The 144179-nt window shown below is 46.2% G+C and overlaps 2 protein-coding genes across 2 annotated transcripts; one reads left to right on the top strand and one right to left on the bottom strand.

Annotated features, from left to right (window-relative positions):
• Positions 1-34793: 34793 nt before the first annotated feature.
• RFFL (ring finger and FYVE like domain containing E3 ubiquitin protein ligase) lies at positions 34794-86966 on the bottom strand. Its single transcript, XM_075589902.1, has 7 exons — positions 86813-86966; positions 48801-48976; positions 45222-45572; positions 42510-42587; positions 39932-40142; positions 38977-39000; positions 34794-37270 (listed from the first exon to the last, which is right to left on the bottom strand). Exons 2-7 carry the CDS (start codon positions 48966-48968, stop codon positions 37101-37103), a joined length of 1002 nt encoding a protein of 333 aa, XP_075446017.1. The 5' UTR covers positions 48969-48976; positions 86813-86966; the 3' UTR covers positions 34794-37100.
• A 116-nt stretch (positions 86967-87082) lies between these two features.
• Positions 87083-106671, top strand: LOC142489337 (peptidyl-prolyl cis-trans isomerase NIMA-interacting 4). Its single transcript, XM_075589903.1, has 4 exons — positions 87083-87349; positions 103009-103082; positions 104806-104925; positions 106370-106671. Exons 1-4 carry the CDS (start codon positions 87310-87312, stop codon positions 106526-106528), a joined length of 393 nt encoding a protein of 130 aa, XP_075446018.1. The 5' UTR covers positions 87083-87309; the 3' UTR covers positions 106529-106671.
• Positions 106672-144179: the final 37508 nt, after the last annotated feature.

Raw genomic sequence — 144179 nt, 5'->3', positions numbered from 1 at the left:
CACACCGCACCCAAAGTCAGCCGCCGCAGATACCCGCATGGTGCCGCCGCACCCTGCCACTAACCCACCTGCAGTGAGCCGCACAACCCTCCCGTCTGCCCCCCCCCCAGTTGGGGGGGGGAATCACAACAGTGACCCGCTGCTGCCGAGCTCTGAAAGGGGGGGGGGGTAGAAAATCACTAACAAAAGGTGAGCCACCGCCGCTAACCTCTGAAGGGGGGGATTCCAACCCGCCCACCCAGGGAGACACCACCTAGCTTTGAAGGGGGGGGGAAATCACGGCCACCCCCCCCCCCGTCAGTGACCCGCCGCCGCCGAGCTATGAAGGGGGAGGAAGAATTGGAGATGTGAAGGGGGGGAAATCGGAGCTGTGAAGGGGGGGGGGGGAAATGGAGATGTGAAGGGGGGGAGGGAGCGGGAAAATTTTACCCCGGGCAATGCCAGGTATATCAGCTAGTATATATATATATATTTTTTTTTTTGCTATCACTACATAACTTGTGTTGATTGCCATGGACCTGAATATGTGTTGACGCATGTTTGCGGTGTGTTAACCCATAACGGACCTTAATGAATAACCCTCTAAGAGGTTTCCTCTGGACTACCTCCTATTGGTACTTGAGAAAGACTGTTTTTTGACCAGTCATTCAGGTTTTGTAGGTCGTGTGGCTGGGCCTTAAATGTTCTTACTGAATGCCTTGTACCTAGGTTATATGCACATTTCATAGTATAATTACTTCTAGTATAATTCTAATTTCTTAAAAGCTTTTTGCATTATCACCTTTATGTAGGCAAGTTCTGTACGAATACATTTTCATTTGATGGTTCAGGATTATACCGTATTTCCTCGATTCTAAGACGCACTTTTTTTCCCTTTTTCACGTGTCTGAAATAGGGACTGCGTCCTAGAATCGATGTACTCAAAAAAACACACACAAAAAAACAGCCAGGGGGCGCTGCAGAAGCCACAGCAGCTTTCAGCATTTGCCCTGCGTTTCTGCCCCCATCCGCCCCCCCACACAGAGGAGCAGTGTTTCCCGCTGCATGCCCCGCGACTCTGCCCACCAACCCCCCCCCCCCCCCCCCCTCCCTCCAAGTGCCGGTCCCCAAAGGAGCAGTGTATGATCGGCTGCATGTCCAGCGCTCCCCCCTAGCTTGCTCCAAGTGCCGGTCCCCAAAGGAGCAGTGTATGTTCGGCTGCATGTCCAGCGCTCCCCCCCTTGCTGGAATTGCCGCCCCCACACAGGATAGATTGATTCAGCAGTGTGTGGCTGCATGCCCAAAAGCCCTCTGTCTGCCTCTGCTACTCACAAGCCCACCCCCCCCTGCTCAAGTGCTGGTCCCCATAGGAGCAGTGTATGTTCGGCTGCATGCACCACAAGCCCCCCTCCTCCCCCGCTCTGCTTGTTGGAAGTGCCGCCCCCACACAGGAGTGTGCCCCCCCCCTCTCTCTTCACCCCCCTCTCTCTCGCTTCCCCCCCTCTCTCTCTTCCCCGTCCTCTCTCTCTTCCCCCCTCTCTCTCTCTTCCCACTCTCTCTCTCTTCCCCCCAACTCTCCCTCCCACGCCCCCTCTCTCTCTCTTCCCCCAACTCTCCCTCCCACCCCCCTCTCTCTCTCTTCCCCCCAACTCTCCCTCCCACCACCCCTCTCTCTCTCTTCCCCCTCGCTCGCTCTCTTCCCCCCTCTGTCTCTCTTTCTCTCTTCCCCCTCTGTCCCTCTCTCTCTCCCCCTCTCTCTCTTCACCCCCCCTCTCTCTCTTCACCCCCCCTCTCTCTCTTCCCCCCTCTCTCTCTTCCCCTCTCTCTCTCTCTCTCTCTCTCTCTCTCTCTCTCTCTTCCCCCCTCTCTCTCTCTTCCCCCTCTCTCTCTCTTCCCACTCTCTCTCTCTTCCCCCAATTCTCCCTCCCACCCCCTTCTCTCTCTCCCTCTCTCTTCCCCCCTCTCTCTTTCCTCTCTCTTCCCTCCAACTCTCCCTCTCTCTCTCTTCCCGCTCTCTCTCTTCCCCCTCTCTCTCTCCCCCCTCCCCTCTCTCTTCCCCCTCTCTCTCTCCCCCCTCCCCTCTCTCTTCCTCCCCTCTCTCTCTTCCCCCCCTCTCTCTCTTCCTCTCTCTCTTCCCACCCCCCTCTCCCTCTCTTCTCTCTCTTCCTCTCTCTTCCCCCCAATACTCCCTCTGTCTCTCTTCCCCCCTATCTCTCTCTTCCCCCCACTCTCTCTTTCTTCCCTCTCTCTTCCCTCTCTCTCCCCCCCTCTTTCTCTCTCTTCCCCCTCTTTTTCTCTCTTCCCTCTCTGTTCCCTCTCTCTCTCTTCCCCCAACTCTCCCTCTCTCTCTCTTCCCCTCACTCTCTCTCCCGCCTCCCCTCTCTCTATTCCCCCCCTCTCTCTCTTCCCTCTCTCTCTTCCCCCTCTCTCTTCTCTCTTCCCTCTCTCTTCCCCCAATTCTCCCCTTCTCTCTCTTCACCCCCTATCTCTCTCTTCCCCCCCACTCTCTCTCTCTTCCCTCTCTCTTCCCTCTCTCTTCCCTGTCTCTTCCCTCTCTCTTCCCTCTCTCTCCCCCCCTCTCTCTATCTCTTCTCCCCCCCCCTCTCTCTCTCCTCCCCCCTCTCTCTCTCCTCCCCCTTCTCTCTCTCTTCCCCCCTCTCTCTCTCTTCCCCCCCTCATTCTCTCTCTTCCCCCTCTCTTTCTCTTCTTCCCTCTCTGTTCCCTCTCTCTCTCTTCCCCCAACTCTCCCTCTCTCTCTCTCTTCCCCCCCCCCTCTCTCCCTGTCTCTCTCTCTCTCTCCCGAAAAAAAATTCTGCACATTTAATATAGTGGGGGTTTTTTCCTCAATTTTTTTTTATTAAATCAAGGGTGCGTCTTAGAATCGATGGCGTCTTAGAATCGAGGAAATAGGGTAGTTCTTTTTTATCCGAGTTACGGGTAAATGCTCCAGCAAGTATCTAGAAATGTAACTGTCATAATCATAAAATAAATATTTTTATTGTATTCATGAATTGCTGGTTTTTCCTTCAACATTCATTATATCGTTATTCTGTAACGGTTTTAGTGGCTAAAGTACAATTTAGTGCAATTACAGGGCTCATATAATTAGACACATCACATATATACCATTTATAATCTTTCTTGAAACATTTATGAATTTATAATGCTTACTTGTCTTTAATTTCTTACCAGTATATGCAACAGTATATCTACTAAAAATCAGATGACAGGGAACCCGCAGTATATCTGTAAACTGAAGTTTTTATTACAAACATCTATATATATATTTCTCAAACCGTTGTATGCGTGTCTGTTTGTCCTGTGTCTCCCTGTGTCTAGGGGCAATCACATTGGACCTTTGGACCGTCACTCAGCCTCAGGCCAATGAGATGGCTCCCTTGGCCCACCCGCCCCCGCACACCTCTCATTGGCCGGTGTGGTCTAACAGTATATACACACACATATGTCTCACCCCTCCGGATTGCTCGCCACCCCACGGCTCTAATTGGCCGGTGAGCTCTAACCCCTGACCACACTGATGTTGCCTGAGGTGAGGAATTGCTACTGCTGGAGGGGGGGGGCTGCGTTTTTTGACCCCCCACCCCAGCTCCGTTTTTGACCGCCTCCAGCTCCGTTTTTGACCCCTCCCCAGCTCCGTTTTTGACCCCTCCCCAGCTCCGTTTTTGACCACTCCCCCAGCTCTGTTTTTGACCCCTCCCCCAGCTCCGTTTTTGATCACCCCCCTCCCACCCCCCGACATACACAGTGACAGACACACTGACACACACAGGGACAGACACACTGACACACACAGGGACAGACACACTGACACACACAGGGACAGACACACTGACACACACAGGGACAGACACAGGGACAGACACACTGACACACACAGGGACAGACACACTGACACACAGGGACAGACACACTGACACACACAGGGGACAGACACACCGACACACACAGGAACAGACACATTGACACACACAGGGGCAGACACACTGACACACACAGGGACAGACACACTGACACACACAGGGACAGACACACTGACACACACAGGGACAGACACACACAGGGACAGAAACACTGACACACACAGGGACAGACACACTGACACACACAGGGACAGACACACTGGACACATCACAGGGACAGACACACTGACACACACAGGGACAGACACACTGACACACACAGGGACAGACACACTGACACACACAGGGACAGACACAGGGACAGACACACTGACACACACAGGGACAGACACACTGACACACAGGGACAGACACACTGACACACACAGGGACAGACATACCGACACACACAGGAACAGACACATTGACACACACAGGGGCAGACACACTGACACACACAGGGACAGACACACTGACACACACAGGGACAGACACACTGACACACACAGGGACAGACACACACAGGGACAGAAACACTGACACACACAGGGACAGACACACTGACACACACAGGGACAGACACACTGACACACACAGGGGACAGAAACACTGACACACACAGGGACAGACACACTGACACACACAGGGACAGACACACTGACACACACAGGGACAGACACACTGACACACACAGGGACAGACACACTGACACACACAGGGACAGACACACTGACACACACAGGGACAGACACACTGACACACACAGGGACAGAAACAATGACACACACAGGGACAGGCACACAGTGACACCCCCCCTTGCCTCCTGCCTCCCCCCACTGCCTTATCCCCTGCCTCCCTACCTGCCCCTGCCTTCCCCCCACTCTCCTGCCACCCCCCCCTCTCATGTCATCCCTCCCCTCTCCCCTGCCTTCCCCCCCACCCCCCTCCCCTGCCTTCCCCTCCCTCCCCTGCCTTCCCCCCTCCTCTCCTCCACTGCACCCCCTCCCCCCCCTCCCCTGCCTTCCCCCCCCTCCCCTGCCTTACCCCCCTCCCCTGCCTTACCCCCATCCCCTGCCTTTCCTCCCCTCCCGTGCCTCCCTGCCTTCCCCCCCTCCCCTGCCTTCCCCCCCTCCTCCCCTCCCCCTCCCCTGCCTTCCCCCCACTCTCCTGCCACCCCCCCCTCTCATGTCATCCCTCCCCCCTCCCCTGCCTTCCCCCCCTCCCCCCCTCCCCTGCCTTCCCCTGCCTTCCCCCCTCCCCTCTCCCCCCTCCCCTGCCTTCCCCCACTCCCCTGCCTTCCCCCACCTCCCCCCTCCCCTGCCTTCCCCCCCCTGCCTTTCCCCCCGTCCCCTGCGTTCCCCCCCTTCCCCCCCTCCCCTGCCTTCCCCCCTCCCCCCTCCCCTGCCTTCCCCCCCCTCCCCCCTCCCCTGCCTTCCCCCCCTACCCCTCTCCCCCCTCCCCTGCCTTCCCCCCCCCTCCCCCCTCCCCTGCCTTCCCCCGCGTTCCCCTCCCTCCCCCCTCCCCTGCCTTCCCCCGCGTTCCCCTCCCTCCCCTGCCTTTCCCCCCTCCTCTCCTCCACTGCGCCCCCTCCCCCCCTCCCCTGCCTTCCCCTGCCTTCCCCTCCCTCCCCTGCCTTCCCCCCCTCCTCTCCTCCACTGCGCCCCCTCACCCCCTCCCCTGCCTTCCCCCCCTCCCCTCCTCCACTGCGCCCCCTCACCCCCTCCCCTGCCTTCCCCCCCTCCCCTGCCTTCCCCTCCCCCCTCCCCTGCCTTACCCCCCTCCCCTGCCTTACCCCCCTCCCCTGCCTTTCCCCCCCTCCCCTGCCTTTCCCCCCCTCCCCTGCCTTTCCCCCCCTCCCGTGCCTCCCTGCCTTCCCCCCCTCCCCTGCCTTCCCCCCCTCCCCCTCCCCTGCCTTCCCCAACTCCCCTGCCTTCCCCCCCTCCCCCTCCCCTGCCTTCCCCCCCTCCCCTGCCTTCCCCCCCTCCCCCTCCCCTGCCTTCCCCCCCTCCCCCTCCCCTGCCTTCCCCCCCTCCCCTGCCTTCCCCCCCTCCCCTGCCTTCCCCCCCTCCCCCTCCCCTGCCTTCCCCAACTCCCCTGCCTTCCCCCCCTCCCCCTCCCCTGCCTTCCCCCCCTCCCCTGCCTTCCCCCCCTCCCCTGCCTTCCCCCTTCCCCCCCTCCTCCCCTCCCCCTCCCCTTCCTTCCCCCCCTCCCCTGCCTTCCCCCCCCTCCCCTGCCTTCCCCTCTTCCCCCCTCCCCTGCCTTCCCCCCCTCCCCTGCGTTCCCCCCCTCCCCTGCCTCCCCCCCCTCCCCTGCCTTCCCCCCCCTTCCCCCCCCTCCCCTGCCTTCCCCTCCTCCCCCCTCCCCTGCCTTCCCCCCCTCCCCTGCGTTCCCCCCCTCCCCTGCCTCCCCCCCTCCCCCCCTCCCACCCCTCACCTGCCTTCCCCCTCCCCCCTCCCACCCCTCACCCCTCCCCTGCCTTCCCCCTCCCCCCCTCCCCGTTCCCTTCCTCCTCCCCCCCTCCCCGTTCCCTTCCTCCTCCCCCCCTCCCCGTTCCCTTCCTCCCCTGCCTTCCCCCCCCCCTCCCCTGCGTTCCCCCCCTTCCCCCCTCCCCCCTCCCACCCCCCCTGCCTTCCCCCCCTCCCCTGCCTTCCCCCCCTTCCCCCCTCCCCTGCCTTCCCCCCTCCCCTCGTCCCCCCCCTCACCCCTCCCCTGCCTTCCCCCCTCCCCTGCCTTCCCCCCCTCCCTGGCCTTCCCCCCCTCCCCTGCCTTTCCCCTCCTCCCCTGCCTTTCCCCTCCTCCCCTGCCTTTCCCCTCCTCCCCTGCCTTTCCCCTCCTCCCCTGCCTTTCCCCTCCTCCCCTGCCTTCCCCTCCTCCCCAGCCTTTCCCCCCTCCCCTGCCTTTCCCCCCTCCCCTGCCTTTCCCCCCTCCCCTGCCTTTCCACCCCTCCCCTGCCTTTCCCCCCCTCCCCTGCCTTTCCCCCCCTCCCCTGCCTTTCCCCCCCTCCCCTGCCTCCCCCCCCCGCCTCCCCACCCCGCCCCGCCCCTGACTTTCCTCCCCCCCGCCCCTGACTTCCCCCCCCCCGCCCCTGCCTTTCACCCCCCTCGCCCCTGACTTTCCCCCCCCCGCCCCTGCCTTTCACCCCCCCGCCCCTGCCTTTCACCCCCCTCCCCGCCCCTGCCTTTCACCCCCCTCCTCGCCCCTGCCTTTCACCCCCCTCCTCGCCCCTGCCTTTCACCCCCCTCCCCGCCCCTGCCTTTCACCCCCCTCCCCGCCCCTGCCTTTCACCCCCCTCCCCGCCCCTGCCTTTCACCCCCCCCTGCCCCTGCCTTTCACCCCCCTCCCCGCCCCTGCCTTTCACCCCCCCCCCGCCCCTGCCTTTCACCCCCCCCCCGCCCCTGCCTTTCACCCCCCCCCGCCCCTGCCTTTCACCCCCCCCTGCCCCTGCCTTTCACCCACCCGCCGCACTCCCGCCTCTGCCTTTCACCCACTTGTCGCCCACACGCCCGCTGCCCTCCCGCCTTTTACCCACTCGCACTACCGCCGCCTCCCGCCTCTGCCTTTCAGTCACACGCCGCCTCACACCCCTGCGCCCCACAGCCGCCGCCCTCACTCATCAGACACCTGCCGTCTCTCACCCACCTGCCACACTCGACACACACCGCCGCCTCCCGCCCCTACATCACTGACTAGCCGCCGCACCCACTCACCACCCACCCGGCGCCTCCCGCCTCACACCCACCCGTCACACTCACACCCCTACGCACCGACATCACTGACCAACCGCCGCACACACTCACCAGACACCCGGCCACTCACACCCGCTCACACCCTAGCGGGACTCCCACCCACAGCCAGCACTCCACTACCCACCCGCCACCCATACTGAACACCCACCCGATGCCTCACACCCACTCACACCCTAGCGGGACACATACCTCACATTTTTACATCACTTATGTCACCAAAATATACATTGTACTGTGGTGTGTTTACAATAAACCATTTTTAAACAACAATATCGTATTACATTTTCTTCCATGTTTCTTTTCAACTGTTTATAAATAATAATACCTATTACGGATTTACATCCCGGGCAACGCCGGGTATATCAGCTAGTAATATATACTGTAAGCATGGGAAATGTGTGCTGGGGTGGTAACACTGCCATACTTTAGAGCTGTAGTCGTCCCCAAAAGAGCTAAAAAGAAGAAGTTATAACATACTGTAATTTACTAGTTCAAAATGTACTGATATACATGAATTTTTTTAGCTGTTGATTTGTTTCCCTGGCATCAGCTGTTACCATGGCAAGCTCTTAATGAGTGTGAATGGCAGCAGCCATTTTAATTTCCCATGTGGTCAAATATACAGCAAGTGATCACACCAGAATGCAACTGCAGAATTTTAAAAGAGCGAGTCTGCTAAAACTGCCAGTTAAAAGAAAAGAAGCATTTAGTTTTTATGGCGAGTGGAATGGATTGGTGCTTTAATATACAACTCCCACACAGCCAGACAACTTGGTTCTGCTGCTGTTAAGATATCACATACCCAATATTAATTAGTGTACTCAAGGACATCCACCCGTATAGGCGTTACTTTTTCTCCCATCACAACTTTACAGTTCAGTGCGCGTCTTTCCCCGCCTGCGAAGAGCAGAGATGATAAAAGCCAAAGAATATATAGCGATCATGCGGGAGATACCATTCATCCCTCATTCTGACGCCACACTTTCATACAGGATTTCGGCGTCCACATTATAAAAACGTCAATCCGCTAACCCTGCACCTAATATAACAAAATACCATCAGAGAGCATAGTTTTCTTAACCTTTTAACTTCCGGAAACCTGGTGGCATGGGAGCACCACCGGATGTGCAGGCCTTGTGATCACTTTGGGGGAGATCACATGGCCGTGACCGGCACCTGACTGAATAACTGTAGTGGAAGGGTCTCCACTTCCGTTTCGATTTGGCCAACCGCTCCAATGGAGCAGTCACCCAGATAATCGTCTAGAAAACTAGCCTTTTCATAATGACGTACAGTACCTCCTACATTAATTGGCATCGAAAACGTTAAAGGGGAGGTCCTGTCTAGGACAAAAGTGAACTAAAGACAGTGTCATGTTTAATAGGTTAAATGTAACTTACCCCATTTAAAAAGAAAAAAGAAAAAAGAAAATCAAGACAAGTCGAAATGTTTTAGGATATTTTAACATATTTATGGTAAACAAATCCTTTGGTGAGTTTAGTACAATCTTTATACAATGCCTTTTGGTGAAAAGAATGGTTTGGCAGTCGTCAAAGCCACAGGTAAATTATTAGCATTGCTCTGTCTCTCAGTTACCAAAGTAATTCTGATGCTATCATCACTGTATTGGACTGTCCTTTCAAAGTGTTCAATATATAGTGGGAAATATGGGATTTGGTTAAATATGGTAATAATGAAAGCTACTGTGACTGTGCTATAGAGCATGACTAGGTCCTCTTTAAAAAAAGAAATATATATATATATGACCCTTAAGATGGACTATATTGTGCTGGTCCATTCTGACTTTACACATGCCTGGGCATAAGAGCACTGTTCTAGAAAACGAGCTACCAGATGAAGGACCCATAGAGATTCAAAAGCTTGTATTTTCTGTTCTGACGTATTTAGTCTAAGACATTTTAATTTACAGTAGTTATTTCCTAGCTACTAAATTAACTTATTCATGGACTATTAAGCAGTAATAAGATTAGAAAGCCAAAAGCTGTGTATAATAAAAACAAAAGTCTGGGCATGCAGCCCATATTCTTATTTAAACCTTGGATACATGAGATATTATGTACCAACTCATGTTCTGCTCTGTCTCAACCAATACAATGTTTACCCTAACTAAATGTGCTTCTTTTTCAGACTAACATTACAGAATAGAGTCTGGGGTAACAAAGTGGATTATAGCAGTCAGCACGGATTCCGAATCACTTGAATTCAATTTACAAAAAACTCCCTCCCCTAAAAAAAGCAGAAGATTTTTCTGGGAATTCGATGTGATTCGGCAAATATAATTTTGGAAATAAAAATATTAGTAATATAAATCTAAACATTCAGCGTCACTACAAATAGCAATTTAATAGAATATATAATAAAATGTAACTTGTCCCAACACCTTTCTGTATCGCCATATTCTTGTCTGATAGATTCTTTGGTGTTGGAATTAATTATTTGAGACACTAATTAGTTTCTTTCTACTTGTTTCGGCTGTCTCTGATGCAACCACAACATTCATATTGACCTTCTCCACTCTGCTAAAATCGCTGTCTCTTGTTTAACTTTCCACTCGTACATTTTGTAACAGTGGCCATGATAGAGTGTAAGCTCTTTTGCTATTTGGAGAAAGCAGTGGTGCGGTTATTGAGACAAAACATGTTTTCCTGTTAATCACTTTCTCAGGTAACAATGATGTTACCCTTAAAATGAGCCTGATGGCACTTTTTAGTGGAGTCTTAACAGAAGATTTTTCTGGGATACCATTGTGATAGCAGGTAAATCCTTCCTGATATTCACAGTAGCATATTATCTTTATGTTGTGATCTCTCGCTTTCCATACAACAGATAATGACGCATTGGGGAATTCACTTTCCCAAACTTCCCCTAGTACTTGAAGACTGAGAAACATTTCATTCGTTTTTCACATACACTTGTACTTGCAAACATGTCCCATCAACCCTAGTTCTTGCTATTGGGTGCCATGTGAATATGCACCAGTGAAAAACACGATACTGTACATAACACATCTGTTATTGTCATTAAAGAGGGGACATAGTCTGGTATTGGAAGGTCCGCTTCCCTTAACATCGGTTGGTGTCGTAGTGCAAACTTTCGTTTGGACCATGATGGTTTCTTTGTTAGGCTTCTGGTCTGGTCTTGCACCTTTGGTACCCGCTCACGGAGTGGTCCTTTCATTTGTAATTTTTTTTTGTAATTTTTTTTTATTGTCTATGAGCAAGATTTCAACATACAAAAGAGAATTAAAAAAAGAATATATATATATATATAGACTATATATATAGTCTATATATATACTAGACTAGACTATATATATAGTCTACATGTAATCTATAGGTTCACTGGACAGGATCAGTCTGGATTTAACCTGCAGTTTCCAATCAGTATTTTTTCGATGTATCCAGGCAGTCCGCCCAGCCACTTTCGAAAGGTTAAATGTGTCTCTTATTTCACAGTTTGTCAACTCATTAACTCACAGCTTATTCATTTTCTATTGTTAACTTCAGGAATTTATCAAAGAAACATCAAGACATTAGTTATTACAAATAACTGATAATTATAATCTAGGATGAGGGGAAGGTAAGAGAGAGGGGAGGAAGGAGGGAAGAAAGAGGGGGAGGGGGATACAGAGTGAGAGAGAACGAACTGCTGATACTCACCACTCCACACCGACACATCGGATACAGAGTATGAGGAGCCGTTACAACTCCTTTCGTCTTTCAATGCAAAAATAGAAAGTAGTAAGGCGGTTCACTGCTGCCGCCGGGGTATGAATGGATCCACACGCAATAAAAATAAAAGGTTATTTATTAGTGCATAATACACAAAAAATCTGCCACAGAGCAAACTCTGACGCGTTTCGTTCCAGCAGGAACTTTGTCAAAGAGTATCCAGCACTGTGCCCTGTGATGTATATATAGTGCGCTACCGTCATGCAATTGGTTGATAGGTAAATTGACACAGAGTGTGAATGCACACCTGAAGACTAATGAACCCATAGGAACACGAGTTAAAATAGCGCTATTGTGAACACTATCAGTGCCCACTATTTAACATCATCAAGGCACACAGTTGTTACAACAAGACACTAAACGACACAGTAATTGATTAAAAACAAAACATAACTAAGTACTCATGTCTAATAGTACAAATATATGAATGATATGAATATGTGCCTTGATGATGTTAAATAGTGGGCACTGATAGTGTTCACAATAGCGCTATTTTAACTCGTGTTCCTATGGGTTCATTAGTCTTCAGGTGTGCATTCACACTCTATAACCACAGGCTAAGTAAACCGCTACCCTCCGCCACTGCCCTCCTACACCCGGTGTCACCCACGAACAAGGAATCCTCTCTGCGGAGGTAGGGGAAGGGAGATAAACACTCACAGTCTTGACTCGCCGGTCTCCGGTCTGCGATGACGTCGGTGAACTGTGAACCGGAAGAGGAAGTCAGCGTGCTCCAGCCCAAGGTATAATGAGCAAAAATAGAAAGTAGTAAGGCGGTTCACTGCTGCCGCCGGGGTATGAATGGATCCACACGCAATAAAAATAAAAGGTTATTTATTAATGCATAATACACAAAAAATCTGCCACAGAGCAAACTCTGACGCGTTTCGTTCCAGCAGGAACTTTGTCAAAGAGTATCCAGCACTGTGCCCTGTGATGTATATATAGTGCGCTACCGTCATGCAATTGGTTGATAGGTAAATTGACACAGAGTGTGAATGCACACCTGAAGACTAATGAACCCATAGGAACACGAGTTAAAATAGCGCTATTGTGAACACTATCAGTGCCCACTATTTAACATCATCAAGGCACATATTCATATCATTCATATATTTGTACTATTAGACATGAGTACTTAGTTATGTTTTGTTTTTAATCAATTACTGTGTCGTTTAGTGTCTTGTTGTAACAACTGTGTGCCTTGATGATGTTAAATAGTGGGCACTGATAGTGTTCACAATAGCGCTATTTTAACTCTTGTTCCTATGGGTTCATTAGTTTTCAGGTGTGCATTCACACTCTGTGTCAATTTACCTATCAACCAATTGCATGACGGTAGCGCACTATATATACATCACAGGGCACAGTGCTGGATACTCTTTGACAAAGTTCCTGCTGGAACGAAACGCGTCAGAGTTTGCTCTGTGGCAGATTTTTTGTGTATTATGCATTAATAAATAACCTTTTATTTTTATTGCGTGTGGATCCATTCATACCCCGGCGGCAGCAGTGAACCGCCTTACTACTTTCTATTTTTGCTCATTATACCTTGGGCTGGAGCACGCTGACTTCCTCTTCCGGTTCACAGTTCACCGACGTCATCGCAGACCGGAGACCGGCGAGTCAAGACTGTGAGTGTTTATCTCCCTTCCCCTACCTCCGCAGAGAGGATTCCTTGTTCGTGGGTGACACCGGGTGTAGGAGGGCAGTGGCGGAGGGTAGCGGTTTACTTAGCCTGTGGTTCCTCAACAGGGGACACGGCGGTATCACTGCTATTCATTCCTCCCTACCACATTTAGCCCCTACCCGTGATAGTCACATGCCACGTTTCAAGTGGGGTGTATTACAGCACTACATTATTTAGTAGAGGAACAGTGGACGGAGGAGTGCATTATTTGTTTTTGAATGTGCAGTATATTTCTGGATTCTATGTAGGACATGCTAGCATTCATTTAGTAGCACCAGTTCCTTCCTAGGAGTGATTCTAGGATATTTGTCATCTTTCAATGCAGTAGATACCTAGTTCGAGTACTTGAAGGGACTCATTACTTCATTAAAGGTGTCGGAAGACAGTGTCTAGAAATGGTTTCCATTTATTTATAAATACACCAGTTCTCTGCTCAATGTCTCCATAGTTATCAAAATTTCCCCCAATCATGACAGAGAATAGAAAAGACTAACTGTGGACGTGTAATTTGAGACAGTTAACTAGTATCCACTCCCGTGCCAGCAAAGAATTACACTTGGCAGTTGTGGTACCCTTGGAGTTATATTTCTCCAAACTTTCAAATATCCAAATAGCATTGCCCTGAAGTCATAGTAAAGCTGCATTTTCAACAGTTTATTTAGAAAGCCCAATTTCTAACACCAGAATTGTCATACCTTCCTGAAATACCACAAACAATGTGAGATATTAGCATCGCTGCAGCCACATTTCTGACAGTACCACAGACCCCTGTTGGAATTTGTGCAGTTGGGCAGGAGACAGATTCGCCCGGAAAAGATAGCTGTAGCTCTCAGACGGCATCTAAAGTTACCTTCCTGTACCCAGCGACCAGGATTTCTAGACCCAAAGAACAGGGAACTCCGCTTGCCATTTGACTAGCAAGGTGTTCCAGAACTTGGCCGTCTGGATCACTATCAAACTACTGTAGATCATTTTGGAGGTGACGTCCGTCTTTACAGACGTGTCGAGTCCAGCCTCCAGCTCATTGTGCTGCAATAGAGATGGTTCTCCCCTGACTAGACTGGTTCCATAATGTCAGCTGCAGGAAAGCAAAGAATTGTTTATTTGATAGCTCGTATTTTTCTCCAAGTTGTTGGAAGGTTGGAAATATCTGTTCTCCTGGACCGAAACAATCAGAAACATGAACAAGTCCCTTACTAGCCCAGTTCTTAAAAATTGAATGTTCTTGGGCTGCAGCAAAGTTGAGATTTCTCACAATAGGCAGGTATTTAGATACTGTTGAGGGTAGAGTGAAGTATCTTCTAATTTTACACCAGGCGGGAAAAAAAAGTCTATCAAAAATATTATTTACATTATCCGTGGCTCGAAGGAAGGGCAGAAACCTCGGAGTATGGAAGGGCCATCTCTCTACTAAATAAATCTGCATTTTTATTGGTATCTGATCAGTGGGCCTGAACCAGTGTTTCCCAACTCCAGTCCTGTTAACCACCTGTGCTGGAGCAGGGATATCCTTAAGGTCTAACCTATTGGGGGTTCCCTGAGGACTGGAGTGTCAGGAATCGGCGTGGCAATTGCATACAACAAGAGACAGGGGGTGCCCAATGCTACATCCCATTGACAAAAGGGTTAACCAAATAACCAAGTATTTAATATTATTATTGAAGTATTTTACTTTATACTTTTCATCATATATGTTTTGTCAATGGGATGTAGCATTGGGCACCCCCTGTCTCTTGTTGTATGCAATTGCCACGCTCAGTAGCTCTCTGGTTGACATAAATATATATTCATCATGTGGTGGGTGTGGGAGTTTGAGCTAGCTGGGAATGTGTGTTAATCAATGTCTGACTGGTAGCAGTCAATTGGAGGCTGTGGCACCTCCCCCCAGAGCTCACTCCTCCTCCTTCACCTTTTTAACTTGGGAGGTCATTTCATTTGCTGCAGGAACAAGACCTATAATGGTCCTTCCCCTCTTACAGAGGTAAAAGGAAGGGTTCACAATGTAGTGTAGTGTAGGACCTGCATTAATTTGGTTATACCTTGACGTTGGTATGCAGGCTTATGACGCTTTGGCCAAAGGGTTAACCAAATAACCAAGTATTTAATATTATTATTATTATTGAAGTATTTTACTTTATACTTTTCATCATATATGTTTTGTCAATGGGATGTAGCATTGGGCACCCCCTGTCCCTTACTGTAAAGAACCCTTTCCTTTGTTGCTGGTGAAATTTCCTTTCCTCCAACCTTAAGGGATGGCCCCGAGTCCTTTGTACTGCCCGTGGGATGAATAGTTCTTTTGAAAGCTCCTTGTATTGTCCCTGAATATATTTGTATAGAGTTATCATATCCCCTCTTAGACGCCTCTTTTCTAATGTAAATAAATCTAATTTAGCTAGCCTCTCCTCATAAGTTAGAATGTCCATCCCCTTTATTAATTTGGTGGCTCTTCTCTGCACTCTCTATAGTTCCATAATGTCTTTTCTTAGGATTGGCACCCAAAATTGTACTCCATATTCAAGGTGTGGTCTTACTAATGCTTTGTAAAGGGGCATAATTATGTTTACTTCTCTTCCATCCATTGCCCGTTTGATGCAAGATAAGATCTTGTTTGCCTTTGCAGCTACTGCATGATATTGGTACTATTGCTAAGCCTGCTGTCTACAAGCACTCCTAAATCCTTCTCCATCAAGGATTCCCCCAATATATCTCCATTTAAACTGTAAGTTGCCTTTTTATTCTTGTATCCCAAATGCATAACCTTACATTTATCTGTATTAAACATCATCTGCCATTTATCTGCCCATGTTTCCAGTCTCTCCAAATCCTTCTGAAGAGAAATTACATCCTGCTCTGATTCTATTACCTTACACAATTTCGTATCATCAGCAAAGATAGAGACTTTGCTCTCGATCCCAACCTCAAGGTCATTAATAAACAAGTTAAAAAGCAGGGGTCCCAGTACCGATCCCTGAGGTACTCCACTCACGACTTTAGCCCAACCTGAAAAAGTTTCATTTATGACAACCCTCTGTTGTCTGTCCTTTAACCAGTTTTCAATCCAGGTGCATATATTATTACTGAGTCCAACTTTCTTTATTTTGTACACCAACCTCTTGTGTGAAACCGTATCAAAAGCCTTTGCAAAATCTAAGTAGACCACATCAACTGCATTACCCTGGTCTAAATTCCTACTTACCTCCTCAAAGAAACAAATAAGGTTAGTTTGGCAAGATCTATCCTTCATAAATCCATGCTGACTATTACTAATAATTTTGTTTTCGATTAGGTATTCCTGAATATTATCCCGTATTAAACCTTCAAGTAGTTTCCCTACTATTGAAGTCAGGCTTACAGGTCTGTAATTCCCCGGGTGTGATCTAGCTCCCTTTTTAAATATAGGCACCACATCTGCTTTACGCCAATCTTGTGGTACTGAGCCTGTGGAAATTGAGTCCTTGAATATTAAATATAATGGTTTTGCTATTACTGAGCTTAACTTCTTGAGAACCCTTGGATGTATGCCATCGGGGCCAGGTGCCTTATTTACTTTAATTTTTTCAAGTCGCTTATGAACTTCTTCCTCAGTTAAGGGAATAAAACACAAAAGCGCACCGAGGGTCAAGATTTAATTAAAACATGTTAGTAGTAGTAACAATAAAAACTTACATATAAGGGTAAGTACATCCAGTATTAAGGTGCAGAGGAAACAGTCCTGGTGGTGTCCTGGGCATAAAGAGATGGTGCAGAGGCTTACAAGGTACACTGGCGACACACTTTATTCGAGCTCGGCTAGTCCCACGAATTCGGGTATACCCGGGTGTATTGAGGTTTGTGACTGTTTTCTGCCCGAGTGCATTGAGTTATTTTCCTGCAGGGATTGAAGCATTTTATTCCCGTTGGCTGCAATACTGCACACTACATATATATATACTGCATTACAATTCATGAATTTATGCCATCTGGTAGACACGCAAAGCATTGCAGCCTATTAAATCCTAATCATTATCATTTAACAGATCAGCCGCCCATCAGCCAGGCATGAACCCAGGCTGGGAAGGCAAATGCAATGGGGCTTGTCAGAGGTGAGGAGCGGCGCATTCCAGGTATCTGCCAGGTACATACCGGGTATTTGCTCGAATAAAGTGTGTCGGTGCAGTAGACCCACGTGCTGGGGCTGCCTGGCTCAGCACCATATAGTTCTTACTTCCGGGTTGCAGCTTCTCGCAGGACCCGTGAATAGTAGCCCACTTCAAATGCCGGTTTCCCAGAGAAACTCACTCCGGCGTGCCGAAGGGTCTCTGGTTGTTGATGGGACAGCTGGGGGTAGGTACACCTGTGGGCTGACTTCTAGCTGCACCGTAGGGCTTTCGCAACGCGTTTCACACAGTGTTGTGCTTCATCAGGCGATATTTTGGACACCTACGTGGGGGCCTTTTAAACAGTAATACTGGGTTCCCAATAGGGTAGAGAATTAGCCAATAGGAGTACATGCATAATAAATGCAATGCACTAACGAGGCTTAAAAGGTATTGTGAATGCAAACGGTATGCATTGAACCTTATATTAATAAAAACAAATAAATTTCATCAGCAATATATTAATAATTAAATAAAAGACACTGCAAAAAGCCACCCATGTAGGTAATAACCCATAATTGATCATGTAAAGGTATTACAGGATCACACTTGAATCACAAAGATACATGCAATAAATACATAAAAACACATTGTAAATGGGGGATAGAAAGGAAGGGAAAGAGGTGAAGGGTTTAAATAGATAGAGTGAAACAGATAAATGAGAGGAGAGAAAGAAGGATAATATAGAAAGAAAAAAGAGAGGGGGCGGGAAAGGGAGAGAAGGATGAGATAAACTAGCAGGGGAAAAAAAAAGGGTGAAGAAGAGGTAGAAAGAAAACAAAAGAAAAAGAAAGAGAGGAAAAAAGAAATGAAAAAGGGAGAAAGAAAAGGGGGGGAGGGAAGGGGAGGGGGGGAAAAGGGGAGGAAGGAGTGAGAGGGGGGGGGGGGGAAGTCCCAGGGGTATAGGGATTAAGAACTAAAAATGGATCTCAATAATTTTAATAATGGATAAAAAATCTCATTAGTCTTAATGCAACAACTAATATCTGTTTATCTCAAAAAGGGTGTCAGTTCGATATAATCATTGAGACCTCCTGGGTATTTGGACTGTAGGGTAAAGATCCAAAATTGCTCACGTTTGGCAAGTTGTAGATCTCTATCTCCTGCCCTCACATTGCTTTTTATTATCTCAATACCCATATATTGTACACCCACTGTACTACAATTGTGTACTTCTTTAAAGTGAGTCAAAAGATGAGTTAGAGGTTTGGAGGTCCCTTCTAGTTTAGGGATATTAGTTATGTTACGTAAATGCTCCATAATGCGTAGTTTCAAATTTCGCTTTGTCCTGCCCACGTACTGCAGTCCGCAGCTACACTGCAGAATGTACACCACATACTGTGACAGACAATCAATAAAACTCGAAATTTTGAAAATAGTCCCTGTAACGTGGGATTTAAAGGTCTTACAGGTTAGCATTTTTGGGCAAATCTTGCACCTAGCGCATTTATGATTTCCCACGACTCCCAGTTGGTCCCTTAGATCTTTCTTGGGTTCTTTGTCTGTTCCCTTTAATAGACTAGGGGCAAGGATGGTTTTTAAAGTTTGTGCTTTTTTAAAAACAACGGGTGGTTTCGGGGCAAGGAATTTATTTAAAATTGGATCCATATGTAAAATGTGCCAATGTCATAGAGACAGCACTTCATATAAACCCCCATGGGGTCACCCCACGGGACACCCTAGTCATTGGAAATATCAAAAATCAAAAAATAATAAACATTACCAGAAGTATCACTACACACGTGATCACAACCCTAGAGAACCCCCTAGGAACTCAAGGAGTACAGTGACACAACAGCAACCAAACATTAAAGATATCAAAGAGAACCCAATCCCAGTGACTAATAAATATGAGGTCTTAGGAACATTGCCAGAATCACAAAATGAGGATTTTTTAGCCAGATTGAATCAAGTCAGGCAAACAATACCAACCTGGGATCCAAATCATCCACCAGAGACCAAACAAAAACCATCAAGAAAAAGGGAGAATTCAGAAGGGGAACAAGGGGGAGAGGAGGAATCATTACAACCCTGCAAAAAACCCACCCAGACAATATCACACTGATTAACAACGGTATTTACAATTTATCATCTATCACTGTAGATAATACACTTATGATGCTGTTAAGTAAAGGTTTATCATTTGCCCCCACATGTGAAGCTAAGAATTTCGATCTGTATGTGGATCTTCAAAAATTCACTCAAAAACTCACACTGGGTAGACATTTTTCGAATGCTCCATACAGTGTTGAAGCAGCATCCCTCGATATATGTTCAAATATTGAGGGCTTTACCATAGAAGAACAAGCTGCGTTGGTTGACCTCACCAACTTAGCAGATGAGGGATATATGGATGCTCATTCTAAATGTCCAGTGAACCATACGAACTATAAACCTCGATCAGTCTTTTATCCCTATCACTCTCGTGGTCATTATATAGAAATCTTCAATAAATTAGTAGAGAAGGATTTTAGAGAACTGTGCCAAATTGAACATGGGAAACATAAATACACTAATAACCTAACTACACAAGAAAAACTAGTATTACAAGAATTAAAAAACAATCAAGATGTCATTATACGTGAGGCAGATAAAGGCGGGGCCATTGTCCTCCAAAACAGGACTGATTACTGTAGGGAGGCATTCCGGCTGTTATCTGATAGTAATTCCTATCGGAAACTATCCAAAGATCCCACCAAACAATATCAGGAAGATCTTAAATTACTACTTGTAAGTGCACGACAATCTGGTGTGCTAAGTAAGGCAGAATACGAGTACCTATTTTGCGCTGCTCCCACCATCCCTATCCTTTATCACCTACCCAAGATTCACAAATCCCTCACTGATCCTCCTGGGCGACCTATTATATCGGGTATTAACTCTCTCACAGCGAACCTTTCCCAATATGTAGACACTTTTTTACAACCTCTTGTGCCAACATTACCTTCACACTTATTAGACACTACCTCGGTTCTTACTCTACTTCACGATTTTCCTTGGGTGAACACCTATTTACTAGCCACTTTAGATGTACAGGCACTTTACACATCAATACCTCACAAAGGTGGATTAGAAGCTATAGATTTCTATCTAGCACTTCACGATACACTCCCACCTATACAGCGTCACTTTATTCACGATTCCATAGAGTTCATTTTGCAACACAATTATTTTCTTTTTCAGCACGACTACTATGTACAACACTGTGGTACTGCTATGGGGACCCGCTTTGCACCTTCCTTCGCCAATCTTTACATGGGATGGTGGGAGTCGATGCATATATGGGGTATCACTGTATCTCCTCCTCAGTTAAAACTCTGGAGGAGATACATTGATGATATACTAGTTATCTGGGATGGCGATGAGACGTCATTTAAAAACTTTGTTGATAGAATAAATAACAACAACTTTAATCTCACCTTTACTAGCAATGTCCAAAAGGACAATACTACCTTCCTGGACCTATCAATCTCCATTAAGGGAGACTCTCTTCTTACCCAAACTTTCTTTAAAGACACTAATGTAAATTCCTATTTGCATCCCAAAAGCGGACATCAAAAGAAGTGCATTGACAATATTCCGTATAGCCAATTTCTCCGCATCAGGAGGAATTGTGCAACTGTTGATAGCTATATGGAACAGTCACAAATACTGATTAAACGCTTTAGACACAAGGGCTATCAGGAGGAATTAATATCCGAATCCTACCTTAAAGCACTGAATAAAAATAGGGATTCATTACTACTAAAAAAGAAAAAGAGTAAACAAATTCATGCCAAAACCATAGGATGTAAAAACACTGACTTAGAAGTCGATAACATTCACACACTCGATTCCCCCCCTGTCAACCATAAAAAAGACAAACAAGAGACACCATATTTTGTGACACAATTTAATTCTTCCCATAACTCCATAAAAAATATTTTGACCAAACATTGGCACATTTTACATATGGATCCAATTTTAAATAAATTCCTTGCCCCGAAACCACCCGTTGTTTTTAAAAAAGCACAAACTTTAAAAACCATCCTTGCCCCTAGTCTATTAAAGGGAACAGACAAAGAACCCAAGAAAGATCTAAGGGACCAACTGGGAGTCGTGGGAAATCATAAATGCGCTAGGTGCAAGATTTGCCCAAAAATGCTAACCTGTAAGACCTTTAAATCCCACGTTACAGGGACTATTTTCAAAATTTCGAGTTTTATTGATTGTCTGTCACAGTATGTGGTGTACATTCTGCAGTGTAGCTGCGGACTGCAGTACGTGGGCAGGACAAAGCGAAATTTGAAACTACGCATTATGGAGCATTTACGTAACATAACTAATATCCCTAAACTAGAAGGGACCTCCAAACCTCTAACTCATCTTTTGACTCACTTTAAAGAAGTACACAATTGTAGTACAGTGGGTGTACAATATATGGGTATTGAGATAATAAAAAGCAATGTGAGGGCAGGAGATAGAGATCTACAACTTGCCAAACGTGAGCAATTTTGGATCTTTACCCTACAGTCCAAATACCCAGGAGGTCTCAATGATTATATCGAACTGACACCCTTTTTGAGATAAACAGATATTAGTTGTTGCATTAAGACTAATGAGATTTTTTATCCATTATTAAAATTATTGAGATCCATTTTTAGTTCTTAATCCCTATACCCCTGGGACTTCCCCCCCCCCCCCTCACTCCTTCCTCCCCTTTTCCCCCCCTCCCCTTCCCTCCCCCCCTTTTCTTTCTCCCTTTTTCATTTCTTTTTTCCTCTCTTTCTTTTTCTTTTGTTTTCTTTCTACCTCTTCTTCACCCTTTTTTTCCCCCCTGCTAGTTTATCTCATCCTTCTCTCCCTTTCCCGCCCCCTCTCTTTTTTCTTTCTATATTATCCTTCTTTCTCTCCTCTCATTTATCTGTTTCACTCTATCTATTTAAACCCTTCACCTCTTTCCCTTCCTTTCTATCCCCCATTTACAATGTGTTTTTATGTATTTATTGCATGTATCTTTGTGATTCAAGTGTGATCCTGTAATACCTTTACATGATCAATTATGGGTTATTACCTACATGGGTGGCTTTTTGCAGTGTCTTTTATTTAATTATTAATATATTGCTGATGAAATTTATTTGTTTTTATTAATATAAGGTTCAATGCATACCGTTTGCATTCACAATACCTTTTAAGCCTCGTTAGTGCATTGCATTTATTATGCATGTACTCCTATTGGCTAATTCTCTACCCTATTGGGAACCCAGTATTACTGTTTAAAAGGCCCCCACGTAGGTGTCCAAAATATCGCCTGATGAAGCACAACACTGTGTGAAACGCGTTGCGAAAGCCCTACGGTGCAGCTAGAAGTCAGCCCACAGGTGTACCTACCCCCAGCTGTCCCATCAACAACCAGAGACCCTTCGGCACGCCGGAGTGAGTTTCTCTGGGAAACCGGCATTTGAAGTGGGCTACTATTCACGGGTCCTGCGAGAAGCTGCAACCCGGAAGTAAGAACTATATGGTGCTGAGCCAGGCAGCCCCAGCACGTGGGTCTACCTTGTAAGCCTCTGCACCATCTCTTTATGCCCAGGACACCACCAGGACTGTTTCCTCTGCACCTTAATACTGGATGTACTTACCCTTATATATAAGTTTTTATTGTTACTACTACTAACATGTTTTAATTAAATCTTGACCCTCGGTGCGCTTTTGTGTTTTATTCCCTGCTGTTGCCCGCGTTTGGAGCCATCCTGCGACGGGACCTGTGGAGGAGGGGTGCCTTCACATCACATCAGCTGCAAGAGGGAAGAGTTGATCCACTACGAGATCCTGTTAGGAAGCAAGAGCGCGGTTTGACTTTCTTATTCTTCCTCAGTTAACCAATTGTTCATTATTATCGAGGTTGTGGCTTCCTCCTGCGGCACTACTATTGAACTTGATTCTTCCCTGGTAAACACAGAGGCAAAGAATTTGTTTAATACCTCAGCTTTTTCCTTATTTCCAATAATCTGCCTACCCATCTCACACTGAAAGGGTCCTATATTTTCTTTTCTCATTTTTTTGTTACAGGCATACCCCGCTTTACGTACACTCACAAGTACGTACATTTTTTTTTTGTTGCACCATACCCCTGTGTACGTATGCGTGCTTTGCAAGTACGGACACCAGGGGGCGGCGTGCGCACCTCAACACTCCTGCAACCTCCTTCATGCTTGTCTTCATTATGGAGCGCTCGATCTCCCTGTTCCCTCTGCCCTCCCATCTGTCTCCGTTCCCCCTCCCATCTGTCTCCATTCCCCCTCCCATCTGTCTCCATTCCCCCTCCCATCTGTCTCCGTTCCCCCCTCCCATCTGTCTCCGTTCCCCCTGCACTCACGCTTGCTAAAGCAGCAGCTAAACCAGTGAGTCCGCCCGTGACTCTGCTTCCTCCTTCTCCCCCCTCCTCCCTCCTCAGAGCTCTGCGAAGCTTTGCATGTGATGTGAATTACAGACTACAGTGAGGGGGAGAAGATCTTCTGCTGCAATCTTTGCTTGTGTGTGTTTGTGTGTGACTGAGTAACTGTGGACTGTGTGTGTGTGTGACTGAGTGTGTGTGTGTGTGTGTGTGACTGAGTGTGTGTGTGTGTGTGACTGTGTGTATGTGTGTGTGTGTGTGTGTGTGTGACTGTGTGTGTGTGTGACTGAGTGTGTGTGACTGAGTGTGTGTGACTGAGTGTGTGTGTGTGTGTGTGTGTGTGTGTGTGTGTGTGTGTGTGTGTCTGAGTGACTGTGTGTGTGTGACTGAGTATGTGACTGAGTGACAGTGTGTGACTGAGTGACAGTGTGTGACTGAGTGTGTGTCTGAGTGACTGTGTGACTGAGTGACTGTGTGTGTGTGACTGAGTGCGTGACTGAGTGACAGTGTGTGACTGAGTGAAAGTGTATGACTGAGTGACAGTGTGTGACTGAGTGACTGAGTGTGTGACTGAGTGACTGAGTGTGTGACTGAGTGTGTGACTGAGTGACTGTGTGTGACTGTGTGACTGAGTGACTGTGTGACTGAGTGTGTGACTGAGTGTGAGAGTGCATGTGTGTGTGACTGAGTGCGTGTGTGTGTGACTGAGTGCGTGACCGACAGAGAGAGACTGACTAAGTGAGAGAGAGAGACAGAGAGACTGAGTGAGAGAGACAGAGAGACTGAGTGAGAGAGAGACTGACTGAGTGAGAGAGACAGAGAGACTGCGAGAAGGAGAGAGCTGCTATACAGTACTGACCCGCGTGCGCTCTCACCTCCTTGCTTGCTCCCATTCATTTTATTTGAATAAAGCCTATTGTATGTATTTTGGTTACAAATGCATTATTTACATCAGTTATGCACATATATGATGTTTGCAGTACAGTACATGCATTGTAAAGTGGAAAAAAGGCAGTCCTTCACTTTAAGTACATTTTCACTTTACATACATGCTCCGGTCCCATTGCGTATGTTAAAGCGGGGTATGCCTGTATTAAGGTACTTAAAGATTTTTTTAGGATTGACCTTACTTTCTATTGCAATCCATTTTTCATAATCCATTTTTGCTAATTTTATTGCCCTTTTGCAATTTTTGTTACATTCCTTATAATTCTGATACGATGTCTCTGTCCCTTCTGACTTAAAGAATCTAAACGCCTTCCTCTTCTTGTCCATTTCCTCCCCTACCTGTTTATTTAGCCACATTGGTTTTGACTTATTTGTATGTATGTATGTCTTTATTTGTATAGCGCCATAAAATGTACATAGCGCTTCACAGTAGTAATACATGTCATATAAATAACAAATATAAATAACAGATCATGGGAATAAGTGCTTCAGACATACTGTAAAAGTAACATTAAGGAAGGAGTCCCTGCTCCGAGGAGCTTACAATCTAATTGGTAGGTAGGGAGAACGTACAGAGACAGTAGGAGGGAATACTAGTAAGTGCGTCTGCAGGGGGCCAAGCTTTGTGTCATGTGTCCATGATTATCCAGTGCTACTCATATGCTTCTTTAAGCAGATGTGTCTTAAGGTGGGTCTTAAAGGTGGATAGCAAGGGGGCTAGTCGGGTATTGAAGGGAAGGGCATTCCAGAGGTGTGGGGCAGAAAGTGAGAAAGGTTTAAGGCGGGAGAGAGCTTTAGATACAAAGGGGGTAGAAAGAATAATATTTCTTTCATACTTATTACCCAAGGGTATACACTGATAAGTGTGCTTTTCTAACAATGTTTTAAAGACTGACCATTTATCTTCTACATTTTTCCCTGCAAAAACATCATCCCATTGTATTACTACTAGATTAGACCTCAGTTTATTAAAATCTGCCTTTCCAAATTTGAAGGTCTTTCTTGAACCCAAGTAATCTGTTTTTTGATAATTTATTTCAAATGAGACCATGTTATCACTGTTACCCAAATGTTCCAGGATTTGAATATTTGTTATTACTTCTACATTGTTTGATATGACCAAATCCTGAACTGCCCCTCTCCTGGTTGGTTCCTCAAAAATTTGGTCATATAATTGTCTTTAAGCACCCCCAAAAACCTGTTCCCTTTTGTTGTAACGCTAATCTCATTGCCCCAGTCTATGTCTGGAGAATTAAAATCCCCCATTATTCAAACATGACCCAGTTTTGATGCCTTCTCCATTCTCCATTTGTATTTTAGCTTCCTCAATTTCACAGATATTTGGTGGTTTATAGCATATTCCCACAAACATTTTCTTTATACTTTTACCTCCGCTGCTAATTTCTATCCACAAAGTCTCTACATTTTCATCATTCCCTTCATAGACATGATCCCTTATAATAGGTTTTAGATCTGGTTTAACATATAAACATACTCCACCTCCCCTTCTATTTGTTTGATCCTTCCGAAAAATAGAATAACCCTCTAAATTAACTGTCCAGTCATGAGTTTCATCCCACCATGTTTCAGTAATGCCTATAATATCATGCTGCTCCCTTGCAGCTATTAATTCAAGCTCCCCCATTTTATCAGTCAGGCTTCTTGCATTAGCAAGCATGCATTTCAGTTTTTTTTAGCCTGTACTATTATCTTATCTGCTCCTTCCTTTCTGCGCCCACTTTGTTTAGTCTTTAGAAGTTTTATAGTATTATCTGTATTTACTATGGGTGTCTCACTGCTTGTCAAACTTGCACTTGCCCCCATTCTACCTCCATACCACCTTGTTCCCTCATCTATTCCATTTAGTTAATTATCTGTTTCATTCCCCTCCCCCCTCCATCCTAGTTTAAAATCTCCTCCAACCTTTTTAGCATTCTCCCCCCTAGCACAGAAGATCCCTCTTCATTGAGGTGCAATCCGTCCCTAGAATATAGATGGCACCTCTCAGAAAAGGAGTCCCAGTGCTCTAAAAACCCAAACCCCTCCTTCCAGCACCACTTTCTTAGCCATGCATTAACCTCCCTGATCTCTGACTGTCTCCCTGCGGTAGCGCATGGCACTGGTAGTATTTCAGAAAATACTACCTTGGAGGTCCTTGCCTTAAGCTTTTGGCCTAGATCCCTGTAATCATTTTTTAGGACCCGCCATCTTTCTCTAACTTTGTCATTGGTGCCAACGTGTACCAAGACCACCGGGTCAATCCCAGCCCCCCCCCAACAATCTGTCTACCCAATCCGCAATGTGCCGAACCCGAGCACCCGGGAGACAACAAACTGTTTGGTTCATGCGGTCCTGGCAACAGATTGCCCTATCTACCTTCCTAATAATGGAGTCCCCTCCCACCACAATCTTTCTTTGTATCTGAGCATCCTGAGTCCCCACTGTGCTGGAGGAACTATTCCCCTGGCTGCTAGAGGAATTAGTCTCCCCCAGCCTTGCCATTTCTGCCCCAACATTCCCAATATCTTCACTCAACATGGCAAATCTATTGGGATGTGTCAGCTCAGAAATGACCTGCCTCTCCCTATTGCCCCTGCTTCCCCTTCTAACTGTCACTCAGCTACCCACCTGCTCCTCACTAACAGCAACCAAGCTACCTACCTGCTCCTCACTAACAGCGCCACCATCTGCACCACTAATCGAAGCAAGGGCCTGCTCAGTGAGTTCTAATTCCCTTTCAAGATTGCCAATGTCCCTCAATATTGCAAGTTTCCTCTTCAGATCAGCAATCTCTGACTCTAAAGAGACCACCCGCTCACACTTTTCACAGCAGTATGCTCCTTGGAACAACTGCTCCAAGTGCACATACATGTGGCAAGATGTGCATTGAGTGGCATTTTCAATCCTGCTCATTCTAGCAACTATGAAGTTTAGAAGTACTAACAGTAAACTGTACTTCAATAACTATACCTTGTTTAACCCCTTCCTTGTTCAAACTGCTTCTGGTTCTAACTGCACACACTTTAAACAACCAGGCTTGAAATCAACCACACATATCAGTCAGTACACGCAAGCTGAGATTTGAGCCTTTGAGATTTTATGAAAGAGGGATTGAGAACAAGTAGTCAATATGTGACATTTAGTTGTGTGCCCAAGAAACACGGGTATGGTCTTGCTCAAGAGGGTAGGACCACCTCCAGGGATCTACAAGATTTAGTTGCTTTTTGAGCAAAATTGATATCAGAACAACGTCCAATCTTTTATTGCATTCTTTTGGATTTAGATACGGAGGCGGTCGATCTATCCAAAATTGGGGTTTCCACTATATAAAAATCTCCCCCCAAAATAATCTGGTTATCAGTGGCAAAGTATGCTAGTTTACCCAAAAAGAGAAGTAAAATAAGATCAATCATAGACTGTTGGTGTGTGTGTGTGTATATATATATATATATATATATATATATATATATATATGCAAATATAGCTGTATGCTCATCTGCATGTCTTAGGCAGGTCTGCAACCCCGCCTTTCCCCATTATCACCCAGCATACAGCACTTCCACTGCAGCAAGGGATTCTGGGAAATGACATGCAAATGAGCACACAGTGTCACTTTTTGCCTCAATAACCATTTTTAACATGGTTCCCTATAGGCTTAAGCTTGCTGCATGGTCACAGCTTTGAGCACAGCCAGGGTTAAGGTGCATACCCAGAAAACCACCCACAGACAGCTGTTTCAACCTTGATGGGTCTCATCAGTGTGGGGTTGATTTTACTGGGAATGCAAGAGAGGCTTATGGGATAGGCTAAACCATAATACTGAGTTAAGTTATGGTGAGTAAAAAAAGTGACAAAAACCCTCCACAGGAAAGCAAATATGCAAATATAGCTGTATGCTCATCTGCATGTCTTAGGCAGGTCTGCAACCCCGCCTTTCCCCATTATCACCCAGCATACAGCACTTCCTATATATATATATATATATATATATATATATATATATATATATATATATATATATATATATATATACACACACTCAGAATAGATGCCTCAATCAAATCAGCTCAAAAAAGAATAGATGATACACAAAACCAGGCATCAGGGTATATAATACCCTCTGGCGGTGCTGCTGACCTAAGAATTATATAACCACAAAGAGAAAAAAGAGGGTCAAAAATGGAGCACTCAAAACGTATATAGTGAAAAATAGAAAAATGGATTTTATTAGCAATGCAAAAATAAAACAATTAGGACATACCAAAACACATTCCACATAACTGCTGTATCCATAAGATGCTAAACAGATTTTTTTTTATATTTAAAAATGAACAATAACCCTTTACCATTTGCCTCAAGGATTTCATAGTTCAGCAACATATTTTCACCAGCCTCCAGCCAGGGTTTTGGAACTGGGAGTCACAGTCCTACAATGTGTTGATCTATTGATACAAATGAGGGATAAGATGGATGTTTTAAACAAAATTTTTGCGGTCTTGGAGGAATCAGGATTGAAACTAAATACCTCCAAAAGTCACAAATTCTAAAAAGCCAAGTACATTTTTTGGGTGTTGTAATTTCTGACAAAGAAAAGAGCCTACTTCAAGAGAGGGTGTAAGCTATAAAAATTCTACCCCAGCCCACTTCAAGCACAGGATTGAGCAAATGTTGGACCTTGTCTAGAGATTTTATAGAAGGTTTTGCAGGGAAAGCCAGGCCTCTCTATAATCTTTTACAGGGAGATTCCCAGTTTAACGGTGAACTACTGTGTACTAAGGAATGTCATAAGTTTTGGGAAGGTTTGAAAACAGCTCTGATATAGGCCACAGCCTTATGTGCAGTTAGGAAAGAGACTCCTTTCTGTACTCAGGTATATGCCTCAGATACAGCTATCAGTGCTGTACTTCCACAACAAAACAAAAAAACAATAGCCCTAGAACTTTAGGGTATTTTTCACGATTTCTGGCACCCGTAGGAAAAGGAATGTTTGAATGCGTTAAACAGCTTTGGGCAGTAACAACTACGGAACTGATCGTTGGATTTAATGATATTATTGTGCGAACTCCACACACACCCCTTAAAATGTTAATATCAGGACAGGTGAAGGGAGTATCAAATCAAAAGGTGTGCTCACTGACTGACTAAAATTGCAAGACAAATGCCTGCATGTGGAGCACAATGCAAAATACATGTTGCCTCAGCTGATGCAATATGAGGGAGAGGCACGTATATGGTGGCAATGGACACAGCTTCCCCATTCCAGAACTACGAATTATGGCAGGAACCTAAAGTTTTTGTAATCTGACCAGTGTGGGCTAAGAGAGGCATGGTTGATGCTGCCAACAAACCACTGCAGCACAGTGGGATCCTCACACAGCTTTACAAAGTAGGAGAGAGCACACCCGGACGGGTGGCCCTCCTGAAAGTAAAAGCACACCATCCACTGAGCAACGATCCTATAGTTATAGGGAACACAGAAGCAGATTTGGTAGCTAAAAAAAAGCAGCTAAAGAGGGAAAAGAGTTGCATCCTGAAGGTCAGATACTTGAGGTTAGCGCCTTAGCTACAACAGATGCAACTCACACAGGCCATTCATATGCTGAGGAACAGCTTAGGGACCATCATCTGAAGGAACTCTCAGTAAAACACCCCCTGCCAGAGAGAGTCTATACACAGAATGGTATTGTGGGTATATTAAAAGAAGCCTCTTTTTTTTTTTTTTTTTTTACCATTCCTGCTTACACAACTAGAGCAGAGTTTGGTAAAGTACAACCATGACATTGAAAAAAAGGTACTGATTTTCTGAAAAAAGGGATACATAGTAAATACTAGTTTCACTCTCAGTGCTACTTGTGACAAGATAGCAAATGAGTGTCTTGCTTGTTCACAGATAAACCTAAAAGACACAAAGGCCAAAACACTTTGTTAAAGAGGGTGCACATATCCAAAGGACCCTGGACATCAATACATATTGATTTTATAGAACCCCTACCAAAAGCCAAGCCTATGGATTAATGGTGGTAGGTTTGTTTTCCAAAAGGCCAGAGGTAATACCGCTCAGAAACTGCACTGCGCTCTCAACAGTTTGGAAACACACCTTTAGTTATCAGGGGTTTTCCAAACGTGATTGAAAGTGATAATGGTCTCACTTCATTGTCCAGGTTATGAAAGCAGTCTGCAGGCATTGTTGAAAGAATGAATCACACACTGAAACAAACACAGACTGAGGAAGTTGTTGACAAGAAATTTGGCACTTTTAAAGATACAAAGAGATATCAGCTTTTGGCCAAGATTGTGTTAATCTATGAGCAAGAGGTGATCTCTTCCAAATGTCAGGATCATTTGCATATAAAAAAAAGAAAGTGTGATACGGACTACTTGTAGAAAATGCCCAGGTTTATGTTATCAGAATCAGTACCTGCGGGATTCATTAGAGATATGCTCCTTGATTCCCAGAACCATAGCTGCGATCTATAACATATGTATGGTGGGCAATGCAGAGGGTACTGTGTAGTGATGAGAAGACTGTCTTCAAATAGTCCCAAGTTTCCTTCAGATTAGGTTGAGTATCTGATACAGAAGCCTCATCAGAGAATTGAAAGTAGTGAGAGGGAGAAGTGGTGAACAAAATCAGATCCCTCCTGAGTGGTCGGATTATAATGATGCAAAACACCAAGAGACCGTTTATAATCTGATGGTGCAAAAGGGAAAAGTGCCTGAAGCTTATTTGTAACTGCCTCAACACCCTACAAAACTGAAATGTATGAGGAGGCAAAGCGAAAGACATTCCCTATGCTGTAATTTGCAGGGAGGTATCATTCCCATTTTTTTCTGCGCAAGAGGGAAACAGGTTATCTGACATTTTAGTTATGTAAAGAGTTGTTTCCTTTGATGTCCAATAATTGCAATTTACCTCACATGCAGGCTCTTGGTACACTACAGTAATAATTTGGGAGATTTGGAGACTAGTTTTGCCTGTAATTCTGAGTTGCCCGTTCTGCTTGCATTTTATCTTCAGCTAATTCCTCGGATTCTCTTGATACCCGAGAACCCTTTTCTGTTCAGATCTATAAAGTACGCACCCTGACTGCTAAAGCTACATTGCCTCCCTGTGCTGCGCCTCAGCTGAAAACAAGATAGTGCCCTAATCTGACAATTGGTAGTCCAGGATTTAAACTGGATCACATAATTGGCAGCACTCCATATTAGGCTTTTCTTGGTTCAGTCCTAGTTTCTAAATGTACAGACCTAAATTTTGTGGGCTTTCTAGTTTTGTTCTTTGAATCTAGAAAAGCAGGACTTCAATGCCTTAAATTCTGAAAAAAGAAGAGGTGCTGAAATTCTGAATGCTCGATGCGTCGATCACTATGGAGCACTTCTGAATTTGGGACAGAAAATCTGTTCCGTTCCAACTTGCGAAGTGCACAAGCTCAATAACAGGTTGGGGTTGTTCTTCTCATCCAAGTCATTCTGGAGTTTGCTACTCTGTACTCTTCTCGCCTTCATGCTTGGGTTAAAGGCGGCATGTGTAAATAAAATAAAAAAACACCCCCGCTTCCTCATTCCTTGAACTTGTTAGGTCACCTGTCCCTGGAAGTAGTGTGGTGTATTTCTTTTTTTTTTCTCTTTCAGTAGTTTGCTTTCTTGTAAAGATTCACTGATCTTAAAGCAACGCTCTTAGTTATTTGTATTGGCAAAAATTGTATGTACCATTTTCCGCCAGGATCCAAGCACACCAGCTACTTATATTTATCTGTTTTGACTAATGATCGCGCCATCATTTTTCAAATAAGAGAGCCAGGCTACCAATTTACTTAGAGCGTTGAAAGCAGGCAGCTTATCTTGTGTTGAAGTGTCTGTCCGTGTTCAGTATATCCAGGGTGCGTTTCATGTTTCAACAGGACAAAGAAACCCCCCCATGCATATCCAACACAACACAAATTATTTATACTTTTTTTCTTCTCATAAGAATGGGTAATTTTGTTCAATTTTGCCTGCAACCACATCCAAGTAATCCGTTTCAGCAGGTTCCTACACTATCAAATGTATACTGTCTGAAAACGTCTACCTTTATCTCATCCTCTATCTCAAGGATGTCTTCTTTCTACCCCCTTTGTATCTAGAGCCCTCTCCCGCCTTAAACATTTCTCACTGACTGCCCCACACCTCTGGAATGCCCTTCCCCTCAATACCCGACTAGCACCCTCTCTATCCACCTTTAAGACCCACATAAATAGCACTGGATAATCTTGGACACGATACATAAAGCTTGGCTCCCTGCAGATGCACTTACCAGAATGCCCTCCTACTGTCTCTGTATGTTCTCCCTACCTACCAATTAGATTGTAAGCTCCTCAATGTTACTTTTGTCTGAAGCATTTATTCCCATGACCTTTTATTTATATTATCTGTTATTTATATGATTACCACGTGTATTACTACTGTGAAGCGCTATGTACATTTATGGCGCTATATAAATAAAGACATACCGTGACGTGGTTGCAGACTTCTCATCTTTTGGCTAAAAGTTTGCACCAAGTGACCTATTCTTACAAGAAACTCCCCCCCCCCCCCAACGCCCCATAAATGCATAAATGAACTGAATAATTTGTCACATTTGATGTGCATTTAGGGCTTCTTTGCTTACGTGGTATATTTAAGGTTAGTTTCCCAGTAGCACACGTTGGCACGGTTTAAAAATATAAAATATTGTGGTTTTGGGTTTTGCGCTTGCCAAGATGGTGTGTTATTCCTGTTTCAACCATACCCAATTCATAGTGCAAGGCTAAAGAACATGGCTTGCTTAGATGTGTAAGATACACTATTCCATAAACTGCATACACAGTTTACATTTATCTGCAGATCATATAACATCACTGTTCATCTAAGCTTATGCATGGAGTAATAATTAGAGATGTACAAGCCTTCTGCTCAATCATGGGTGATTTGATGGTTTTTTGCTTTGAGAAAAATGTCAAAGTTCGCAATCAGTCAATAAGTAAAATGGGAAGGAGCCCATTGCCTTACTTACCTCCCAAAACATTCATTTATACAACATGAGGAGAGACACCTGGGAAATAAAATAAATTAAATATGCCCACAGGCCAATCTCCCAGTTATCACATGTGTATTCAGTTCTCTCTACACTAGTGTTTTCAAAGGGAATGTAAGTCAATGGGTACTCTGCTACATACAGTAGGACTGACACTTTCCTCTCAATTCTTCCCTGGCTAAATTCGACAATTTAGTCCTAAAATATCTACATTTTATCAAAATTGTCAATTTTCGCTTTGACAAATGTTTGCACATTTTTTTTTTCAAAAGCTCCAGCAAAACATAGGTAAACCAAATTTGGGCGAGTTCTTACATCTCTAGTAATAAAGATTTGTTTTACCCAGAACCTGGACTCGCTTAAAAACAGAGGCTGTGCCCCTTAATAGAAGGAGAAAGCTTAGGTTACATGGAGATCAAACCTTGGTACCCAGTTATCTTCAGGACTGTAAGAGAATAGCCTCATGGTTTCTGTTACCAAAGTCATAGGGCTATAGCAATAACCCAATTCTTATTCTGTACCTCTAGCGGTCACACCTGATTACCATTCTGCCTATTTCTGGAAAGAAATTTACCAGATTATTTTCCTCCCCCCTCTATACAGGCATACCCCGGTTTAAGGACACTCACTTTAAGTACACTTGCGAGTAAGGACATATTGCCCAGTAGGCAAACGACAGCTCACGCATGCGCCTGTCAGCACGTACTGAACAGCAATACCGGCTCCCTACCTGTACCGAAGCTGTGCGCAAGCGAGGAGACTATAGAGCCTGTTACACATGTTTTATTTACATCAGTTATGCACGTATATGACGATTGCAGTACAGTACATGCATCGATAAGTGGGAAAAAGGAAGTGCTTCACTTTAAGTACATGTTCGCTTTACATACATCCTCTGGACCCATTGCGTATGCTAATGCGAGGTATGCCTGTACGCAGTTGGATTCCATATTTACTGGATTCTCTCTGGAGTCCAAGAACTAACACGGACCAGAATTTCCCCTTCTAAACTCAGAGTCACAATCGGGGTCACCGATTCTCTCCATACTCACGAATGCAAAGAGACCTGATTCTGTACCTGCAGATAATCTTGAACACCAACTGCTTCTCTCATTCATGACACCCCTACCAAATTCTAACTGAATAGTGTGTGAATTAGAAAAGATTAATAAAGCACATGAAAAAGGCAAGTATCATAACAACAAAATTACTTTATTATATATATTTATTAAAAAAAAAAGCAGAACTTTTCAGAAGATGTAAAAAAAAAAAAAAAAACACCTGAAGCTTGTTTAATAATCTATTATTCCAAAGATTAATTAATAATCAGGCACAGAAGGCCAAGTCCGTACACACAGGCACAGTGCCCACGAGTCCAGTTCACATTTTTAGCCCTTCTAATAATGAGTCCATCACAGATAGCAGCTGAGAGCATTGGATAATCAGCTAGAAGCCACACACCTTATGCTGGGATTCTTGTGCTTGTTGGTGCAGTTGGCGCATAGAGATGACATGCTCATGCCTTTTAGTTGCTCATCACTGTACGTTGCCTGTGCTAGCCTTTGAAATGGGAAAGACACCGAGCACGGGTGCCACATTAACAGTATCACTATTGCAGCAAAGCATTGCGGACGTACCACGTGATGGATCTACTGTACTTGCCCCTTCTGTTCTCATGGGAATAGCCCATCACAACATGAAAGTCGTCATTAAAGACACTGGCGACTGTGTTGGATGGCATCCCCTTGGTCAACTATCACTTCCTGAGATTGACCATGAGCACAACAGTTGTTAATAGTAGTCTATCATTGATATTTTCTCTCTCTTACAAAAATATAAGGTGATGCATAATGGGGGGGGGGAAATAGATGGACTTAACCCTTTCACACAAGTAGTTTTTAAAGCAAAATCTGGGTCTTTATGGGCCATGGTAGGAAAACAGCACTGCGTTGGGTTATATGTTGGTAAAGGAACTCTTGAAGACGTTCTCCACAGCCACAATGCAGTGCTAGAAAGGTTAAAGGTCACCCCGTTACTTTATTAGTGCAGGTTCAACTTGATCTCCAATATTCCAAGTAGATTGGGACAAAGTACAGCAGTGATATCACCCAACGTTAATTTATTGCTTTGTGATGTCACTTGTGTTTTTAGAAAATCTTGTCCTATATTTACATTCTCCTAACCCTAGTGTTATAGATGTAATTTTACTTAAAGCGGCGGAGGCACATACCAAGGTACACTGGCAATTAATGTAACGTATTGGCACTTAACAGTTTGTCTGCTAGTTCTCACCTTCATTTCATGACTTACAATGTTCTTCATTTAAAGAGGTCTTGAAGTCTAAACCTGGAAGCTGTGCTCTGCAAATGACACCATGGCAAGTTTGGTACGGCCGTCTTTTAACACGACCTGTTAATCACTTCGCATTGCAAGGTGCTATGGGTCCCAGATGATAAAGTCATAGAAAAAGCATGTCATTTAAAAAAATTACACAATTGTACAGGACACCAAGTCCAAGCTTTCATTGAAACAGTGCCTCTTCCACTCATTGGGGATATACATGCAAGGACAGTTTTTCTCTGCTTTGGTCAGCGTTTTCCTTATCTTTTTGTATTGTAGATCAACCTAATAGCTCTGCCACATTCATATCAGAAACTCCCCCTATATCCCTTCCTTCCTAAAAAGAGGGTGCGGCGATACAAGCTTTTGCTATTGAAGCAATAGCAACGCAACGCATTTTTGCCCCCTCTAATCAGAAAGTATGCTAAAATAAGAAAAAGTAGAGATTAAACTCACATCTTTGCCTACTGTGCGCATTTAAATATCTTGCTTCTCTGTACCACTGCGGGCTCTTCCAGCAGCGTAATGGTTAAGGCAATAGTGAAAGGCACTGATGGGTTAGATTTTAAAAAGTGCATAAAAATATGAGATGCGTTTAAAGGTAATTTCCCCTTTGAAGTGAAAATTGTTAGCTTGTCAGAATATGACATTGTGAGCTGCCATCAGTTTGGTCCATAAGTACCACATGACCAGATTTAGAACTTGTACCACAAGTGTGCGCACATCACAGTTACTCACACACTTCTTAGTGGAGAGAAGCCACTGTTCAATATAAAGATGCTTCTCCATGCCAGTGATGTCTCTGAGCTCTTCATTTAACCGGTGCTCTAGAGGTTTGACACAGAGAGGTCGCTTCACAGCATATTGAACAAAGCCCTGAGAGGAAAAGATATGCTAAAAAGGAAGCGCAAGAGATGTTTCCAGAGGGATTCTATGGTCATAGCATAGAATATTGAATGAATTAAAGCAATAACACATCCCGTCACCCCCCCCCCCCCCCATCTGCGCCTCAGCATTCAAGTACTCTCAGGCCAAGTAAACAGAGCTCAGAGGCGACTCCGCAGTGGAGGGGGACAACAGAGCACCTATGTGCTAGACTCTGACTGTGACTGTCTGTCCCACGCAGGGGTGGTGGCTCTGGGTGGAGAGAAGGGGGGGTCAGGATCGGAAGACGTGCACGGCCCGCACCACGTATTGCCGGCAGATAGGGCACTCGCTCATGCGTTTGCCACACTTGGTGCAAGTCACCATGTGGCCACACTCCAGCAGTACACAGTCGATGGGGGAGTCCATGCAGACCTTGCACAGGTTCTCCTCGCCTGCCCCGCCTGTAGGAAGACAGGGAGTCGTGATAAAGATGTGGCCTGCACTATTGGCTGCACTGCATATACAAATACCTCAAAGACATTATTAAGGAAAGGGACAAAAGAGAAAAAGACCAAAAGAAGCATTGGGGTGCCAGACTGAGCTGAAGTTTGAGCAAGTATTATACAAAAAGAGAGTAGTATATGTGCATTGAAAAGCCTTCTAGGAAAAGTGTCAAATAACGAAAGAATCCTGGAAAGTGCACCGTTAACTGGTGGTCGAGGACCATGGAGCAAGTTGGGAATTTGGGCAGCGTTCGATGCGGTCAGTTTCTGATTGTTATGATATGGCGTTAAATCTTGTGTAAGAGAATGGTAAATGTGGGAAAATCTGCCAGTGTTTAATAGAAGTTGTGATGTTTATCTTGCTAAAAACATGTATGAGTTACAGTACTGGATCTGTTCAAACTGGTGCATAGTCCTTCAACCTCAAGCCTATTTCCAGCCTCACTTTGAATCACAAAGTGTCCGCAAAGTACAACATTTCTTTGGCGCGTCTACAAAGGGGATTTTTATATGGGATTTATTTTAAACCGTTAAGTGCAGAGTTGCAAATTAATAGTACGTTTACACTCCATATATCCTCATACGATACACTGAATCACTGGACAAAGCTTTCACTTGTGGGGCTGACTGTACAGAGCACATTTACAGACACGGCCAGGCTTATATTCGAACAACTTTAAGTACAAAAGGGAGTGGGGTCTTGGACGAGGGCGCATATTGCTCGGACGCACTTGGACCTGCGCCAGGTTGTCTATTCTCCCCCCAGTGATTAACCAAGACCAGGGAAAGTGCTCTCTCCAAACCTTCTTTTCACTGGGCACACCATATTTTCAGGCATAACTAGCGAATATCCCATTGGTAAACGAGCATTCAAAAGTTTCAATTTCACTGGTTATCCCCAATATAAAATTGCTGTGTGTGTAGTTTCTGATGGTAAATTTCAGAAGCACCATTGTTGCTGTTCCTAATTCTTACTCCACTCCCAGTTGTCTGGCAAGCTGCGTGTAAAATAGTCTATTCACCTTGCTCCTCCATCTCCTTTGGATACCAATACTTTAATCTTCTGCAGTAACATGCTCCTGATAATGTACTGTATGACCTATAAATCAGCCCCTTTACAAGTTCAGTGCCTCAGTCTCGTCCTTGAATTATTTATTTATTTTTTATAAAATGTTTTACCAGGAAGTAATACATTGAGAGTTACCGCTCGTTTTCAAGTATGTCCTGGGCATAGAGGTAGGCTGCGCTTATTGTGCCGGCGACGTCAGGCTGCGGTTGTTGGAAAAATCTTAATTGAGATTACTTCTAGCGATCGCGACCAAGCCGCCGCTCAGTGCTTACTATAAGCGTATGTGACGGCGGCAATGCATTTGTTTTGACGCGATATCGCGTTGCTGTCGTCGTCGTCACTATGAGCGCAGCCTTATGATAACAAATAAAACATGGTTACAAATACATAGTTACGTTAGTAAAAATTATATAAAAGACATTGCATGCACAGTTAAAGATAATATATATTATAGGCGTATATATAGGCGAATTACAAGGGATAGCAATGCAAAGGACTTTAATGCCCCAGTCTAAACCTTCTCCAGTAAAAGCTATGCGGAGACAGCTCAATAGGTGAAAGTGACGTAATCCATTAAGCTGGTCTGATTTCTTACCTTGGTCATCTTCAGCATTGAAAACTGCAAAAACAGATAAAAGGAATACATGAATATACGCGCACAGAGATTAGCGTATAGACATCAAGGTGCACGGCACAAATGAATAAGATACGCAAGTTTTACGAAAATTATTTTGACTTCAAAGCAATGTCATTCTTTGAAGTCTGAGGCTGGGAATGAGTGAGACGCCCTGCTAATAACCAAGATTTCACAGTCCTGCAAGTACAACTGTGATAAGTATCACTGACCATATTGTACTGTACATGCCGAACTGCATTAAAGGTCTGTGACATGTTATTATAATATGCTGTGCTAGCATCATCATTTAATCATTTGGATAAGTCAGTGCTATATTATGCAAGCAACACGATTAATTCATGTGGACGTTGATAAAATTATGTTTTCCAAGCATGATCATTAAATTGTACATAAATTAGAGCATATTATAATAGCATACCGCTGACATCCCAAGGTCACATCTATATTCAAAACTACAAATATATGAAAGCACTCATTAGCTAGGATTCATATTGTACATGCAAGTGCTTTGTCATTCTTTTTTGTGCCTAATAAGCTTACTTTATTAATGATGCATCACTGCTCCTACCTGCTTATTGAACACACAATTATTACAGTGCTCAATACAGCACTGCTGCCGATACATCTGTGCTAAATGCAAATATCATTTTATTACCATACCTGGTGATGCACGGATACAGATTCTCTTGTACTAAATAGATGCACAATATAGTTACATTATTTTGTACTGCACCGCTACCCTCATATTAAATATACATCCACTATCCTTACAGCACTTAGCGATTACCTTGTGCCAACTACATGCACAAAGTAGTTAATGTACTTAGTCCTGCACTACTGGCTGCTGACACCTCAGGTAATAAATACATGCACAATGTAAAGAACGCCCATTGTGCTGCATTCCTGCTTTTACCCATTTGCTGAAGGTCCTTCTGTCCATTGTACAATCGGGTAACGCGTTCCATCAGCTCCCACTTCTCACAGCAGCCCTTATAGTTGACGAAGTTCCGGGCCAATATCTCCTTCAGCTGCCGTACAGAGAGAGCGTCAATGTCATCCAAGCTGCCAATGTCCGAGAGGGAGGCCCTCCGCCCAGGCTCTAGAACTTCCTCCGAGTCTGTGGACTACGGGAGAGAAGCAGGTCATCACCTCACTCTGTCTTACTCCATTATGCAGAGAATGTGAAACATTTTACTCAATCGTATAAGCAAATTAATATACTCTATGATTTAGAGGAGTATCTCCATACACTCCGACTCCCTAAAGTTCCTTCGATAAAACTTACAAACTATTACCAGGTCTATCAAGTGGATTTTGTGTATTGCCACTCTAGAATAGATTGGTCAAGCTGAGCAGATTTGCCATACTTCATCACCGGTTCTTTTCAAATGTCATGGGTAATGGATATGATCAATAATATTCTGTTGTAGAATGAAAGCACCCGAGAGTTATCTTTGTTCGGGAGATATTTCATCCAAAACATGTCCTACAAAATGTACCACCCTGGCCACCGGTTCATGAGCCAATCAGTGACCAGTTTGTGGATCAAACAGACGGGCAAGTAGTGGGAAAAGTGAATCTCTGCCCTCTTTTTGCCTAAATGTGCGCATTTAAATCTCTTGCTTCTCTGCAAGCTCTTCAGCAGCGTAATGGTTAAGGTAATAGTGAAAGGCACGTGTGGACAAGATTTTAAGAAGTGCATAAAAATATGAGATGGGTTTAAAGGTAATTTCTCCTTTGAAGGGCATATGATTTGCTTGTCAGAACTGGTAATCAGTAAATTTCTGTATGCAGTAGACAGGAGACATGAGATGGGGTGGAGTGGTGGGAATGTTATATGTGCCTTTAGCTCTTTGGGTGCCCAAGACAGTCACTATGTCATGGGGTCAGGCACACCAGGGGCCCAATGCCATAGTGACTATGTCATGCTCAAGAAACGGGTTATTTTCAAAGTTAGATCATGTCCTTTATTCCCGTAGAGCGCAGGTCGTTAACTGCAGTGAACAGACATTGAATAGGACGCTGGAAGAGATGTGTGCAGAGGTACATTAATGGAGACTGGGTGTTTGTTGAGGGCCAGCCTTTTGGTCGGTTCCTGGGTTTGCAGCCCACTGGAAGAAAGGTCTGTCCCCCTGTGTCTTGCAATCAGCGCACAGTCATCTTCTGGGCCTGTTTCAGCAGGAGTTTTAAACCTGTCTGATTACCAGGTGGGGTCTGGTTAATTGCCTGTCTGCAATTAACCAGCTCCCTGCTGGATTTAGAGGCAGTTTCTTAAACAGGGATAAGTCCCTGTTACAGACGCCTCCTCTTCAGTTTCCGGGTTAAGGGCCGCCGTGGTCACATGACCACACTGCCTGGAGGAATCATGGGCCCTCTTGTGCTCAACGGGTTAAAGAGGTAGTTCCACTTTGCTCACAAAAAAAAAACAAAAAACGTTTTCTAAACAAATTAATTTCATTAGCTTTCTTAAAAATTTAATAATGCTTACTACAAACATCTGGCTCTTTTGGTTGCCCTGGTAATTAATATAACGGGGACTATCGAGGTTTGGGAACACATATCAAATCAAAATGTTCTCAACCTTTAGACTGTTTCTCCTTGATACAGGAGCACCCAGTGAGTTGGGTCATGTCTGTTCGAGGTCCTCCTCAATACACAGTGACATAACATAATTGGTAGCAACTTATATTTACAGGTCCAAAGGTAACCCCGTCAAGACATCCATGGCATTGGTTCATGGTCGATGTAAAGAGAACCAGTTTGCAAATACAGAGAGTGAGCACCAGAGATAGAGGGCAGTAAGGCAGACCCTCCATAGTTTGGTCTTAGAAAATATGTACATTTTAATTCCCCTGCCAATGCGGCATATAGGGGCTCCCAAGCAAGTAGGTTGCCTTTTATTAAAACCCTCAAATAATGAGCAAGTTACTGTAAGCAAAGATTCATTTACCAACTAGACATTTGTATTTTCTTTTCTTGTTGAGACCCAGTGGTGGGTATGCAGTCCACTCATTCTCAATTGCAAACCGAGATAACCCCTACATTTTGATTTACAGAGTTCCATTTTAACACGTGGGTAGGTTAAACACTGAAAGAAACCTTCCTTAAATACAATTCAAAAACCATTACTACACTGATCAATAATTTTAGAAATTCATGGTCGGGCACCTTGCCACCATATTCCTAAGTCACTTCAACCACTATGTACAGATGATGTTACATTTCTTCTAGCCTGCTGATAAAAGGCGTTTATGCCTTATTTTTCTATGTGCTCTAATTAGCAGAAGGTTCTGAGTTTCAAATAATAGGAGCAAGAGGGAGAAGGGGGATACAGAGAGCCCTCTCTTGATATACACAAGCAGAAATAGGAACAATGTGTGCAACGGGTAGTACCTGTTACATTGGGCCAGTTGGAGGATATGATAAGGTGGCAAACACAATGAAAGGTTAATCACGAAGCAATGTGTCCATGGAGACAAGTGACTACTCACGTGAGTCTCTTCCTCAACATGGTCTTCCATCTGCACGTCTGCTCTATTCTCAGGATCAGAAGGTGCATTTCTGTCCGTCTACAAAGAGAAGTAGAAGGAGTTGTCACGATGAAGCCATGTAAGAGTTAAAGCTCATGTGCAGTATGGCAAGCAAGAGGTTAACCTGATTTCTAAATTCACTTTTTGTTAAAGGCTTTAACACACGCGCACATGGGTAAGCATGTACGTGACATGAGTGAACAGTTGTCAACATGTACAGTATTTATGAAGTAGCCAATACAGTTGCTAGACTGATACTCCCTTAATCTTGCATTTTTACAGAGTGTAGGTGCTTTTGTGAAATTTATGGCAATTTCGTTCCTCAAGTGTACTTAATTATTTATCCAGAAAAGCGAGATGGATGTGAATCTCATGCATTTGTGTTGGTAACACATTTTATTGGAGGTGTTGTGTTTCGAGCAGATACCTGTACCAAAGCGCTTCTGGTTTCATATATGTTAATGTTTTGTCTACCTAAACGCAAACGCATTATATAATATCAGTGTCCCCTACATTAAATAGTTAACTTATTTATGCAAGCTTTTAATATGTCCTGTTTCAATTTTTAGAAATTATCCCAGTACCTTTGGTTATGTGTATTATTTTCAAGAATAATTATTGTGGGAAATGCCATTAAAAGTGCTAGCACTGTGATTTACAGGAGCCCACTGCAGCCACTTTAAATGTATGAAGAAGACACAGTGTGGAAGAAGAGCACATTGATATTATAAAAGAACATTTCCGAGAATGCCACATCAACCATTAGATGACATGAAGATACAAGCAAGATAAGGATCAGTGAGGGCATGATGCAGGGAGACATCGTGTCACCAAAGCTTTTCACAGCAACACGAACTGGATGGGGAAGAAAAAGGAACCATATAGTGGCTGGCAAATATATACCAACCCAGGTGTCACGCACCCTATGCAACTTCATAAGTGTTATAGATCATGTACACACACACACACACACACACACACACACACACACACACACACACACACACACACACACACACACACACACACACAATGAAAGGGAGTGTAACTGGGCGTTCTAAAATGGGATAGGAGTGTAATAAATGTGATTATTGCGTGCTTAATAAGAGATAGTGAAAGGGAATTAAACGAATATTTACACACAGTGATAATAGTGCAAAAAAAAACACAATAGCACAGAATAAATCACCAATTAAGTGAAAAAGGTGTAAATAATGTAAAGTAGCTCATAAACCAATTATAGGATAATTGATAAGATGGTCTAAAGATATAAATATAGAGAAGGGGTTGATGGCACTTAGATTCCAGAAGCGAAACGCGGAGAATAGTTTGCGACCTGTCATTTGGAGACCAGAACATTGGAGTTACCCTGTCAAGCTTCTTCCGCCCACACAGACGACATCACCGGAAGTGACGTGAGGGACGCGTGCAACCAGGAAGAAGCAGAGGCAGGACTGAGACAGGCTGTGCGACCACGGAATCGCCACTATTGATAGATATGCGCCTTGCCTTTGTGCAGAATGTGAGTGCACATTTGCTATATGTTATTGTTATTTCCACGTTATATGCATAGACATACTTCACCAGTGTGAGTTTTTTTTCTTTTTGAAGAACATTGGTGAGATTGACCTCCTTTTTCTGGCTGCCCACGATGCTGTAGTACACCTTGCGCCAGTCAGAGAGAGACTGAGTCTCTGACATGCCATCCATTTAGAGGGAATTTGGGAGTGTAACACTTACCCTGTTTATAACCCTTCATAATGCACTCATATTGGCTCCACTATTGTGCATATTTTCCTTCTTGTTTTATACGTGCTTTCCACGTGAACATCTGCGCTCCCCTTTCTTCGGAAGAAACACAAACATACCAGGTACATGCACCAAGGGCACACAGACAGATCCATGCATCACACACACACACACACACACACACACACACACACACACACACACACACACACACACACACACACACACACACACACACACACACACACACACACACACACATTAAGGCTTTGAGGGACCCAGGGCACTTAAAACAGGGAGCCCAAGTTTCCACCGGAGCGCCCCTCTCTTTCACACCCCCTCGCTCTCTCAACCTCAACTATTGATAAGTTTGATACTCTACCCGGCAAAAATAGAGCCTAGTTGGCCCTCACTGCACCGTACTGTACATAGTTTCTCTTGCAATACTTGCGGTTAATAAATGTGGTAAGATCCATCAGAACTCCTCATCCTCCCAAATAAAGCCAGTTCCCATTACTCACTTCTGTACCACCGTATGACTACTGTCTATTGTATACCCCCATGTGTTTCATTCAAGCGGTTTCTACTACACCCATGCAGGCTTCTAGCAGTCTGTTTAAAGCTGTCCTGCTCTTTCATAGTTGAAGCGAACAATCTCTTTTTGTAAACTGTACTCTCAGAATGGTTTCCATATCTCTCTTTCTTTATGACATTTATCTAAAAGCTCTTCTCCAGATATTTTTGATGCTTAGATATTATACAATCCTGTTTTTTTTTTTTTAAAGCTGTTGAGTATATAAAGGTCCAAAATATGCAACTATGATAAAATATCTTTTGTCTAAATTTAGCATAGGTTGAACTTGGACAGAAGTCTTTTTTCAACCTCATCTACTATGTAACTATGTAACTACAGAACCGACTCACCGTTGGGACATCTTGGAATATTTGTGTAGTGGGAGAACTAATGCCCAACCTCAGGCTGGGGGTGGTTTGCTCTTCAGTTATGGGGGGCACTGTAGTTCCGTCTGCCTGGACTGCTGGGGGCTTTTGAGTCAGCACAAGCTGCACCAGGTCTTCCTTTTCTCGACACAGGTCGGTGGGAATGTCCCTCATAGAAAGGAAATCCCGCAGTTCTTTCACTTTCAGCTTCATCAACTCGTCCCGGAGGAATAACGTGGAGCGGACTCTCCGGCAGAGGAGACAAAGGGTCAGGCCATCGCTCTGTTGTGTGATACATGAACTACAGAAGTTCTTTCCACAATCCATGCAGGAGTACTGAGCAGAAAGGACGAGTGGAAAAAAAGTGAAAATCAAGCTTAGTGCTCTTCTAATGCTATACAGCAAGGGCATTACAAAGAACTGTACAAAGAAAGCACAATGTATAAATGAACAAACCAGTTACAATCCTATTTTGAATAGCACAGAGATGCAACATTTACCTCAGACTTAGAGACCTGTTTTGTTTGTGTCACTTAATGAGTTTGGGTACCATCATATAATGGTCTTGCTGTGGACTATTATGGTCATCAAGCGATTTCTTAGCTATGCCCTTAGAGGTAGTGTGCTGCTGATCTTCTCTTGCTAATTTTGGCAAGAGAAGGACAATAAGTCACACAAAGGACACCTCCAAAATATCTTAAAGTATTTCGTGCTAGAAAATCCAGCGCCAGATGTCTTAAGGGGTCGCTAATAAAAATTTTTCCCTAATAAATTTCACTGGGGAAAGAAAATATTTAGCGGCCATACTGTGGTACAGTTTGAATTTCTGTTCTCCAACAGAAGACTTGACTGTCAGTCAGTGCAGGAATCTAACTGTTTGGCACCCTGCAACAACGTTATAAGTTGGTATCCAAACTCCTTAGTGGCTCTATGCCACAAATACCTCAAAACCAACCACATATGAAACATCGAAGCATAAAAGGGAGAATCAAAAGATGTCCTGCACCTCACAAGGCCTACATTTAACTTTTTCCAAGAAAACTTAAGCTTAACTATACTACAGATCACACTCACTAGGGTTACCAGGTGGCTTCTCCAAAAATTCTGGACACAATGGTGAAAGGTGCGACACGCTCGAAACACACTTCTTGCCGCTCCATGCTGTTTCCTCCTCTCCTTGGCCCCACCCCCAGGGCTCCTGACATCCCGATTGGCTGCATTACCCAGCAGCAGCCAGTTAGGATGGAGGAAGCTGCCTATCCTCCTAGCAGTAACCCTGCTCTCATCCTGCTAGGCGGAAATCTCACGGCCCACCAAGCCGGTCAGGTCTATGTCCAGAGAGGTAATACCGGACACACATGTCCAGTATTACCACTATTTTTTACAGGATCGTGTCCAAATACAGGACAGTCCGGTTCAATACTGGACACCTGGCAACCCACCATAGTGACTGCTGGCTGCAGAACAGTTGCAGCAAAGAGAGAATGTGCAATCTGGGCAAAATCACAATGCACAGAGAGAATCTTGATTGGTGGAGTGACATCATAATCACAGTGACACGGAAGGCAATGCATGGTTGACTTGGCAACCTCGGTCAGCAGATCACCAACCAAACAAATAGATTGTTCTGTGAAGAACTCTGTTTACTTTGGGGTTTTGCACAGGTCATTGTTTTTAGGAAGATTTAAGCTGAAATGGACAATGGTTGCTACGTACTGTAACAAAGCCAAATTAAAGGAATGTGTTCGTGGGTGTCTACTGCTACATAATTTGCAGTGCCCTTTACTTTGTTTAGAGTTGAGGTTTCTAACCCTTCAGCTGTACAGTTCCAGAAAACTTTCATCCCATACTTACCAGAGTGGAACGCGAATATAGAATAAAGTGTGTTTTATTAAAAGTAAAAAATAAAAAGGGCCTCATGGATTATACTTTTAACCCCCTCGCTGCCAGGTGTTAATTCATACAAGCAGCAATGTTATGTCCGTTCAAGAAGCACAACTTTCAAGCTATTTCCATGTATTGCAATTGATGTGACTGATGTTGTATAAGGCCGCGCATATAGTGCCGTCGATGGCGACGGCGTTTGATTGGTTCAAGGGCCGTCACATGAGGCGACAGCCTTTGAAAAATCAAATTTTGCCGGCTACCAGTTTTCGCGACGGCGACTTTGCTCTGTCGCATTGTCGCCGTGGCGCTTACTATAAGCGCACGCGGCGGCAGCAATGCATTTGTTTTCGGGCGATGTTGCGTCGCCGGCACTAGAAGCGCGGCCTAAGCCTATTCTGTCTGTACAATTATTTTCATGTTGCACCACGCAGAGCACTGGTGGACAACAGGCCGTTCTCAGGGGCTTCACCTGCGGCTCCCCCAACCTCCGGCCCCGTTAGCAGCCGTCTCTCACTCTCCCCAGTGCAGTGGGAGTGGAGATCGTAGCTTCTTCCATCCCCTCAGCTGCTTAATAACACTGCGATCAAAGGGTTAAAACATGAACCCCGGCTCTCCAAGACTGTTCATGTCCCAAGGTTCAACAAAGTATCCGGCCGCTCCTCCTCCTCTTACTGTGCACCCCAAAACTGAAACAATCTACCAGAGACTTTCACAGCCACCACCAGTCTAAGTTCTTTCAAAACTAAAGAGGTCTCACATTTTAATCTGGTCTGTAACAGTTACATGCCTGTGTGCGTGCAATGTCTTGTATATAATGTATAACCTTGCTCACTTAATTTAACTATGTATTTGTAACCATGTATTTGTCATCATAACTCTGTGCCCAGGACATACTTGAAAACGAGAGGTAACTCTCAATGTATTACTTAAGTAATAATCCCTGAAGAACAGGGCATTACTGGCCAATAATGCCCTGGCTGGAACAGTTGAAGGCCCAAGGCAAAGCCGAGGGACTTTAACCCAGCCAGGGCATTATTGGCCAGTAATGCCCTGTTCTGAGGGGATTATTACTATTATAGGCTAAATGTAGACTTTTTTCATAAATAATAGACACTTTTGTATAGTTAAATAGATTATTTTTAAGCAGCTAAAATTCCGGGCATTATCCAATCAGTAGGCAGGAATTTCAATAATGCCCTGAATTTTGCTGCTTTAGCCTATAATTCCTAGTAAAACATTTTATAAATGAAGTTCCCAAGTAGTTACTAGTATTAAAAGTCTCGCGGGCATTCAAATTGGCCGCCAATTCTCCTAATGGTCACCCATTTCCTATTGGGCAGTCATTTAAATACCCAGGGAAGGGCACCGGTGACTAACCAATAAATATATCTGGAACCGGGGAACCACAGAAGTGAAAAGAGCACGACTCAGCTCCAGAGGATCCCCACCTCACTTCCCCCAAAAATAAATTCTAAATAAAATGGGTGGAATTCTGTAATGGTGCTATGCTTCATAAGTTTCATAGCGCCCAAATTGTTATTGCTCCCGTTCCCTGTGAGTGGTTAAATAAAACCCTGCCTAACCGCACAAACCAAAAAAGTGTTCAGCCTTTGTTGGGGCGTTTAAGTTCCTATAACCCACAAGGTAATGACAGAGGGGCACCTCTTCCTAACTCACCCTTCTGATGGGGGCCTGGAGTTGGGCACCACACGTTCTGCAGATGATCTCTGAAATGGTGGGATAGGTATTGAAGTTAGGGTTGGAACAAGCCTGTGTCCTCCCACCCTGTACGATGTCCTCATGTTGGGTATCCAGACACAGCCAGTTGCAGCAGGCAGCCCACATAGTCACACCTGGAGGAGGAAAGGAGGGAGCATGAGGAAGATGCAAGGGACAACAATGAAAAGATACACAGGGAAAGACCAGAGAAGGGGTGGCCAACTCTAGTCCTCAAGAGCTACCAACAGGTCAGGTTTTTGCTCTGCTGATTGAGCCACCTGTGCTGAAGCAGGGATATCCTGAAAACCTGACCTGTTGGTAGCTCGAGAACTGGAGTTGGCCACCCCTTCTCTAGAGCAGGGGGCGCAAACTTTTTTCCCTGCGCCCCGCTGCCGGCGCCGTGGCGACGCGTGTGGAGACAAGGTAAGTAAAAGGTTTACAGAGGCCCTGCAGCTCCCCTGGCACTTCATTTAAATGCATTCGGGAAGCGCGCGGGGCCTCTGTAAACTGCGCGCCCCCCCGCAGGCAGTCTCGCACCCCCCAGTTTGCGTACCACTGCTCTAGAGAATAGATCAAGAGACAGATTGTCAAGAAAAAGAAACGAGAGAGAGAGAGAGAGAGAGAGAGAGAGAGAGAGAGAGAGAGAGAGATATGTATAGAGAGAGATATATATATATATGTATAGAGAGAGAGAGAGAGAGAGAGAGAGAGAGAGAGAGAGAGAGATATATGTATATAGAGAGAGATATATATATATGTAGAGAGAGAGAGAGAGAGAGAGAGAGAGAGAGAGAGAGAGAGAGAGAGAGAGAGAGAGAGAGAGAGAGAGAGAGAGAGAAGAGTGAGGTCTGAGGGAGGGAGAGAGAGAGAGAGAGAGAGAGAGAGAGAGAGAGAGAGAGAGAGAGAGAAAGAGTGAGGTCTGAGGGAGGGAGAGAGAGAGAGAGAGAGAGAGAGAGAGAGAGAGAGAGAGAGAGAGAGAGAGAGAGAGAGAGAGAGAGAGAGAGAGAGAGAGAGAGAGAGAGAGAGAGAGAGAGAGAGAGAGAGACTACATATCTCAGAGACAGATTTCTCCTCCAACACACATACCATTTACACAATAAACCATTGTCAGTTCATTGCATTAAGACAAAGTAGCAAGTGTGACCTAAAACTGGGCAAACATTGGCAGCTTGAAAGTATCCTCATCAAGTAATTTAATCACCAGTCCTAATTTAACCCATTCACAGCCAAAAGTCCCTGTAACCAAATGCAAAACAATATTTGTTCAATGAGTTTTAGATGGTGTCCTTGACCTGCAAACAACAGTGACAAGTTTAAGCGAATAAAATACATTTTATTAGTTTGTTACTTTTTAAAATGTTTTATCCCATGTGCTAATAAAAACAAAAAGTATGCTCACGATCACCTCCCAAGCAGTGCAAGATCTTTGCAACGCTTTCCTGTTTGTGCTAGTTTGTTGCCAATATTCCCAGCAGTTTTAGCTGCGAACTATAACAATAATTAATGCTACATAACTAATATAAGAATACGTTGTGGCGGCTGAGTTACACAGAATGAAGGATTGATTTAAATTAAAAGGCAGCCATTTAGTGAACCCTGGGAAGCAGGATTCCCACGGGAGAACAAATCGATTGGCAGTTTAGATAATTCGTTTTCAATAAAAGGTAATCAAAGGCCGCATATATTAAAACAAAAAAATATATATTTTGTTTTTAAAAGTGCCGCTTGGATTGCCTAAGGCTGTGTCCATAGTGCGAGCAACGGTGCAAACAAAGTGCAGAAGCTCTATAGGGCTGGCCATAGTGAGCGCAAGCGAGATGAAGAGTGACCACGCGGCCAAATTTTACGCCGACAAAATTTTTTGATTTTGTTGCGCGGTAGCCTGGTCACGAGCAGTTCAGCCAATAAGAGCAAACCAGCCTTGTGACGTCACAGAAACGCCTTCGTCACCTCGGATCACAGTGCAGAGATCACTTGAGCGACAGGCGCGCGTCGCCATGCGGTCCGTTGCGTGCCTACTATAAACGCAGCCTAAAAAATGTGGGATGGGACTCCTTTATAGGCGGCAATCCAAGCTATTTATTTTTTCCCCCCAGAGGATTGAAGCATGGTGTCTTCGGCGCTTAACCTCATTAGAATTTCAGCTCCATTGCTCCCATGCTTCCAGAGACACTTGCCTCCAAAAGGGGGCGTCGGTATCCCTCTGCTCTTTGAAGCTCCGGTGTCATATGGGTCAATAGGAAGCCACACCGAGGACGTCATGGTTTCTTATTGGCCCACATGGCGGCTACCAGCACCTGCTATGGAGGGAATTATCTCCTGAAGCAGGGGTCCCGGGAGCAGAAATTAACGGGGTTCAGCTCCGCAGACCCCTTGTTTCAATGCTCTGGTAAAAAAAATAAAAAATTGCCGGCTTGAATTACCGCGTTAGAAGGAGTCCCATTCGACACTTCCTAAAAGGATTTCCATACCAACTATATAGGAGTTGAAAAGCCTAAGGCACCTAATGACTGGGATGGTGTCAGACCCAAAAGGACTGGAACCCACAACCACGGCTTTTCTAGGCCACAGCTCTAGTAGTGTGAGCTAAACCAGCTGATGGCTAGCAGTACGCCATTGTCTACCAACAGCATACCTTGAAGGGATATCTATTTTGTTGATTGTAACCTTGAAAGGACTTCTAGCCCTCAATATATATTATTACTTTGTGCTTGGAGTTACTAAGGCCAGTCGAAATGAAATAAAACACAGGTTTTCTGACACACAAGTAAAAACAAGGTGAAGCAAAGGAAATAAAGCAGATGCAGAGAGAAAGTAATATAACAAAGTGACCTGTTAACTTGAGTTAGTATTTCTAATCCTTTAAAGGATAAAAGACAGTGGGACATATTTATGAAGCAGTGTACCTGCCATAAGGCACCTTCGGTGCTTAAATACATTAAGGCCTGTTCAAATAAATGGACTGTAAGGTGTCTTCCCTCGTCAGAAGGGGTCTCATGGCAGAAGACTGCTTATTAGATATGCTTCTCTATCCCAGAAGAGGGTAAAGTTCTTTCTACAGGTATGAACACTCAATGAGAAGTGTAAAGTGACGCATATTGTGACAGTGGTGCTAGCCATTAGACAATTACTCTCACACTCCGAGAGCTGTGGTCCTAAGTAACAGCAGTTGTGTGTGTTCAACTTCTGATTCTGTTGGGTCTGACACCATTCCTCATTAGGTGCCTTTTTAAAAAAAAATAAAGTATTTCAATTTAGTATGTGTCTGGCACTCTAGCAGATGGCACAGTGAATATTTTTGTCTCTGTTCTACCGCATCCACCTTTGTGCATATCCGCCATCTAGCACAAAAATGAGTGCATATACCTGTAGTACCTCTCTTCCAGTCTTCTTTTAAAAGCAGAGCACTTACACCTCCTGGTTGACAGTATAATGTTCCTTGTGGGTCACACCTGAGAAACCAGTGAGATATGCCAATAGCTGGATTAACTACGTGTGTGAGCAGTGAGCGCGGTAGCTCAAAAGTAGGATGCGACAGTGATGCTAGCCATCCACTGAGCTGCTGCCTAGAAAAGTAGTGGCTGGAATGGTGTTCTGGTGTCAGACCCAACAGGACTAGAACTCCCAGTCCCTAGGTGCCTTAAGCTTATCAACTCTATATACAGCTCAACCCCGTTATAGCGTGATCCGCTACAACGCAGATCCACTACAACGCGGATCCGCTTATAACGCGTCTGAGCGTGGCTCCCGATTTAAAAACATTTATTTATATATTTTTAAAACATTCAATGCTTTATTGCTAACGGACACATACACACACCCATACACGATGTGGGAATTGAAAATGAATACATTTTATATAATACACATGCTAATACCAATTCCCTACCTGCTACGCCACGAGATTGGTGTGATAAAATCGACTCTTTAAATATACTTAACATCTACAGCACAGTGCATTGTACAACATTTTTTTAAATCGTCTCAAAAGCAGCAGTCCGTGCGGTTGTGTTTTTTTATTTCTTCATTTTTGGTTGTTTTCTTGCTTAATTAATGCATACAGACATGAGAGATTTGTACAGCATTTTCAATTTCCTTTTTATTTTCTTAATGTTATTCACATTAAGTAGGATTCATGTTTTTTATTTATTTATTTTACATACTGCTGATCTTTATATGTTTGTACCGGGACCGGAACTAGTGAATTGTGGGCCCCAAGGCAAGTATATGAGCTGGGCCCATCTTGGAAAGACATAAAATTTGAAAAAAAATAAACAGCTAATGTAAATATCACTTGTGAGCACAATCATGTCTCAGATAGGCCTGCAAATCTGCCTGCTCCTGTTATCCTTTGGCTGAGGATATAGTACTTGCTACGGCGACTGCGACGTATCAAGTACATGCACTCCGTCGCGGGTGCCCAAAATGGTCGCGACCGGTGACGTCACGTGGTCGCGATCGCTGGAAGTCAGAGGATTTTGATTTCAACAGCAATCTCCGCGTGAAGTCAGCAGCACGTGAATGGTTCAGCCAGAGGGCGAAACGCTCACGGCCACGCCCCCACTACGCCCCCGATCTCTGGTCTCTTGCAACAGAGTGCAGGATCCGCTGTATGACGGCGACGGATGACGTCACGTCGCCCATACTATAAAAACTCGTCGTTGGCATACAATGCTTCCACTGCAGTCAGGGATTCTGGGTAATGACAAGCGAGTCACTTTTTGCTTCTTTGCCATTTTAACATGGAACCCTATAAACTTATGCCTGCCACATTACACAGCTTTTCAGCACAGCCAGTAAACATACTCCTCACAGACAGCTGTTTTGACCTTTTGGGTCTCATCAGTGTGAAGCTGGTTACTGGCCTTGCAATGTGAGGGTGGAAGTAGCTACAACACGATATAATAAAATAAAATAAAAAGTTTAACAGAATTTGCAATACTCCCTCCTCAACATGCTCTTCCCACATACACCAAATAACCCCCCCTCCCAAAACACACAACAAATGACCCCCTCCCACACACAACAAATGACCCACCACAACACCACATTACCTCCTTCCCTCCACACACACCAAATGACCCCCAGTTCTACCAGCACGCACAAAATGACCCACCAGCAAACACAGCAAATGACCCCTGCACACATACCATGCATACAACGAAGTACCTCCCACCCCCAAAACACTAAATTAACCCCCCCCCACAATATATATATATATACACGAAATGCTTTTATTTGTGCGAGCTTTCGAGATACACTGATCTCTTCTTCCGGCGATGTTACAATGAATGAAGCAAGCAAAGGGTATACTTAAAAACAGTGTCTCTTGGAATGTTATCTGTGCTTGTCCTTCCCCCGGTGTGGATGAGATTTATGGCTAGAGGTGTTAAATGGTTCCTGAAAGTAAGTGATGTAAGAGTGTGTGTGTGTGTATCTGTGTGAATATAAATGAATATAAAGGAAGAAGAGATCAGTGTATCTCGAAAGCTCGCACAAATAAAAGCATTTAGTTAGCCACAGAACGGTATCGTCTATTTATTTTTTGATTATTGAAGCTCGGCTAACACGGTACTGATACCTCTACATGGATATAGAGATATATATATATATATATATATATATTTTAACTCCTCGCACCTAATTATACAATAAAATAGCCCCACACACATAAATGAAAAAATAACTATTTCATAGTTGACTGGCCCACTTTATGGGTTAAATTAAAATAACCCATCACACCCACCAGAGTAACAGACAGACACAAACACACAATACACAGTGTAAATGTTGCCTTATCCAGGGTTCAGAGAATAGTAGGGAGGTCTGGTGCAGAGAGGCCTCTGAGGACCAGAATGTGTAGCAGTCCTTCAATTAGATAGGCTGCCCTGCATGGGAGGGGCTGGGGTCCGGTCTACACCACCTCCCTGCTACCATTCCAAATTCCTGTAACTTGATTAGTCCAGGAGGAAATTTCCCTCCCACATCTCCTTCCCCCTGTTCTCTCTCACTGCTCCTTCTCTCGTCATGCTCCCCAGGGCCCTGAGGATTGGGACCTTGCGTGGCGACGGGGGAAGCCCACCCAGGCAGCCGGGTGTGGAAAGTGGAAGCTGGGCTTCTGTTGTAGGACTGTTGGGGCGGCTTCCTCCGGCAGGGAATAGCGACAGGACAGAGCCTGGAGAACAGGCCCTTAACCAGTTGGGCCCTGGTGCAGCTGAACCGGATGCATATATGATAGTTCCGCAACTGGCTTGTACAGAAGAGAACATTTTGGCTTTAGAATTTCGAATCGCTTTGTTACATCTTAATCAATTGAATTCTACCGTCCAGACACAGGGACCTCTCTTTACAAATGAACATACACATAGCAAAAACATTAGCCATCGGTTTAACAAAATTAAACACAGTAAAAAGGCAAGAACCAAAATTTTACAAGACTACACCAACAAGGAGGATTAAATCTCGTTACGGACTCTAGAATAGAGACCATGGTTTATCACTATCAGGGCACGACAAATGCACTCGCCCCATCTCCTGGGGCGAGTGGATTTTAGCAGCCGACGAGGCAGCGGGGCTCTGATCTCTCCTCATTTTTTATTTTTTCAATCTTCCGATTTCCAGGAAGTGGAGACACGGACTACATCCGGGACACAGCTCTATGTTCTACTGTACATGCTCACACAAATAGGATCATGGGAATTGTAGTTTTTATAGACTTCAATACAGAGTAAAAAGTGTCCCATACTGTGTACAGTAGATCAGAAACTAGACAGTAACATTTCTCAGAGACGGTGCTAGGGAAAGATACTGTAATTTATTCTGCAGGTAGATGTGTATACTCCTCTCTGTCTTTAATCTATTTCAGTAAAGCTGCTTCTGTTCCTCCCTTATGGCCAATGTTGGTATGCAGGAGGTAGCCTGGATATGACATAACCCCTGAGGCTGTAATACAGCTAAAGTACTGCACATTTATACATTCACCTGTTCTCTCAGTGTGTCTCTCACAGAGGGCTGGAGCAGGGCAGGCAGGGCTGCTGGTTGTCATTGAAATGCAGATTGTCCTGATTTTAAATCATTTAATTTATTTTCCGTTAATAACAAGCGCACCGTCTGCTCCACACACAGACCCCCCCCCCCCTGCTCCCCACACAGAGTCCCTCTTTTCTCCACACAGCGCCTCTGCTCCCCACACAGAGCCCTTGGAGGTCTGACACTGAGCAGAGTTGAGCTGCAAAGTGCTTCATCAGAAAATTGACCCTGCATTCTGCCTGCCCTCTTAAAATACATCAAATAACACCCTCTCACCATGTTTGTGGGACCTAATAAAGGGTCAATAAATGGGAAAAGTACAATAACCTATCGGGAAGAAAAGGAAATTATGATTGCTCTTTTTTTTAATGCTTCGTAATAATTAAATATGTAATTAACTATTAAAAAGCTTATTTTGTTATCAGTTCTTATTAGAAATTTATGCAATTTAAAAAAAATAAAATTGCTGGGCGAGGGGAGTGCCTTTTTTTTGTCTGGCGAGTAGCCTTTCTTATAATTTGTTGAGCTCTGATCACCATTAATGTGCAAAGTAGGCTTGACAGGCCACAACCACACATTATTCAGCATACAAGAGTTGAAACACTCTTCAACGTCTAGGTGAAAGGAGACCCCTTCTCATCTATACATTCCTCTTCCAACGTCAAGTTATGACAGTTTACGTCATTCATATGCTGGTGTTCTCATAAGGACTCAGCCAAGAAGGGATTTAGTCAGCCTATCAGAACAGTTCTCTCACACAGTGTGCAATGAAACACTTCCTTGGCACTAAATAAAGCAACACATCCAAATATCTGGTAGATGGTCTTCCTCTTTTTAGGGATCACTAGCTGAGAGACCCGGCGTTGCCCGGGATGTAAATGCGTAATAGGTAGTATTATTTATAAATTGTGGAACAATAGGTGACTGTTTGTTGTACAGGTTGGATAATAATATTGAAAAGAAAGATGGAAGAAAATGTAATACGATGTTGTATAAAAATGGTTTATTGTAACCACACCACAGTACAATGTATATTTTGGTGCTATAAGTGATGTAAAAATGTGAGGCGTGTGTCCTGCTTGGGTGTGAGGCGGCGGGTGGCGCGTGGGTTGTGAGTGCTGTCTGTGAGTGTGGGTCCTGCTAGGGTGTGAGGCGGCAGGTGGCGCGTGGGTTGTGAGTGCTGTCTGTGAGTGTGGGTCCTGCTAGGGTGTGAGGCGGCGGGTGGCGCGTGGGTTGTGAGTGCTGTCTGTGAGTGGGGGTCCTGTTAGGGTGTGAGGCGGCGGGTGGCGCGTTGGTTGTGAGTGCTGTCTGTGAGTGGGGGTCCTGCTAGGGTGTGAGGCGGCGGGTGGCGCGTGGGTTGTGAGTGCTGTCTGCGAGTGGGTGTCCTGCTAGGGTGTGAGGCGGCGGGTGGTGCGTCTGTTGTGAGTGCTGTCTGTGAGTGTGGGTCCTGCTAGGGTGTGAGGCGGCGGGTGGCGCGTGGGTTGTGAGTGCTGTCTGTGAGTGGGGGTCCTGCTAGGGTGTGAGGCGGCGGGTGGCGCGTGGGTTGTGAGTGCTGTCTGTGAGTGGGGGTCCTGCTAGGGTGTGAGGTGGTGGGTCAGTGATGTCGGTGCGTAGGGGCGGGAGGCAGCAGGTGTGTTTGGCGGCAGGTATGTGTTGAGTGTGGCGGGTGTCTGTTGAGTGCGTGCAGCGGCTGTGAGGCGGTGGGTGAAAGGCAGAGGCGGCCGGAGTAAGGGCGGGTGAAAGGCAGAGGCGGGGGTGGGGAGGCGGTAAGGCGGGCAGGAAGGCGAAGGGCGGCGGGAAGGGGAGGAGGGGGTGGTGGAGGTGGGCAAGGGGTGGAGGAGGGGGGCAAGGGGTGGAGGAGGGGGGAAGGGTTAGAGGGGGGGGAAGGGTTAGAGGAAGGGGTGGAAGTGTGGGACGGGGTGGGAGGGGAAAGGGGTGGAGGGGAAAAAGGGATGGAGGGGAGGGGGGGGAGGGGAGCGGAATGGGAAAGGGGAGCGGAGGGTGGAAAGGGGAGCGGAGGGGGGGGGAAGGGGAGCGGAGGGGGGGGGAAGGGGAGCGGAGGGGGGGGGAAGGGGAGCGGGGGGGGGAAAGGGGAGAAGTGGTGGGAAGGGGGAGGAGGGGGGAGGTGGTGGGAAGGGGGAGAAGGGGGGAGGTGGTAGGAAGGGGGAGGAGGGGGAAGGTGGTGGGAAGGGGGAGGAGGGGGGATGTGCTGGGAAGGGGGAGGTGGTGGGAAGGGGGAGGAGGGGGGAGGTGGTGGGAAGGGGGAGGAGGGGGGAGGTGGTGGGAAGGGGGAGGAGGGGGGAGGTGGTGGGAAGGGGGGGGAGTTGGTGGGAAGGGGGAGGAGGGGTGAGGTGGTGGGAAGGGGGAGGAGGGGGGAGGTGGTGGGAAGGGGGAGGGGGGAGGTGGGAGGTGGTGGGAAGGGGGGGGAGGGGGGAGGTGGTGGGAAGGGGGGGGAGGTGGTGGGAAGGGGAAGGAGGGGTGAGGTGGTGGGAAGGGGGAGGCGGTGGGAAGGGGGAGGCGGTGGGAAGGGGGGTGGGAGGCGGTGGGAAGGGGGGAAGGCAGTGGGAAGGGGGGGGGAGGCGGTGGGAGGAGGGGAGGAGGCGGTGGGAGGGGGGGGGAGGCGGTGGGAAGGGGGGGGAGGCGGTGGGAAGGGAGGAGAAGTGGAGTGAGGGGAGGTGAAAGGGGGTGAGGGGAGGTGAAAGGGGGTGAGGGGAGGTGAACGGGGGTGAGGGGTGGGTGAGGGGAGGTGAAGGCCGCTCACTCACCCGTCCGGCAGGTCCCACGTGGATCTGAGGCGGGAGGCAGCGTGTTGTGGCCGCTCCCCCGCTGTGTCCCGGGCGCTTGCTCGCTCCCCCACTGACTGTAGCGGCGCTGGGGGGGGGGTATCGGGGAGACACTGACACTGGAGGGGAGGGGGGGTGGAGGGGAGGTGAAGGGGGGGTGGAGGGGAGGTGAAGGCCGCTCACTCACCCGTCCGGCAGGTCCCACGTGGATCTGAGGCGGGAGGCAGCGTGTTGTGGCCGCTCCCCCGCTGTGTCCCGGTCGCTCGCTCGCTCCCCCGCTGACTGTAGCGGCGCCGGGAGGGGGGGGGGGTATCGGGGAGACACTGACACTGGAGGGGAGGGGGGGTGGAGGGGAGGTGAAGAGGGGGTGGAGGGGAGGTGAAGGGGGGTGGAAGGGAGGTGAAGGCCGCTCACTCACCCGTCCAGCAGGTCCCACGTGGATCTGAGGCGGGAGGCAGCGTGTTGTGGCCGCTCCCCCGCTGTGTCCCGGGCGCTCGCTCGCTCCCCCGCTGACTGTAGCGGCGCCGGGAGGGGGGGGGGTATCGGGGAGACACTGACACTGGAGGGGAGGGGGGGTATAGGGGAGGTGAAGGGGGGGTGGAGGGGAGGTGGAGGGGAGGTGGAGGGGAGGTGAAGGGGGGTGGAAGGGAGGTGAAGGCCGCTCACTCACCCATCCGGCAGGTCCCACGTGGATCTGAGGCGGGAGGCAGCGTGTTGTGGCCGCTCCCCCACTGTGTCCCGGGCGCCGCCATCTTGGGTACTCGGCACCGCGAGGCAGCCTGCCTGGCCACTGGCTGTTCCCCCTGGGGAAGGGGTGAGTTGTAGCGCCGGGGAGGGGGGGGCATGTATATGTGTGGGGGGGGGAGAGGTGGGAGATATAGAAGGGGGGTCTCGCACGGCCGCTGACACTGGGTGGGGGGGGGGCGCTGAAGGGGTAATAATAGTGTGTGTGTCCCGCTGACTGTAGCGGCGCCGGGGGAGGGGGGGGGGGCGGAAGCGCGGGAGACACGGGGAGAGGAGGAGGTGCGCGCGGGTGCTGCTAACACTGTGAGCCCCGCTAATGTAGGTAACACCCCCCCTACGTGTGTGTGTGTGTGTGTGTGTGTGTGTGTGTGCCGTCACTCCGCCTCAGGCCAATGAGAGGTGTGCGGGGGCGGGCGGGCCAAGGGACCAATGAGATTGCCGCTAGGGACGCAGACATACAGTGCTTTCAGAAATATATAGTAGATCAAGAAACTTTACATAGTAATTATTCAATTATTAGGAATAGGGCTGGGTTACAATCAGAAGTGGATACATTATTATTCTACCCCATTAAAGCTGCATTATTTATTGTACTAGACAGATCATTTCTTTCTGCTTATGCGATATAAATTAATTTCCCAAAAGCATTTTCATTGTTGGTTATGTTGAAAACAAGACTAACCAATGGTGGATGCCAAATGTGGACATAGAGTTCACTTTTACAAAGAAGGCCCTCTCCTTCCTCTCTCAGTTCCACAACTCAGGGCTGGATGTGAGAGGGACAGTCATGTGCCCAATTATCAGACCCTATATAAAATTTGTAAGAAATTGGAGTCCCAATCGAAAAACCATCTTTAAAATATATATGTATTTTTCTCCAAATCCTGTTCAAACTTGTTCAGTGAATACATTTGTCATTTTATAGGGTGGGTACAATAGTACTGCCTGTGTATTAGTAAATAGGGCATGCAGGTCCTCAATTATTAACCAACTACTGATGTAGCCAACATTATTACTCTGGCTGAGCGGGTCAAGCACAACACACCAGCGGCCATTCTTTTAAATCAGCCGTGCGCGAGCCAGGGGTGTGGCTGAGCGCTGTTTTGCCAGTGGGAGTAATAACATTGGCTATATTCCTGCAACTCAACGCATGTGCCTAAGGGCTGTTCTATAGAGGGCGTGCTTGCTGCACCGTGGGCGCGTGCGGCAGTTATAGTTTGCTGTGGTTAGTCAGCCTTCCTATAATAGAACCACACGCGCGTACAGTAGTGAGCGTGCAACCGGCCGACAGGGGAGAAGATGGGGAAAATAAGGATTTTGCGCTGCTACCGCCGCTGAAGTATGTATGTATGTATGTATGTATAATATATAATTTACCAACGTATTTATTTATTATAAACGTATTTAACACACACACTACCTCACTGTCGCTCACAACATACACACAAAAAGTGTGCGGCACGTGCACGTGTGTTCGCACAGGCACGCATGCCCGGCCACACACTATATTACGGGCCTAACTGATGAGAACTTACAAAGACCATAAACAAAGAGTTTTAAGTAGTGCTGAAGGGTCATACATGGGGATCCTGCTCATTTGAGAAGAGGATATTGGAAGGCTGGAGGCCTATGCTCGTCAGGAGTATGTACTAGAAGGGGAGCCTCCAGAATAGACTGACCCCCCCCACAAGAAGATGGGCATCTCTGAGCTACTCGAAACGCTAGCGTAACAGTACACAATTAAAAGCTAGTAATTGATTGCACAGAAGGCAGCATAGCAAGGAGCAGAGCCTAAGGGTGTCTAAACTGGAGTATCAATTTCATGTACTCAATACAGACTAACAAGACTATTTACCAGTGATCAATACTTCATTATCCCTGGAGCAAACAAACTGAAAAGGGTAAGAGCTGGCTACAGCCAACTGCTCTCTGTGCGGTCTCACGTTCTCAGCCCACCACCATGTCACTGTACTGCACCAGATTAATTGGTAACCCCTGATCAATTAGGTACATGTGTCAAGTTGTTAGTCCTACATTGTAAGGGCATAAAAAAATAAATAAAAAAAAAATAAATAAAAAAAAAAAAAAAAAGGAGTTCAAAGCATTGAGCCAGACTGGGAATGGTATCTCATTCAAATGAATTTATCTGATCCCTTCACCAGAAAATAAATAAATAAATAAAAGCCCGACATCTTCGCCCCCATACTAAATAAGTGAAATGGACAGACAAGTAGGAAACACATTATAAAAAATTAGAGATAGAGACACATTTATCCTGACTTTGTACCGTTAACACACACACACACACACACACACACACACACACTATTTTGGGGATTCTTTAATTTCCCCATCTTCTGACCACCAAAATGCCACAGACCAATCTCTATTGTAGTATGATTAAAGCCGGATGGCGCTATGTACCATCAGTCCTAATTCTATTATTACTGTCACATACGACCTACCTGAGAGCACGTGACCTGCATACGGGACAAGGGATAATACTCCGCTCGCAAGCGGTCCCACTTTTCACCTTCGCAAAGGTCCCTCAAATGGACAAAATCTCCTCAGCAGGTCAAGGGTTAATATACAACTCGCAAGTTGCCCCACTCTTCACCTTCGCAAAGTTCCCTCAAATGAGTTAACATCTCCCCTAAATCCGTCCCAATATACCACCTGTCACGAACAGCACACAAGTGGGCACGTGACTTGGATATGCAACCAGGGTTAATACACATGGCTACTCTATCCAACTCACCTTTCGCTGCGCAAGATACCTCCAATGAGTTAATATTAACTCCTTACTCAATTGCAATCATATCTATACACTTCCACCACCCAGGATAGTTATGCAAATCAAAGATAAGATGTCAAATTAATATTTGCCAGGGTCCCAGGTCACTGTGTATTATAGAAAAAACTATGCACTTTAACACAAAAAATTCATTGTAGCAAAGTGTCAGAAAATAAATACAGTTAATTCAGAGTCCAAAGCATTACGCACACATATACATATGCACACATATACATAGCTTAGGTTACAGAACAAAAAGAGCACAAGAACATACAGTTACAATAAATGGAGAACAGTTTCTCAAAATAAAAAAGGATAAAACATCAAATAGAAATTCCTATACAGTACATTATCCAATGGTCATAGGTTTTCTCCCAGAGAGGTCACTGGCGCAGGAAGATGAGATCACGTATTTGGTCTCAAATACACCTCTTGTGAAATCTAAATTTTCATAATCTTTTGCTACTCTAAGTAGTAGTCTTTACCATTGAAACAACATAAACCCAGCCCGTGTTGTAAATCAGCTGTGAGATTGAGTTTTACGACAGAGTAAAAAACCTCCTACAAAATGACGTTTAAACTAAACCCTTCCATATCTAAATGTATTCATAACATTCCTTAGCTAACACTTGCAGTGCACACACGTGAGCCGTATCACTACATTCAGGCGCTCATGGCGGATGCGACAAGACTAAACATGACCTTACCACTAAACTTGAGCGACAAATTAATATCTGTTCCCCAGTACCTGCCAAACCTCCCATATCTGGACCCCTTGCGCTCGTCACCCCGTCACACATGCAAATATCAAAATTGTATGTGTCAGCATCGCTGTCAAGTCCCTGATTCCATATCTTAGGATGGAAAAGGATAGTCCCACCCCCCTGGCAATCCATAAATATCTTCCAGAGAATGCTTTGAAGAACCTTTTGTTTATGTCAGAGTCCCTGTCTGGCAGAACAAACATCCTTATCTCTAGAAAATATCAGTTTCTACCAGTAGGCCTGCAATAAGTGTTAACATACCATAAACCCCTTATAGCACCCAACTTCAATCAAGCCCCTTTGAAGTTCCACAGAAGCCAGAAACCCCAAGTATTGTATTTTAACTGCAAACTGTAGCTCATTAACCCCATAAGCACCAAATTGTCCAAAATACATACTGTAATATCTCATAATATCATTACAATTACCTAAACTATTTATGTCCTAATTTTGTACTTTGCTGTAGCATCTATTAAAAGGAAGAAGCACGTGTATGTGTGTATGTATGTATGTATGTGTGTGTATGTCTCGACAAACCCACTCGCTTGGGCGAGTTGAAATTACAACCTGGCAAGTTTGAAAGCAGAGGACGACAGCGGTCGGCAGCAGAAGAGGAGGACTGAGGACCACGGGAGCGGAACAGTAGAGAAGGTGAATGGTGTGGAAGAAGAGGACTGGGGAGGACCATGGGAGTGGAGTAGCAAGACAGCGCGGCAGGAGAAGAAAACTGCGGCCCATGTGAGCGCCGCAGGGGCAGCACAGGAGGACTGCCGGGGAAGAGCGACCTGACAATTAGTTTAAGCTTTCAAGTGTCCCGGTTTGGGCTGCCGGTAAAAGAGGTGGGGCCATCATTATCAGGGGGCAGGGTCAATAACAGCAACAACGGAGCTGCTGTGCCTGTGCACGTCTGCTCCTCACAGCCCCTCCTGTTATAACTGCTTTCTCTAGGTCACTGGCTGTGTGTCTCTGCCGGTGCGTGCTTGAGTTAGTTGTGCAGGTCAGTGCGTGTGCGGCACGTGTGCGTCTGCAAGTCAGTGCGTGTGCGGCACGTGTGCGTCTGCAAGTCAGTGCGTGTGCGGCACGTGTGCGTCTGCAAGTCAGTGCGTGTGCGGCACGTGTGCGTCTGCAAGTCTGTGCGTGTGCGGCACGTGTGCGTCTGCAAGTCAGTGCGTGTGCAGGTCAGTGCGTGTGCAGGTCAGTGCGTCTGCAAGTCAGTGCGTCTGCAAGTCAGTGCGTGTGCAGGTCAGTGCGTGTGCGGCACGTGTGCGTTTGCAGGTCAGTGCGTGTGCAGCACGTGTGCGTTTGCAGGTCAGTGCGTGTGCAGCACGTGTGCGTCTGCAGGTCAGTGCGTGTGCGGCACGCGTGTGTCTGCAGGTCAGTGCGTGTGCGTGTGCAGGTCAGTGCGTGTGCAGGTCAGTGCGTGTGCAGGTCAGTGCGTGTGCAGGTCAGTGCGTGTGCAGGTCAGTGCGTGTGCAGGTCAGTGCGTGTGCGTGTGCAGGTCAGTGTGTGTGCTGCGTGTGTGTTTTAAGATCAGTAAACGAGTATCTGCAGGTTAGTTTGTGTTTCTGGGAAATATATTGTGTGTGTACGTGGAAAGTATTGGTTATTTATTTGTATGTGGTGGACGTAGCAGGTGTGTGTGTTTGTGTTTATGGCGCCTACATACAGATAAAGCTGACGTTGATGCATCCATTACAGTGTGATAACGGCTGCAATAATGTCGGCTACACCTGTATATAGTGGGCATGTATGGGGACCAGCGGCCCCCTAATATCAGGGCCGATAGGATTCACTTACCCCCAAGAAAAAAAATCCACCAGCCAGCCCCTGGGGAGGGTGGGGCAACGTGACGATGCGTAGCGTCATGACGTCATATAGCGTCCCATTGCAATGCGGCGTCTTTTGATGCCACGCCGCCATGTTCACTGCAGTTGGAGGGGGAATTGCACAAGAATACCGGAGGGGGGAAGCAAGAGAATGGGGGTGGGAGAGGGGGTATGAATAGTATAGCATGAATGGGGTCGCTATTAGACAATATAAAATTATATATATATATTTTTTATTTTTTATTTATTTTTTAGTGGTGGCATTTGTTTAAAAAATACATTTTGAATGTATCCCAGTTTTTCCTTTTTAAAATTTGGTCATCCTACGTAGTTCTCCTCTTCTACCGCCACCCTCCTCCTCCTTTGCTGCCCAGCTCCACGGAAGCCAGGTAGGTGAGAGGAGGGGGGTGAGAACAGAAGGAGAGGGGTGAGAGAGGGAAAAGGGTGAGAGAGGGAGAGGAGAGGGCGAGAGAAGGAGGGGGGGGGGGCGAATGAGGGCGAGTCCCCTTTTTTTCACGTTTTCCTTTGCAGGCAGAGGATTCCTGAACCATCACAGAACACACTTTGCAAAAGTCCAAAAGACTAAAAGTATTTTTGTAAATCACATATGCTTTTCCTTTAACAATCTGCTTCTGTACTGTCTTGCGAAATCTTCTACTGGCTTTCAGTTTCTGAGAAATAGTGCAGCTGTAGGACAATATCAGGCTGCACAGAAAGCATGTGAGCGAGCCAGTGCCCCAGGCCTGTAACACACTGAACATGTATAAAGTCTCAAATCCTCAAAGTCTGGCAGGGGAATGCAGGTTAAACCAGTTGAGCGAGCATTATAAAATCCGTTCTAGTAACCGTATACATCCTCCTCCAACCGGTAAACGGGCGAGATCCTGAGCTTGCCAGCCCCAAGAGAGGTAAACTGGGTAATTATGTCCCATCAAACCCCTGGAGTTCCACAGACATACAGTGACCATCAAGTTGGAATTCAGTGTGAAAGCGATACGTATCTGACAGAAAGAGGTTTAATGCTAGTCTTATAAAATTCATAGAATCATTCAAAGGTTCAGTACGTGTACAGTTACAAAGAATATATATATATATATATATATATATATATATATATATATATATATATATATATATAGTGTTCAACAAACCTATACATTTGCAAGCCCCGGGCGAGTGGATTTAACATCGTGGCGAGCGCCTATTGGCCCAAGCAGCACACTTTTGGTCCTAGGTGGCGAGTAGATTTTTTTTGTTCGGCGAGTAGATTTTTTGGTGATTTGTCGACCACTATATATATATATATATATATATATATATATATATATATATATATATATATATATATATATATATATATATATATATACATATACATATACATATACATATATATATACACACACACACACACACACACACACACACACACACACACACACACACGTGTTAGTACGATTATAAACAAACACACACACACACACACACTTGATGTACATATAGATTGTGACATTGCACCACCAAAATAACACAACATATCTGGTTATAACGCAGAATATCACAGAAACATACAAATATGATATACACGCACACAGATCTATAAAAAAAAAAAACAGCGGCACTGTGTCCGATTTGAAGAAACTAAGGTTGATAAATTACTGAATTACTGGGGCACATTTTTCTTACCTTATTTTAGAAATATTTATTCAATATTCTTGTTAAGAAACAATAACAAAAAAGACAAATATACATGGAGGTCACAGACCCAGTGGCGCTCCTTTTGACAGAAATATATATGGTGTGGTGGGTTTGGGATCTGAGCTTCTGGGGGTTGTGCGTTTGTAAGAAATAACAACACATAATCTTCTTTAACCGCCACCTCCTTTCATTTATTAACCAAAATTATTTCATGATTATGGGTGGGGGGGGGGGGGGGGGGGGAACCTTGCCTTCCATATACCACAACAGAACAAGGAAGCAGGTGTGAGCGGTCACATAATCGCTAGGTGCCAAAGTGTCTGTGGCCAGGGAGGTGGCAGGACCCTCCGACATTGAAGGGGGTTTAACCGCAGTGATCCGCAATAATACAAGATGAGAAAAAGGGGAACCTAGTAGATGAGCACTCAATCACAACTAGAGTATAATGGTAATATTAACATTATTTTATTGTCATCAACGAATATAAAATATAGGGGTTTCAAATCAAACAGCATGTGACTGTAATCAGGGTAACACAGCTATAACAGCTCTGTAGATTAAACATATGGGAGATTCATGACAGGTAGTCAGAATCTCATGCTGCAAATTAACAGCCTACTATAAAATATAGTTGAAGGGACCAGTATTAAAACTGCTGTATAGTGACTGTCTCAATTGTTGTTTTAATATTACCATTATACTCTTGTTGTGATTGAGGTTCCCCTTTTTCTCCTGTGTATGCAATCCTACCTTACCTAGTAAGCACCTCACTCTGTTACTGTTCAGCTGGGCGGGAGCCCCCCTTTTGTGTGTTGATAATACAAGATGAAACAGGTTAACATTATTACCACATTATTCCAATATTCAGTTTAATTTTCCCATTTAATAAAATCGCTCTACCCTTTCTAATGACAAGAGCATGCTGAAATTAAAATATGCCCTGTTATTTTCCAGGGTTTTCAATACCGGTTATCAAGCAAATTACCATTACTGTTTCATGCACATGGGAGGAGAGGCTCGTGGTAACGTTCCTGCCTATGAAGCAGCAGGTGAACCCTGTTCAATTTCCAGCGTCACAAACATGTGGCCCATATTTACTAAATGGTGCTTTTCAATTCAAGTGAATAGGCTGCAAGGTGTTTTCTGGCAACTGGCAGAAGACTGTGAAGTCATCTCCCCATACTAAATTATATCTATATAACATAATGTTTATCTATAGTACAAGGTCTTGTGCCTTAAAAAAAAAAAATCTATGTACTGTACAGTGCCACACTATAGCAGAAAAATACATTATTACGTAATATTTACAAGTATCTCAGTTTCCTATCTTTTCTTACCCCGAGGGCTACATTTTCCCATGCATTTCAGAGGACATTCTGACAGCAAAGAGGATAATGAAATATTATTCCTTGGCTGCGCCAGCTAAAATCCAAGAGCCTCCAGATGACTAACAATTTAGACAAGAGCCGAGTCTGTCACACACAGAAATCGCTCCACACCCCTAGCCAGGCTAAAGTTCAAACACAGACAGCACTGTTTCCTCTCAGTCTTTCACAGCACAGTTATTGTTTAGCTCCGGCCTGTACAACATACGGCCCGCCCGGACTCACTGTGCGGCACGCGGGCTCCGGCAGCGGCGTTCTCTGTCTTCTCCCCTGAAAATTCTACGGTTTCCCCTGCAGGCCCTAAAAAAAATGGCAGCGCGGCGTCAAATTACGCTGCGTTGCTGTGTCATTTGACGCCGCACGGCCATTTTTTTCAGGATCTGCAGAGGACATAGTAGCATTTTCTGGAGAGAAGACGGAGAAAGCCGCAGGTAAGGGTTGTGAGGGGGGAGATGGTCATTTTAATTAAAGTGCGGCCCGAATCTGCTTTCCATTGAGCAGTTTGGCCCATTTCCCTTTAGAAGGGTGGGGGAAGCACTGTTACAAACCGGCAGCAGAGGAAGCGGCACTCCCAGAGTCATCAACTGCTACACAGAGCCGTATCTTTTGACATTAACAAGTGGTACTGACAAAGACTGAAAACCATCACACTTAAGTTGGTCGTCGTTAGTGAGATAGGGGGCCGCCATGTCTGTGCATGCGCAGAACGGGCCAGTCCGGGGACGCGCAGGCGCAGAACGGGCCTGTCCGAGGTCACGCATGCGCACAATGCGGGGTTTTCCGAGGTTGCGCATGCGTAGAAGTGCGAATTGCCGGTCTGCGCATGCGCGCGCACCGAAAATCGCCGGTTCCGCTTCCAGGTGATTTTTGCTTTGCGGCGGGCCCTTAGAATGGAACAAGCCGCATGCCCGGGGCCCTCCTGTACTGGCTTTGCAATTTAAGATGTGGGTATGTCTTTACATCGCATTATTTAGGTTATGGTGGGTGAAAAAGGTGACTAAAAACCCTCCACCGTATAGCATTTAAAAATATTACTTGTGAGCACATTCACAATTCTTAGACAGGTCTGCAACACTGCTTTGCCATTATCACCTAGTATATGTATATATTTTATTTCTAAAATCACAATTTTTTATTATTAATTTATTAAACTACAATTCCACTTTCTTCTTAAAGGAATGTGATAGATCTCTCAATCACATAGAACCAAAATTCGAAAAAAGCAGCACCCTACCATACCTCCACAAGCCTATAGGCGTTAAACTTTATGATGGCATCTTCCCCCAAAAGCATGAGTCTACGCCTTATATAATAATAATAAAAAATGTTTATTGTAAAAAAAAAAAAAAAGGCATGATTTTCTAAATACTGTATCTACCTTGAGGTTACAATAGACTGCACTGGGCTCTGGGGAGATATCCATTTTAACCTTCCGGACACTTTCCGGCCCTTTCAAATGCTCATCTCTCTAACAGATAATCCGATTTAAAAATGAAAAAAAATATATTTTTAAAAAGCGATAAATGTGCAAGAAGAGATCTAATAAAATTAAGAAATAACAAACAACGAAGACTACGGCTTTTTAGCAGGTTTAGAATTTCTTAAAAATCAGGCAATATTCCACGATGCGTTGCTGGACCCTCTGGCACAGATGGGGTTAAGAAACTTAGCGCAGCGATCACACATTGTGTCACAGGCGTCTCACTCACTAGTTCCTATTGTGTCCCTTCTGAGTCCCAATAAGAGTAGCACTGTACTGGAATTCTATATCCTGCCGACAACCGAGCCCTCTTCTACTCTTACCTATTCAACACCGCAGAGACCAGTGGTAAATGGCACAACTCCCCCCCCCCCATCGCCCTAAAGGGGAGAAGACCCATATTTACCAAGCACCTTCCAGCACTTGTTAGTAAACATGGTTCCTTACGGCCCATTTATGTGGCTGTGAGGCAGGGCTTTACAACTGGCCAAGTGTGGCCGTTAGGCCGAGTCCATGGTCTGGGAGACAGCACGGAGGCGTCCGCACAGGGGGGGCGATCAGACTGCCTTAAGGCAGTGGAAAAAAAAGAGAAAAAAGCGCAAGGCCCATAGGGTAGTATAGTCAAGTTTATGAGTGATCAAATACGGTTAAAAACACTTACAACAGTGTAGTTGGTACAGGCATATCGGTACTGGTATACAGACCGCAGGAACAGAGATGCTTTATTCGTCTGCTTGTCAGGGGTCTCAGAGTCCTGGCCCTTCTCCTCCTTACGATCGGCGAACTTCACTTCCGTGTCAGCTGACGCGTGACGTCGGCGCGGGTCATCGATCAGTGGGAGAACTACGGGTGGATCTCAGCTCTCTCCTCAAACACGGCGGTTCAGGCACTCTGCAAACAGCAACCTGTACCTCTCAGCAACCTAGTGAAAGCTCCCAACCAGTACAGTACAGCAACCAGAGCAATGTCAGCCCTACGCGTTTCGAGAACTATGTTCTCTTCGTGCCCCTGACATAGTTCTCGAAACGCGTAGGGCTGACATTGCTCTGGTTGCTGTGCTGTACTGTACTGGTTGGGAGCTGGCACTAGGTTGCTGAGAACGGACTTCATATTTTGGGACACACCCTTTGTGGAATTCTTCCAATATAAGTATTGATTATTATTTTTTTTTTTTTATAGGTAACTGTTGTTAGTAGTGTGTTATTCCTTATCATTTTATGCGACAAATGTATGTATATGTTTAATTATTCTGCTAGTTAGAGCGCTGGTAGACACAGTGGGTGAAAGAGTGGTTAACATCCATCTAGACCCTGTCTGTGTTTAACTTATTCACACCATATCCATTGCCTTAAGGCAGTGATTGCACCCATAGACCGTGCGGGCGCACGCGGGCACAGGCAGGAGGGGGCGCGACACGTGGGTCACATGAGCGGTTCACCAGTGAGGGCGAAGCAGCTCCGTGACGCCCCTAGAAACGCCCGTTGACCATGGCCAGAGAAAGCACCCGCTTTCCAACAGCCTCCGCACGCCTCAACACGGGCGAAGGCTGCATGGCCCGGCCTGAGGCTCTCTGCTCATCCTGCTAATATCAGACAGGTTGCTCAGGCAGCCAAGTGCAGTTTCTCACACTGAAACTCAATTATCAGTTAAAGTAATGTAAATATACTTGGTACAGATGTTATAAATACTTTCAAGTCTTCATATGTATCTAAAATGACATTACAATAAGCTTGTGGCCCTTCTACGCCTGAATGTTTTCTGATCCGGTCCCTTTGCACCACAAGACAAAGAGCCCTGCTGTGTGGTGTCTTCATCCTGAAAGGCGTATTGTCGAGTAACAATGCTTAGCAACTATGTCCTGTTCACTTGAAAGGGGCTGTAGGGTGTCTTCCGGCACAATTGGCCTCTCATAGAGTAGCAATTCTTGGTAAATATGATCCTATATGCGTTGCGGATTAAACAAAATGCTGCCGATTTAATTGGGACTCAAGGTGTTAAACAATAAGCGGATGCTTATTGGCAGTGATAGGGTTAAGTTAGGTACAGATGGCACATTTCAAACAAAAGGAGCTGTAGGCTGCACAATGTTTAGAACAACTAATTTTCCCTCTCCTAAAAACCAGGATGTAGTGTGAAATTCTGGGATAGCTCACTTTTGCAGATCAGAGATCCTCAACCGCTATTGATCTGCTTCTAATTTTTTGCCGCTGGAATCTGAATCAATGTTAGTGTTAGCACGTCTGTAATGGATTAACGCAGTCTTCCTTCATATAACGATGCATGGGTACATGATCATAAACCCTGCTTGGAGTAATTAAATATGACACCTTTGCCTTCAACAACAATTAGAAATGATGAAGTGATGAAGTGATGCAAGGCTGTCATTTCTGTTTAGCAAGGACCTTTTAGCCCTCGTCTAAATGTTCAGTCTTTCATTTCAGAACCAGCCACAACGAGCATGCTGGGAAAAATGTGACTCGTATATAAACAGAAGGTAATCCAAACATCAAGAACTATTCAGAGCTTATATAAATATCAATTTGACATCACCGCAGCGGTCAAAGTGTAAAAAGCACTATGTATACGGCGTGTATGTATGTATATATATGTATATGTATATGTATATGTATATGTATATGTATATGTATATGTATATGTATATGTATATATATATATATATATATATATATATATATATATATATATATATATATATATATATATATATATATATAAAACAATTGAAAATATTAGTGTATGCTCATTTGCATGTCTTGGACAGGTCTGCAACCCTGCCTTTCTCCATTCTCACCCAGCTGCAAGGGATTCTGGGAAATGACTTGCAAATGAGTCCCCAGTGCCACCTTATGCTTTACTGTGGAGGGAGGGAGAGAGGAGAGAGAATTATTATTTATTTTTTTAAAGCCAAGTCAACCACTGGATCAGCAAGAAGTCCAGTTGTGTTTAATTTATGAACCAGTGCAAACACTTGTGTTGCTATGCTGGAGTATGTAGAAGTGCTAGAATAAGAGAACAAGAGGTCTTTCTCTGAAGCTGGATGGTGGTAGGCCAAAGGGGAAATCTGAAGATGTATTTCAAAGAAAGGGTGGTGGGTTTGTGGGATAGACGCCAAACAGAGGTGGTAAAGGTCAATACAGTAGAGGGAATTCAGACATACTTGGGATAGACCAGTGTTTTTTGTTTTTTTTAACTTTTTTGGTTAAGTAATCCTATAATTATATTGTGAAATTCTGAGAAACCCCAACCTTCTCTAATAGAGAGTCAGAGATCAGATACATGGTAAGGAACCCCAACCCTCTCCAATAAACGTGTATGGGATCAGATGCATTATAAATTCTTCTGTATGGTACACTTTTCAAATGACCTGAAAATTGCACGGAACCCCTTAGGGATGCCCGCGGAACTCAAGGGTTCCTAGGAACCTTTTGTGACGTTGAAGGGGTAACCAGGCCTTCAATAAAAGGTATTATGCCCGGCTGGTTACCTTAAAGCTCTATTTCAGGTTTTAGAGTGTCAGCTCTTCAACCTGTGTATTGTACCTGCAATGAATGTAATTATATGACAATAAAGATTTTGTGTGTGTTTTACATTTCCAGGAGTACTAACCAGTAGAGATTCTCAGGCTATAAGGTTCAGGGGGGACTTTGCGGTAAGTGTTGTCAGAATGTGTAGGTAGAAGGGGCCCATAGTTGCTGGTTACCCCAAAAATGTATCCGGGAATCAGGTCAGATTCCCAGGGACATATAGACACATCACTCGGTCCTCCCTTGAAAACAGATACGCGACTCACCGCCAGGTTTCCCTGCTTCAGCACAGACAAGAAAGGTAAATGAGGGCATAAGGATTTGTATATCCTTGGTACATTCAAAGTTCCCTAAGTTAGTGAGGGTCCCCCAGTATATATGCCCAGGTACCCCAGAATCAGTATAGAGGTTCTGGGTGGTTTCTCCAACTGTATATATTAAGTTGCGAGAGGTTTTGTGAAACCTAAGTCCTAGTTTCAGTAAATAAAAGAGATACAGCCCTGAGAGTGTACCTAAGCGTTTTTTGGTTCTAAGCTCTGAGATTGAAACTAAGCATCTTTCCATATCACTGTGGGACTTAGATGAAAAATGGGAAATATTTTTCATGTTTCATAAAATGTTTAATAGCCAAGGTGGCTATAAGTTTTTTTCAGCCTAAGTCAGGTTTACAGTGTGTGGGGGAAATGGCATATGGGAATAAACGTATATAGTCCCATTCTACCCCTCATAGCCCAAAAGACTTAAACAAAGAAAAAGTGTAAAAGTATATTTTTATTAAACTGAGATGTTTGTAAATGTATTATACTTATAAGCTTGGACTTTTTAAGATGGAACTCTGAGGGGGGCTAGTGGGCTACCAATTTGTGGTGCCACCGAGTCTGCCCTAGGTCCGTACTTCAAAGCCACAGATGCTGCCAGAGGTGTTAAAGCCATTTGGGCAGGATGGTTAGGTGGATTACACACGTCCGGGAAACAATGCCGGCTATCCTGGCTTGCATTTGCCTTCCCAGACTTGGAGGCACCGAACCCAGCGGGTGGCTTCTGAATAACAAGTGGCTAAGGTGGCAAACTCGCGAATGCCCTTGTTACATTCAGAAGAACCGCTTGCCCGGCTCTGGAAGACTGGCAGCCCTCTGATTGGCTGGTTGTAAAGTTCCCAGGCTCGGATTGGTTGTAGTATGTCATGAATGAATCTGAAATACTATAAGAAACCCAGCAGCCAATCCAGACCACAGATTCTACGCGCCAAGACAGCAGCGGCAAATTTGAACTCACCAAAAGATGCTTTTGGAGAAATAGCAGCGACCGGCTTCAGTGATGTTCAAGTCAAGACATTGTCTAAGTTCCACTTTTCGGGGCCCAAGTTCCGAGAAAAGAACACAGCGGTCGCGGCTGGAATTACACACCGAAAAAAAGAAGTACCAGGATGTTTGGTACTATCTCCGGAAGAGATACAGCGGGGCGTCTGGAAACTCATGCCGATTTGAGTTCCAGGACTTTTGGGGCCAAGTCCCGGTCAACCTAAAGACTTTGTTTTATAGACTATTTCAACTAGGAAAGTTTAGTAGCCCAGACCCCCAGTAAGTGTGTATATTGTAATCTGTTGTGTGTATGTCTGTTTCTAAGGATTACATCGCAATTTGTTTTACTTCTTGGTTTTGCTCAGTGATATGATCCCGATATTAAAGGTGTAAATAAATGCCTGGTCTCCCGTGACACCCCTGTTGTAAAACACTGGGATAGACACATGGCTATCCTTAGCATGAAAGAAAGCCAAGGATCACATAGGTCTGAGGTCAAATTTCATGTTACGATGTAGAAATCTCAAGAGCAGGTAAACGCATTAAAGTGTGTCTCACCAAAGCTACAATCCACAACCTCTTCAAACTGTATTATTTGTAATAAATGGAGAGACTTTACAAAATTGATGTAAATTATTTAAAATGAAGAAGTTCATTATTTGGACCTTGGAGAAATTCAGTCTTCCTGATGTATTTTTCAGATTAGTCCAGCAAAAGAGAACACACACACACACACACACACACACACACACACACACACGTTCAGAAACCAGATGAGACTTGACATGTCTTCCCTTAGTTTGTAAAAACAGTCTTTGCCACAGATCAATCAAGTCTTACTCTTTCAAGTCAGAATAATTCCATAATAATGTCAATTTTTCGCTCAAAATAAATATCGCTCAATTGAATCATAAGCCTAGGACAACTATGCTAGCTAGGGTTTTAAGCCCTTTACAGAACACACAAAAGTTATGTGCGGCTGCATTATATTTCACCACTTTCTTTAATACAGGATATGATGAACATGAAAGGGGCAGGTTAATTGCCATGGCTGACACTGACAGGACTTTCTCTTCCTGTACCGCAGGGCTTATCAACGAGTTCTCCAAAGTGGCCAGATCAGAAAACTTATAGGAGTTCAAGGGCCACGAGATTATGGCAATAACATTTTAAATATCTTAAAAGACTTAATGACTATTTCTTCATTTTGCAAACATTTACAACATTAAACGGAGAAGTGAGTTTCACTGTAAAAAAATTGCACTTGGCTGCCTAAGACCAAGAACAAAAAATGGAGGGACAAAGACCATCTGTGTAACCAACACAAAACGCATGTGAGAAACAGGTGATAGGTATCTCCAAGCAAAACTAGTTCACTACTTACAGTCACTAAAGGGGAGGCATTTAGCCTCCCTAGGACTGGGAAAAACTTCAAAATCAATAGGTTTTATACATGTGATACATAATTTCTGGTATATTTCCTTTGGTGCCCCTGTGGCAAAACTATACGTTCAATTAAAGAAGCAAATGAGTAGCACCGTGGCTAATACTATACACGATACATAAAGCTTGGCCCCCTGCAGACGCTCTTATCTGAATTCCCTCCTACTGTCTCTGTACGTTCTCCCCACAAATTAGATTGTAAGCTCCTCGGAGCAGGGACTCCTCTTCTACAATGTTACTTTTATGACTGAAGCACTTATTCCCATGACCTGTTATTTGTATTTGTTATTTATATGATTGTCACGTGTATTACTACAGTGAAGCGCTATGTACACTAATGGCGTTATATAAATAAAAGACATACATACACTTAAAAAAAAAAAAAAAAAAGAAAATTGAGTGAACACAAATATAAAATCCGTGAGGCACTTCAGAAAGTGGAGGAACTCCCTTTTGGATTTTCCAGTTGCGGGGCACTTTTGATAGGCTGCCGCTAGACAAGGTCAGTAAGCTTAAAATTAAAATCATAGACTTGGTAGGTCCACCGGGGTCAGTCAGTCTCCCTCTCTGATACTGTATAGAGTTTGCTGATGTTGGAGTCAAAGATGTTTGGTACAAAGATGATGTTGTTTGGTACAAAGATGATCTGTTTAATAATACAGGAACTAATCGTGTTTTGCGTTTTTGAATTGTTAGGGACTTATATGTAACGTCACTAACGCTGTCATCACTCATTATACGTCGTATATATTATGATTATCACTATTCATCTTGTTTGTGAGATTCAATGCCCATGTTCTTGAGCGCGAGGCTGCGCTGCATCACAGTGCGCCGTGGACCTTTGTACACAGGTGTTACACAGTGTCATGGGAGGCCCTGCCAGTGAAGTTCCATCTATGCCGTGATTGGCTGCACACAGTAACCGTCTGATCATTCAGTCCCGGGTTGGCGGCTTGCGATATATTGACGAACCATTTTCTAGTTGTTTAAAGATTTGTGATTAAAAGGTTGATTACACCCAATTATGCACACTAAGGCCGCGCTTATAGTGCGGGCGACTTAGCCCGAAAACAAATGCATTGCCGCCGCCGCCGCCGCCGCCGTTATAGTAAAGGCGACGGCGACAATGCGACATCGCGAAAACTGGTAGCCGGCAATATTTGATTTTTCAAGGGCTGTCGCCTCATGTGACGGCCCCTGAACAAATCAAATGCCAGGAAACCCGCGCCGCCGCACAGCAAAATATAACTTTCGCCTGTGGCGACGGCTGACGTCACCCGTCGTGTCGCCATCGACGGCACTATATCGCGGCCTAAGAATTGTGTTTGTGTCTTCATTAGTCAGAGTTCTAGTAATATTTTGTACATTCATTAATTTACCTGGCATCAAATTGTGGCTATATAGGTGTGTTGTTTCTGTGTGTCTCTTACACCTGAAGATGGGCCCAGATAGGATCTGAAACATATCTGCTTTAGCTGTTTTTATCAATAAACCTATGAAATTGATCACAAGAAGTTTGTAAGTAGTGAACTACTTTTGCTTGGGGATACCCATCAACTCTTTCACCACTTAGCTGCCTAAGCAACTAGTATGACATTAGCAGGAGCAGAGTCTCCAATGACCACATGAAGGCCTTGTGGTCAGCTGGCCGCCAGTTGAAGAACCCTGCTAGAGAAGGACTACATTGTTCATATACGTCAGTGTACATTCTGGCACACTCAAATACAAGGCGTGTGTAAATGGATGATATTTCTCCCTGCACTTCTCAAATCCTTTTGCTACCAGAGAGGTCTGTCATGAATGGAGCTACCGGCCAGTCTGGCAGCCGATATTCACCCTTTTTAGAATTTAGTTACAAAATGTAAATAAAAGCAATATGTGCACCAAGGGAGCTGTACAAAATAAAATCTACAGTGAAATGATTAGAGTACAGATGCAGCCAACGTTATTGCATCCGCTGGAACGCTGTCACAGATGAAATACCGCGTTTGTCATGCACAAAGCCGATTCAAAACAATTCCCGAGCCTCTCGCTGGTGCAGGTCCTGCTGCAACGATCCAATGGAAGAAATAATGTTGCCTACATCGGTATCTGTCTTATCTGCTCAGGAGTCAGGAGGAAACCATCTTTGATTTGTGAAGCCATTTATGACAGCTTGCATATTGCCTCCCGGGCGAGTGGCAATTTAGACCAGGCGTGTGGGCCGCCGACAGGGGGAAGTGCCATGACCAGTCTCCAGGGCTTGGCCCAGGAAGGTCCAAAGCCAGGTGTTAAGCTGCCCCACTCACCAGGTGAGGCTGGGGATTGGTGGAAAGAGAGAAGGGGTGGGGGGGGGGGGGAGAAAGGGTCAGCAGAGGTTAAACATTTGGTGGGCTAGTACATTTTTAAAAACTTATCTGCAAAGCTAACTCCCCTATTTTCTGTTTCCCCAGGATAAATAAACCCTGTCATTTTCTTCACTGCTGTAGTATAAAACATCAGATGCTGAAGAAAGGAGAACGGAAGAAATACGTTTGTGTTGTTGCTGGAGTAGAAGCCAGAGGGATTAGTTATTAATTTAAAATTTACTGCTCACAAATCAACGATGATCCTGAGCTGAAAATACAAATATCTTAGTTTGGATATTTTCTCCACATTTAATAAAGTGCATTATTTTAACATTTAGAGGGTGTAATTTAAAAATGGCTAATTGCCTGCCGTGTTCACATACTTTCAAACCACTTGAGTCTTCTTTAAAATGTAAAGAGCGGGAACCTCCTCAAATAAATCATAATTATAGCTACTGGCCGCGCATAACTACAATTTCTGGTCTACCCTGTAAACATTTATTAAAGGCCCCCTCCTGCCACTCTCTCTCGCCTATCCAACTCAAACCCCTTCTCTCTATCTTTTCCATCTTTTACTCTAACTCCCCCCACATCTCTAATGCTCTCACTCCCCCCTTCCTCCTCTCTAACTCTCTCCCCTCACACTTAATTCCCCTCTCTTTCACTCAATCCCCCACCCCCCGGTTACTATGGGCAATATGAGACGGGGGGGGGGGGGGGAGCGGCCTCGGGTCCCATGCCGGTGAGAAGTTGGGGCCATGTGGGTAGGTGCAGAAGCTAGGTCAAATTTTTGGGTGGGCCCAACTTCTGTCGCCAACCGGGACATGGGTACACTGGCAAGGGGGATGCTGGGAGCTTGGCACGAGTGCCCCACAGCAAACAAAAGCCCCGGCAGCCCGACCTCTGGCTATCAATGCCGAACAGCCGGGGGCCCCCCTCGCATCGTAGGGGTTTGCAGTAGTGCAGTTACGTCACTGACTGACCTTCACTTTCCAACACCCATGCTATAAACACTGATACCCAAAGTGCTATTATTTTGAAGGGTATGACACACAAGATAAAAATACAGAACTTGTCAAGAATGTGTTTTGTAACAACTTTAATGGACTAACTGCACAGAGGAGGAGATATTTAGCTTCGTCACATATTACATCATGTCCACCTCGAAAAACCTGATTTTAATGACCAGAGCCTAATGCTAAAGCTAAATTACAGCTAGATCATCCCCTTATGATTGAAACTAAGAGGCAGGGTTTTACAATTATAAACCACAAATGTCATGTTATTCATTTGATTTATTTTTTAATAAAAAATTTAAAGTCATATAGAGAAATTATTACTACAACTCTGGGTTTTTATGAGTGTTTCCAATTATACACACACACACACACACATCGCAACAGAGAATTGGCATTCTGAGGTTAATTGTAGTATTGTAAACCTTTTTAATATGCGTCTTTGCAGGAGATAAATCATTCATAAAAGTCATGTGGGGGCTTAGTCACTAAATTACAATAGTGCTAATTGGAACACTGTAGCACAGAAACGCCCACTGACTTCAGTAGGAGTTTCCATGCAGTAGTGCCGCGATTGACACTATTGCAGTTTAATTTATAACCCTCACAGAGACTTAGGCCTCGGGCATGGTCAGCGCTTATGCGCTGACCAGTGCTGAGGCGCGCGCTCTCACTTACCAGTGAGCCCCTGCAGCTGCAATGAGAGCGGCTTTAGTAGGGGCTCACCTACACTTCCGGAAGCGTAGGTCTTATCCAAATTTTAGATTTCGCGTTCATGGGAGCGCAGGGCCGGTCACGTGAGCGGTTCGCCCAATGAGGGCGAACCAGCTCCGTGACGTCACTGGCCCGCCCCCCAACACGCCCCCGGACGGCGCTCTAACCAAGGCCAGGGAGAGCACCCGCTTTCCCTCAGCCTCAGCGCGCCTCAGCACGGGCTGAGTCACCATGGACTCAGCCTAAGATTTCACCCCTTGGTGCTACACATTTGTTAGACCCAGTTATGCATGATGAGGCTTCCTTTAGTGCTGAAGTAAAGTAACTGTCTTCTTGACCAATTTTTGTCACTATTGGAAAGGACAATTTCTAATGCAACAATCCCCTTATTCCTTAGTCAAATTATAAACCTAGGTGTACCACTGCTATACAAGACATTGTAGTGTGTGCTTTCTATCATCCCATGTTGGAAGCCAGTCACACTCTACTGTATAAAACCAAAGGAAAACCAGATTATTTGGTATGAATAAACCTCAACCTGTAGGCTGAGCAGCACTTGTATGCTAAATATATGTGCAAGAATATATATATTTTTTTTAAACCTTGTCTCTGTTCTTCCCACTGCTATTCCCTTCATTTATCTCATTACCAGCTATGTGCGAAACAAGATTAAACTTAAAATTTGCTACTATGGTCGTGGACAGACAAACGCTTTATTTATACGAAGGACAAATATGAAAGCTCAAGGGCATTGTTCCATTTCTCTCCTTCCATATAAGACATTATAATGCTCTGCAAATACCTCCTGCGTACATACCGTACAGAGCAACACAGGTGCTCGCTGGCAAATATTCAGTTCAATCGGTTTTTTATGAAAGAACGGCATATGCCAGAGGTGCCCGCACACCGCAGTACAACCCCCGGTGCCTGGAAAACGGCCAAAATTATGTAATGGCCACATTTTTAAACAAGGTATGAATTTGAAGTGGTGAGAAATAAAACTCAGTTTTCTACAGAAACAGTGAAAGAGACACAGGGCCACATTTAGCGAGTCGTGGCCACTCCATCAGACACCTACTGGCAACACTTGGTTAATATGGCTCTTAATTGCCCAATGGGCTGTAAAGGTGTCTTATTGAGTAGGCCATATTATTAAGCAAGTTAAAATACACCTTATATCCCATTCACTTGCATGGGATATAGGGAGCCTTATGACTTGCTTGGTAAATATGGCCTACAGTCAGATTTAAACAGAGAAAGTGGAGTTTATATATGAAATGCAAAACTTCTCTCAGATAAAATACCCCCCACCCCCCCCTTGAAGTATTTCGAAAAATCTCGAGGAACCCCTATCTGGCTGACACATATTAGGTTCGACAGGGGTCAGTCACAACATTTCATACCTCACGAGCCACCTCTATTTCCCACCCTCTACCCATGTATTTCTCTCCCATCCGTCTCACTAACTCTCCCCCTTTCCGCCTCGCATGTATTTATCCCATGCGTCTCATTCTTACTCCCTCTTTTCCTCACTCACTCCCTCCCGCCCCCCTCTCTTCTCTCACTCTCGTCCCTAACTTCCGTCAATTCTCACTCAATCCACCCTGCAAAATACATACCAAAAAAAAACACCCCCAGGGGGAGGGGGGGTCTGTGGTCCATAGGAGGAACCCTGGTTGGGAATCACTGTCATAGAGTACTATCTAGAAAAACACAGTCTTGAGCGTTCAATTTCTGCCAAACTAAGGAACTCAAGCCTTGTATATTAATCATGAAAACCAAGATTTTTACATGCGCAGTCTCTAAAGGAAAGAAATACACATTACACACGTACTGCAAGACCATTGATACAGTCTGTTTGACAATTGCCATCACCCCTCCCCCCCATCCTCAGTCTTAAAGCAGTAGTGATATAGAGTTTATGTTGAAATTAGCATTGAGAAAGATTGGATAGATAGAATAGAAAGATGCAAGTAAGTGAATCAGGAGTGTGAGGGGTTAGACGTGACATTTCAGGTGTAATTCTTGAAGATGGGGAATGGTGTGGATTAGTGAATGCTGAGGGGTAGGGGTTCCACAGTTTGAGCTTAAGGCTGAGTCCCCGCTGGCGCTGAGCGTGCTCATGCTTAGAGCATGAGCGCCGGGTTTTCTGCAACTTGCGGACGCGGGTGGGGGGGAGGGGGCGGCGCAATTGCAGGCTATTTGAGAAAAATTTATTTACAAAAGCGCATCACGTGTGTGCCCGCGCATCGCGTGAGCCGGAACACATACGCACATACACGCAGCAACTGTAAATATTCCGGTATGTTCATCTGCATGTCTTAGACAGGTCTGTAACCCTGTCTTTCACCATTATCATCCAGCACACAGCACTTCCACTGCAGCAAGGGATTCTGGGAAATGACATGCAAATGAGCACACAGTGCCACCTTTTATCTCAAGCTCCTATTACAGAGCACCCTAAGTCAATGTATGCCGCTTTAAACACAGCTTTTAAGCAAAGGCTGGGGTAAGATGCAAAGCCAGTAACCCACTCACAGACATGTTTCAACCTTGATGGGTATCATCAGTGTGAGGTTGGTTGCTGGCTCGAGATTAAGAGTCGGTATTCACCACACTTATTAAGGTTATGGTGGGTAAAAAAAAGTGACAAAAGCCCTCCACAGCAAAGCATATAGCAACTGTAAATATTCCTGTATGTTCATTTGCATGTCTTAGACAGGCCTGCAACCCTGTCTCTCCCCATTATCACCCAGCATACAGCGCTTCCACAAGGGATATAGATAGATAGATATACACACACATACATACAAGTAACTGCGCCAAGCGCCGCCCGCTCAACGCCAGCGGGGACTCAGCCTAAAGTGTTCAAGGATTGAGCAATGGGAGCAAAGTAGAAATGAATGGAGCAGATAGACATAGCCCAGAGGCACGCCAATAGGAAAAAAAATGGGGGGGAAATAAATTTGACAGGAGAAGAGCCAACAATGGACACATTGATGGAGCAGAAACATATCAACAGAGTGCAAAATGTGCAGGCAATCTGCCTTCCAAAATGAATAGTTCAGAAAGGCAGATGGCAATCTGATAAAAATAAATGATATAAACCAAAGTATTTTAATAGCCTTGGTTCATGGTTACAGTTCACTAGAGATTGCAATTAGTAACTATTTGATCCGAGCACTGGTAGTCCAAAGCACTTCAACTTTCCCACCAAGAAACTCAGATGTGTGTACTACTGAAATAGTCAATGCAACATCTATGAAGAATTAAGGGTAAAAGGGGACGATAGACAGCACTCTGATAGTGTTACATTTATGCAATTGCAGGGTGCACGGAACAAAAGGGGACCCTTATTCCCCTGTATAGTACTAACAAATCTACGTAAGTACCAGCACTCACTGTCTAATAGCTAAATGATGAAAACAGTTGTAATGCAGAATACACATTTAATAATAAAACAACACCAGAAATAAATCAAATGTGTTTGCAGAAACCAGTATCACAAATGGGCATGTCACAAAGTGAGGGGTGGGGGGGAGGGGGGAAAGGAAATGGGGAAAAAACATGAAACACAAGGAATATACACAAAAAACAGAGAACGGAAAGTATGCTAGGGGGGCGACGTTTCGAGGGACTACCTCTTCATCTGGCCCATTCCCCCTGGTCCAAAAGGTGCCCTGGTCCAAAAGGTCCCAGAGGTACTTCCCTAAGCCTCCCTTCCCCTATAACTGGTCAAATCAGACACCCCTGAAAATAGATAGCAAACATACAGTGTAGGCTAAATACAGCTAAACATCTAATAGCAGGGCAGCAAGAATCCACTAAAGTCAATGCCAGTAGTTTAAGTACCACAAGAAACTGTGGGCAATGGTACAGTAAAGGCTGAACACAGCTTGCAAGAAAGCAGCTTGCAAAGAAGCACCAGGAGTCCACAACAGTCAATGAAAGGTTAATGGGAATAGCAAATGAAAACAGTAATCAAACCCTCTGTGGCTCTGCTCCTTGTGCTCGTGTGGAGTATGAAGAATGAAGAATTGTTATGTTCTGATTAAAAATCTAGCGCTTCAGGAAAACCAAGTTTTGTTTTTTTTCCTCCACAGTTTACATTTTCTGTTTTAAGAACAGGATATCAGAGATGTTCACAGACTTAACCGTGTTTGTATCAAATGTACGACAGTGTGTCCTCGATTTGATGCAAGCTGTTACACGGAAACGTTTACACCACCTCAAACCTGGCAGATGTATTTTTTTACGCAAATACAAAATAAAGAAATGTACGGACATGCAGAGTTTGAACCAATTCATCTGTGTATCATGTAACTCCAGCTATTGACACTCCACAAATCACAAGCTGATGCCGATGTTGCAAAACAGTGCAAACCCGTGATACACCGACACGAGATAAAGATGCAATTTGCCCCAATTTTGCCACGACACATAACCCCCTCCGACTACCAAATCAATCACCACCTCCGAGTGGAAGAGGATCTCAAAGCCACATCCTCCTACACAACCCAAAGAGCAAAATCATTAGTACAGCCTATTCTAAACACCTCTTTATTTCTGCAGTGCACTGTCCTAGTATCACAATACCTATATTTTGCAGGTTGTCACGTTTCAGTGACCCAAGATAAAAGTTTGTCTGAGATATTATACAACGTTTAAGTCCTAGATTTTAGGAAAACTTGATACTTTAAAAAAAAATAAGTCGTCTTCTTAACATGCGAGTATTTTTGTGCAAGGAGCGATAAAGATTACAAAAAGCCCCATGACAGTAATATTTTAACCTGTGGCTTGGGTGAGGCTCTGTTTGTCAGTTTAGTTCTGAGCAAATAACTAGACCTTTAAAGAGCATTATGGGACTTTTCGTTTGCCGCCAGCCATTTTCCCCCAAGGTAAGTGATCACAGCGTTACAATTAGGCGTTAAATTAGCTTTTAGGGATTTTAGGGTAAGGACAAGCCTTAGCATGAGGGATTAAACCCAATTAAAAAAAAAAACATTGTTTATATGTTGCATGTTATGTCCAAACAAAGGAAGGACCTGTATGATTATAAACCTTACTTATCTTATATATACTACACACACAAGATAAAGATGTGACGGTTTTACTTTGTAAATAAGAAAATTGTACTTTGTACCTCAGTTCCGTCACGCTGCACACCTGCTTCTTTTTTAACACAGAGTAATGAATTGCTGCCCATCTAGCAGCAAAGTTAAACAAAACCAACTAATTTAAAAAAAAAAATTGCCCTCTGTTTTGATAGCAGAAACCATTTCTCAATATGCAGTGTATGCAAAGAGATAATGGGGAAGGCAGCGGAATGGGACATCTGGTTGCGGTCATCCCGCTGTGATCAAGTCCCCGCCGTTGTTTCGCCGCAGAGGGACCCACCGCGGCTGCTCTGCCGCTGAATCCTCTGCCGTCGGCCGCGTCTACTACATGGTAAGTTTTAGGGTACGAAGTTAGTTTTGGGGTTTAAGCAGTTAGGGGTTAACTTCAGTCGTTTTAGGGTGAGGGGTTAAGGTTTTTAAGGTAGGGACAGCATTAGTATTAGGGTTTTTAGGGCAAGAGCCAAGGTTAGGCTGAGGCACCGGTGTGCGCCACACACCACAGCACTGCCCTCTATGGGGCAGGCCCCAGTGGCCGCGCAAGGCGATGTGAAGCGTACACTAGCAGGGAAGACAAGAATTTTGTCTTCCCATGCAGCGACGCGGTCACGTGTTCGTCACGCAGCCAATGAAAGGGCTGATATTCTCCATCATGGCCGCGCCCCCTGTCATGGCCCCAGCTCCCCCTAGAACGCCCCTACAGACCGCCGATCGCGGCTGTAGTCACTGCATGCGCCGCTAGGTGCGCGTTCAGCAGGGAGGACTGGGGCGCAGCCTTAGGCTGAGTTCAGACAGGCTGTGATGCGACGTGCGCGTGCTGACGTGCGGGCACACGTTCGCCACTCTATCGCTTTGGTGGGTGGGAGCTTTCAAATTGAAAACGACCCCTGGCGATGATTACAGCGTTGTCGCCGCTGCACTTGAAGACAACTGAAGTTGTGATTTCAAGCGGCAGCCGCGTCATTTGTACTTCACCAGCCAATCACAAACACACAGGTTATTTTTTGTTTTTAAAGTTCCGCCTCCAATCGCGTCATTCTGTATGCTGGGGATGAGCACACATCGCCCAGCAGAGGCGCGGACACGCGGAAGCGTAGCAGCCTGTCTGAGCTCAGCAACAGGTCCCGGCGGCGAGGTCACTTGTGGTGAAACGACGGCAGAGATTTGGTCACGGCAAAACAGTCACGACCAAATGTCCTAGGCCGAAAGGCAGGGTTGGAGACATGTCTGACACGTGAACGTGCTTACAAGTGGTATTTTTATTTGCTGCACAGTTAAGGATTTTTGTCACCATAACTTACTTTGTGTACCAGGTCAATATGCTAGGAAAACAGTAGTGCGTGTAACATTACTCCTTCAAGGCAACAAAAACGAGCTAAACCGGTTTAATAAAAATGTTTTTGTATTGTTTTTTGTTTCCTAAAAGAAAAGTAATGCTATAACTCCTGATCACTGCACAAAGCCGCTAATGGAAGTGAAAAAAGTAGTGGTACCGAGCCGAGTTCCAGGAGAGCATTGTTGTTTTGATTAAACAGGACTAAAGCTCTTTACACAACATATTTTTTTTTAAAGGCCAAATTTCAAATCGTTCACAGAAAGAGAAAGCGCCTATTCAATGATCTGTGTCGCATAAAATGTCATATTGTTTCTGCTTCCTGCTACCACATATCTTTCTGACAGTTTGACAATCGCAACTCCGCTTCACATACAGTACTAAATCAGCAACTGTAACTTGGTAACAGAAATACATTTGATCTAATTATTATGTACACAATACATCATAGACACCAAATAATTAAGGACCCAAATAAAAATACGTGCTATTTGCCAGGTTCTATGCCATCGAGTACTTTTTAATGTCTTTATACCTAATAAGAAATATTAGACCCCACTGAACTTGCTGTGGCCACAATTAGTTGCTCATTTATTTATTCTTCTGTACAAGTCGGGAATAAAGTAGCTCCGGGTGCAGGGTGGATAATGTGCATTGTGTGAGGTGTCAGGTACCTGTGCTGTCCCCAGGGATCAGGGATCCGCGCTCTCCCCCACCCCCGTACAGTCAGGCTCCCGGACACCCGGCCAGCTGCAGCAGCATGATCCCACCACCAGGAAGTACAGCCAAGCTGGAGGAGGACAGTGGGGCCGCAGCCACGCCTCCGCCAATCAGTGGGGACATGTTGCGGAGGCCACGCCTCTTCAGAACGCCAGCCCTGCTCATGACACTTCCCGGCCACCTCTCATAACCCGCTTGTGGAACCCCGCCCAGAGGACGGCACGTGATGCCCTCCGCAGCCCCAGGGCCCGGGCTTGGTGACACGTCATCGAGCGATGTCATCCTAAACACGCTCCTCAAGCCTTCCCCCCCCCCCCCGCCGCGGGGGGCGCTCTCCTAGCCCGCCTCTACTGCCTCCTTGTGACAAGAGGAAGGCGGCGCTGTGCGGTCTAGGCGCTTTGATGACGTAGGTGACGCGACGCCCTCCCCCCAGAAGTGGCAAAGCAGAGAAATGCCTCCGAAAGGAAAGAGCGGCGGGAAGGGAGGAAAAGGTACCGGAGAGAGGGGAGAGGGGTGCGCGGTAACGGGAGCCGCAGTGTCACATCTGGCATCCCGATCCCGTAAACATTGATAGTCAGGATTGTAACCACCGCCCTGTGGATCTCGATCACACACACACAAACACACGTGTATAGATTTTTTTTGTGTTTTTGACCATGTTGTCATCTTTGTGTGTGTGTGTGTGTGCATATATGTATATATTTTTTTCTTTCCTCACGAGCAATATAGTACAACAGAGCGCTACCTGAAGTGTTAATTTAAAAAAAAACTATATTATAGATTGAAGTGAGGTGGTCATAAAGTGAGACCGAATGTCATGTGCATGAGGTATGATCGTCGAAGTGAGAGGATTAATAAAGTGTATAATGTTTGTTAGTGTAAATGATTTAATAAATTATATAAATGTTAAAGACAACCGTAAATGGATATGAACAAATAGATATATACTGTATTGGCCTGAATATAGTGCTACGTTTTTTCCCCTAAAAATGTCCTTCCGAAAACTGTACTCATATGTGCAGCCTAACGCCTTTTAAATTTTTCATATAGAACAGCTTCAAAATTGTAGGGGTCGTATTATGTGCGAGGTCGCACTGTATTCGGGCCAATACGGTATCTATAGCCATAGAAGTCCATACATTACAACAATAAATTGGACTAACTTGATGCCCAAAATAAATGAGTCTTGGGCCGGTTCTCTGTGTAGATGAACCACAACCAGAAGAAAGAATCTAAAAAAAGAAAAATGACACGTGTGCTCCAAAGTGTAAAAAGTGATTTAATATATAATATACAGGTATAACAAATGCTTACTCCCATGTTAAAACCCAATAAGAAAGTGCCATCTCGAGGGGTAATGGTGATGAAGTCACGTTCACAGTGATGAACTTCGTTGGGTTTTTGGTGCATTCCCACTGTCGTGACGCCTTGACGTGAGTCTGTATTATATATCTTGAAACACCAGTGAGCATTTCCAGTTTTTACACCCATGAGAACATTTTCAACATCCTATGCACTGTTGTTAATCTACCTGCGGCTTTGCAAAATTGGATTTCATTGTGATATTCCTCCAAAAAGATCACCTGGACCTGGGTACACGTCTCTCCTTTCACAGATGATTGGTAACGAGCACTTCATGTGCTTTCGCTGCACATTTATGAATTTTACGGTGTTGAGTGAGCATTTTATACCTGCATATTTTAGAGTATATATTACCGTAATGTATTTTTACACTGTGCAGAGTGCATGCTTCTCATTTTAATAGTTTAGATCTACATATATACAGGGATAGAAAAATCCTGATCGCGCCTAAACCCTCCCACCCCGACGCCTCGGCTCACAGTGATTAGTGACCTGATTGACAGGTCAAGTCACCGCTGCTCATTGAGCAGAGCAGGGGGATTGAGAGCTGGTGCTAGTTGGAGGGGGCGGGACTGAGTTTAGATGTGAGTGGGGAGGAGGGGGGTGGTTGCCAAGTGGTTTTTATCTGTTGTCAAATTCTGTTATTATATTCCGCATGATATATATATATATGCAAAACCTGCGCAATGCTCTACACAGCGGACACAATACAAATACCACACAAGAATCGGGAATACAAAATCAGAGGAGGGTTCACCTGTTCCTCTAGCAATGTCGTGTACCTCATCATGTGCATGAAATGCCCAGGGGGCTGCTACTACATAGGTGAGACAGGACAGGGGCTAAACAAGAGAATGAACCTGCATCACACGCGGAACAAGAGACAGTCCTGTTGACGAACATTTCTCTGACTCTGGCCATAAGATAAACGATCTGAGGGTTGCCATACTCAAAGGTAATCTTAAAACCCCGAAAGAGAGACGGTTGCATGAATACAAATTTATGCAACTGTTCGGGACACTTAGCAGTGGCCTATACAGAGATCGAAATTTTATGAGTCATTACTGACACTAGCGAACTCTCTTCCCATGAGCGCTAAAGGCCATGTCTGTACATACTGTGCTATATGTATGCACACACAGCTGTCTCTCACACATACTAATACTCCTTATTTTTCCATCCATATACACCAATAGGGACCACATAGTATCCACACACACTTTTAGTTGTGCTACAAACTCTCACATTTCCACACCCACCCACACCATTTATATCCCTCTCACTCCACACACACCTTGTGTAGAGCACTGTTTATACTGTGGGCTCTCCATTCATTTTTATTCACACTGATACACATACACACTCTTTCTTCACTTGCTTTCAGTTACCCTTTGACACCTCTAGCCATAAAACACATCCACACCGGGGGAAGGAGAAGCACAGATAACATTCCAAGAGACACTGTTTTCTAGTTATCCTTGCTTCATTCATTGTAACATCGCCGGAAGAAGAGATCAGTGTATCTCGAAAGCTCGCACAAATAAAAGCATTTCGTTAGCCACAGAACGGTATCATCTATTTATTTTTTGATTATTGAAGCTCGGCTAACACGGTACTGATACCTCTACATGAAAATATGGAAGATACCACATTGTACCGCACCCAAATGAAGCTAAAGGATTTACTGAAAAAACAGGCACAACTAGACAGCGATATCATCTTCCTCAGCAAATGCAAGAAGGAGCATCTGATCCCGAAAGGACTCGTCCTCAAAAACCCACTTGCTACCACATACAACACAAAATTCTCCCAACAACTGTGCACCAGGAACTCAGAAAGATTAAGGAACCATCTCATCAGCATCTGTTACAGTAACAGGAGAAAGACAAAGGTGACAATAGACAGCATCCTGGATACAGGAGAAATTCACACAGACACATGGAGAGGACTCCAAACATTCCATGAAAAACTCCTGAAGGGTCTAATTAGCAATAAGGAAAAGAAACTGCACAGACTGAGGCTAAGAATGAGATACTCTGCAGCAGCCAGCAAAACAACTAATAATACAAACATTGACAGTCACCAAGAACAGGACTGCACTGTTAACCTCTCAGATTACACACCTAATCAAGCAGAGTCCTCAGTATTATCAAAGGGTCTCACATTCTGCCCTACCAAGCCTATGGACAAGATTGAGCTGTGCAGTGACCTAGAAGAATACTTCAGAAGGCTGCGTCTTAAGGAGTTCTTCCATGACAGACACAACCAAGATTATGCCAACACTGCAGAAGGAGAGCCGCTGCACATGAGCAGGGAGAAGCAAAAATCAAACTGGATCCCACAAACTGGGCGCAACCCCACATTGGACCGGTACATTGAAAGCTTCAGACACAGCGCCAAAACCACCATCCTGGACAAAGTAAGGAAACAAACATATAATCTGACACTGATGGAGAGGAGAGCCATAGAATCGCTAAAGGCCAACCACAACATAACAATCAAACCTGCGGACAAGGGAGGAGCAGTGGTCATAATGAACACCACAGACTACCTGCGGGAAGCACACAGGCAACTCTCTGATTCAAAGTACTACACCCAACTGCAGGAGGATCCAACTAAAAAATACATGCGAGAACTCAACAGGATCATTAAAACACTCCCGATCCACACAAGAGAACAAATTCTGGACCTGATACCAGCTAACCCAAAACCTGGCACATTCTACATGCTCCCTAAAATTCACAAAGAGGGTAACCCTGGGCGCCCTATTATCTCTGGATCTGGCACACTTACCGAGAATATTTCTGGCTGGGTGGAGGGCATTCTAAAACCACTTGTCAGGAACACACCCAGCTATATCCAGGATACCACCGACCTGCTAAACAAACTGAATGCCATTGGCCCCCTCCCTACAGGAACACTACTAGCAACTATGGATGTAGAGTCACTTTATACAAACATCCCCCACGAGGATGGGATTTCAGCCTGCAGATACTTTCTGGGATCGCAGGAGCCACTCACAGAGACAGTGACTAAATGCATTGAATTTATTCTGACCCATAACTACTTCACATTTGGAAATGACACATACCTCCAGACAACCGGGACCGCTATGGGTACTCGGATGGCGCCACAGTATGCCAATCTGTTCTGCGCAAAACTGGAAAGTGACTTTCTGTCCACCTGTCACTTGAAACCCCTTACATACCTTCGCTACATCGATGACATCCTCCTGATTTGGACCTCTGGCGAACAGGACCTCCTACAGTTCTATGACAACTTCAATACGTTCCACCCGACCATCAACCTCAAACTCACCCATTCCCCGGATGAAGTACATTTTCTAGACACCACCATTACTATAAAGAACAACCAACTACAGACTTCTGTATACCGCAAACCTACAGACAGAGCCAGCTATTTGAGGGACAACAGCTTCCACCCGACACACACCAAACATGCAACCATCTACAGTCAAGCCATACGATACAACCGGATATGCTCCGACACAGCAGACAGAGACCAGCGGATTAAAGCCTTGAGATCAGACTTTATAAACCGTGGATATAACCACAGAATTGTAGACCAGCAAATTCACAAAGCCACCAGAATACCAAGAAGTGATCTCCTTGAATACAAACAGAAGGAGACAAGCGACAGGGTTCCTTTGGTGGTCACATATAACCCACACCTAGGAGACCTACGCAAGATCGCCAGGAAACTACAACCCATCCTCCAGGAAGATACAAGACTGCAACAGGTCTTCCCTGAAGCACCCTTATTATCATACAGACAACCCCATAATCTCAAGAATATTATGGTGAGGAGTAAAGTATTCAGCAGTACAACTGAATGCGGGACAAAACCATGCCAGGACCCAAGATGCAAAACCTGCTCAATGCTCTACACAGCGGACACAATACAAATACCACACAAGAATCGGGAATACAAAATCAGAGGAGGGTTCACCTGTTCCTCCAGCAATGTCGTGTACCTCATCATGTGCATGAAATGCCCAGGGGGCTGCTACTACATAGGTGATTGGGATGATAGGGGGACCCCTGCTGCAGCCACAATGGTATAGTGTGATGGTGAACGGTGCTTAGGGTGTAGTACAGTAGTGAACAGGGAGAAAAAGAACCCTCTATAGCACTCGGGTTCACGCTCTGATGATGAGTAGGTGATTTAAAACATAATCTTTATTAGTGACATATATAAAATAGTAGATGTTGGAACAACGTACTGGAGGTAGGTTGATCCTGGATATTAGTAGCCGTGTTGGCTCCGGATCAGTTAGTAGCTAATATACCAGATATAACTATATTGGAACACTGGTAACAGAACAGCACAGAGATCCTGATGTGGACCTGTGTGATGGGGGTGTGCTGCTGGGTGTGCTAAAATAGGTACTGAATAGACATATCACATTGTAGCAGGGTATGCGTGAGTCCTTTAATAAGGTGGTAGGTGTGATATGTATATGCTGATAGACACTGGGAACATATATATAGTGGTTATCAGTGGTCGTATGTGCTGTCAGCTATGTTGCCACTCTGTATATTGGTGTGTATCTAGCTAAGTGTCAGAGTGACCTGAGGTAACCTTGAATGCTGTACTGCAGGGGTAAGTGTCCTGCATTAACCTCTAGGGCTGTATGTAGCAGGTAGATAGTGTAAGCAGAAGGTAAGTATTAGTAGTCTTTAACAGGAGGGCACTATAGCTAGAAGGTATGTGGTCATATCCTAAATCAGAGGGTGAGCTGGAAGTAAGCACAGTTAGTAACCCTATGTGCTGCTGTCTAGAGTATCCCCAACAGCAGCGCAGCTAGGGTGTTGCTGCGGGTGACCAAAATTCAATAAACTATGTAGGTTTAGCACTCTCTAAACAGACACCACACAATCGAGGCTTAAAATGACCATCGGGGCACTTTTAGCCTGTATATCCTGCACGAGCAGGCTGCCGCATGAACTCGCGGTTAGAGACACATAATGCGGAGGCAGTCACTGGTCTGCGCGTGCACGTGGGAGAAGGGAGCCGACGCGCGCGTTTCGCGAGAGGCTTTCTCAAGGCGAATGGTAAGTATGGTTAAGGGAACCCTGCAGGTAGGCAGGTATATATAGGGCCTCCAGAGAGATGACGTCATGGTTTAACCCCTGGTGCGCTGAGGTGTGCTTGGTGCTGTTTCAAGAACACAGTAAGTATGCCAATGTTAATAGCTGCATACCTCACACACTAAACAATAAAAATCTGACTCCTGTGTTGTCTCGTTTTTACTTCTTGTCAGATGTATGCCCAGTAGAGCCATAAATTGGCTCATTCTGTGCTACAGAGGTAGTATCAAGGTGGATGCCTAATAAAAGGTTATATGCTAATGGTATGAGGGTTCAGAGATGCCCTAATAAAAATAATAATGTCACCACTGTTAAGTGGCTGTAGTCAGTGTACAGGACTATGGAGTTGCCTGATACCATGATGGCAGAGCAAATGGAATGAATATAGGTAGTAGTGATGAGGTACGGGAGTGGTGTACATAGGGACAGTGGACATGAAAATATGATCTGTGTCATAGTATTACAAGTATGGGAAGTCATGGCAGATGTCACAGGGGTGTAGGTTATCACAGAAATGGGGTGTATAGGAATCCCTCATTGAGACCTCTAGGTGATAGTGTCCCAAGTGTGTAGATCCATTTGGACTCCTTTTGGAGGAGAGCTTTGTCCCAGTCTCCCCTTCTTTGTCCCCGAGTGAGGTGGTCAATTCCACAGAAGGTAACTGCTTTTAGATCCCCGCCATGACACAGATTGACATGTCTCGACAGGGGTTTGTCGGTCTTGTTCCTGACAGTACCTATGTGCTCAAGCACCCTCTGTTTTAGACATCTGCTGGTTTTGCCCACGTATATTTTCCCACATGTACATATACCTTGATATATGACGCCCATGCTGAGGCAGTTGATAAAACTGCGTATTTGGTACATCTTTGAGTTATTCCAGTTCCCAAATTGTTTGGTAGTTCTCATATACTGACAGGCCTTACAGCGTTGGCAAGTGTAGGATCCCATAGGTTTGGGCGGTAGCCATGTTCTTGGTGTTTCATCCACAAAGTGGCTGTGGACCAGTAGATCTTGCAAATTTTTGGCACGTCTACTGGTCATGGATGGATACTCATGAGTCACTCCTTTTAGGAGGTCGTCTGCTCTCAGAATGTGCCAGTGTTTTCTCAGAATTTTTCTTGCCAGGGGCCACTCCCTATTGTAGGTGCCTATGAAGCGTATTACTCTGTCCCTCAGAATTGGTGGTTTGTCCATGATGAGGGATTTTCGTGGGGTGTATTTTGCTCTCTTGTAGGCCTTCTTTATGCACTTGCGGCTGTACCCCCTATCCACAAAACGTAGTGTCATATTCCTTGACTGTTGGTCAAACTCCTGATCAGTGCTACAGTTCCTTCTTAAGCGGAGGAACTGGCCTGTCGGTATGGCGTTAATCTGAGCTCTGGGATGGTGGCTACTTGCCTCCAGAAGGTTATTGGTGGCTGTAGCCTTGCGATAAATTGTGGTATGGAGGGAGCCATCAGGGCCCCTTGAAATCTGTAAGTCTAAGAAGCACATAGTGTCCTTATTATATTCCAGTGTGAGGTGGAGATTGTACAGGTTTGTATTAAGTATACTGATGAACTCTTTGAGGGTTCCCTCTGGGCCTCGCCACAGGACAAACACATCGTCGATGTAGCGGACCCAGAGGTCAATGTGCTCTGTGTATGCCTCTAGGTCTTCCGTAAATACCACCTGGGATTCCCACCATCCCAGGTAGAGGTTGGCATACGTGGGGGCACATTTTGTGCCCATTGCCGTGCCCCTTATTTGGTGATAGATTTTTTTGTCAAAGAGAAAATAGTTACGCGTCAGTACAAACTCAAGTAATTCCAGAGTGAAGGAGTTATGTTTAGTATACCAGCCACCCCTAGTTTTTAGGAAATGGGAAACAGCCATTAGACCATACTCATGGCAAGAAAAATTCTGAGAAAACACTGGCACATTCTGAGAGCAGACGACCTCCTAAAAGGAGTGACTCATGAGTATCCATCCATGACCAGTAGACGTGCCAAAAATTTGCAAGATCTACTGGTCCACAGCCACTTTGTGGATGAAACACCAAGAACATGGCTACCGCCCAAACCTATGGGATCCTACACTTGCCAACGCTGTAAGGCCTGTCAGTATATGAGAACTACCAAACAATTTGGGAACTGGAATAACTCAAAGATGTACCAAATACGCAGTTTTATCAACTGCCTCAGCATGGGCGTCATATATCAAGGTATATGTACATGTGGGAAAATATACGTGGGCAAAACCAGCAGATGTCTAAAACAGAGGGTGCTTGAGCACATAGGTACTGTCAGGAACAAGACCGACAAACCCCTGTCGAGACATGTCAATCTGTGTCATGGCGGGGATCTAAAAGCAGTTACCTTCTGTGGAATTGACCACCTCACTCGGGGACAAAGAAGGGGAGACTGGGACAAAGCTCTCCTCCAAAAGGAGTCCAAATGGATCTACACACTTGGGACACTATCACCTAGAGGTCTCAATGAGGGATTCCTATACACCCCATTTCTGTGATAACCTACACCCCTGTGACATCTGCCATGACTTCCCATACTTGTAATACTATGACACAGATCATATTTTCATGTCCACTGTCCCTATGTACACCACTCCCGTACCTCATCACTACTACCTATATTCATTCCATTTGCTCTGCCATCATGGTATCAGGCAACTCCATAGTCCTGTACACTGACTACAGCCACTTAACAGTGGTGACATTATTATTTTTATTAGGGCATCTCTGAACCCTCATACCATTAGCATATAACCTTTTATTAGGCATCCACCTTGATACTACCTCTGTAGCACAGAATGAGCCAATTTATGGCTCTACTGGGCATACATCTGACAAGAAGTAAAAACGAGACAACACAGGAGTCAGATTTTTATTGTTTAGTGTGTGAGGTATGCAGCTATTAACATTGGCATACTTACTGTGTTCTTGAAACAGCACCAAGCACACCTCAGCGCACCAGGGGTTAAACCATGACGTCATCTCTCTGGAGGCCCTATATATACCTGCCTACCTGCAGGGTTCCCTTAACCATACTTACCATTCGCCTTGAGAAAGCCTCTCGCGAAACGCGCGCGTCGGCTCCCTTCTCCCACGTGCACGCGCAGACCAGTGACTGCCTCCGCATTATGTGTCTCTAACCGCGAGTTCATGCGGCAGCCTGCTCGTGCAGGATATACAGGCTAAAAGTGCCCCGATGGTCATTTTAAGCCTCGATTGTGTGGTGTCTGTTTAGAGAGTGCTAAACCTACATAGTTTATTGAATTTTGGTCACCCGCAGCAACACCCTAGCTGCGCTGCTGTTGGGGATACTCTAGACAGCAGCACATAGGGTTACTAACTGTGCTTACTTCCAGCTCACCCTCTGATTTAGGATATGACCACATACCTTCTAGCTATAGTGCCCTCCTGTTAAAGACTACTAATACTTACCTTCTGCTTACACTATCTACCTGCTACATACAGCCCTAGAGGTTAATGCAGGACACTTACCCCTGCAGTACAGCATTCAAGGTTACCTCAGGTCACTCTGACACTTAGCTAGATACACACCAATATACAGAGTGGCAACATAGCTGACAGCACATACGACCACTGATAACCACTATATATATGTTCCCAGTGTCTATCAGCATATACATATCACACCTACCACCTTATTAAAGGACTCACGCATACCCTGCTACAATGTGATATGTCTATTCAGTACCTATTTTAGCACACCCAGCAGCACACCCCCATCACACAGGTCCACATCAGGATCTCTGTGCTGTTCTGTTACCAGTGTTCCAATATAGTTATATCTGGTATATTAGCTACTAACTGATCCGGAGCCAACACGGCTACTAATATCCAGGATCAACCTACCTCCAGTACGTTGTTCCAACATCTACTATTTTATATATGTCACTAATAAAGATTATGTTTTAAATCACCCACTCATCATCAGAGCGTGAACCCGAGTGCTATAGAGGGTTCTTTTTCTACTACATAGGTGAGACAGGACAGGGGCTAAACAAGAGAATGAACCTGCATCGCCACAGCATCACACGCGGAACAAGAGACAGTCCTGTTGGCGAACATTTCTCTGACTCTGGCCATAAGATAAACGATCTGAGGGTTGCCATACTCAAAGGTAATCTTAAAACCCCGAAAGAGAGACGGTTGCATGAATACAAATTTATGCAACTGTTCGGGACACTTAGCAGTGGCCTATACAGAGATCGAAATTTTATGAGTCATTACTGACACTAGCGAACTCTCTTCCCATGAGCGCTAAAGGCCATGTCTGTACATACTGTGCTATATGTATGCACACACAGCTGTCTCTCACACATACTAATACTCCTTATTTTTCCATCCATATACACCAATAGGGACCACATAGTATCCACACACACTTTTAGTTGTGCTACAAACTCTCACATTTCCACACCCACCCACACCATTTATATCCCTCTCACTCCACACACACCTTGTGTAGAGCACTGTTTATACTGTGGGCTCTCCATTCATTTTTATTCACACTGATACACATACACACTCTTTCTTCACTTGCTTTCAGTTACCCTTTGACACCTCTAGCCATAAAACACATCCACACCGGGGGAAGGAGAAGCACAGATAACATTCCAAGAGACACTGTTTTCTAGTTATCCTTGCTTCATTCATTGTAACATCGCCGGAAGAAGAGATCAGTGTATCTCGAAAGCTCGCACAAATAAAAGCATTTCGTTAGCCACAGAACGGTATCATCTATTTATTTTTTGATTATTGAAGCTCGGCTAACACGGTACTGATACCTCTACATATATATATATATATATATATATATATATATATATATATATATATATATATATATATATATATATACATATATATATATATATATATATATATAATATTGTGGTCGACAAATCACAAAAAAATCTACTCGCCACCTAGTACCACACGTGTGCTGCTTGGGCCAATAGGAGCTCGCCACAGTGTAAAATCCACTCGCCCGGCGCGTGCAAATGTATAGGTTTGTCGAACACTGTGTGTGTGTGTATAGAGATATATAGATATATATATATATCTATATATCTATCACACAGAGTTGGTGTCGCAATCAAAACCATCCCCCATAGATCAAAATAAATCACTAGGCCAGATTGTAGAGGGAGAGGGGGGGGTTGGCCCGGTATTAAAGGGTTGCACACCATATGGCCACCCCCTGACCTCACCAGGGAGGCAAGGGGTTAACTGGACTGCGGTCCAGGAATGTGGCTTACACCTTGTCATGTCAGGAAACTGTATGTTCCCCTGTTCCCATGTTTCATTATAATCCTGTATTTTAATGTTTTAAAGTACATTTCTGTATCTCCAGTTCTGGAGGTCACAGAGAGTTGATATTTGGCCAATATGTGGAGTCACTGTAGGCATTAAAAACTGGCAAATTTCGACCCACTGAGCTCACCAGAATGGAACTTATTAATATGTGTAGATATTAAAGAGTATATGTATGGTATTTTGGATCTGCTCTGAAAAATGCAAACTCCATCTGCTATGCTAAATAGGTCAGAAAGGGCAGCCGGATGATTGAGCCTAAGTACTAATCAACAGACTCTGCCACTCTAATTGTTACCTGAGGGCGGAGAATCCTCAAACTGGAGTGGTTTGTAAGTGTTAGGATCTTCATTGTTTGTAGGTGTAGACATATCAGATTCTTCATTTGGTAGACTGGTCGTTGCCCCTGATTTAATTATGGGGCTACAGAAATAAGACCCTCAGAGTCCCAGAACACATGGGCTAACTAGCTGGGGGCATGGGTTAATCTGTGTCTCCACGTTAGGGATTGGATACAGATAATTGTTCACCAATAGTCTGTATTCAATGTTAAGAATAGGGTTACACAGGTATACAAACTGTGTCAACCCTACAGTTTTTAGTTGTGCTTCTGATTCCACCTGGAATATCACCGGATTGCTGGAGAATTGCTAGCTGATACTTCTCCATCCCCCAACCCTAAGTAAGTGTTACCTTCTTGTCTGTTAATTGTACTATATTGCTGTGTTCACCTTTTTTAAGGAATAAATATATTTTATTATATCTAAGCCTCGTTCAGTTCAACCCAGATATTTGGTGTTCATTATATCTTGTCATAAGCTACCGTGACACAGATGTAGGGGTTAAATTTACCCTCTGGCGGTGCTAACAACCCACTATGATATACACACACAAAAAGAAAAAGAGGATGTGTTAAAAAGCACAAAAAATATGTGAAAGTACAAAATTGATTTTATTAGCAATACAAAACACAAAAATAATAAAATATACCTAAACACATACTAAATGAACACTGCTGAACCAAAGAATACACAATAAAAATGTAGAGACCCAAAATATGTAACATGCAAAATACATAGGTATGATAATGCAAATCCGAAATGCAATGGAGATCGGCCGATCAGCAACACATGATAATACAAATGACTGTAAAAAAACAATATCTACACAAACCCAAGTAAACAGAAAAAAGAGCAACAATGAAAATATAATAAATGAATACCCTAGATCCAGGGTGGGCATCCCTGGCGCCATTCGCCACTTGTGGCGAATTGGCAGTGAAACTGTGGCGAATAGAGCCTCCCCCCCCCCTCCCCCTGCTTCTTACTGCACCGGCAGCCCCAGGGACAGAAGGAGCAGCAGCACGTAGAGGAAGCCCTATCTCCTACCCCCCCACGCCCCCTCCCCCTGCTTCTTACTGCACCGGCAGCCACAGGGACAAGAGAAGTAGCACGGAGAGGAAGCTCTCTCTCTCCTCCTCTCCCCCCCTCCCTTTCCCCCCTGCTTCTTACTGCACCGGCAGCCACAGGGACAGGAGAAGCTGCAGCAGCACAGAGAGGAAGCTCTCCAGCCTCACTCCGGTGCCTGCTCCTCAGCTGTGCAGGAAGGGAGAAGCCAGCCGGCCCCAGCCACTGTCAGGGGGTTGAGAGTGACTTTGGCTTTACTGATCAGCTCCACCATGAGCCATAGAACCGGGAGCAGCCCCCAGCTCAGCCTCTTTAAACCCCCACAGCCTGCATAAGCACCCACCACCAGGCTTAGGATACCCCCCCCCCCCATGCCCAGGTACCCCCATCCCCCCCTGATGTCCCCTCCTGCTGCCCAGATCACCACTCATGCTGCCTTCATGCTCCCAGACCACCCCCTCTCAGGCTGCCCAGATCTACCCCCCCCAGACTGCCCTGACCCTCCCCTCTCGCGCTGGCCTGACCCTCCCCTCTTGCGCTGCCCTGAACCTCCCCTCTCGCGCTGCCCTGACGCTCTCCTCTTGTGCCGCCCTCATCATCCCCACTCACGCTGCCCTCATCATCCCCTCTCACGCTGCCCGCATCATCCCCTCCCATGCTGCCCTCAGCATCCCCTCCCATGCTGCCAAGACCACCCCCACTCCCCCCACAGCTGCACCAAGCCTGCCCACACCGGCACCCACCTTGCCCCCACTTCTGCAGCGGAGATACCCCCTCCCGCCGCCACAGATCCTCTGACCTAAGCCCCGCACGTTATGCACCCTCCTATGTGCCCTACGCATAGGACGGGGTGGGGGGGTGCTTGATGATGAGGGGGACTGCTGAAAGGGACTAGGGGAGATCATGATGATGATGATAATGATGGGGATAAATGAGATGGTGGTGAGGTGATGATGATGAGGAGGGTAGAGGTGGCGTGAGAGGAGAATGAAGAGGGGTGAGAGGATGAGGGGGGTTGCGATGGGAGAATTTATAAACTTGTTCAAACAGTGTGTGTTGTTTAAAATTTTCGCATGCGCAACATAATACCTCAATTTTTACATGGTGTGGCTATTTTCACTTCTAATTCGCCACACCTGTGGTTACATTGAAAAATAGGTTGCCCACCCCTGCCCTAGATGCTGTGTAGCCAGAAGGTGGTGGCTAAACCCTGGCAGTTATAATAAAGAGCCAGAGAAAGACAGAAAATAAATGTCTAAAATATGCAGAGGTGGGGTCCCCTCAAAGACGACTAAAATGGAAACAATGAGTCAGCAGAGAAAACAAGGGAGATAGACATAAGAAAATAACTCCCTAATGCCACAGCTAGGTGTAACTGATATAAGCTGTGGCAGACAAAAATGATACTGTCCCAAAGGCTACCGTGGAGCAAAGAAATGTCCAGATACTTGCTATGACGCTGCACCAGACATCCAGAGGAGAAGGGGAGTCCAAGGCAGAGGTAAGTAAGAGGCAATGCAAGCCCCCGGCATCCCGCTCACTGTTAGCATCAGGCAGCAATCATACAGCAGTCACAGAGACCGGACAAAACAGCATCAGCAGTAAAGCTCCAAACTAGGAGATGGTCAGCACGGTGCAGCAGTGGGACACAGGAAAGTGAGTGGTATAGATACGCCAATGGCCGTTTCGCCGTAAGGCTTCTTCCGGGAGCATTGCATTATCATACCTATGTTACATATTGCATGTTACATATTTTGGGTCTCTACATTTTTATTGTGTAGTCTTTGGTTCAGCAGTGTTCATTTAGTATGTGTTTAGGTATATTTTAATATTATTTTTGTGTTTTGTATTGCTAATAAAATCCATTTTGTACTTTCACATATTTTTTGTGTGCTTTCAACAAACCCACTTTTTCTTTTTGTGTGTGTATATACAGTGTATCTATTTATCTCTTGACAAATCACACAAAAATCTACTTGCCGAACCAAAAAAATCTACTCGCCACCTAGCCCCAGCCACTTTTAAAAAATTGAATACATTCCTACTAAGGTGTGTGTGTGTGTGTGTGTGTGTGTGTGTGTGTGTGTGTCTCTCTAGACTAGACGGGTGACACTGACTGGGTGACTGACTGTTATGTATAAGGGTGCATATGTAATATGTAAAGGGTGTGTAATATGTATAAGGGTGTGTGTGATATGTAAAGGTTGTGTGTAATATGTATAGGGGTGTGTATATATTATTTATAGGGGGTGCACCTCTATGTATAGGTGTGAGTGTGACTGACAGATGTGTGCGCTCGGGGCTCCGGCCGTGATCTTGTCTCCTCACCTGCGCGGGCCGGCTCTTTTCCCTCACTAATATCTGCTGGTAGGAGGTGGCCCCCGGGTACAATCCGCCACATCCGTACTGGGGAGACACCGCTCTGCCTTTCTGGAACCGGGCTCGGGTGGGGGGGGGGGGGCAGAGGGCTTTCCGGGCGGGTTCCCCACGGTATTGGAGGGTGGGGCGAGCACAGCTCGTGAGGAAGCTCCGACGCATACTGCGGCGAAAAATGGCGGGCAGAGTTCACGCACGAACAGGGGAAGGGACGTCACTGAGGGGCGGCGTCAAAAGTCAACGGCCATGAGCATGTCAGGGGTTATAGTTCAATCGTCCAAGAGATGCAAAAAGCATCCAGTGCAGAGCAATCACCGTGTAGCGTCATGGCGTCACGTCCAGCCGGGGGAAAATGCCGCCGCAGCACCTCGCCAGGCGGTAAAATGCAGTCGCTAAGGGCGACCGCATTTGTCGATGACTATATAGATATAGTCCCATGCTGTGTCAACAGCGATGCATTTGCTTATATGGGCTCCATGTGCATGGATATTCCAGGCAAAAGGTGACACATTGTCACTCTGTGTGTAATATATACATTTATTTTGTATATAGGCGGTGCAGGCGGAGGGGAAGTGGCAGATGATGATAAAAAGACTAAAACCCCCAAAGGTGGAAATGCTGTCAAGGTCAGTGTGTATGTACATTTACATGTGCAAATATCTTTCACTTTACTGGTTTCATCTCAAGTATCTCATTGTGAAATTCTCCAGGAATTCTTTTTCTCGGACCTGCTTTATTTAACCCTTCAACATTGGTTTGTCTAACAGTGTGTATGTGCGCATACACCATACACCGTGCGTAGTAGGCACACCTCCGCATGGCACCTGTCATATAAGGGCAAGTACACGGCTCGGAATAGTAAAATATAACGATACTTCACCCAAACCAAATTGGAAAAAGCAGACCCAGCGCTGCAATGATAATAAAAAAGACTAATGAAACAGCCATATGCATCCAAAGTGCGGTGCTGGGTCTTTTTCTTCCAATTTGGGTTGGGTGAAGTATCTTTATATACACACATACTCAATGGTCGTTATTGGGGACTGGAACTATGGCTGAGTGAGGTGCTGGGTTTATACATCTTTACATTATGTATTATGGATTTCGTATGTACAGCAACCCCACCCAAAAATGGTTCCTGTATAATGTTGACAGTGTATATTGATGTGTAATGAAACGCATGAAACGTTAAGCCTAAGGCTGCCATAATGATCGAGAGCCGGCACGCCAGGAGCCCTTCTAATGTTCAGCCAATGTTATGCTGATAACGCCCGCTTTCTAGAGGAGATCTCTTCCTCCATGGAAGCGGTGAATGTGATGGGAACGGAAGAGGAGACCCTTCACTTCCATGTTTTCATTATTTTGGGAAATCAATTTTTTTATCTTACCAGAACAGAAGGGATCCCTGCCGGTCTAGGTACAGCGGTGCGCAAACTGGGGGGTGCAAGCGGTTGCAGAGGTTCCGCACACTTCCCCAAAGCATTTAAATTAAATGCCGGGGAACTGCGCACGACCTCTACTTACTGAGATTCAGCCGGCTTCAGGACACGTGACCATGGCAACACGGCGACATTTGACATCATGGTTGCCATTGCAATGTGATGTCATTTGTCACGTAATGTTGCACGACCCTGTGACATCATTTGACGCTGTGCGAGGTAGGGGGGGGGAAACAACGGAGGAGAGCAGGCAGGGGCGCGGCAAAAAGTTTGTGCACCCCAGGTCTAGGACATTTGGTCGTGGCTGTTTCGCCGCAACCAAATGGGCGCCGGCGCTTTGCCACGATTTACTCTGCTGCCGGCTGCTATGGTAAGTATACCCCCTACCCTATGCCCTTACCTTAAATCCCCTTACAGTAACCGCTAAAACCCCTTCAATTAACCCCCTACCCTAACTGCTAAAACCCTTAAATTAGCCCCTTACCCTAAACTGTAATAAAACTTACCTTAGAAGTGACCAGAGGCGGGGATCCCAACAGCGAATTGGCTGCGGCGGAGGGTCTGTCTGCGGCAAAGCGCCGGCCATTTGGTTGCGGCGCAGTGGCTGTGACCAAATGTCCCATCCCGTTGCCTGACGTCCAGGCCTCCCCGGTTTCCCTTGCTTCAGTACAGGGCAGAACATGTCCGCTGACCTCAGAATTGCGACGGGATCAGGGCGTGGTCTGTTGGGATATATATATATATATAATCTCTAGCTCTGACCACACACACACACTTTAAAGATTAGCGAGAGAACTGAAGTCAAACAGACCCCGTATTATACAGCTGGGGGTAGAGATTTTGAAAGAAATAGCCATGTGGACGGAGGAGTGTCCTTGTTGGGCGGTAATCTCTTTATTCCTTCCCTCAGGTGAGGCACATCTTGTGTGAGAAGCACGGGAAGGTTATGGAAGCGATGGAGAAGCTGAAATCTGGGGTGCGGTTCAGCGAGGTGGCTACGCAGTACAGTGAAGATAAAGCCAGGCAAGGGGTACGCGTCCTATATTGTAATTTGTGTCAACCCTTTCTCACATGACGACAACCAGGCGCCAGATGGCACAGAAAGAAGTCGAGAGGGCTCCACTTCCGTTTTTGTAAGCATGCTCAGCCTGATCTACTTCTGGAGAAATGGGGACACCACTTCCCTCAGCGACGCTACTCAGACTAGATCAGGCACAAATAAAATATTGAGGTGTATATACAACGCAATGTAAGAGAAATCCCACGTAGCCACACTCTATAACACAGTGGTATCCGGCCCCTCTATAACCTCTTCACTGAGGAACACTTTGCAAGAAGAAACCGGAACAAATCCATGCATAACTCACTGTTGGTGTGTGGGATCCTGGCGCTGTCGGTGTGCTCCTACCAAGGTGCGGGCAAAGAACAAATGGAGAGAAGGCGCACCGCCTTCTCTCCATTTGTTCTCAGCCTGATCTACCCCTAGAGAACGAGCATGTGTCCATGACTAATTTGGTACATCATTAGGGCCTTTGGTGTTCAGCGCCTGTGCTGTCCCAGGCCGTGGCATTCCAGAACCTCAACCTGCAGCCCACCATGTCCCTGTTACAGCCGATAAGGAGAAAGCGATGGGGAGGGGGCTTTGCCTGTGCAAAGTACTGTTTAGCACACAATGATATCACACAAATAGGAATAGCCAGAGGAAATCAAACCCCCTCCCGAATCTTCGCTCATGTTTTACAAACTGAATTCATACCGTGAAAAAAATACTTTATAAATGTTACATTTATGTGACAGTCTTCAGTTACCTGGATGGTGAACCCCTTAAACATGTCACGTCTACCGATGAACACATTTATATTAGATTGAGTGCCTTGAACAAGGCTTTTACACTGTAGGGCAATGGTCTTCAACAAATTATCCAAAGGGCTGGTGTAGAAAACATTTACAAGTTGGAGGACCAGAATGTACAGCAACAAAATGTTATGTAGATTGAAAAAGTTGCCATACACATTATAAGCGTTTTTAGCATCTGCACCATACAGATATGTTATCAACTTTCTATTTATAGTGAGTTTAAGTATGAAAACATGCATTTACATGCCCGAGCAACTGCAATAAAATTAGTATAGGTAGACAGTTCAAGGACCTTCTGGAGAAGGATTTGGCCCATGGGCCAAAAGTTGAAGAGCTTAGCTCTAGTGGAACCTCCTCTGTTGGAAACCACATCTTGCTTTGATAAAACCATTGTTAAAATATTGAGTCATTGTTAACTGTGCCATTTGTTTATCTGTTGCAGTCTTCTCCAAGAGCAAATGCTTTTAGCAATATCCTCATACGCGGAATATTTTTAGGAAATAAATATTCAGCTGATGATGAAGCATCCTTCAGTCTGAGGTGCACGAGGATGGGAGCTGGAGACAGAAGAGAACGGGTTTTTGTTAATATCTGCCTTTTTCTATTGACTCCTCCAGGGAGATCTTGGTTGGATGACCAGAGGGTCAATGGTGGGACCTTTCCAAGATGCTGCATTTGCTCTGTCAGTGAGCACGATGGACAAGCCAGTGTATACTGACCCTCCTGTGAAGACCAAGTTTGGATACCACATCATCATGGTGGAAGGGAGGAAATAATGGAGTGTTTTTCTCTCTTCTCTACCCATAACGAACTAAGGAATCCTGCTCCTTTTGGATTTATTTTTGTTTAGAGAAATGGGGTCCACCTCTTAATGGTTCAGTGGCACTTGGTATAGGTCACAATAAAGTGAAGGCACTCAGCCCTGTGACAAGCTTTTTTTCTACAGTTTATAAAGGGTGTTTTCTAGTTTTAGCGATGTTTCATGATAGGTGTTTAACAGGAAACAGGTTTTTCCACCAGGTAAGAATACTTGTGCAGACAAAATGGTTGCCGGAGTGAGTCTTATGCTGGCGGCCGATGGAAGGTTGCATTTTTCTACTGGGGACCCTGCGACCATAACTTGTTCTCTTTTGTTACATTTTAAGTGAAACTTCTTTGTCTTTTGTCACTGAAATTGTATTTATGATGGGTTTTTTTTCAAATAGTTTTATTAGGCAGTAATACAAGACATATTCAACATACATAGTTTGCGGCCTAATACAGAACATTTTGTTTTTTGCATTTAGTGGGGAAAAAGAAAGACAGACTCAACTGTCCTTGAGGGTGGAGTCCTCAAAGAGGGAGGACAGAGAGGGGGGTGGAGGGGGTGGTGTACCGTTCCTGGGAGGCCTTTTCCCAAAGTTGTCCCTGTTTGAGTTTAAGCTCACGGCTCCATCTCTGGTTCAATGTTTATAGGGCCTCCTCTTCTTGTGTGGAGTATCCATGGCTCCCATATATTGTAAAATGTAAAGAGTTTCTGTCTGAGCATGGCCGTCAATTTCTCCATGAGCATCACTTCACTGATCCTCTTTTTTTATAGACCTTTTAGAGGGGATGGTTTGTTTCTTCCAGGCAGCCGCTATTTCACATCTTGCCGCGGTGAGAATAAAGGAGATTAATTTCCCGGTTGGACGGTCAATTCCCAGAATTGGCCTTGCAAGCAGGTAGGTCAGTGGATCTATACGTAGCTCTAGGTCAGTGACCTCTTTTACCAAATTCTGTACCTTAGCCCAGTATTTTATGATTTCCGGACATGACCACCAGATGTGGGCCATGTCCCCTCTATGACCACAGCCTCTCCAGCATGGGTCCGACACCAGGGGGTAGATTTGATTTAGTCTCACTGGGGTCAAATACCAGTGATAGAGAATTTTATAGATATTTTCCTTAGTTGTTGTGCATATGGATGTTCCCGGGGCTGCTGCCCAGATTTCATCCCAAATCTCTCTATTGTAATATTCAAAGCTGCTGCCCACTTGAGCATGTAATCGTGGTTTTGGGGATCCCCGTAGTTTTCAAGTTCAGAATATATTTCCGAGATGAGTCCCTTTTGGTAAGTGTTAGCTTTGCACAGTCTTTCGAATTTGGTGAGAGAGGGGAACTCTGGGGTAGAACAAGTTTTTTGGGCGAAGTGTCGGAGTTGTAAGTATTTGAATGTGTCCAGTTCTCTAATTTTATATTTGGTACGTAATTCCTGGTAGCTCAGGAGCCTCCCGAGGTTTAAGAGATCCGCAATCGTCCCAATCCCTCGTTTTCTCAGTTGGTCGTAGAGTTTGGATCTACATCCCGGGGGGAATTTGGGGTTATTTGGTATGGGCGTGAGCTGTGGGTTGGGCGAGCAGAGCCCAAATCGGGCCTTGTATTTCGTCCAAACCTCCCAGGTGAGTATTGACGCTTTTAATTTTAGGTTATGGACCTGTCTGTCTCCTCTGTCTAGGCTCCAGAGACAGGCCTGCAGAGAAGGCACTCTGGCATACTGAGTCTCTATTTCAATCCAGCGACATTGGGCCGGGTCAGTATTCCACATAACTGCTTGTTTCAACTGCGCCGCTATGTAATATTTGAGAATATCAGGGACAGCCATACCCCCTCTTCCTTTTGATGCCAACAGAACTGATCTGGCCACTCTGGGTCTTTTGCCCTGCCAAATAAAGTGAAACAATCTATTTTGTATATTTTTTAGGTCAGTGTTGGGTACATGGACCGGGAGTGTCTGAAAATAATACAAAAGTCTAGGGAGTATATTCATCTTAATAGATGTCATTCTCCCAATCCATGAGACCTGGTAACCTTCCCACTGATCTAGGTCTTTTTTAATTGCGTCCCAGAGGGCTGGGTAGTTATCTTGATATTGAGCTCGATAGTGCTTCGATATATTCACTCCCAAATATTTGATATTTGCAGAGCACCATCTGTAGCTGAAATGTAATTTTAGAAGTTTCACCTCGAGTTCTGGTAAACTGAGATTTAGGGCTTCGCATTTTTCGCTGTTTATTTTATATCAGGATACTTTGCCAAAGTCCGTCAGTTCCCTTTGAAGGTTCGGAAGGGAAATTTGGGGTTTGGACAAAGTTAAAATGATGTCGTCAGCGAAGAGAGATATTTTATAATTTGTATCTCCTATTTCTATGCCCTGAATATTCATATTTTTACGTATTTTTATCGCCAGTGGTTCAATCGTGAGAGCAAAAAGGAGAGGTGACAGGGGACATCCCTGTCTTCTTCCATTTCTGATATGAAATCGCTCAGACGCCCCACCTGGGAGTCTGACTGCAGCGGACGGGTTCTGATACAGAGCCCTGACCCCTTCAAGATAGGTGTCCTTAAAGCCGAATTTTTCCAAGGTACTGTTCAGAAATATCCAGTCAATTCTGTTGAATGCCTTCTCTTCATCCAAACTCAGTAACATCGCTTTCGTGTTGGACATATGGACATGATCGATTATGTTTATAATTTTACGTGTGTTGTCCGCCGCCTGGCGACCAGAGACTAACCCAACTTGGTCCGGGTGAATTAGTCTGGATAGTATGGGATTTAATCTGTTTGCAAGTATCTTACTGTATAGCTTGAGGTCATTGTTCAGCAGATATATAGGCCTGTAACTACCACACTGTGTCGGGTCATTCCCGTCCTTATGAATGATCGCCAAGTTGGCTGTGGACATTGATGTTGGGATAGGATTCCCTTCCATGAATGAATTGAAGAGGTTTAGCAGGTGTATTGATAGTATGGGTAGGAACCTTTTATAGTAGATATTTGTGAAGCCGTCAGGGCCCAGCGCTTTGGACGCCTTTGAAGCCTTCACTGCCGCTGTCAATTCTTCTACCGTTATTTTCCCATTCAGGGTGGCATTTCCCTCTGTCAGTGAGGGTAAATCACAATCCTCTAAGTAATTTAAAATTGCCGCCTGGTCGGCAGTATGTGAGTTAGCAGTATAGAGCTGGCCTAGCCCGTATGGGTGGCAACAGCAATTGACCGGGGGGTGGGAGTGAGATCTTAAAGGTGGGGTCACTTCCTGGGCACTCCCCCCCCCCCCCCTCTGTGTTGCCGCTTTGTTTTAGTTAGCGGCGAGGGGGGAGGCAAGATTCAGGTGGAGAGGGATTGTGGGGAGATGGGTCTGGCCTGGCCGGGCCGTCCCTGTCCTCCATCTGCGGCCTGACCGAGTGCAGCATGGAGCGATCTGTGGGGGGCAGGAGCAGGTGAGGTGCCGGGACTCGGTGGAGGGGAGTGGTTTCTGTGCAGCGTCTCTGCCCGCCCAGACAAGGGTTCTCTGTTTGAGTGGAGAATGTCGGGGGAATTGGCGGACAAGGGAGGCGAGCGCTTGGGTCTTCCGTGTGGCGCCGCCTCCCGCCGCTGTTTGATTTAGCGGCGGCGGGCGAGGGGGACACGGTGAGGAGAGGGACTCCTTTGGGTTTTCCCCCAGGGGGGAGGGACGGAGCCCCCGGTGGTCGGGTCGGTCATGGAGGCGGGCACGCGGGTCTCTCGTGTAGCGCCACCTCCTACAGCCGTTCAGAGGAATCGACAGGCAACGGGGGCAGGCGCGCTCGGGTCTGCAGTGTGGCGTAAGTGACAGGGGGAGGTCAGGTGTCTGGCTGGCAGTGGAGGCGGGCGCACGGTTTCCCACGTGGCGCCGTCCCTATGGGTCGCGGCTGCCCCAGGGAAATAAATGTCAGGCGTCTGGCCGGCAGTGTAGGCGGGCGCACGGTCTCCCGTGTGGCGCTGCTCCTATGGTGGGGGGGGCGCACCAGGGGGAGAGTGTCAGTGGCAGGGGAGTTGGGCGAGCACGGGAATCCCACTTGGCGCCGCCCCCTGTGGCTCGCGCCTCTCTTCCGGGGTATATGTGGTTCCTGGGAGGGGGTATTAGCAGAGCTTTAGTCTGCCCTGCAGTGGCTGGAGACAGGAGGAGAAAGTTTGTGGGAGGAGCACAGGAGGCAGGTGCGTGGGGTTCATGCGTAGCTCCGCCTCCTCGGGAGTATGGGCCAATTGCCTCATAAAAAAAAACAAACAAAAAAAACAGCAATAGGTGCTGGTTTTTGAGTGTTACATTTATTGCGTGGTTTAACAAACTTAACAAAAAAATAAAATAATAGGTGTGTGTGTGTATACAGCTATATACCTCAAATAAAAAGATCACTTGTGAGCACATTGACATGTCTTAGGTAGGTCTGCAACCCTGCCTTTCACCATTATCACCCAGCTTACAGTGTCCCACAGCAGCAAGGGGATCTGGGAAATGACACACACATACATACATACATACATATATATATGTATATGTATATGTGGGCATGTGTATGAGTATGTGTTATTTACATTTGGTGGTTCAAGTTACACCATGTAGTACAGTGTAGTACAGTGTGTATACATATCGTGCTGGAAGGAGTGCATTTGGGGTATCAAGTACGTAAGGGGCCACACAAGTTGGGCATTCTTTACAATTTTACCAGGTGCTCCATGGTTTACAGGGGCGAGGCAGATATTCTGCAGGTAGCCATACCTTATTGGGGCAGCGCATGTAGTCGCTGCTTAAACGTTGCGCTGTTGGGTTTTAATTCGGTGCGGTATGTTTGGGGCCATGGGGCAGGGGTTTTTAATGGTGCAATGGGGCCTGTTTTGCGCCATATGGCAGGGGAGTTTGGTACAATGTGGCAAGTTTTTGCTCCATTTGGCATGTAATATTTGTACAGTTTGGCAGGTGGTGCAACATGTGGCGTAGGATGTGTACAGTGCGCCAGGCCATGCATCTAGCGGCATGGGAAATCTGAACAATTGGGTCGTGCCCCGCAGGCGCCACGGGGGGCCCCGCATGGCCGAGGGCTGCCTCATTGGGGGCACCAAGGGGTTCATGGGCCATGGGGGTTATCTTTACCTTAAGCTGGTTGAGCGGTGCAAGTTTCTTTTGAGTGTCGCAAGAATTGTGTAGGAAAATGCAATGTTTGAGCCTAACGCAGAATATTACTGGGATTAGATTTATAATTATATTTAGTTTGGATAGTTATAGATGATTTAAGAATGGAATATGACATTAACTAATGCAGCTATTACTGCATTGGGATTCAGATATGTACACAAAACATGCACACCATGTGGCCACCCCTCACACGCCACATGGCCTACAGTGAGCCGGATACTATGTCCCCACAGGCGATAATTTTGTGTTAGCATTTGCTGCATGATACGATTGCTGATCAGCAGATGTATAGAGGTTTTGTTCCGGTTAAGTATACCTAGTTTTGCAGAGGTTTTGGATGGCAGGGTACCATTGTGCATCACGAATGTTAAAGGGGAGTCAAACCAGATGCCCAAGTATTGGAAACATGTTTCAGGAGTAACAGTGTGTCAAGGAGTGACCGGTGTCTGCTCAGGCAGTGGAAGCTTTGGAATTCAGATTTGGTCCCAAATAGCATTTGTTAACGACTTGTTAGTGTTTGAAAAACAGCTTGTTGTGGGAAATCCAAATTTTCAAGTCTCAAAGTCACATGGAAATAGGTGATCGAGATCAGAGAGGCTATGGCTGTGTGCGCATAAGATGGGGCCAGCTGCATACAAGGGTATTGAAGCTCTCTTATAAGCTTTAGGAATATCATTGATGATCAGTTAGAAGAGTAGGGGCCTCAGAAAGGTCTTGCGGGACACCACACAGGTCATATCCAAGGGGTCGGACATAGAGCCTGTGATGGATACATGCTGGGATATACCTGATAGGTAGAAAGGAAACCAGCTTTTAAGCATGCTTCTCTATCGCAGAACTATGGAGTTGATTGGGCAAGATGACATGATCAACATGTTCAAAAGCCTTGTGAAATCTAGGGACATAGCACTACTGAGTTGTCATCTTTCCACACCACACTTGAGTTCTTTACAAATTTGTAGCAGGGGTTACCAAGGAGGGTTTTGGGTTGAAGCCAGATTATAACGGCTAAAAAAAAAAAAAAAATAAATAATATATATATTTGGCTTGGTATGGTTTTCACTTAATTTGGGAGCGAAACAATTTCCATGACTTCTGATAGTGTTGGGAGAAGAGATTTTGGATTGTCATTTGAGGCAGTGGTTTTGTCCCCACTTTTGAAGCTTGGGATAACTCTGAAACTTCCAGGTCTCTGGTTATGGCCTGCAGACAGAGTAGAGGTGATTATGGAAGATATTGGTTTAGCAATAGTAAATAAAAATTGGGGGGAAAAAAAAACACAAAACACATTTTTAGCCTTGGGCCCAAGTATATTGGTTAAAGTTTTGTCAAGGTTTTAGAAAACAAGCAGATTTAAGAGACAATTTTCAAGTCTCAAGGTTAGAGCTCAGTATGTGGTCACGGTCGGAGAAGCTATGTGCGTTCATAAGATTGTTTGGTGGCATTCAAGTTTGTTGAAGAGTATCGATCATGGAGTAGGAATGGGGGTCCAGAGTTGGGCATTGCAGTTCACAGGTGTAGGCCAAGGGGTTTGAGCCAGTGCTTGATGGATCCATGAGGGGTCCAACGGGATAGGAATGAAAGCAGGCTTCCTTATTCCAGCGCACTGGAGCTGGTTAAGCAGGATAACAGATCAATATGATTGACAGTATCAAAATCTAGGAACATTGCACAGGAGTTGGTGCAAGCCACACTGGTTTCAAGGTGAATTCTTAGCTTGGGATTTACCGGGGAGTGTCTGGGGAAAGCCAGATTGAACGGGGGCTAGAAAAACCTGTTTTGGAAAAGTGTTTGCTCACTTGAGCCAGAGTGTAATGGGTCAGGAGAATCTGTGTTGGTACAGCGATCGGTCATTTTGGGACATGGGTCCCCCACACAAAAAACAGGTGCTGGACATGGGTCCCCCACAAAAACAGGCGTGGGACATGGGTCCCTGTAAAAAAAAAAAAAACAGGTGTGGGACATGGGTCCTTGGGGAAAAAAAAAAAAAAAACGGGTGGGACATGGGTCCCTGGGAAAAACAGGGGTGGGACATGGGTCCCAGGGAAAAACAGGGGTGGGACATGGGTCCCTGGAAAAAAAAAAAAACAGGTGTGGGACATGGGTCCCCACAAAAACAGGTGTGGGACATGGGTCCCTGGGAAAAACAGGGGTGGGACATGGGTCCCTGGAAAAAACAGGGGTGGGACATGGGTCCCTGGAAAAACAGGGGTGGGACATGGGTCCCTGGAAAAACAGGTGTGGGACATGGGTCCCTGGGAAAAACAGGGGTGGGACATGGGTCCCTGGAAAAAACAGGGGTGGGACATGGGTCCCTGGAAAAACAGGGGTGGGACATGGGTCCCTGGAAAAACAGGTGTGGGACATGGGTCCCTGGGAAAAACAGGGGTGGGACATGGGTCCCTGGAAAAACAGGGGTGGGACATGGGTCCCTGGAAAAACAGGGGTGGGACATGGGTCCCTGGAAAAACAGGGGTGGGACATGGGTCCCCACCCTATAAAAAAAAACAAAAAAAAAAATACACAGATGCGGGACACGGTTCCTCAGCAAAACAGGTGCGGGATACGTTTCCCCGGCAGAAGCACGACGGCGGACGGCAACGGGCATTGTCCTCGGCCTGGCCGGAAACAGACGCCGGGGAGACTTTCTAATAGAAGGTTAGGCGTATATATAAAAAAAAAAAAAATCAGCGGGTGGAGCCCTGAAAGCGGTTAACACGCTTGAAACGTAGAAGGAGTCACGCTTCACGAAACACAATGTTTATCAGCATTGCAAGGGACTAGGTCCACGCGTGGGTGGCTAAGACCATCGTCTGTCGGGGTCGATAAGGGGCCGGCCGCAGTCTGCAAGGGCAGTTGGGCTGCAAGGGCAGTCGGTCGGGAAGTTGCAGGTAGCTCCATAGCTGGGAAAGAGAGCAGGACAGCGTATGGTTTTTTTTTATGGCCATCGCTTGTCAGGAATGCGATGGGGGTTTCGGCCACAGTATTGAAGCCCAGATGGGATGGAAATGACAGGAGCGCCAGAGCTGGGAAAAGGACTTGGATATATATATATATATATATGCCATGATCAGATGGGCTGGATATGGCAGGTAGCTCCAGAGCGGGGAAATAGAGCAGGGCAACACGCAGGTAGTTAAGACCATCGGCAGTCTGACAAACCGCTGGGGAGTGTTTTCATCCTATAATTTCGGTAAAGTTCTAAACAAGGGGGACTTGGGGACCATCGTCACACGGCGATGGGGTTTTGTTTTCTACAGTTCAAAGACATTTCAGACGCCGTGGAGGACCTTCATTCGAAAGGCTAGACAAGGTGGTGGGGCCTGGCATGCGGTGCGCAACGCCGCTGGTTGGCAAGGGTAAGCAGCAAAGAATGGCAAGCGTGAGAGTGAGGTGCTACCCCCGCAGGTCAGGGTTTATCACAACTTTTTTCAGGTTGCAATGCCGGTTGAGACAGATTTGGGAAGCAGGGACGATGAGCATACGTCTGGCACTGTTTTCACGAACGACAGGGCAGTCGGTTAACACGGGAGTATCAAGGGGGGCCCGACAAGGGGTGGGAAGGTACACCAGGGGTCCGGTCTCAGGAACCTGCACAAGCAGCATGGGCACGGCAAAGTTTAGGGGTGTGTAGGGAGGCACCCACGACAGACATGAGGCAACCGTATAGGGGGCATTTGGTTGAGCGCATGGGTACACCCACGCCAGAAGCAGCATCACCTTCAGTTGGCCCATTCAATTCACAGGGCTGGACGCAGACATGTTGGCAGGGTCCCGACAGGCGGTTATCATCGCCGCCGGGGACAAACAAAGAGAAGTTTGGGGTGGAGCCATCTCGAGCTCTCTCAGAAAACAGTGCGGGACATGGGCACAAGCGGCGCCAGCTTCTGCATCAGTCGGGTCCCGACAGGCGGTTCACATCGCTGGCGGGGACTAGTACAGTATAGATTAGTGGGGTGCTGGGCAAAAGAGCTGGGATGTGCGCGAGTAGCCTAGGAGAAAGCAACAAGGCGAGGGAAAGAAATTAACAAAAGGTGGGGAGCTTGACAAGACCTTGCGGGGCGGGTTGTTTTTCAACCACAGTCCAAGAGATAAGCAGAGGGTTAAGGAGGAAGTGGTTCCATTTGTTGGTTGACAAGTTTGAAGTGCAGGAGGGAGGTGAGGAGGTCAGTGCAAGGTTGGCGTAGATTCTGTGGTAATTTGGATCGTGGGGGAATCAATGGTACACTGGGCTGGGAAGAGGGCGAATTCGCGCCCCTACGGAAAGAATTTAGGTTTGAGTATGGAGCAGGTGGAGGTAACGTGGTGGGGGATGAAAGGGATGCGGTGGGGACGGCTTTTTCCGCTGCTAATTTCTAGGGCCAGGGGTAGGAGGGCACCGGACATCATCATTATTCATGTTGGGGGTAATGATGTGGCAAAATTGCGGTCGATTGATTTATTCCAGCAGATTAAGCAAGATTTGCCGCGTATGTTAACGTTTTGGCCAGGGGTGCAATTAGTTTGGTCCGAGATAATATGCAGGTTGGTTTGGAGGGGTGCGCGTATCCCGGGGAGAGTTAACAAGACGTGAAAGAGGTTAAACAGGAAGGTGGGGAATTTCTTGGTTCAATGTGGGGGTTGGGTCATTCGTCAACCGCAGTTCAGTTTTAAATTGGGTGGCTGGTTTAGGGAGGATGGGGTACAGTTGTCAGATGTTGGGGTGGACATGTTTAATAATGATTTACAGGAAGGATTGGAAGAGGTCATAGGGGTGTGGCGGTACGGGTCTGATTTAAGGGGGTTAAACAGGCCCGTTGGTGGCGGCAGTTGGGAGGGGGGCGTAGGTGCTTGTCCCGCCAGAAGTGGCTCGGGGCTGGTAACCGGGGGGGTTTGAAGCGAGGGGGTAGGTCACCGGGACGTACTTCCGGGTGCCCCCTTTGCGTTGCAAAGCTCTGAGCATTCTGGCGCGGACAGGTGGTACGCTATCCCCATTTGTGTTTAATAAATAATAAATAATTATTTAAATGTGTGTCCTCGTTATTTGTATGTTTTATGTAGAGGGGTAATAGGAGAGGGGGGGGGGAAGCTCGCGCCTCCTTGGTCATGATTTTTCAGATTGTATAGCTTAGTGTAGAATTTAGTAAATTCTTCTGCTATTTTTTCTCACTGTATATTATCTCACCAGACCTATTTTTGATCGCTGTAATTTGCGATCTCTTTTGTATGCCTCTTAACTTGCTAGCAAGAAGTCTGTCAGCTTTATTCCCTTTATCGTAATACCTCTGGCTTGTCCATTTGAGAGCTTTTTCCACATTTTCCAATTGAATCTCCCTCAGTTCGCTTCTAGCCTTTGACAGTATTTTCTAAATTTTCCTAGAGGGATTTGATTTATGTTGCTGTTCGAGCTTTATAATTTTGTCTGAGCTCTTTGGATATTTTTAGTTTGACTTTCTTCCTGTGGGACGCTATTGAAATGAGTCTACCTCGAATTATCGCCTTATGGGCCTCCCACAGGATTGCTGGGGATTTGACCGTGTCAAGGTTCAATCTGAAGTAATCCTTGAGAGCTATTTTGACCTCCTTTCCTATTTCTTTATTTTTGTGTAGGGAGTCATTTAATTTCCAGCTGTAAAGAGTCGTTTTAACAAATGGGTTCGTGATGTTCAAAATAATGGGTGCGTCGTCGGACCATGTAATTGGTCCAATGTCTGAGTTTAGCTGCTGCTTCTAAGATATTCTTGGTAGCAAGGAAGTAGTCGATACGCGAATAGGTCTGGTGAGGGGCCGAGTAGAAGGTGTAATCCCTTTGTCCCTGATTCTGTGCTCTCCAAATATCCACTAATGAAAATTCCCTCATAATATCTTTAAATTTTTTCCCTAGTCTTAGGACCTGGGCTGAGTGCGGGCGTCCCAAAGTGGACGATTTGTCTTTGGCCGGGTTAAGTGCCATATTTAAGTCTCCTGCTATTATTAGTGACGACAGGTAAGCAGGATCAATTTCCTCCAATACTTGTCTTAAAAAGCTTGTCTAGTTTTCGTTGGGGGCATAGAGGTTGATTAGGGCGACTGCGGATCCCGATAATGAGCCATACACAACAATGAATCTACCCTCTGGGTCGGTTGTTATTTTTGTTAGATTAAATGGAGTGCCCTGACGAATCAGAATAGCGACTCCTCTTTTTTTTACTACTAACTGATGAGTAGTAACTCATGGGGTATGCATTTTGGAAGGTTTTGGGCGGGTCCTGAGATGTAAAGTGCGTTTCCTGGAGGAAGACAATGTCCCCATTTGATTTTTTCAATTCTTGGAGGGCGAGCCTCCTTTTCTTATTGGTCTGTAATCCCTTTACATTTAGGGATACTAATTTGACTGCTTTGTTTAGCCATATTTTTTTTTTTTCCCTCTTCAGGTATTAGGACCTTATCCTTCCCACTAGGGATGGTCCAATGTCTGTTTCTGGGGGGTGCTACTCCCCTGTTGCTAGGGTCAGTAAACTTTTTGCTGTCCTGGCACATCTAGGTGGCCTCCCAGAGGGGGTGGGAAGGTGGGGGGAGGGCAGGGGGGGGGGAGAAGGGGGTCCTGCTGGGACAGTATCAGCAGGGCTAGAAGAGAAAAGAAAGCAGACCTTGTCAGGGTCTCAAAGGTACAGAACCGGTCTAAGCTAAGGACCAGTAGTTAGGGTTTAAGACCCTAGGGGGAGTACGTCCGGTTTTGCCCTCCAACAGGTCCGAGAGAGGTGGGGACCCATAATTAGTCAGGAACTCTTTTGCTCCTCCTAGACTCATCCGTGATGATTCGGGTGGGATGGGGAGAGGGGGTGTGTGGATCTGCAAGGTCCCTTTCAAAAATGGCCCGTCACTTTGGACGCTTTGAAGGGGGGGGAGGGGGAAGGGGCAGGGAGGGGGAGGGAAGGAGGGGGACAGGGGAGGGAGGGGAGGGAGGGGGGGAAGGGGGAGGCAGTTGCACGTAAGATAAAGATCTGGTTGGTCACATACATTGGCATACATATAACACAGTTTTATCAATGACGCGTTAACAGTTATAATTCCTCAGTGTTTGGTCCACAACTCACTTGAAAGGGGGAGGGGTGGGGGTACAAGCAAGGGTAAACCAGAGCGGTGTACGTATATTTTCCTGCTCAGTTATTCATACTCGTGTGTCGCGATCCCGTTATACGGGGCAGCCTTTGTCGGATGTCTATTTTACAGGGTCCTTTATGATGAGTAAGGGAGGGGGGGAAGGGAAGGGTGGAGGGGGGGCAGTATAGAGGGGGAAGGGGGAGGGAGGCACCTGCATGTAAGACAGAGATCCCTTTGGGCATATACCTTGGTAAATATATCACAGTGCTATCAATAACACAGTTATAATTCCTCCGCATTTGGTTCATAGCTCACTTGGAAGGTTGAGGAAATGGGGTTACAGGCGACAGCATAACCAAAGCAATGTATGTGTATTTTCCTAGTCAATTGTTCATACTCGTGTATTGCCATCTTGTTATATAGGACAGCCTTTGTACTGGGCAGCGATTTTACAGGAACCATTATGAAGATTGATTTTCAGCTCTATGGGGCTTGGGTTGGGGATTACGTGGGGAGGGGGGAGAAGCGCATCGGGTGGGGGAAGGAGGGGTTGGGTGGGGGGCTACCATTTGGGCCCTCTGTGTTAGGAACGATCCCTTGAGATAGTAACTTTTACTTATAGGAGAAGGGGTAAACGAGAATTTAAGTACTAAGTCTAGGGTACATGACTAACATCCCGCTGGGAACTCGGGACCAGCAACCTTAAACATGATTTACTAACATTACTTGAGGGTATAGATCGAGCAGCCGCTCCTGCACCACTGTCTTTGCGGGATGGGTCTCCCCTCTAGGGTGGCACTTCTGAGCGGGAGACATTTTAGGTGGCCCGTGTACTAGTTCAGGACAGGGACCTCCCTCCCTCGCCCACTAGTCCCCATACCGACCGCAGGGTGAGGCAGGGTTGCCTTCTCCATCTCAGCGAGAATTTATTTGTGTCGGCCGTGGCCGTGCGCGGTCCTTGATCTTCGGTGGCATCATAGAAAAAGATAGGAATAGAGGGGTAGAGGACGGACCGTCCTCTCGGCGGCTGTTGGGGATCGGTGCTCTGGTGGTAAGTAGATACTCGTGTGGGGGTCAGTCTGTCCCGACATCCATGCGATGTGGTGAGGGCTGGACCCTGTGATGCAGGGGTTCTCTCTGAGGGTCTTTCACTTGTCTCTCGCGTAGGGGGTTCTGCACAGCGGTGTGGCTCAGGAACATGGCAACGGCCAACTAGGAATCTCATCCGTCGGTAAGCGGTGTTTGGTTCGGGTGGGTCACTTGCTCTTGTTTTGAGTTTGCGCCGCTCTTCTCTGCGAGGAGCATATTGATCTGTCATCCTCCTCGGTGCCTCTTGTTGGGCGCTCCGCCTCCGACCACGAGGGCAGGGGGGGAGAGGCCCAGCGCTCTGGAAAACGCGGGCATCTCCAGCCTCCTCAGGGCCAGGAACTTTCCATTTTTGGAGGCTATAAGTTTAAATGGAAATCCCCAACGGTATTTGATCCCGTTCTCCCGTAGGAACATGGTGAGTGGTTTGATCTCCTTTCTTTTGTTGACAGTAGTTTTCGAAAGATCGCTGAAAACTTGTAGGACCTCGTCTTGAAAGACAACAGAGTCCAGTGCTCAGCAGGCATTTAGTACTTTTTCTTTAGTAGAGTAACTATGAAATCTAACAATGATGTCATGCCGTCTGTTAGGATCTGCTGATCTAGGCCCTAGGGCCCTATGCGCCCGATCGATTTCCATGTCTCTTTGGTCCGTTTCACCACATACTGCGATGATTAGTTTGGTGAGATAGGGCCGCAGGAGGTCCGGGAGTATCGTCTCCGGTACGTTCCAGATTCGGAGGTTTTGCCTCCTATCCCGGTTTTCATGGTCTTCCATCTCCTCCTTGAGACCCGCGACTTCCTCTCCCAGCCGGAAGATTTCATCCTCTGCCTCCATCAGTCTCTGGCGGTCCTCCCCCTGCTTGAGCTCAATCTCGGCCGTCCGGTCGGCTAGGCCCGAGATTTTGCGCTTCAGCTCTGAGACAACCACCTTTAAGTCGTCTTGTAACGAGGTGTGCAGCATGCATACCCGTCATTAGCTCCTCCATATAGGATCGGGAGAGTGGGTCCTCTGGGTTTGAGTCTCCCCTGGGCTGCTGGGGCCTGTTCACCTCGGCGGGAGAGCCGCGTGATCCAACGCCATCTTGCATCTCTGCCCTCGCCTCGGGGCTTTTGTGCGAAGGGGGGTTGTCGGTTTTTTACTCTTGCCTGCATTCTTCCCTTGTTCCTCCGTCTGTTGGTGGTCGGGTGAGGTGGAAAAGCTCGGGGTAAGGTGATCTGTTATTGCTTTTGTTAGTGAGGGTCCCTGGAGCTCTCTCAGCAGTCAGCCATGCTGGATGACGTCACCGGAAGTCTCCGTGATGATGTTTTTAATTAAAAATCAAAACATAAATTTCAGTGACAAAATGCAAATAAGTTTGACCTTGAAGTTGCTTGCTCGGCCCACACCCCGTTTGAGCTATTTGCACTTCTATATGTATACTAACTGTGAATTCCTCTTTGTGTGGGTGTCTCCCTGTGTGTGTCTGTTTTCTGTCTCCCACGTGTTGGGGCTGCTCCAGAAGCCCGAGGATTCTTCTGCGCATGCGCTGAGGCCCGCGGACGTTCCTGCGTCATGACGTCACTTCCGCCATGCGTTTCTGTGACAACGAAGGACATTTTCCCCATCAAAACCCTGTAGGTGCCGGAAAAGCAGTTTCACTTCAAAAATCATATATAAAGTCAGCTGGTAAATACAGTAAGCAAATTTCATTGGTTGTCTGATAAGCACAGGGTGGAATACTCCTTGAGAAAGGGCAAACTCGCCCCAAAACATGTGGGAGGAGGTCTTTTTTGTTATGTTCTAGTATGTGTTTTATGTAGATGTAATAAATTGATTTTATTACCTACCTGGTGAGTCTGTCATCCCAAGGAGCAGCGCTGATATCGATCATTTTTTCTTTGTTACTTCTGGATCGTGGTCGCGCAGGAAGTGCGTCATTACCCTTTCAGGTATCACAAGACCAGGAGACACAGAGGGGATGGACTCTCGTGAGCTGCATCCGTGGGCTGCTGCAATTGTGTCCGCTGGCCCCTCATGGGAAGCGGGTCTGCAAGTGGCCCTTGCCCCGCATCTTTAAAAGGTCTTCTTTCCTGCTCCGCACTTATATCTAATTTGGCTACCAGCTGTGGGGGTCAACCTTGAGTGGACATACGGTTCCTTTGGAAATCAACAGCCATAGTCTGATAGTCTCTGAGCATTATCTAGGATTAATTGCCCAAGTTAAATTACAGGGCAGTCTGAACAATATTGTATTGGTTGCTGCTAATAACAGCACTAATATTGATCCACTTTCAGTGGTCAACACTACAGTGGACTATATCTCCATTGTTATATGCCCCAGACATGTTTAACAATATTTGTGCCCCATTATTTTTATCTTGTTAGAAATAAAAATTATTTTAAACATATCACAATGTCTCCTGGCATCTCCCCCTGCAACTACTGGCAATATGGCTGCGCGGTGTCAAATGGCGCCGAGTTGCCTTGATAACAGTCCAAAAATGCAAAGAAATGCACCAAGCAGCGCACTGCCCAGGGACACAGGGGTATCAAAAATGTAAAATATATTTATTGTCAATCAGACATAACAAACGAGGTAAAAACCCTCCAACGCATTTCACACAACAAGGTGCTTTATCAAGGAGTAAGGTACAATACATTGGGGGACCCATTTATACCATATATCACATGTATAATGAATTAGTTGTATTTCGCGCCAAAAACGCGTATGTATGACGTCATAAATGCGCCCATGTTTACCTCTTTGAAAATACATGTCTGAAGGCATTGCCGTCCCTCGCCAGTCACGCCCCCTAGTGACGTCACTACCAATCCACTTCCTAGCACGGCCAGCTGGAGAGACAGGCACACCTCCTCTTAGAGTAGGGCTAGCTACTTCAAGGAGGCATATCGCTAACTTGGAGATGTTACCACCTACTCTGGGCTACCAGGTGATCCCTCGGACTCCTTTCTTGGAGCCTTTCTAGACTTGATCGAACTAGGTAAAACAATTAAAGTTTTGAGTCAAAAAGAGATTAAATATTTGGTGAATCCATGTCCGGTGATCCCTACATTCCACCATCTCCCAAAAAACAATACCACCGGCCTCCACCGAGAGACTTGAAATGGACAGATCTCACAGAGCCCTGAGACCAAGAGATTGTGAAGGGAGAGGACCCAGAGATATTATAACACGGCTGCACTATTTTTCAGTAAAGGAGGAGATTCTCCACAAAACTAGAAATCTCGATACAAAAAGATTCCAGGAAACAGATCTTCACTGATATCGCCCTCAATAACGCTGGCTAAACGTCATTGATTATGGGAAATAACAAGCCTTTTGAGAAGCCAAGGGATCAGGTACAGATGGGGGTTCCCGTTTGTGACGATTCAGGGGATTCCTTCCCCTTCTTTCTCTCCCTCTGTCCCATCTCCTTCCAATCCCTCTGCCCTGTCCCGCTCCGTCTACCTTTCTCACTACCCCACTGCCTCAGCGCATGCCCCGCAAGTCTCGTGCACCCGCGCGGTCCCCGAACCCCTGCGGCAACGCTCTCCGCTCCCAGACACTCGCTATGCCCGCGGTCAGTACCTCACCTTCCTTGGCGGCCCCGTCCGGTCCTCTGCCTCCCTCCACCGGGGTGCCCGCTCCCTCAGCTTACTGAGGGCGCGCGTACACGCTCCTCTTCTTGGGCCTGTCACTCTCCTGACTCCCAGTCCCTACAGGTCATCTTCCTGTCTGCCCCTTCTGTCTCCTCTCCCTGACCTATCCCTGTTGTCTCCCACTTCTCTCTCTGCTCCTCCCCTCTCCTATTGGTGTGTCTCCCTTTATAATCCCTGTCCTCTCTATCGTCGCTCTGCATAGTTCCTGTTTCCCTGTGTGTGCTGACCTATGCTGTGCTCCCTCTGTGTCTCTGCTGTATCCTGCTCCCGTGTTACTTTGGATTTCCCTGGTTTTGACCCCTGCTTGTCCTGGACTACTCTGCTCTCTGTACCCCTTGAACCTTGCTACGAACTTTACTTTGCTGACCTCTGGAATCCTTGGACCTGGCTTTGCACTTCGACTATTCTACTCTCTGGACATTGGCACACGGACACGACCATTCTTACGCTTAACCCTACAAGACGTTGCAAGTATATTAACCACTTTACTAACAGGCCCAGCAACGCTATACCACACTCCGTGCTCGCTCCCACTGCTGTGGGTGTGTGGTGTAATACCGTTCCCACCTCAGTATTGGGGTCTTGCCACGTCTGCGGGCATACAGACGTGACATTATGCAGAGCCCAACAAACGCAGACCCCCCTGAGGTGGGTACAGGTATTTCCATAGAGGTCTCCCTAGAGGCCTTACAATTTGTCAGTAACCAGTTGTCTACTGTTTCCCAGCAATTGGCCAAGTTCTCCCCTCAGGAGAGTCCCATGGCTCCTACACCACCGGTTGCCACAACCTATGCCAGCTCTGGGCCCCGTATTCCTTCTCTGAACCGTTATGATGGGGACCCCCTCGCCTGCCGCGGTTTCTTAAACCAATGCGAGGTGCAATTCGAGATGTCCCCCTCCCTGTTTCCCACTGGTCGTGCTAAGGTAGCGTATATCTACGCCTTGCTCACCGGAGATGCTCTCGCCTAGGCCTCCCCCTGTGGGAGGGCAACGATGAATTAACGCAAGATTACGCTCTCTTCAGACGCGAATTTCAACTTGTATTCGATACTCCTGCATGGCGCGAGACAGCCGCTTTCTCTCTTTTTCACATTTCACAGGCCTGAAGATCTGCTGCCAAATATGCCATTGAGTTCCGTACGATAGCCGCTGAAACCCAATGGAATGATGAGGCACTCGCCGCCGCGTTCTGGCACGGACTCTCAGATACGTTGAAAGACGATTTAGCCACTCATGCCCGGGCTTCTTCCCTGGAGGAGTTGATTACCCTGAGCGTACGCATGGATCAGCGTACTCAGGAGCGACGGCAAGAGAGACACTGTTCTCGCTCTCCTTCTTCTGTTGTTTCTCACAGGTCGCCTACAACACCCCTCCAGGCACTGGAGCCACCGGAGCCGATGCAGGTTGGCAGTCAGTAACTTCGGGCCACGGAGAGAGCGCGACGTCGCCTGAACAGACTGTGCTTCTATTGTGCTTCTCCGGAACATCGTCTCCAGAATTGTCCTCTGAAACCGGGAAACGAGCAAACCCAGTAAAGGTAGAGGGGCTTCTACTGGGTACTGTCTCTCCTTGCCCCTCTCTCCCTGAAACTTTCCCAAATAAGTTTCTGCTCCCTGCTACTTTGGAGGGTCCGAACCTTTCCCTGCAGGTAGAAGCTTTCATCGATTCGGGATCTGGTTGTAACTTCCTGGACCAGAAGTTCGCGTCGGAGAACCGAATTCCCATGGTCAGAAGGAAAACTCTCATTGGCCTCGAGGCCATCGCTGGCCGACCACTCCAGCCGGCGTTTATCATTTGGGAGTCTATCCCTCTCACTCTGACCTTGGCTGACGGTCATAAGGAGGTAATAATCTTAGATATTTTTCAATCTCCTACAGTGCAAATTATTTTAGGATTGCCTTGGCTTCAACTCCACAATCCGTGCTTTGACTGGACCGGTACTCTGCCCCTCCAGTGGCCTTCGTCTGCAGATGCTGTTCCTGCGGAGCCTCCTGTTGCAGTACTTGCCGGCCTGGATTCCCTTCCTTCTAATCTATTGATCCTGCTTACCGTGTATCATGAGTACTTGGATGTGTTCAACAAGGTACAAGCGGAGGTTCTACCTCCCCATCGTCTGTATGATTGTCCTATCGATTTGATTTCTGGGACCATCCTGCCTAAATCTAAGTCATATCCTCTCTCCATCCCTGAGACCGAGGCCATGACGTCCTACATTCAAGAAAATTTGGAGAAAGGATTCATCCGCAACTCTACCTCCCCTGCCGGGGCTGGTTTCTTCTTTGTGAAGAAAAAGGATGGATCGCTTCGGCCGTGCATTGACTTCCACAGACTTAATAAGATCGCAGTAAAGAACCGGTATCCCCTTCCGCTTATCTCTGAACTGTTCGATCGTCTCCAGGGGGCCTCTATCTTCTCAAAGCTTGACTTAAGAGGTGCCTATAATCTCATTCGCATAAGGGAGGGGGACGAGTGGAAAACTGCATTTAACACACGATCAGGCCATTATGAATATCTTGTTATGCCCTTTGGTTTATGCAACGCTCCTGCCGTTTTTCAAGAGTTCATGAACGACATCTTCCGCGATGTATTGGGAACATTCGTCATAGTCTATCTAGATGACATTCTTATTTTTTCTAAAAGTCTGGAGAAACACATCCAACATAGCAAACTAGTGCTTTCTAGGCTCCATTCTAATCGCCTATATGGCAAGATGGAGAAGTGTTTGTTCCACTAGACCTCTACGGCCTTCTTAGGTTATATCATTTCCAGACAAAGCTTCTCCATGGATCCAGAAAAACTGAAAGGTGTTCTCGATTGGCCGCTGCCTAATTCACTCAAGGCTGTGCAGCGTTTTCTCGGTTTTGCCAACTATTACAGGAAATTCATCAAAATTTTTTCTTTTATTGCTCTTCCCATCACCGCATTAACCAAGAAAGGCGCTGATACTACCTCCTGGTCCCCGGAGGCTATTCCCGCTTTTGAGGTACTCATGAAGGCTTTTGTTTCCGCACCCATCCTTCGCCATCCAGACACCTCCCTCCCCTTCACTTTGGAGGTTGACGTCTCGGACGTACGAGCCGGCGCAGTTCTTTCCCAGAGGACTTCTCCCCAAGAGAAACTCCACCCCTGTGGTTTTTTTTCGCGGAAATTTTCATCTGCCGAAAGGAATTATGATGTTGGTAATCGTGAACTTTTGGCCATAAAGCTGGCTCTTCAAGAATGGAGGCACCTTTTGGAGGGTTCCAGTTGCTATTCTCACTGACCACAAAAATTTGTTGTATATCAAGGAGGCTCGTCGCCTGGGATCTCGCCAAACTCGGTGGTCACTGTTCTTTTCCCGCTTTAACTACACCATCTCATATATTCCTGGTACCAAAAATGTCAAAGCAGACGCTCTCTCTCGTCAGTTCGCCACAGATACCGAAGCTAACGAAACCACGGAGCCCATCCTTCCTGCTAAATGTATAATTTCCGCTAACAACTTCGATGTGTTGGATCAACAAAGCTCAAGCTCATATTCCCAGCAGGTTCAGGGTACCAGAAGGTACCTCCTATCTCCTACCTAACTTTGTTATTCATGGCTGTCCAGGTTTATTTATTTATTAAATGTTTCACCAGGAAGTAATACAGGGAGAGTTACCTCTCGTTTTCAAGCTTGTCCCTGGCACAGAGTGAATGCAGCTGTGAAAGGGATCTAGTGTGATTTCTTTCAGTTACACTCTATGCGCTACAAATACATAGTCACATTAAGTTGCCGGGTCATTAAGATTGATCTGTGGGTGTTCATCGTAATGTAAAGCTGCATCACCTACAGTTTCAGCAGAATTTCTCGCTTTGCGCATATCACTCTCATCTTACGTGATCTGTACCGGCTTCCACTGATCAACCGGGTTCGCTTCATGTTGGCCTTTAAAATCTTGCAAGGTCAGGGCATGCCCATCTGCTGTCTCTCTTGAAGTTGCGGAGGGATACTGGGTCTTCCCACGTTCTCAGGGGGTTCCGCCTCTCTGTGCCAAGGGTACTGCACCCTATGCTGGGTGGGCGAGGCTTCATTTCTGCAGCTTCAGAGGTCTGGAACTCTGGTGTATATCTACTTTACCACTGTTTGGGGCTCAGTGTAAGACTTACCTCTTCCTTCTCGCTTTTCCTGTCTAACGTAACAATTGTACAGTATATCGTTTTAATTTGTTTAACTGTAAATTATTGCGATGCCCCTTTAAGTATAGGTGAGTGTTTACTCAAAAATAAGTGATGATCATGAATTTGGCTGCTCTCTGTAATGTAAACCTACATCACCCCATCTCTTCCCACTAGTCTGTTTCGCCCCCAGCCGACTCTTCTACCCTTCTCTGTCACCCTTCTCCTCTGCTGCAGTCGCTGCACAAAATCGAGCTCTCACCAACATTAATTTATTTATAATATATTTTATCTGAAAGTTCGCTGTGGGGCTGCATATGGCTATTTATGACCAGTCATTATTGCAACATCAGCCATCTAGGTAGCAACCTATATTTCTGGCCCCTCTACATCTTGGTGCATATTCATCCTGGCCAACGATACAGGACTTTGTACCTATTCATGCGAGAGATATATTCATAGTTTGGCCTTTGCTGCCTCCTAATTAACGTGTGTCTATATCCATATTACACCGGAAACCTATGTATGCTGGTCTCTTCTCTTTTGATTTTGGTGCCTCCCGGCGGTATTTGAGCTACAGTATAAGGGAAGCTCTGGATCACTCCCCTGACAGTTTACTATACTCCTTTATATACTTATCATATTTGACAGTGCCCTCCAAACATTGTTTACCTTTGGTTGTCCGTGACGAAGTTTATTCCGCCGGACACCTTTCTATTGGCTGACTTCTCTAGCTCCACCCATGCTACAGGGTATATCTGATACACTGAAGCAGCTATACGTGACTCCTCCCCCCAGAAGCGTGACTCGTCACGCGAAACGCGCGTTGGGGCATAGTGATGTCATGCCAGTGACGCTCATGAGCGAGAAAGAGATTGGAAGTTTAGAGCCACTGGGAGACACGGTTGTATTGGGGCTGTGTTTATACTGTATATACCTTCCATGGTTTTTGTGCCTTTCAGTGCATTCTAATGCTCTGTATATTTACCAGCCTATACTACTGACTGTGCATATATCTATTTGGGAGTACCTGTATGGATCAATCACTCCTACACCATAGATACTCCATCTGGCACCTAAACAGATAATTATATGAACATTATTGTTCCCAGCCGCTGCATACACCTTGCCTAATGCCGTTGGTCTCCCGTGGCTGCATACAGCAATCGGCTTTCTAGGGGTATTTATTTTGAGCCCTCCGGCTCCTACCCTGCATTTTCCCGACCAGCCTTCTTATTGATTGACATTTTGTTATCACTGTATATAATTATCACGCTTTTCGGCGTTCTCGTTTACTATTAAAATGTTATTATTTCTGTTTTTAACAATTAGAACGTACAGTTCCGCTCACCCTTTTATGCATATGGACTAAGGCAGGGGTGTGCAAAGTGGGGCCGAGGATTTTCAGGGGTGTGTGGTGGCTACAGAGGTCCCGCGCTGTCCCCCAAGTCATTTAAATGAAATGCCGTGGGGACTGCGCGATGCCTCTGCAGCTTCTCCTTACCTGATCTTCGGTGACACGTCACCATGGTAACCGGCGTCAAATGATGCCGCGGGGTCACGTGACGGCAACGTGACTTCACATGACACCATGACGTTATTTGACGCCGGAGCCGAGGAGGAGGGGGGGTGCGAGCCGGGAGGTAAGCACTCAGGGGGGCGCAGGTTAAAAACTTTGTGCACTCCTGGACTAAGGAGTATGTTCAGCCTACTTTTCTGGGGATATTTGTATGTCATTACCCTATATTTGACTCCCCTTCAATTTTAACTCGACTCCAATCTAAATATTTTGGTAATTGGTTTGTAATTAGAGAGATATTTGTAGCAGAATCCCATGTATGTTCTTTTTACCTTTTTAGATACCGTTTTGTGTAATAAAAGATATGACAGATCAGAGGGGCTTCCTGTTTGCACTTGTGTTTTGGCAGAAGTGTATATGTGACCCTATAAACGTTCTTCACACCCGGGCTTGGCAGTGTGACACTAGTGCAGCGTCCTGGGTAAGAATCACTGAGCTGTTGGCAATAGATACAACGGATAGAAAAGACACTACACATAGGTTTGATTAAAGAGAGTATTTTATTTAAATAATTAATCTCTCTGCTGGTAGGGGCCTGCAGCACATTGTAGAGCGATATAGTAACACGCAGAGCAATGCATTGCAGGCCCCTCCGGCAGCAAAGGGGTGAAGACCAATGCAGGGTGTATAATGATCTCACTGATAATTCATGCACAAAGGGCAGTTTGTTGCTGTGATCCAGAGGAAGGCGAAACATAACCCCTGCTGTGCAATGGGGGGAAAAACTTCCTTCCTGACCCCATTAAATGGCGAGCGGATGGTCCCTGGATCACTGCGCAGTGAGAGCAGAGCAGCACAGATCAGCGTTGTTATACACAGGGGCACACTCAGTATATAGAGATGCGGGTGATGGGGCCCTTGTGCCCCTGTGTATAACTCATCTGCTCCCCCATCCCCCTGCATATTTATTCCATTCACCCCTTTTCCTGCCGCATACATCGCAGGGCCGGCCGTCCATTAGGCGGTCGCCTAGTGCGCAAAGGTCCTAGGGGCGCATTAATAATCATTATTGTTTTTTTCCTCTTATTATTTTATTTATTTATCTTTTTTTAATTATTTATCTTTTTTTTGTCCAATATTTTGGCGCCCTTTTATTTTGCGTCGCGCTGGGCTGCGGTCGCACCCCCTGCAGCCCCGATAGCTACGCCTCTGTTTATTATTTTATTTATCTTATTATTTTTTATACAACTGGGGCGCAAATTTAAAGTCCCTCCTGGACTGCATAAAACCAGTGCATTGCCAGTGCTTTTTCTCTCTCACGTGCCTGTCTGTCCCGCAGCCTTTCTGCTCTTATCTCCCTCCTGCGGTCAAACCATCTTCTCAGGGCCCCTAGAATACCCCTAATTCTCTGCACTGGCCCTGGCCCCTCTGCTACCTGCTCCCGGGATCTTCTCCCCAGCCTGAGACAGGGGAAGCACCACATCCCTCCACATCTGCCTTCCACCTCGTCACCCCACGTGTCGTCCGACTCGTCATCCGTCTCGACGTTTGCCTCGTCGTCCGCCTCGTAGCCCACCTCGTCGTCTGGTGGCACAAAGCGCACCACCTTCGTGCGTGTCCTGATCTGCAGGAGACATGAAGTGTTTGTAACCAGGGACAGTGATACTCTGTATCGCAAAAGCTCCTGTGCCACTTATACCCCCTCCCCAATACCCCGTTATACCCACCTCCCCAGGCCCATTACCCCGTTATACCCACCTCCCCAGGCCCAGTACCCATTATATACCCCTCCCCAGAACTCCGTTATATGCCCCTCCCCAGGATCCTTTACACACACCCTCCCCAGACACAGGACCCCCTACGGTGGAGGTGTAATGTCACATGGGTAGTGGAAGGTTTCCCAGAGAAGGTGTCCATGTGTGTCAGCTGTTTCATCACCTTGGACGAGAAGTCTCCCTACTCTGCCTTTCCTTTCTCTCTCCTGTCAGTCTCTCTCTCTCTCCCTTTAATCTTATCTCTTATTTATCTCTGTCTCTCCATAAATAGTACAACAGCTAATAGCACCGTGTGTACGGGAGATTCACAGCTCCGCCATTTCCATTTACCCGTGAAGTGCGGTTTTTTTCTTCTTCCTCCTCGCTGTCAAACTGCTCCCAAGCCTATGATACAGAGGATAGTAATGTGATCACATGTATTCCTCACTCCTATACATGTCCTGGTGCTGTATGGGGGGGGGGGGGTTGACGGTTACGCCAATTGTCCACAGCACTCAAACAGTAACAACCTTCACAACCCAACGTTGCTTCGCAATGTTAGCAACGCTTCGGCGTAATAGACTCCTTCAAGGCCCGTTCCCCGACAGGGGGAGATAGCCAGGGGATAGCCGGGACAGGTGTCTGTGTGGGGCCCGGCCGGCGCTGCAAGCTGGGCCTGACCTCTAGCCTGGCCGGCTGCCAATCCTCTCGTGGCCGGGTCCCGGATCTCCCTCAGCTGCAGGCCTCTTCTTTCTGTCCCACAGCAAGCTTCCAATGCCGGCACACCTCTCTGATGTTAGCGTGCCGGTAGTAAGCTAAGCCCAGTCTCCGGCGTGCGCGCCAGCGTTAAAAGCACATGGGACAGAGAGACCTGCAGCTGATGGGAGAGCCAGGGCCTGGCCACGAGAAGTCCTGCAGCCGGGCCTGGCCAGAGGTTGGGCCCAACTTGCAGCGCCGGCCAGGGCCCCCGCAGACACCGGGCCAGGCCTGACCATCCACAAGGTAAGTCTGGCTTTTTTTTAAGTATTGGGGGTGGTGTTATATGCATTGGGTTTTTTTTAAATAGATATTGGGAGCTTTTTAATATGCATTGGACTATTTTTTATATGCATTGTTTTTTTTTATGCATGATGTTTTTTTATATGAATTGTTTTTTATATGCACTGGGGTTTGTTTATATGCATTGTTTTTTTTTTTAATATGTTTTTTTTTTATAAGCATTGGTTTTTTTTTACACCGAGAGTGTGCGTGTGTAGTGAGAATGAGAGGGAGCATATGTCTGTATGTGTGTATAAAACCATTAGAGTTTGTTTCTGAGTGTGTGTGTTACTGTCTGACAGTTACTGTGTTTGTAAAGCATAATGAGAAGTATGATTGTGTGTGTGTGTGTGTGTGTGTGTGTGTGTGTGTGTGTGTGTGTGTGTGTGTGTGTGTGTGTGTGTGTGTGTGTGTGTATGTAAACATGTATATGTATATATGTATGTGTGTGTATGTATATATATATATATATAATCAAAAATCTTGTTTGAGAGTGTCTGGAGACCATTTGCTTGGTCCGTCGGTCCGCCCGCCCTCCCACGGCTCTCATTGGCCGGTGTGTCTGCCCCCCCCTGTGTCCTGCCCCCCCCACGGCTCTCATTGGCCCCCCAGAACACGCTCTCTCCTGCTATCTCCTCCCACAGGCCGCTCCCTTCCCCGGCTCTCACATCCTCCCGACTCTCAACCTTCCCCGGTGCTCCCCCTCCCTCTCCCACACAGAGCACGCTCTCTGTGGCTCTCCCCTCACACAGGCCACTCCCCATCCACGAGAGCACTCCTCCGGCTCTCTCCGCCTCTCCCGTGCAAGGCACAGCACCTCCTCACCGGAGTATCTCAGCCTCGCCTGGCCACTCTCTTCTCCCTCTCCCTCCTGTCTCCTGCTGAGTCCCCCTGCCCCCGGGTATCACCCCCACCGGATATTGTCCCCCTGACCCTGGGTGTCACTTCCCCCCCCCCACTGCCCCCTGTGTCGGTCCCCCCTCCCTTTCCCCGGTGCCCCCCTGTCACCTGCGTGTTCCGAGCCGTCCAGCGGCCTGGCGGTGCTCGCACGTAAGCTGCTCACGCTCCTCGGGCGGCTCATTGTCCTCCCGACGTCGGCTGCACCGGCTCCCGGACGGAGGGGAAGCGCGGCGCGCCGCGGCCCTCCTGTGCCAACTCCAGGCTCCTACCCCCTCGCCCCCAATGGGGAACTGAGGCGAAGCATGGCGCGGGCCTCCTGCCCCAGCCTGCCACTCTTGCCCCCCCCCCCACCAACTTCCCGAACCCACCTCCTGCCCCAGCCAGATGCCACGGGGATATCAGTGCCAGGAGGGGAACCGTCTGTCACCAGGAACCACCACCCGGTTAAGGTAAGTCACCCACTGTCACCCACCCACCGTCTCCCACCAACCCACTGTCACCCAGTCAAAGTTAACCACTCGCCCACCCTGTCACTCACTCACCCACCCTGTCACTCACTCGCCCACCCTGTCACTCACTCACCCACCCTGTCACTCACTCACCCACCCTGTCACTCACTCACCCACCCTGTCACTCACTCACCCACCCTGTCACTCACTCACCCACCCTGTCACTCACTCACCCACCCTGTCACTCACTCACCCACCCTGTCACTCACTCACCCACCCTGTCACTCACTCACCCACCCTGTCACTCACTCACCCACCCTGTCACTCACTCACCCACCCTGTCACTCACTCACCCACCCTGTCACTCACTCACCCACCCTGTCACTCACTCACCCACCCTGTCACTCACCCACCCACCCTGTCACTAACTCACCCACCCACCCTGTCACTAACTCACCCACCCACCCTGTCACTCACCCAAATGTCATGTACCCGCCCACCCTGTCAAATTTCACTCAGCCACCCTGTCACTCACCCACCCACCCTGTCACTCACCCAATGTCACTCACTCACCCACCCTGTCACCCACCCACCCTGTCACTCACCCACCCACCCTGTCACTCACTAACTCACCCACCCACCCACCCACCCTGTCACTCACTCAATGTCACTCACCCACCCACCCTGTCACTCACCCACCCACCCTGTCACTCACTCACCCACCCTGTCACTCACTCACCCACCCTGTCACTCACTCACCCACCCTGTCACTCACTCACCCACCCTGTCACTCACTCACCCACCCTGTCACTCACTCACCCACCCTGTCACTCACTCACCCACCCTGTCACTCACCCACCCTGTCACTCACTCACCCACCCTGTCACTCACTCACCCACCCTGTCACTCACTCACCCACCCTGTCACTAACTCACCCACCCACCCTGTCACTAACTCACCCACCCACCCTGTCACTCACCCACCCACCCTGTCACTCACCCAAATGTCATGTACCCGCCCACCCTGTCAAATTTCACTCAGCCACCCTGTCACTCACCCACCCACCCTGTCACTCACCCAATGTCACTCACTCACCCACCCTGTCACCCACCCACCCTGTCACTCACTCACCCACCCTGTCACTCACTAACTCACCCACCCACCCACCCTGTCACTCACTCAATGTCACTCACCCACCCACCCTGTCACTCACCCACCCACCCTGTCACTCACCCACCCACCCTGTCACTCACCCACCCACCCTGTCACTCACCCACCCACCCTGTCACTCACCCACCCACCCTGTCACTCACCCACCCACCCTGTCACTCACCCACCCACCCTGTCACTCACCCACCCACCCTGTCACTCACCCACCCACCCTGTCACTCACCCACCCACCCTGTCACTCACCCACCCACCCTGTCACTCACCCACCCACCCTGTCACTCACCCACCCACCCTGTCACTCACCCACCCACCCTGTCACTCACCCACCCACCCTGTCACTCACCCACCCACCCTGTCACTCACCCACCCACCCTGTCACTCACCCACCCACCCTGTCACTCACTCACCCACCCTGTCACTCACTCACCCACCCTGTCACTCACCCACTCACCCACCCACCCTGTCACTCACCCACCCACCCTGTCACTCACTCACCCACCCTGTCTCTCACTCACCAACCCTGTCACTCAACTTACACACCCACTCACCCACCCACCCAACCACTCAATCAACTCAGTCAACTCAATCAACTCAGTCACCCACCCACTCAACCACCCACTCAACCACCCACTCAATCAACTCAGTCACCCACCTAGCTGTCAAGGGGGGGGAAGCCCAACCCTGTCACCCGCCCCCCCAAAATTACATCCCGGGCAACGCCGGGTATATCAGCTAGTGTGTGTGTGTGTGTGTGTGTGTGTGTGTGTGTGTGTGTGTGTGTGTGTGTGTGTGTGTGTGTGTGTATATATATATATATATATATATATATATATATGTATATGTATAATAAATATATATATATATATATATATATATATATATATATATATATATAATATATGCTGTGGTCGACAAATCACCAAAACATCTACTCGCCACACAAAAAAATCTACTCGCCACCTTGTACCAAACGTGTGCTGCTTGGGCCAATAGGAGCTCGCTTTGATGTTAAATCCACTCGCCCGGGGCGAGCAAATGTATAGGTTTGTCGAACACTGTATATATATATATATATATATAGATATATATATAGATATATATATAGATATATATACCGGTATATCTCTTGTAGTGTGTGTCTGTGCTTCTACAAGAGTATCAATCTGTGCGTATTTTAGTGGGAGTGTGTTTGAATATGACTGACTGTGCGTTTCTATTTTAGGAGTAGGAACCTGTTGGTACTCCGTTCCTGCAGTATTTTAGGAGCAGGAACGTGTGTATAGGTGTGTGTGTATATATAGGACCGAAACGCTGTGCCGCTATCTCTCTCGCTCTATTACACACACACCTACCTCAACACACACTCACCTATACACACACATCTACCAACACACTTTTTGTAGGACTCTAGCACTGTAGCAGTGACAGTCTTAGCAAACACATAGAGATAGAGCGAGACATGAAGAGACACAAGATACACTCAAAGGGAACATGAAAAGTGACAGATCTAGTATAACAAGTGACAGACATACGCAGGGTTAATAAGAAAAGAGACAGTCAGATACACACAGAGAAGTGATGATATAGATAACCTGTATCAGTGACAGACTTCAGGACAAGTTACAATAAAGGCCAGACACACTCCGGGTAACAACGTTTTATTTAAACACCTGGAATCTTGACCCCTCCGCCTTCAGTGTGGGAAAGGCTGAGGTTTTGGGATCTAAGTGTGTGCGGTTCTCTGTGCCTGGGGAGACCCCTAAATGTTCTCTCTGTGTCTGGGGAGACCCCTAAATGATCTCTGTGTCTGGAAAGACCCCTAAATTATCTCTCTTTGTCTGGGGAGACCCCTAAATGTTCTCTCTGTGTCTGGAGAGACCCCTAAATGTTCTCTCTGTGTCTGGGGAGACCCCTAAATGTTCTCTCTGTCTGAGGAGACCCCTAAAAGACCCCTAAATGTTTTCTGTGTCAGGGGAGACCACTAATAAATATTCCATAGTGTAGCTTGCTTCAAAATAACCCAGAAAAGTAGCCTTGAGCCCTCGATGACCGGGCGCTATGACCAGAGGGACTAGGCTCTCTCTTACCTGTGAGTGTGGAATACGTCCCCCATGGCCTTTCCCCCCCACCCCCTCTGGCAGTGATGGTGACACGGCAGGGAGAAGGGCCAGGGAGGTTAGAATTAGACAGAGGCGCGGGGTCAGTCTATGCCCTGCCATGAGAGTGCCCCCCCCCTGCCCTTTATTGTGAATACTGGTAAATATGTTGGTTGTATGTGTTTAAAATAAAAAAAAGAATAAATAAACAATGAAAATGAATAATAGAAATAAAATAAAAGATGGCTGGGAGTGGCGAGTGGGCGCGGCTCATTTACACGTGCGTTCCTGGGGCCCATTCTCGCCAGGTGGCCGGGGTGGGGCCCGGCTAGGGGGGAGTTACGGCCATTGGTTCGGGTACCTTTGGCCTTTACCCAATGAGCGAGCACTCTGGCAGGTGGTTGGCACTTATTAGGTTAATTGAAGTTTTAATAAAAAGCCACGGCTTCACACCGCCAGACCTCGTTTTTGTGGTTATTTATGTATTGGTTATGGTGGGGTTTGGGACGCCAAGTGTAGAAGGGAAGGGGGGGGAGTCTCACAGTCTCCGAGGTCATGTTTTTATTTATAAAATATTTTACCAGGAAAAAATACATTGAGTTACCTCTGGTTTTCAACCATGTCCTGGGGGAGTTATCACAGAGACACAGAAGCGTCGCTGAGTTTGGGTTAGTAACTCCCTTAACCTCTCAGCAGTTGAACTCCCCCTTGGCGCTTAACGCGTTAAAAACAAGCATTGCTATTTCTCTGCATGAAGTTGCAGGTAATTGGAAGAGTTACACAGTGACGCCTATTTCATCACTCACCTTCACCCGAAACGGTCTTTTTTTCGGTTTTATTCTCGGTCTTATGTCCGACTCTTCGCTTAACCATTCTTCGTCTAACCATTTTTCGCCTTCACTCTTTATGCAGGACAATGCTTTAAGACAGGGTTGCACAACCTTTTTCCCCTGCTCCCCCCCTCCCCCACTCCCCCCTCCCCACCTTGAACTTACAGAGGCCTTGCGTGCGATCGCCGGCATTTAATTTAAATGCTGTGGGGAAGAGCGAGGGGGCTCTGTAGGCGCCAAGCCCCTCCTCCCCAAGAAAATGTCGCGCCCCTCGGTTTGCGCACTGCTGCTTTAAGAGATATAATGGGGACCCTCCAACTCCTCCATCGGACCCTTCCTCATACTGACTGACCTTGCAGTGCTCAGTATTACCTGTTATGATGCCTCTCAAAATACCATGCTAACTCATTCTGAACATACATGTGTCTTTTCTACATGTTACTCAGCTTGTATGGGCCACAGAAGAATAATGCGTGGCGCTAAGATCTGTATACGGCTATAATGATAATGTTATGAAGATAATGAATCCTATATGAGGTCTGGGATATATTCTTGATTGTAGGGGGGTACTGGGTGTGGTATCCTAGTTGGTAAACCACCATAGATGGCACTCAAATTGTCCAGGAACCTAAAGGCTAATGATCAACCCAATAAATAGTACCCTAATCCTTTTGTGGAATAATGATATGACCATGTAGCAAGCAAGAAAACTCACGAGTCTGCTGCAGCGTCCACGTTGATCATGCCTTGATAAAGTACTCTGTGTAGCACGAAACATGTTGGTACGGTAATGCCTTGCCCTTTTTCCTTCCATGACTATTAAATTTTTTATGGATAACGCACTTCCCTCCTAATTTCTTGTTCGGATGATTCCGGTTGTGCTCTGCCATTGTTCTCTCTTATCTGTACAGTATGGGCCACAGACAGCTTTCCCGGGGCCCAGGACTAGTTTCCACCGGGGACCCTCACCCATGGGTCGGCAACCTTGCGAGAACCCCCCTCCCCCCAACCTGTTTTCTCTTGCACTGCCATAGACTACAACATTTCGGCCTGCTGGTCTTTCTCAGGTAAAGTGGCTAAACCCACTAAAGCCAGTAAACAAACGCCAGCAGCCGAAACGTTGCAGTCTCTGGCACAATAAATTATCTTTTTTGATTCAAATCCGTGTGCCCTTTTCCATCAATCATATTGTATACATTGGACAAAATGCAGGTCTTCTCTGAGACTAAGGAGCACCGGTAAAAGTATGCAGCAAATCCCCATCATTTTTGCGTTCTCTTGCTCTGCCCCATTCTCACATACCACCTTGCTCTCTCACCCCCCCTCTTACACTCCTCTGTCACCCTTTCCTTCCCCAAAGGTTGTCCTTTAATCAGATCTTACCTGAGGTGTCGCCATCTCCCTTGGAAATGTTCTGTCTTTAAGCTGTGCGGCGCCTCTTGATCCAAACTTTCTTAGCTGACCCCTTTAGGTTTCGGCTCCGAGGGTCTAAAAATAAGCGACTTCGAAAAGGTGTTAAATATGTGCACGGGTCCTAATGAGGCACTGAGGGGGAGACTTAAATACTAGTAAATATAATCTACTGTGCTAACAAATATAATCTATTAAACAACTAAATATAATCTATTAAACTACTAAATATAATCTATCAAACTAATAAATATAATCTATTAAACTAATAAATCGAATCTATTGTACTATGAAATATAATCTATTAAACTAAATAAATATAATCTATTAAACTAAGAAATATAATCTATTAAACTAAATAAATATCTATTAAACTAAATAAATATAATCTATTTAAAACAATACAATAAAAAGCTGGAGAAATGATACGTCAACCAAGCCACAGATGTGATGCCAATGAGCGTTGAACTCCTTGTAGATCCACCGTCAGCTGGTTGTGGCAGAAAGTGGTGACATACAGTAGAACCCAGGCACAGAGTGGTTGAGCTGTAACCACGGCAGTCAGGTCAGAAATAAACACAATATTTTTTGAAATTTAGAATGAGAATGTTCTGTATGTCACATTCTGGGCTCAGACCCTGAGCCCTGTCAGATGTTAGCAGCTTGTGATAATAGAAGATATCCATATACTGGGATGTGATAAGAGACATAATGGTCATTTAATACTGTGTCCCATAACCTGCTTTATATGAAGTATCATTTTATACTAATTAGTCGAGATGCTACATTTTGAAAAATAGCGCTTCTGGCGACATTGTTCATTTTCTATACAAATGATCAATTAAAAAGTTGGATAAAATGTTATATGTGTGTAATATATATATATATATATATATATATATATATATATATATATATATATATATATATATATATATATATATATACTGGCGACACACTTTATTCGAGCTCGGCTAGTCCCACGAATTCGGGTATACCCGGGTGTATTGAGGTTTGTGACTGTTTTCTGCCCGAGTGCATTGAGGTATTTTCCAGGCAGGGATTGAAGCATTTTATTCCCGCTGGCTGCAATACTGCACAGTATATATATATATATATATATATATATATATACTGCATTACAATTCATGAATTTATGCCATCTGGTAGACACGCGAAGCATTGCAGCCTATTAAATCCTTATCATTATCATTTAACAGATCAGCCGCCCGTCAGCCAGGCATGAACCCAGGCTGGGAAGGCAAACGCAACGGGGCTTGTCAGAGGTGAGGAGCGGCGCATTCCAGGTATCTGCCAGGTACATACTGGGTATTTGCTCGAATAAAGTGTGTCGGTGCAGTATATATATATATATATATAACAAAGCAGCGCCTGGTGAGGGTGTGAGTATAGTGGAATCATAATATAATTAACTAAATGTGCTAATAGACAGTGAATAGAAAAATGCTTAACTAAGTGCCTATCTAAATGTTGGTGAATTATACAGTGTAAAACCTACATATGATATATATTGTGATAGGTGATACCAAACACAATGAATAGGATATATAAAAAATAACAAAATAATATAAAAGAGGGTAAAAACCAGTCCTCAAAACAATTGTCTAATGATGAAAAATAAAGATGGGTTTCGGGGGTCTCCGGCTGCTCTCAAGGGGATTAACCACATCCGAATGGAATCTGCAGAAAGGAGAGAGGAGAGAGCGCACGCCCCATAGTATAAAACCGTAAATTTATTGAGGGGAAGGGGGCGGGGGGGTAAAAAATGCACTCACAAGGGTACAAGTTTTAAAAGCATGTCGTGATCATAATCACCACCATCCGGTAACTGCAGTTGATGCTGTTGCAGACTCTCGGTCCCGAAAATGGAAGAACCACACTCTAGCAAGATGTCCTGGGTAGGTGGATAGTTGGGAAACAAGTTCCAGAGATCCCAAAGGTGTACAGCCTTGCTGGCAGGTCTCTGTGGTGTCCGGCGCTCGAGTAGGTTTCCTCCTGCGCTCCGTGATGACGTAATGTCTCAGTGTCTACGTGATGACGCTCCCTGACGCGTTTCGTCACACACGGGTGACTTTTTCAAAGGGTAGTGGGGAAGGATGGTACGGCCACATATATATACCCTAATGGTTCCGTAATACACCCTACAACCAGCTGATTACAATAATAAAGGTAATTGGAGCCGAAATAACTTCTAGTGACACTATGGATAGTTGTATCATTGAGAGAAACACATATTACTATTTGACCTGATAGAATCAATCAGGACACTAAGGGGCATGAAAGACTTTTTCTACATGTGGATACTAAACTAAGTCTATTACACACAATATACTATATCAGAAAACTCAATATAAAACTATTATAACAATATCTATTGTCATGGAACCAGAACTACCTTTCTGACTCACCCACCTCTCTCCTTTGCATCTTCTGCCTGTCAGATCTTATTCCCAGCTGCATGGAGTTTGCACACACATACTGTGCCTGTGTAACTTGCAACAAGGTTGTATTTCTTGCCTCCAGGCATGGAATCAGTGAACTGCTACTGCAGTTTCTGAGATCCTCACCAGAATTGGCTAGTCTACCCCCACTCCTGTTTGTTCAGACATAGTCTGCCCCTAGACTATTCCTTTACTCACACTGCCCTTCACTTCCTTTTCCACCCTGGAGACAGTGAGTACAGAACCCCTTCTCTGTTCATCCCCCATGGTGAGGCCATCTCTTTTTACCGGTTTCTAACTAATAATCACCACTACATACCATCCACAAGTATTTGTATCCTGCTGCTTTTCCCAATAAAGTGGAGGAAATATTACAGGGCTTGGAGTGATTTAAAAGGGAACTGAGTTAATGCTATCGAGAGCCATTCACACAGCAAACGTGACCCTGGCTTCAGAAAAGTAAAAAGAGGACCGTGTGCCTTGGGAATACACACAGAGGAGCTGCTACCCACAGCCTTTATGCTAAAGAAACAAGCAAGCAGCTTACAGAGCAAATAAACAGCAGTCTCTCACCACACTGCACAAGCATACTGCTCCACGTTGCTACACAGAGCCACCAGCCTCTACACAGCAAACAACCACAGCTTTATGCAAAGACAAGTGAGCAGCCTTACTTTGCTAATAGAACACAGAGCAGTCTCTGCAGACTGAAAAGCAGCAAGTAGCTCCAACGGCACGCAGCCTTACAGACAAGCAGCAGCTTTACACTGGACACAGCCAGCAGCCTTGCAAAATAAGCAGGCAGATTCACACTGGGCACAGCCAGCTTCTACAGTGCACCTAAGGCAGCAGCTTTGCAGACAGACAGTTCACTTTACACACAGAGCCTTGATCGCCTTCTCTGTCTGTTTGAGTCCACCCCCTGCACAGCCCCATAGTGAGGAGCCACCATCTCACCTACCCCTGCGCACATCCCCACGGCCAGCGCCATCAAGGGCCATGCCACTGGACACCCGCCAGGACACGGGTCAGAGCCACCGGACACCTGTGAGTACAGCTACCCCTACGCTGCACGCGGCAGGACACCGCTCAGCATCATCTGAGACAGACGCCCATCGCTGACAAGGTAAAAGACAGCACGCCACACGCACTGGCTAAAGGCCTACACACACCTACAGCATGGCAGAACTCAGAGCCTCACCAGAAATCACGCAGGAGAGCGATCACTCAGACACAGAGACCGCTGCGCAACTGCAACAGGCGCAGGCAGGCACAAGGCCCAAACGGACAGTCACACTGACACAAAAGGCCCGTGAAAAATACGAGACTGACATTGAAGTGCACCGCGCTAAATTAGAGAAGGCCTGGGAGGACACTGATCGTGAGATAAGTAATGTCGCAAGTGCTAGCGATCAAGAAACCCAGATTAAGCAAGCTATTACTCAGATTAAGTCAAGCCATAGACGTTACGTAATGCTGTCACAGGCATATTTCACCTATCTGACAAGAACTAACACAGAAGACAGCACGCGGGAACGCGATCTGCAAAAAGCGATTGACCTGGAGCACGATGGCGTCGTGCAGACCCCCATCGCAGACGCCCAAAGCGAGAGAAAAGAGCTCCTCCTGGAGACCGCATCGCAGCGCTCAAGCACACCCAGACACTCGTCAAGGTCAGCAAGATCCGCGCAATCTAACGCGTCCAGCGCAAGCACAAACGCTACTAAGGCGCGAGCCACTGCAGAGGCCGCACGTGCCAGGGCCGAATATAGTCACAGAGAGGCAGCCATAAGAGCAGGAAGAGTGCGCATAGAAGAGGAGGAACAGACAGCCGCTGCTAATGCCGCCGCTAACGCCGCCACTGCTGCCGCTACTGCTGCCGCCCCTGGGGAACGAATCCAGAGAGCATGCGAATAGACTGCGGGCGGCAAACGCGCACCAGCCCCAAGTAGGTCTTGACCTAGTGTGGGAAAGGCTACAAGAGTCCTACGGCAGCCCTGAAGCAGTCGAGGAGTCGCTCTTCAAAAGAGTCGACAGCTTCCCCAAGATCACAACCAAAGACTACTCGAAGTTACGAGAGCTCGGGGACCTGCTGCAAGAACTGAAGTTCGCAAGGAAGACCATTCCTTAATAGGTCTCAACGTCCTAGACTCAGCTCGTGGAGTGAGACCCATCCTGGAGAAGCTACCCTTCAACCTCCAAGAAAAATGGATCTCACAAGGCTCCAAATACAAAAGGGAGAAGCAAGTTGTCTACCCCCCATTCTCAGTTTTCTTGAGCTTCATTCGCGAAGCAGCAAGGACGAGGAACGACCCCAGCTTCTTCTTAGGTGCGCAAACCACATACAGTGCAAGCAGCCTGAGGAACGAGAGACCAGCGACGAGATATGGTAACCCCCAAACACCCATCTCGGCCCGCAGGACGGACGTGCCTCCCACGACCCAAACTACTCCCGATCAGTCGGTCGCCGGAGACAAGGAACCAAGGGACCCAAACAGGGAATGTCCCATACAAGAAACCACACCCACCCAACTGCTTTGGGTTCAGGATGAAGTCCCTAGAGGAACGCAAGAGGTTACTTGGAGAATTCAGAGTTTGCTTCAGGTGCTGCGGTTCCACGACTCACCTAGCCAGGGACTGTAAAGAAGAGATCAAATGCACAGTGAGCGAAAGTGACAAGCACGTGACAGCGTTACACCCAGAGGCGCTGACACTCCACCAACTCAAGAACCCATCCTCCGTAGCGGAGCATGGCGGGGAGAAAGAAGGAGAGTCAACGTCCATCACATCTCAGCGCACTGAGGTTTGCGGAAAAGAAGGTGACAAAATGTCCTGCTCCAAAATATGCCTTGTTGCAGTGCAACCTGAGAAGGCTATTCGGATGTACGCAAAACTCGACGACCAGAGCAACCGATCGCTGGT

Source organism: Ascaphus truei, chromosome 3 (assembly GCF_040206685.1).
Source record: "Ascaphus truei isolate aAscTru1 chromosome 3, aAscTru1.hap1, whole genome shotgun sequence".
NCBI lineage: Eukaryota > Metazoa > Chordata > Amphibia > Anura > Ascaphidae > Ascaphus > Ascaphus truei.
The sequence above is the reverse complement of the archived record's forward strand: the minus strand, read 5'-3'. Positions and strand labels throughout refer to the sequence as shown.

Coding starts and splice junctions, on each gene's coding strand:
- RFFL (XM_075589902.1), bottom strand. CDS start 48,968: ATGTGGGCTGCCTGCTGCAACTGGCTGTGTCTGGATACCCAACATGAG. Junction 45,573..48,800: donor TCCAGGCCCCCATCAGAAGG/GTGAGTTAGGAA, acceptor CTTTCTGCTCAG/TACTCCTGCATGGATTGTGG. Junction 39,001..39,931: donor GAAGGACCTTCAGCAAATGG/GTAAAAGCAGGA, acceptor CTGTTTTTGCAG/TTTTCAATGCTGAAGATGAC.
- LOC142489337 (XM_075589903.1), top strand. CDS start 87,310: ATGCCTCCGAAAGGAAAGAGCGGCGGGAAGGGAGGAAAAG. Junction 103,083..104,805: donor AAGGTGGAAATGCTGTCAAG/GTCAGTGTGTAT, acceptor TCCTTCCCTCAG/GTGAGGCACATCTTGTGTGA. Junction 104,926..106,369: donor AAGATAAAGCCAGGCAAGGG/GTACGCGTCCTA, acceptor TGACTCCTCCAG/GGAGATCTTGGTTGGATGAC.